Source organism: Capricornis sumatraensis, chromosome X, assembly GCF_032405125.1.
Source record: "Capricornis sumatraensis isolate serow.1 chromosome X, serow.2, whole genome shotgun sequence".
Taxonomy (NCBI): Eukaryota; Metazoa; Chordata; class Mammalia; order Artiodactyla; family Bovidae; genus Capricornis; species Capricornis sumatraensis.
This window is the reverse complement of record NC_091092.1, coordinates 106,172,842-106,317,020: the sequence shown is the minus strand read 5'-3', so window position 1 is coordinate 106,317,020 and position 144,179 is coordinate 106,172,842. Positions and strand designations below refer to the sequence as shown.

The window sequence follows — 144,179 nt, the reverse complement described above, 5'->3', positions numbered from 1 at the left end:
AAGCCCACGCACCACAACGAAGAGTAGCCCCCACTTGCCACAACTAGAGAGAGCCCACGCACAGCAACAAGGACCCAGCATGGCCAAAAATAAACATGTAAATAACCAACTGAAGTTTTCCTTAAAATAAATTCATCCAAGGCGTTTTTAAGTAAGAAGTGGGGAAAATATAATAATAATTACACCACTACATAATGTCTTTTCAGTCGGGTGGCTCAGTGGTAAAGAACCCACCTGCCAACGCAGGAGTCGCAGGAGACTTGAGTTCAATTCCTGAGTCGGGAAGGTTCCTGGAGAAGGGAATGGCAACCCACTCCAGTATTCTTGCCTGGAGAATTCCATGGACAGAGGAACCTGCTGGCAACCTACAGGCAACGCTGTTGCAAAGAGCTGGACACAACTGACCAACTGTGTACACATGAACACATCATTAATGCCTACTAAAATTACTTGTGGTCTCACACAAATTTTTCAAAACTCCATAATTAGAGATGAAAGAGATGAACGTTGTCGTCAAATCTATTTTGCCATCCAATCCTTTCCTACCCAATGCCTTTTCCCTAACACCCTTCAGCTAAGCCCATTTGGGACACACATATGCAAAATCCTCCCAGCAGGCAAATGAGCTTGGCAACTTGGCTGCCCTTCCTGTCATCTCCCAGACGTGACAGTCCCCAGAACAAACAAAGTAGCCCTTCCTAACTCTGTTTCCTTTAACTCAGTTACCTAAAATGCCTTGGAATGATCTTTCAATCAAGCACTTGTACATTAAATTTCAGAAGTCATCTCATTAGAGAGAAAATTGATGTCCACCTTCAACCAATTTCCATGCAAATTAAGTTTGGCTAAACATATAGCCTAAAAATACAAGCTGCTGCAGAAATTCCATAGACTGGAGTATTTTTTCATGACTTGTCATATGTAATAAAGAAAAGTCATTTTCCCATGGGCTTCCCCATGACTGAGTTGCTGCCCCATGCCAGCTTTTTACAAAAGTCCACAATTATTGCAATGTAGCTGTTGTTATTTTAATTCTATAGTTCTTCATTCATTGTCATGGTTGGCCCTTATTGCCAAAGTACCAGTAAGTGTTGCCAGAGAATACTTCCTAGCATTGGGGCATGTGGGTAGAGATGTGAAGTTCTAAGCCAAGGCCAAAAATGATGATGCCTCTGTGCAGACAAATTTCTGTTTCTCAATTCCTTTCAAGGATATCCCATGCTCTTGGAATGGAAGAATATTGTTAAAATGACCATACTATCCAAAGAAATCTATAGATTTGATGTGATCCCTATCAAATTACCCATAACCTTTTCCACAGAACTAGAACAAATTATCCTCAAATTTATATGAACCACAAAAGACTCAGAATTGCCAACGCAATCCTGAGGAAACAGAACAAAACAGGAGGTATAACCCTTTCAGACTTTAGATCCTACTACAAAGCTACAGGAATCAAAACAGGGTAGTATTGGCACAAAAACAGACATACAGACCAATGGATCAGAATAGAGAGCCCAGGAATAAACCCACACATCTGTTGGTCAACTAATCTTCAACAAAGGAGGCAAGAATAGAATATGGGGGGGGGAAAGGCAGTCTCTTCACCAAGTGGTGCGGGGAAAGTTGGACAACTGCATGTAAACCAATGAATTAGAACACACCCTCACACTAGGAACAAAAATAAACTCAAAATGGCTTAAACACTTAAATATGACACCATAAAATTCCTAGAAGAGAACATAGGCAAAAGATTCTCTGGCATCAATTGTACCAATGTTTTCTTAGGTCAGTCACTCAAGGCAACAGATATACAAATGGAAATAAACAAATGGGGCCTAGTCACACTTACAAGCTTTTGCACAACAAAAGAAACCATAAAAAACATGAAAAGACAACCTATGGAATGGGAGAAAATATTTGCAAACAATGCAACCAACAGTGCTTAATTTCCAAAATACATAAACAGCTTTTACAACTCAACAACAAAACAAACAACCCAATCAAAAAATGGGCAGAAGACCTAAACAGACATTTCTCCAAAGAAGGAATACAGATAGCCAATACACACATGAAAAGATGCTAACACAGTAAATTATTGAAGAAATAAAACTACCAAAAGATACCACCTCATACCAGTCAGAATGGTCACCATTAAGAAGTCTATACATAACAAATGCTGAAGAGGATGTGGAATGAAGGGAACCCTCCTACAGGTAAGTCGATGTAGCCACTGTGGAAAATAGTATGGAGGTCCCTGAGAAATCTAAAAATAGAATTACCATATGATCCAGAAATCCCACTCTTGGGCATAAATCTGGGAAAAACTATAATTCAAAAAGATACATACATCCCTATTTTCACAGCAGCACTCTTCACAAGAGCCAAGACATAGAAACAACCTCAACGTCCATCGACAGATCAACAGATACAGAAGATGTGGTTCAGTTCAGTCACTCAGTCGTGTCCAACTCCTTGAGACCCCATGAGTTGCAGCACACCAGGCCTCCCTGTCCATCACCAACTCCCGGAGTTCACTCAGACTCACGTCCATCGAGTCCGTGATGCCATCCAGCCATCTCATGTCGTCCCCTTCTCCTTCTGCCCCCAATCCCTCCCAGCATCAGAGTCTTTTCCAATGAGTCAACTCTTCGCATGAGGTGGCCAAAGTATTGGAGTTTCAGCTTTAGCATGAGTCCTTCCAAAGAAATCTCAGGGCTGATCTCCTTCAGAATGGACTGGTTGGGTCTCCTTGCAGTTCAAGGGACTCTCAAGAGTCTTCTCCCACACCACACTTCAAAAGCATCAATTCTTCGGTGCTCAGCCTTCTTCACAGTCCAACTCTCACATCCATACATGACCACAGGAAAAACCATAGCCTTGACTAGATGGACCTTAGTTGGCAAAGTAATGTCTCTGCTTTTCAATATTCTATCTAGGTTAGTCATAACTTTATGGAATTCTACTCAGTCATAAAAAAAGAATGGAATAATGCCATTTTCAGTGGTATGAATGCAAAGAGAGATTATCATACTAAGTGAGGTCAGAGAGAAAGACAAATGTGCAATATCACTTATATGCGGAATCTAAAATATGGCACAAATGAACCTGTCTACAAAACAGACTCACAGACAGGAAAAACAGACGTGTGGTTACCAAGGGGGAGAGGGGGATGGGGAAGGATGGACTGGGAATTTCAGGTTAGTAAATGCAAACTATTACATATAAAGTGGATAAACAACAAGGTCCTAATGTATAGCACAAGGAACTATATTCAATATCCTGGGATAAACCATAATAGAAAAAAATACTAAAAATAACATATATATAGAACTGAGTCACTGTACTGTGCAGCAGAAATGAGCACATTGTAAAAGAAGAACCACCTAAGCCATAATCTGTTGGTAAGGCTTATTTAAAAGCAAATTCCCAGGATCCACCTCTTGAACCCCCACTTCTAGAAAGAAGGCCCACCCTATTATCAAGCTCCACTTGACCATTAATGATTGGCCCAGGAGTGAGCCTATCACTCAAACAGAGCCAATCAGAGCTCTTCCTTAGAATTTTAAATTTGGGGCTCCTGGACTGGAAGTTCCATGAGGAGCAGAGACTTAGTTTTGCTCTCTGATGTATCCCTAGCACTTCAAATAGTGTTGATAACATAGTAGAAACTCATTACATTGAATTAAGATTAAGTCTCAGTTCCCTTGGATGGTGAACATTGGCCACTGTGAGGGTGCCATATTCCCCTAAGTTTAGAAAAACGACAGAGACAGAATGAGATTGTCCTAGAAATACTCAAGCCCCTAATTTCAGTTGTCCCTGAGGTCTATCTCCCTGCTTTGTGAGCCAATATACTACTTGAATTTATTGTCCCACCTTGCTTGATGTGGGTTTCTGTCCCTTGCAACCAAATGTATTCTAATAAGTATGGCCAGCATCTTAGCTCACTCCCTTTAAAAAAATAATTTAAAAAACCCCCACAAAACTGTGTTTATTGACTGCACAGATCTTAGTTGTCTCATGTGGGATCTTTAAGTTGCAGAATGCAGGATCTTTTAGTTTCAGCATGCAAACTCTTATTTATGGCATGTGGAATCTAGTTCCCTGACCAGATCCAGGGTCCCCTACATTGGGAGCACAGAGTCTTAGCCACTGGATCACCAGCGAAGTCCCTCAGAGTCTCTTATCTGTAAATAATTTTATGATATTTTACCACAAAGGAGTCTATATCAGCCTCTGAAATAGACAGCAAAATTTGAGATATAGAGGTTGAGAACACTTGCCTAAGGTCATATGCTAGTGTGTGGCAAAACCAGGACTAAAATGTGTATTGATGCTTCCCTTGCTGGTGGAAAAGGACAGATAAAACTTGGGAGAGACTGACAGCCTTGAAATTGCATCTACCTTTAGTGCTTTCCAATTAGCTTATTATAGCATAACTGGTTCAGTGAGGAGGGTGAGTTTCGGCCACCACGTTCTTTCAGAAATCTCATTCTACTAAAAATAGAATATCTGATAAATTCTTGTTTAGCCTCAGTAAACATTTCCTCTGTCAATGGAGAGTTAGGGTAAAAAGGGAACAGTTGTTTTTTATTTAATTCTAACCACAAGGAAGAATTCGGTGGTGATGGTAGTGATGCAGAAATGTGAGGAATCTGAAGAATATTATGTCATTGTCTTAGAAATTGTCTGAAGTAGATGACCCTGGATATGTCTGTATAGATATTTGATAAGCAAAGATTTCAAATTTTTCACAGAGAAAATCAGGAGCAAATTCTTTGACAGTTGTGTGATAAGTGTGGGGGTGAAAGACTAAAGACAGTTTGGGGTGTTTTGTTTGCCTTGCATCCCTCATCCTTTGCTTTGGTAGCAACACCCTATTTTATATATAAATAAATAGGAATGTGTATAAACAACTTGGTCATACTTATGACCAAAGTCTGGACAATCAGATTTCTTCTAGAATAGGCATGTGACCCAAATCAGGCCAAAGGGAGCCAAAACCTTGAGAGAAGCACTACTATTAAAGAAAAGTAAAAGTAAGTGTTAGTTGCTCAGTCATGTCTGACTCTTGGCAACCCCATGGACTGTAGCCGCCAGGCTCCTCTGTCCATAGGATTTCCCAGGTAAGAATACTGGAGTGGATCTTCCGGACCCAGGGACTGAACCCATGTCTCCTGCATTGCAGGCAGATTCTTAACCATCAGAGCCACCAGGGAAGCCCATAGGGTGTTAACTTTTATCGCTTAAGGCTGTCTCCACTGTCTAATGCTGGCTATTTTGTCAGTATGAGGAAAGAGGAAGCAATTAACAAGGAATCCAACATATGGAGTAGAGACAGGGAGAGAAGAAGAGAGGTTTAACTATCTCCCTGTTTTGTGAACCAATAAATTGCTGAATTTATTGTCCAAATTTGTTTGATTTGGGTTTCTGTCACTTGCAACCAAAAGTATTCTAGTAAGTATAACCAGGATTGTATAAGCCTCTCCCTTGTTTAAAAAAATATATTTAGTTATTTGGTTACACCAGATCTAAGGGAGAGGAATGGGGAGGGAGGGGAAGAAAGGAGATATATTAACATCATTATTTTAGCACTTGATTCCAGCCAAGGCAGGATATTTTGGTTATGAGCCTGTAAGTTCCCTTTTGGCAAAACCCAGGTAGAGAGATTGAGTTGAATTCTGCCTAATTTAGGCATCTAAAGGATCTAATGTAGTTGCATAGGGTATTTGCTGAGCAACAAAGATTTCAGAAAGACAAAGGCAAGATAGTGCAACCAACCAAATATGAAGGAGGAGCAGCATGAAGATCTAAGGGGGGCATTAAGAAGACAGTCATTAAGTGCGCAAAACTAAGATACAATCTTCTCTAAAAAACTATTTCCTCAGCAAGAAGATATAGGAAACTATAGGAGTATTTGTTGGGTCATAACAGAGAATAGAAGCAAAGTCAAAATGATTCCACTTCTGCTTCTATTGCTTTTCCACTGAGGAAAATTATTTTCAAATTGAACGTGTCGGAACAAAGAAGATCAGGAGAAAACAGAACCCAGGAACACTTACAGAGATTGGAGGTTATGTCAGTCTGAAAACAACTTTGGCTGATTTGAACACAAAAGTGATTTAGTTACAGGAAATTGGGTAGCTCATAGCAACACTGAGAGGAGTGGAAAGCTAAGCTCAGAGATTATAAAAGCAGGGACAGTGACTTAAATGACCCAGCAGAACAGCCTATTGAGAAATCAGCTACCACCATCTCTGGGCAGTGGATACTATGAAAGTGAAGTCGCTCAGTCATGTCCAACTCTTTGCAACCCCGTGGACTCTAGCCCTCCAGGCTCCTCCGTCCATGGGATTCTCCAGGCAAGAATACTGGAGTGGGTTGCCATTTCCTTCTCCAGGGGATCTTCCCGACCCAGGGATCGAACCCAGGTCTCCCGCATTGCAGGCAGACACTTTAACCTCTGAGCCACCAGGGAAGCCCATTAGTTTGTGCCATAGCTACCACAGTGTCAGACATTACACACTGCCACTAGAATTCTGTCTCTGCTGCCCTGGGAACTCTATCTTGACATATCCATACTTTGCACCCAAGATGAATCGCCACAGCTATGCAAAGTTCACTCCAACCCAAAGTCTGAATGGAATGACAAGTGTATCTGAGTACCACAACATACTTATGTACTTACATCCTAGCTACAAGGGAGGCTGGGAAAAATCAGTGTGGTATTTCCCTATTCTATAAGAGGAGGTAGACTCTGCTTCTCACTAAAACTTACAAAGTGTGAACTCCTCAATTTTTTCATATATACTTATTGATGTGTTAACTCCTTTCTATCTGTAGCTTATTCAGTCTTTACCATGAAAGGGCATTGTATTTTGTAAAATGCTTTTTGTGCATATGTTGAGATAACAATGTGATTTATATCCTTAACTCTGTTAATATGAGGTATCACATTTATAAATTTGGGTATGGTGAACCATCCTTCCATCCCAGGGATTAAATCCCACCTGATCATAGTGTGCCATCCTTTTAATGTGCGTTGAATTCAGTTTGCTAGTACTTTGTTGAGAATTTTTTTTTTAATCTATCTTTATCAGGGATATTGATCTATAGTTTTCTTGAAGTATTTTCTTCTAGCTTTGTTATCAGGGTAATACTGGTCTCATAAAGAGAGTTTGGAAGTCTTCTCTCTGGTTCAATTGTTTTGGAAGAGTTGACAAGGATTGGCTTTATTTATTCTTTAAATTGTTTGGCAGAATTCATTCATGAAGCCATCTGATCCTGGGCTTTTCTTTATTGGGAAGTTTTTGATTACTGATTTAACATTTTTACTAGTTGTACTAAGAATTTTTTTTCAGATTTTTTATTTCTTCATAATTCAGCTTGTGGTAAATTATGTTTCTGGGAATTTATCCATTGCTTCCAGGTTATCCAATTTCTTAGTGTATACTTGCTATTAGTCTCAGAAACCATTACATTTCTGTGGCATTGGTAGTAATGTCTCCTCTTTAACTTCTGATTTTGAGTCCTCTGTCTCTTAGTCTAGCTAAAGTTTTGTTAATTTTGTTGTTCTCTTCAAAAAACCAAATCTTACTTTTGTGTTTTTTTGATTCTGTTCTCCATTCCATTTATTTTCGCTTTAATCTTTATAATTTCCTTCCTTTGGTTATTCTGAGGTTTAATTGTGTAACTGAGGACTCCATGGGGCCTTCCTGGGAAAGAACTCCCCTGACCGTGTTCTCTGCCTGCCTCTTGTTTGTAGAACTTTAGCCCACTACTGCTACTGCTGCTGCTAAGTCGCTTCAGTCGTGTCCAACTCTGTGTGACTCCCTAGATGGCAGTCCACCAGGCTCTGCCGTCCCTGAGATTCTCCAGGCAAGAACACTGGAGTGGGTTGCCATTTCCTTCTCCAATGCATGAAAGTAAAAAGTAAAGACTTAGCCCCCTAAGTCTTCCCCAAATGCCAACAAATTTAATCAGAGAAGTAAGAAAATACAGTAACACAGGAAAACAAGAGAAAATAATATTTCAGCCATTAAACAAAGTCAAGGACCTTTAGCTCCTCCTCAAGAGCTCAGGTAGTATTCTGAGCCAAATCCTTTGAGCTGTTTTGAAGTTACTGAAATCCCCAAGAGGTGGAAGAAGGAGCATAAGCATACAGACTTCAGGCCAGTTGGAACCAGAAGGCTTATGATGTTGACTCCTTCTTACCTCATCACCAACCAATCAAAAGAATGTCCATGAACAGATCACACACTCTGCAACCTTCCCTCTCTCACTGTCTTTTAAAACCTTTCCCTGAAATACTTCGGGGAGTTCAAGTCCTTTAAGCATTACTTGCCCTTACTCCTTGCTTGGTGCCCTACAGTAAATGCTGTGCTTTTCTTCACCATAACCTGGTGTCACTATATTGGCTTTACTGTGGGCACGGAAACTAATATTTGTTATTTGTAGATTTTTTGATGATACCATTCATTCTGATAGGTATGAGGTGATACATGATTGTGATTTTGATTTGCATTTCTCTAATTACTGATCTTGGGCATCTTTTCATGGGCCTGTCAACCACCTGTATGTTCATGAGTACTTTTCCTGAAATCCTTGAGCATCTTTATGATAGCTATTTTGAATTCTTTGCCAGGTAATTCACATACTCCTGTTTCTTTATTGTTAGTTTCTTGAGATTTATTTTATTGCTTTGACTGGGCTGTTCTTCCCTGCTTCTTTGTGTTCCTTGTAACTTTGTGTTGGTATCTGCACAGTTGAAAAAGCAGTGAACTCTTCCAGTCTTTATGGACTGACTGAATACAGGGAAATACCTTTACCAATCAACCCAGTTAAAGATTCTGGGGGCCTCTCAAACCTTTTCTGTGGATGTGTCTTCTCTGAACTTGTGCGTGTAAATTGCTCATTCGAGGGACTTGCTGGGTTTTTTCCCAGTGGTTTGTAATCTCTTGCTCCCTCTGTTGTTTGTCTACTGTACTGCAGGCCCTGTGAAGCAGCAGCATGCTAGACAGCTCCTTTTCATTCTCAGTGGGCCCCCAAACATTAGAGAATGCCACTTCCTATTTATGCTGAGATAGGTGAGACAAACTAGTCCCTTGCATGGCCCTCTCAAAACTCAGGATGTTGGACTCACACTCCACTCCTTTGCCCTTGAGAGAGAGGCCACCAAGCCGTATCAGCCTTTGTCTATTGTATTGTGGTTTCCCTGGAGCTCTAGTGTGCTTCCCAGGTAGTGCTAGTGGTAAAGAACCCACCTGCCAATGAAGGAGATGTTACGAGAGGTGGGTTCAATCCCTGGGTTGGGAAGATCCCCTGGAGGAGAGCTTGGAAACCCACTCCAGTATTCTTGCCTGGGGAATCCCATGGACAGAGGAGCCTGGAGAGCTGTAACCTATAGGGATGCAAAGAGTCAGACACAACTGATGTGACTTAGCAAGCAGCCTGCATGCCTCATAAGGTATGCAGCTCTAGCATGCCATTCAGTTCAACAACCTCCAGGCATCTCGACTGTGCTGGTTCACATAAGTGTTCTAAGATAGGTGAGACAGAAACCAGTCCCTTGGGCAGACCCCTAAAGTCAGAACATTGAAAGTAATGTCCAGTGTTTTCTTTCATTTCCCATGGAAAAGCCAGGAACTAGGAGTTTGCTCCAGATCACAGAGCACCATAGCAGGGAAAGAGACTATAGCAAGAGATAGTCACAAATTTTCCTACGGATGTCACAGTGACTGGTTACATACTTGTATCAGTATTTCCTTGGGAGGCAAAAAGGTCTAGGGCTACTATTCTGCCATCTTTCTAGCACTACTCTCTATACCTTTAATTTTAAAAAAATAGGAGAGAGAAACACACTTCTATTGTACTTACAATTTTTTAATATATTTTCTCTTTATAAGCAGCAATATAATTTGAGTGGATGCAGGCAAATGCTTACTTTTGATGGTAGGTAATACTAGATGAAGACTTAAAACTTTAAAAACCTAGAATGATACAGAAATCTAAGACTCAAATTAATTTTATTCTACCAAATATTTTATGAAAAAAGAGGAAGTTTTAAGAAATGATGAAAATGAGAACAAGCAAAACCTAGAGTCAGCAGAAGGAAGGAAATAATAAAGATCAGAGAGGAAATAAAAGAGATTAGAAAAATGGAAAAAGTCAATAAAACCAAGATCTGCTTCTTTTGAAAGAATAAATAAGATTGACTAGCCTATGGTCAGGCTCATCAAGAAGAAAATAAAGGGAATCCAAATAAACAACACAGAAATGAAAGAGAAGACATAATAACCGATACCACAGAAATACAAAAAAATAATTAAGGGAATAATATGAACAATCACATGTCAACCAATTTCACAATCTATGGACAAGAAATGGATAAGATTCTAGAAACATACAGCCCACCAAAACTGAATCAAGAAAAAATAGATAATTTGCACAGACTGATCACCAGAACTGAAACTATCTGCAATTTAACAACTCCCTCCTAACAAAAGTCGGGAGGACCAGATGGTTTCACAGGTGAATTCTACCAAACACATAAAGAACTTATACCAATCCTTCTCAAACTCTTCCAAAAAACTGAAGATAAGGGAAAACTCCCAAGGACATTCTATGAAGCCACCATCACCCTAATACCGAGACCAGACAAAGACATCACCCAAAAAGAAAATTACAGGCCAATGTATCTGATGAACATAGACGCAAAAATTCTCAAAAAAAATGTTAGCAAACAGGACCCAACAACATATTAAAATGATCATACACCACAACCAACTGGGATTCATCCCAAGGTCACAAGGATGGGTCAACACAGACAAATCGATGTGATACACCACAGAAACAAAAGAAAAGACAAAAACCGCATGATCATCTCAATAAATGCAGAAGAAGCATTTGAAAACATTCAACATCCGTTCATGATAAAAGTTCTTACCAAAGTGGGTACAGAGGAAACATATCTCAAAACAGTAAAAGTTATTTATGACAAACCCACAGTCAATATAATATGCAATGGTGAAAAGTTGAAAGCCTTCCCATTAAAATCTGGAATAAGACAATGATGCCCACCCTCACCACTGCTCTTCAACAAAGTATTTGAAATCGTAGCCATAGCAGGCAGACAAGAAAAAGAAAAGGTATCCAAATTGGAAGGGAAGAGGTACAATTGTCATTGTATTCAGATAAGATACCATGTATGGTAAACCCTAAAGACTACACACAAAATTACTAGAACTGATAAAGGAATTCAGCAACGTAGCAGGTTACAAGATTTACAAAAATCGGTTCCATTTCTTTACATCAACAATGAAACATCAGAAAGGTAATGTGAAAAAAAATCTTTTAAAATCACAACGCCAAAAATAAAATACTTAGTTAGAAATAAATCTCACAAATGAGGTGAAAGAATTATACACTGAGAACTGTAAAACATTACTAAATGAAACTGAAGATGATTCAAAGAAATGGAAAGATACCCCATGCTTTTGGACTGGAAGAATTAATACGTTAAAATGGTTGTACTACCCAAAGGAGTCTATGGATTTAATACAATCACTATCAAATTGCCCATGACCTTTTTCACAGAACTAGAATAAATAATCCTTAAATTTATACAAAACCATTAAAGACCCAGATATACCAAAGCGATCCTGAAGAAAAAGAACAAAGCAAGAGGTGTGTCCAACTCTTTGTGACCCCATGGACTTTAGCCCTCCAGGCTCCTCTGCCCATGGAATTTTCCAGGCACGAATACTGGAGTGGGTTGTCATAACCTAATATAGGGGATCTTCCTAACCCAGGGATCAAACACACATCTCTTGTGTCTCCAGCATTGGCAGGTAGATTCTTTACCACTGTGCACCTGGGAAGCCCAAGAATCATCCCAACTTCAGATACTACTACAAAGCGATAGTAATCAAAGCAGCATAGCATTAGCACAGAGATATACGGAGTAATGGGACAGAATAGAGAGCCCATAATAAAACCCACACAACCACAATCAATCTTTGACAAAGGAGGCAAGAATATACAATAGGAAAAAGTTTCTTGAGCAAGTAATGTTGGGAAAGTCGGACAGCCACATGTAAATCAATGAAATTAGAACATGTTCTCTTACCATACAGAAAAATAAACTCAAAATAGCTTAAAGACTTAAACATACGACAAAACAACATACAACTCCTAGAAGAGCAAAACATGTTCTGCTGTAAATTATACCAATGTAAGAGAAGCCAAAGGCAAAGGAGAAAAGGATATTCCCATCTGAATGCAGAGTTCCAAAGAACAGCAAGGAGAGATAAGAAAGCCTTCCTCAGCGATCAATGCAAAGAAATAGAGGAAAACAGTAGAATGGGAAAGACTAGAGATCTCTTCAGGAAAAGTAGACATACCAAGGGAAGAGTTCATGCAAAGATAGGCACAATAAAGGACAGAAATGAATTGGTATGGACCTAACAGAAGCAGAAGATATCAAGAAAAGGTGGCAAGAATACACAGAAGAACCATACAAGAGATCTTAATAACCCAGATAATCACAATGGTGTGATCACTCACATAGAGCCAGACATCCTGGAATGTGAAGTCAAGGGGGTCTTAAGAAGCATCACTACGAACAAAGCTAGTGGAGGTGACGGAATTCCAGTTGAGCTATTTCAAATCCTAAAAGATGATGCTGTGAAAGTGTTGCACTCAATATGCCAGCAAATTTGGAAAACTCAGCACTGGCCACAGGACTGGAAAAGGTCAGCTTTCGTTCCAATCCCAAAGAAAGCCAATACCAAAGAATGTTCAAACTACCACACAATTGCCCTCATCTCACATGCTAGCAAAGTAATGCTCAAAATTCTCCAAGCTAGGCTTCAACAGTACATGAACTGAGAACTTCCAGATGTTCAAGCTGGAGTTAGAAAAGGCAGAAGAACCAGAGATCAAATTGCCAACATCTGTTGCATCATAGAAAGAGCAAGAGAGTTCCAGAAAAACATCTATTTCTGCTTTATTGTCTAGGCCAAAGCCTTTGACTGTGTGGATCACAACAAACTGTGGAAAATTCTGAAAGAGATGGCAATAAGACCTCCTGAGATGTCATCTGCCTCCTGAGAAATCTGCATGCAAGTCAAGAAGCAACAGTTAGAACCGGACATGGAATAACAGACTAGTTCCAAATTGGGAAAGGAGTACGTCAAGGCTGTATACTGTTTATTTAACTTACATGCAGAGTATATCATGTGAAATGTCATGCTGGATGAAGCACAAGCTGGAATCAAGACTGCCTGGAGAAATATCAGTAACCTCAGATATGGAGATGACACCACCCTTATGGCAGAAAGCAAAGAAGAACTAAACAGCCTCTTGATGAAAGTGAAATAGGAGAGTGAAAAATCTAGCTTAAAACTCAACATTCATAAAAACAAAGATCATGGCATTCTGTCCCATCACTTCATGGCAAATAGGTGGGGAAACAATGGCAACAGTAACACACTTTATTTTCCTGAGCTCCAAAATCACTGCAGATGGTGACTGCAGCCATGAAATTAAAAGATGCTTGCTCCTTGGAAGAAAAGCTATGACCAACCTAGACAGCGTTATTAAAAAGCAGAGACATTACTTTGCCAACAAAGCTCCATCTAGTCAAAGCTGTGGTTTCTCCAGTAGTCATGTATGGATGTGAGAGTTGGACCATAAAGAAAGCTGAGCATCAGAGGATCGATGCTTTCGAACTGTGGTGTTGGAGAAGCCTCTTGAGAGTCCCTTGAACAGCAAGGAGATCCAACCAGTCCATCCTAAAGGAAATCAGTCCCGAATATTCATTGGGAGGACTGATGCTGAAGCTGAAACTCCAATACTTTGGCCACCTGATGTGAAGAAGTGACTCACTGGAAAAGACCATGATGCTGGGAAAGATTGAAGGCAGGAGGAGAAAGGGATGGCAGAGGATGAGATGGTTGGATGGCATCACTGACTCGATGGACATGAGTTTGAACAAGCTCTAGGAGTTGGTGATGGACAGGGAAGCCTGGCATGCTGCAATCCATGAGGTCGCAAAGAGTTGGACACAACTGAGCAACTGAAGTGAACTGATCCCCAGGTAAAAGAAATAAAAATGAGAATAAACAAATGGGACCTAATAAACCTCGCAAGGTTTTGCACAGCCAAGATAACCATCAACAAAATGAAAAGACAACCTACAGAATGGGAGAAAATATTCACAAATAATGTGACCAACTAGGGCTTAATTTCCAGAATATACAAACAGCTCTTACAACTCGACAAACCCAATCAAAAACTGGGCAAAAGGCCTAAATGATATTTCTCCGAAAAAGAAATGCAGATGGCCAATAGGCCCATGAAAAGATGCTCAACATTGTTAATTATTTGAGAAATGCCAATCAAAACTACAATGAGATTTCACCTCACACCAATCAGAATGGCCATCATTAAGCAGTCTACAAATAAATGCTGGAGAGGGTGAAGAAAAGGGAACACTTCCACACTGCTGATGGCAATGTAAGTTGGTGTGGTTACTATGGAAAACAGTATGAATGTTTCTCAGGAAACTAAAAATGGAATTACCATATGATCCAGCAATCCTACTCTTGGGCAAAGAGTAGGATTGCTGGATCCTACATCCAGACACACTGTAATTCAAAAGATACATGCACCCCTATGTTCACAGCAGCGGTCTTCACAATAGCCAAGTCATGGAAACAATCTAAATGTCCATCAATATATACAATGGAATACTACTCAGCCACAAACAAGGAATGATGCCATTTCCAGCAACATGAATATAATTAGAGATTATCATACTAAGTGAAATAAGTCAGAAAGAGAAAGACAAACACCATAAATCACTTATATGTGGAATCTAAAATATGACACAAATGAAACTATCTATGAAACAGAATCAGGGACATAGATAATAGGCTGATGGTTGCAAAGAGGGAGTGGGTGGGAGAGGGTTGGATTGGGAGTTTGGGATTAGTGGATGCAAACTGGTATATCTAGAATGGAAAAATAACAAGATCTTACTATATAGCAAAGGGAACTATATTCGATATCCTGTGATAAACCATAAGGAAAATAAATATGAAAAAGAATGTGTGTGTGTATATATGTATATAACTGCATCACTTTGCTGTAAAACAATAATTAATGCAACATTGTAATTCAGCCATAGTTCAATAAAAAATAAAGAAATGATAAAAATGCATACAATTATAGCTCCCAGTAAAGCAAGTCCTCCTCTTTTACTTATTTCTGTTTTTACCCATAGGAAAACAAAGACTTTCATGCTGTTTTGGATAATTAGAAAGAACAGAACAGACATCCAGATGTTAATCCCTTAGCTAGTCTCTTTTACACATCTTTCTTTGGTCTGGATATGAAGTCTGCATCAGAAACCCACGTCAGCTTGTATTAAATACATGGTCTCATTTTATTTATATTTAACCATTTGGTAAATGAAATAAAGCCATTCAGAGAGATAATAGACCTCAGATTTTAAAATAAGTGTTAGGATGAGATAAATACCCCTGCTTTTCCATGACATTTATCTGGCAGCAGGATAGACTGTCATGATGTTATTAGACTGTCATGATGTTCTATTCCATTGACTTATTGCCAGGCTCCCTTTTATAGAAGGCCAATCTTTCAGATGCTTTTATACTCATCATTTATACGTACTTACCTATTTATCTTTTCTGCATTCACTAGTATTCTATATCTGAGTTCCATTTTTGTATGTCTAATATGAAACTCAAAGTCCAAATGCACAAAGCTCTTGACAGGAAAAAAGGCTTCATGTCCCCATCTGAATAAAAACCAACTTTACTGAAGATTCAGTTATGTGGAGGGTCTAACTGTGAATTTCAAGTGACCACATGTGAGCCACTTACCTGCACCTTCAATAGAACGATAATATTGATGATTTTCTAGACATCGTAATTGAAAAAGAAAACACAGCTTCCCTGGTGGCTGACTGGCAAAGAATCGGCCTGCCAATGCAAGAGACACAGGTTTGATCCCTGATCCAGGAAAATCCCACATGCCTCAGAGCAGCTCGGCCTGTGTGCCGCAACTATTGAGAATGTTCTAGTGCCCAAGAGCAGCAACTATGGAGGCCTGCACACACACTATAGCCCATGCTCCACAACAAGAGAAGCCACTGCAACGAGAAGCCTGTGCACAGCAATGAGAGAGTAGCACCTGCTTGCCGCAACTAGAGAAACCCCACACAGAGCAACATCCAGCAAAAATAAATGAATCTATAGAAAATTTATATAACTAAATGCAATTTATAATTTACATTAATAAATTTAATAAAATAATAAATAATAGAAAATATAAATAAATTTATAGAAAAAAGAAAATAAAATTAGAGACTGAATATACTGATTTCTTAAGTTTGTCTTGTACAACTTCCAGCCATTAATAAAACTAGATTTCTCTATCAATCTTTCCAGAAGCAGCTCAAATAACCAACACGCCAAAGATATCTTGCAGGTTTTCTCTTCAAAACTGTGAGACAGTGATAAAGGATAGAGAAATTATGGAAAGCTTCCATTGTGTTTAAGAGACTGAAAAACAGAGTCCTATATCCACCTCATGTAGTACATGCCTATGCTGTCTTTGCAGACATCCTCACCTATATGGCTTTATGTCATATGCTTTCACTTTCCAGCCCACTCTTACCATTACAGAACCAGAGAAACCTAGAAAAAGACTGATTTTATTCTGTATCATGCATTAACGACAAAATTTGTCAACTTCTTTATTATCAGTAATCACATTAAAGCTGAAAAACACAGCATGATTTCTCTTGTCACCTTAGAAGTTGAATTTGTCACACTAAAAAAAGAAAATTATTTAGGCTTGTAAATGGAACACATTTGACTTAGGAATCATTGGGAAAGAATAAGCAAACCCTCTCCCCTGCTCCCTCCATGACTCTTTTCTAAGGAGAACCCGTTTAGAAAAAGAGAAAGGGTAGGTGGTAAGCAGGCAATGGGAATTCATTGCTTGAAACAACTACATGCAAAAAATGTTGATTTTAGACAAAGGCTAACATTTATTCAGTGTTAGACAACAAGTTATACCCTTTATAAGTATCACCCTAAACATTCTGTGAGAAAATACCCTTTATAAGTATCACCCTAAACATTCTGTGAGAAAGATTCTATTATTACCAAATTACAGATGAGAGAATTGAGGTTCAGAGAGGTTAAATAACTTCCCCAAGGCCACACGGTTAGATCTGGTGAAGAATTTGACATTAGGTCTCAATTAAACACCTCCACTAAATCATTGCTCAAGAGCTGTTCTCAGTCAATTCTTGTTCTCAATGATTCCCTCAAACATGCCTCCACAACTGTTGCAAACATTTTTCTTGCTCCTCTCCCTATATACCCAGCTTTTCTAAACAATCATGGCAAAGTACTTCAAGTGATCAAAAACCCAAATCAGTCCGGCCACCTTCCTTTTGCAAATGACAGTCACCCCCCTTGAGCAAAAGCAGAAAAGTACTCAGCCGGATAACTGAACAGTTCTCCTGCAAAGGCCATGTGCAGGCATGCCAACAATGTTATCAGGTCACACTTATCATCTGTTACTCAGTTCTGCTTTCCACTGTGTGGCCTGATCCTCAGCTTGCCTTCTCCTTGCCATCATAGGATGGTCACCAGAAACTGTATGTTTAATCCTTTCAGTTTAGCAACCCCAGCTTTCCCAATGTTTCTAGCCAAGAAAGCTCAGAAGTACTTCTCCTAGAGCAGGCCTGGGATATATGCTTCCCCTTGGGAACATGGAAATGGTTTAGCTCCTCTCAAATCACATGTTATGGGAATGGGCGATGGTTGTCTTTTAAAGGAAACTCGAGATATTATTGATAGGATGTAATGGAAGCTGGGTTAGCAAGCCCAACAGACCTCATTCTGAAGTCTAGCCACACGCCTCTTTCTGTATCATCACTATCTGATCGCATTTTCAAAGCTGACCTCCATCAGCCTCCTTTAGCCAGTCTTCCTGAAATTTGAGTGCCAGTCTTCCTTAAACAGTTGTGGAGGCATGTTTGAGGGAATCATTGAGAACAAGATTGTCTGAGAACAGCTCTTGAGCAGTCTTCCAGTGCTGAAATTTTGTACACACACACACACTCCCATAATGACTATAGAGTCATACTTGGCAGCTTCAAAACTGTACTAGCCACTCTCCTTTGCCTCCTACTGCATACCTATTCTTCTGCCTGTATCCTTTGGCTTGGTGTACAGCATCCCCACTGGCCCAGTTGTCCAGAGCAGAAAGCAGCCATAATCTCTGACTCTTATCTGATTTTACTCCCATTTCTAGTCTTCATCAAACCCTATAAATCCCATCTGATTAATATCTCGAGTCGGTCTAAATCCATCCATCTTTCCTGCTACAGACCTAGCTCAGATTTCCTCATTTCTTGATTATTTTACTTAGCGTCCCAATACATCTTACTCCTTTCAAGCATATTGTCCAGTTTTCCAGAAAAACAAGCTTTCTCAATCACAGATAAGATTCCATCTCTCTCCTCTTTAAAACTATTCAGTAACTTCCTGTTTTATGACTGCCAGAAGTCTGTTTCCTCATTGTTAAAGCAACGGATTAAATTAGTTATCTCTTGGATCCTTCCAGCACCATAATTCTTTTCATCTTTGCTAACCTAAAGCAGTTATCTTTCTTTGGCCATCTGGTAATGGGTTTTTCTGCCTTGTGGATTATGGGCTAAGATCCAGGTTCTTTCTGCGTATCACTCCTTATTGTACCTCATAGGAACACAGAGTCAAGCTATCTTCAGAAGTAATCTCACACTGAGAACAGTTGGAAAAGTGTGAGCATTGACATTTCAGAGTCATAATCAATTATCAATTATTTGAGACATATCTGATCCTTTAACTATGTGTTGCTGCCACTGCTGCTGCTGCTAAGTCACTTCAGTCATGTCCAACTCAGTGTGACCCCATAGACAGCAGCACACCAGGCTCCCCTGTCCCTGGGATTCTCCAGGTAGGAGCACTGGAGTGGGTGCCATTTCCTTCTCCAATGCATGAACGTGAAAAGTGAAAGGGAAGTTGCTCAATCGTGTCCGACTCTTAGCGATCCCATGGACTGCAGCCTACCAGGCTCCTCCGTCCATGGGATTTTCCAAGCAAGAGTACTGGAGTGGGGTGCCATCACCTTCTCATTCATGCAAATATCTAGAGACTGACTGTATCAGAAAATAAACTCTATTTCTGATATTGAAACTTCTTCCAACAATGAGAACTATAGATGTAGAAGTAGAAATATTCCTTTACCATAAGATGAAAAATCAGGAGTATTAGTGCATTATTCATTACTATATTATTATTTGACAGCTGTTGAGCTATAACACCATAGAGATCCTTAACCACTCCTTTCCTCTTAATATCCTGAATACTGGAGAAAACCTTAGAAATGACTACACGTAGGAAACTGTTACAATATTCAAGCTAAAGAATTTACTCTAACCAAATGAACACTTCCATCTGCACTTGTTGATTTAAGGTAATGACACAGATTCATCAATTTAAAATAGAGACAAATATTTACTGTACACCTGGGACCAACACAACACTGTAAATCAACTATACTCCCATATAAAATAAAAATACACAAAATAGGGGCATATCGGTTTTAGCACCATCATACAACGATTTAATATAGTACATTCAAATCTTATATCCATACACACACATTATAGTACCCATAGAAAAACAGCAAATATATTTTTCTCACATCCAATACAGTAGGCTGTGCATTATTATCTGCTCTTGGTCAATGTGACTGATCAAACTGGGCTGCCCCTCCTTCAGTGGAGTGATGAGCACCAGTTCATTTACTTACTGCACCCGGTGTCTGATTCTGCCATGATTATGTTTGGCTTACAATGGCTAAAAAAAGCTTCACATTGATAATGCTGGAAGTAGAGATTAATACTGGAGGTATAGAAAGAGAGACAAGAATCAAATCCTATGTCAAAAATGCACATTTTTATGGCTGCCTGTGCAGAGAAGCACAATCAGGAAACTGGTCGTCAAAGCAGACAGCAAAGCTCAGCCATCAGTTAGGGACTGGTGCAAGTTTTCAATATTCTAAAGGGTATCACAGACATCAATAAGTATCTGTTAAGCAAATATTGTGTCACACCATTAATCCAGATGCTGGGGATAAAATAGCAACAAGGGAGACAAAAATTCCTGTCCTCATGGGGATTACATTCTAGTACAGGCAGACATAAAAGAAAAGAAACTATATAGTTTCTAGACGCTAATGGTTGGGGGAAGGGTTGTAACTTAAAATAACAAGTCAGGGAGAGATGTATTCACTGAGAGAGATGTGAAGGGGCAAATCCATGAGCATTTCATTTGAAGAGTATACCAGGAAGGGGAAACTGCAAAGGAAACTTTCTAAGTTAAGGCTATAACTAATATGTTTGAGGAACATCAAGGCAGCCAGTGTCGCTGGAACTTAAGGAGCAAGAAAAGGAAAAAGAGGAGAAGTCAGGGAAGTGATGAGGGGCCGGGGTCCAGCCCTGGTGGATCCAGGGTGATTCGAAGCGGGGACAGCGTAGGCAAGGACAAAACTTATTTATTAACATAAGATTAGATTAGGAAGAAAGTGTGTAGTAGGAAAATTGAGAGGAGAAAAGAGGCTGAATAACTTGGTTTACGTGGAAAGCCAATAAAGTCCCAGACAAGGAGCTTGCACCATCTACGTTAGGCCACCGGCATCCTCTTGAATAGCAGGGAGTGCCCCACCTTGGGCTCCCTCTCGTGTGGATCATAGAAGTCGGGGCAAGTAAGTATACATGGCGAGCCTCTACGCCCCAGATGGGAATTCAGCCAGAAAATAGAGTAAAGAAGAGACACGGGGGAAGCCAGTCTTTTCAATGACTGGCCTGGCCTCTATTGTCTAGAAAGGCCTTTTATACCTTTTTGATTGTACATAGAGATCAATGGGTAATACAAAATTATGCAGCGTTAGCAGCCCAGGCTCTTATCAAAACCAGGCTTTTCTCTCTGCATACCTGTCTTAGGTAATTTACATCATCTTCCGGCCAAAAGGGCCAATTAACATTTTACAGCCTTTTTTCTGATAAGGGTTTGTCAACCAGAAGACTTATTTGTGTTGATCTTCCCAAAGTCTGGTGCCACTCTCAGAAAACACTAAATAAATTACATTCTTACATAGCAAAGATACAACAATTTATAACAAGTAAAAGGAGTACGGTGATTTATAACAAAAGAAAAGTAATTAACTCAAAAAGTCTAGTGTTGCTAACATCAAAACTACTATATACCTTTTTCCACATCCCGATTACATTGATTAACATCCTCCCAGGTGCTTAAAAGATAAAGAATATGGAGGCCTGGCAGCAATCATTGAGTCAACAGTGAAATCCGTCACCAATATGATTTTTAGCTCTTTAGAAAAGGCTCTGTATCTTTAAGATGCTTTAAGCTTTGTGCCTCTCGAAGTCAGGGGGCTGTAAGCGATTCACAAGCTGTAAAAAGTCCAGGGAACCTGTTAGGCAAGTTAGAGAGCTATCAGAGGGGGTTTGAACTGAAACATCCCTTTCAAATGCAGAAGACTAATGAGAGTTAACTTTTTCCAGAGAGTGTCAGAAGAGTGGAAAAGTACAATACAATAAGGCAGGCAGGTTCTTATTTTTGGGGTACACGCTCAGGAAATTCCAGGGGGAAACCCCGAGGCCTGATTTGCCTTGCCCATCAGGCCTCTGCCACATGACCTTGTCACAGGTGGGATTCCTCATGCTGGCTCCCGGCAATGAGGGTGAGATGCCTCTGAGCCTTTTAGGCCATCCAATGCACAGCAAATGTTACTTTCAAGGACCTTGTGAAACACTGACATCATCAGTTAGATGATATGGCCTACATCGTTCTAGCTGCTGTTTTGAGAACAGCCTATAGAGGACAGAAAGAGTAGAAGCAGGAGAAATTTCCAATCAGGTTGCTGAGCTAAAAAAAAAAAAAAATTAGAGATGTGGTATTTGGTTTGGACTTGTAGAGGCAGCCTTGAGGCCCCAGCTGAGCTGTCCTAGGTGGCTACTGTGGTGCATTATGGGAGAACGGAGAACCAGTAAGGCAGCCGCATCATGCTGCTTGGCTCTTGGAGGCCAGAAGATGCATATCTGAACAAACCACTTGACCTGACGGTGGAGACAAGATCGCAGAGTAGAAGGATGTGAGCTCAGTCTGTCTCATGGAAACATCATCAAAATCACTACTAACTGCTGAACAGCCATCAATTAAAAAGAAATGCTGAAATCTACCAAAAAAAGACATCCTCTGAAGACAAAGAAGCAGCCACAATGATGGGAAGAAACATTTGCAGATGATGTGACTGACAGGGGATTCATGTTCAAAATTTACAAACAGCTCATGCAGCTCAACATCAAAAAAACAAAACAAAACAAAACAAAACACAAACAACCCAATCAAAAAATGGGCAGAAGACCTAAATAGACATTTCTCCAAAGACATACAGATAGCCAAAAAGCACATGAAAAGATGCTCAACATCCCTGATTATCAGAGAAATGCAAATCAAAACTACAGTGAGATATTATCACACCAATCAGAACAGCCATCATCAAAAAGTCTATGAACAAATTCTGGAGAGGGTGTGGAGAAAGGGGGACCCTCCTACACTGTTGGCAGGAATGTAAATTGGTTCAGCCACTATGAAGAAGAGCATGGAGGTTCCTTAAAAAACTATAAGCAGAGCTACCATATGATCCAGCAATCTCACTCCTGGGCATATAACCAGAAAAAAACATGATTTGAAAGGATACAGTCACCCCTATGTTAACTATAGTGCAGTTTATAATAGCCAACACATAAAACCAATCTAAATGTCCACTGACAGATGATGGATAAAGATGTTGTATGTATTTGCCATAGAATATTACTCAGCCATAAAAATGAATGAAATAATGCCATTTGCAGCAACATGCATGGACCTGGAGATTACCATATATGGCTTCCCAGGTGGCGCTAGTAGTAAAGAATCCACCTGTCAATGTGGGAGTCATAAGAGACATGGGTTTGATCCCTGGGTTGGGAAGATTCCCTGGAGAAGGGCATGGTAACCCACTCCAGTATTCTTGCCTAGAGAATCCCATGGTCAGATGAGCCTGGCGAACTACAGTCCACAGGGTCTCAAAGAGTCGGACATGACTGAAGCAACTTAGCAAGCATACTGCATGCACACATGTGCTCTCTCTCTCTCTATATATATATATGTATATATCCGATTCACTTTGCTGTACACCTGAAACCAATACATTGTAAAACATATTCACATACAGTGCAAATTTTAAAAAAAAAATCAGAGATGTATCTCCAAAGAAAATGTGCTATAAGAACTAGACATTGCACCAATTCAATTATCAAAACCATTCCCAGGATGCACACTTTGAGCAACACTTTGGAAAACTCTGATAGTATTTTTCAGATGGTTTATCCCATAAGATGTATTACACTTATGTGTCGAGGTTTGACAGCTATACAATGACTGTTTTTGTCTTCATAGTCACCCTTAGAAAGCAAGGATTTGTATTAGAGGAACCCTTTAACATTTTTCCTGATCGCTTTGCATAATTTTTATGTGAGTTCCCTGATAAACCCACTAAAACTATTTTCTGTCCATAGTTTTGCATAATCTGCCTACTAAGGAAATACTGAGGAAGAGCTCAGAACTGAGCAATTCAGCAAGATCACAGAAACCACGTGTAGGGAGCTGCCTGTCAACAAATGCTACTAGAGATTCTATAAGTATCAGGAAAAATCTTGCAGGTAAGGGTGAAATAAATGGCTTTGGCTAGTTCGTATAGGCTGCATATTTCTTGCAGAGTCATTGATACTTCTAAAGAGTTCAAGTAGAATAATTATTTTGGAATACTGTATTTTCTGAGTGCCTAGGATTCTGATGGAGCTGTGGTCATCTGAAGGCTCAACTAGGCTGTATAGCCAAGGTGGTTCATTCACATAACTGTCAGTTGATGCTCTCAGTGGGGTTGTTGATCCAAGCACCTACAAATGGCCTCTCCATGTTGTCTTGCACTTACTTACAAAATGGCAGCTTCACTTAGATTCTTACAAGGTGGCTCAATGCTCCAAATAGGAGCACGCCAGCATGTAACATGGAAGCTGAATCATTTTTATTACCTAGCCTTGTATGGCATGCTGTGTCATTTTGACCACATTCCATTGGTTACAAGTAAATCATAAGCCCACTCAGATTCAAGAGGAAGGGTACATACCTTACCTCCTGATGAGAGGAGTGTCAAGGTCATGTTGCAGGGGAGCATGTGGCAGAGCAGATATCGCTGGGGCCATATTTGGAAAATATAACCTGCTACACAGGGTTAGTTATTAAAAATAGAATGTGTGAAGTCACTGAATTCAAGGTAAAGTATAGAGGTCACCAGACTTGGTGGAGAAACAAAGTAAGGAGGCAGAAACTGCAAAATGTTTACATTCACACATTCACAAGAGCAGAAGGATCCAGGAAAACAGTGGGATTTTAATCAAGTCAAGATTCAATAAAGGCTTCGCTCCGCCTGCTACACCCCAGCTGACTTTGTCAATGGCGCTCTTATGGCAATTCATTCATCCTTTCACAAACTAGTCGAGGTTCTTCACACAGAGCAGTAAGCAAATATAGCAACAAGTCCTACCCTTGTGGACGGTATATTCTAGTGGATTCATATTAATAAAAAATAAAAAATACTGTTTGCAATTTAAGTTAATCAACATTAGAGGCAAAGCCACACATGGTTTAACTAGCTAACTCTGCCCTAAAGAATAATCTAGGATAAATTTTGCCAGGTAATTGTCCAACAGCCACAAGAAGTGAGGTCTTTGAGAAACAGATTTACAGGTAAAAGGGTTCATCTGTCTTGTGAGTTTAAGAGGGCTACCGGATACCACTCATCTCTTCAGTTCAGTTGCTCAGTCGTGTCCGACTCTTTGCAACCCCATGAATCACAGCACACCAGGCCTCCCTGTCCATCACCATCTCCTGGAGTTCACTCAGACTCACGTCCATCGAGTCAGTGATGCCATCCAGCCATCTCATCCTCTGTCGTCCCCTTCTCCTCCTGCCCCCTATCCCTTCCAGCATCAGAGTCTTTTCCAATGAGTCAACTCTTCACATGAGGTGGCCAAAGTACTGGAGCTTCAGCTTCAGCATCATTCCTTCCAAAGAAATCCCAGGGTTGATCTCCTTCAGAATGGACTGGTTGGATCTCCTTGCAGTCCAAGGGACTCTCAAGAGTCTTCTCCAACACCACAGTTCAAAAGCATCAATTCTTCGGCGCTCAGCCTTCTTCACAGTCCAATTCTCACATCCATACATGACCACAGGAAAAACCATAGCCTTGACTAGGCGGACCTTAGTTGGCAAAGTAATGTCTCTGCTTTTGAATATGCTATCTAGGTTGGTCATAACTTTTCTTCCAAGGAGTAAGCGTCTTTTTATTTCATGGCTGCAGTCACCATCTGCAGTGATTTTGGAACCCAAAAAAATAAAGTCTGACACTGTTTCTACTGTTTCCCCATCTATTTCACATGGAGTGATGGGACCAGATGCCATGATCTTCGTTTTCTGAATGTTCAGCTTTAAGCCAATTTTTTCACTCTCCTCTTTCACTTTCATCAAGAGGCTTTTTAGCTCCTCTTCACTTTCTGCCATAAGGGTGGTGTCATCTGCATATCTGAGGTGATTGATATTTCTCCCGGCAATCTTGATTCCAGCTTGTGCTTCTTCCAGGCCAGCGTTTCTCATAATGTACTCTGCATAGAAGTTAAATAAGCAGGGTGACAATATACAGCCTTGACGTACTCCTTTTCCTATTTGGAACCAGTCTGTTGTTCCATGTCCAGTTCTAACTGTTGCTTCCTGTCCTGCATACAGATTTCTCAAGAGGCAGGTTAGGTGGTCTGGTATTCCCATCGCTTTCAGAATTTTCCACAGTTTATTGTGATCCATGCAGTCAAAGGCTTTGGCATAGTCAATAAAGCAGAAAGAGATGTTTTTCTGGAACTCTCTTGCTTTTTTGATGATCCAGCAGATGTTGGCAATTTGATCTCTGGTTCCTCTGCCTTTCCCAAAACCAGCTTGAACATCAGGGAGTTCACGGTTCATGTATTGCTGAAGTCTGGCTTGGAGAATTTTGAGCATTACTTTACTAGCATGTGAGATGAGTGCAATTGTGTGGTAGTTTGAGCATTCTTTGGCATTGCCTTTCTTTGGAATTGGAATGAAAACTGACCTTTTCAAGTCCTGTGGCCACTGCTGAGTTTTCCAAACTTGCTGGCATATTGAGTGCAGCACTTTCACAGCATCATCTTTCAGGATTTGAAATAGCTCTACTGGAATTCCATCACCTCCACTAGCTTTCTTCGTAGTGATGCTTTCTAAGGTCCACTTGACTTCACATTCCAAGATGTCTGGCTCTAGATTACTGATGACATCATCATGATTATCTGGGTCGTGAAGATCTTTTTTGTACAGTTCTTCCATGTATTCTTGCCACCTCTTCTTAATATCTTCTGCTTCTGTTAGGTCCAGACCATTTCTGTCCTTTATCGAGCCCATCTTTGCATGAAATGTTCCCTTGGTATCTCTAATTTTCTTGAAGAGATCTCTAGTCTTTCCCATTCTGTTGTTTTCCTCTATTTCTTTGCATTGATCGCTGAAGAAGGCTTTCTTATCTCTTCTTGCTATTCTTTGGAACTCTGCATTCAGATGCTTATATCTTTCCTTTTCTCCTTTGCTTTTCGCCTCTCTTCTTTTCACAGCTCTTGCTTCTCCCAAACTATTAGGGGAGGCACACTGACTGAAACCGCCCACTCTGGTCAGGCACCATAGTAACCATGTGCAGAAGTTGTTTTATGACAGGAGGTCCTGGTAAGGAACATGGAAGTAACAAGCCACCACCAACCAGGAGAGTTCAGGAAAGGTCAAAAAGTGACACCACGTGTCCAACCACCTCTCAGAATCCTTCTTGCTGGTATCCATCTGGGCTGAACAAGGCGTGCACCACCAAGAAGGACTCTGAGTCAGAATGACTGGCTAAAGAAAACCCAAAAACAAATGCCATCACCATAAAACCTGAGACTGGGAGCCACGTGCCAGAGCAGTTCTCCTCGGTTCCCTTACCCTACTGCTCTCTGCCCGGGTGACTCTTCCCAATAGTCTCTTGCTTTGTCAGCACATGTGTCTCCTCGGACAATTCATTTCCAAGTGTGAAACAAGAGCCCACTTTTGGGCCCTGGAAGGGGTTCCCCCTTCCGGCATTAAAACCAGACTGTTTCTCAATCATCTGATGACCTTTGCTCGACTTGGGGGCATCACTGTCCAAAAGAAACTCCTGGGAACCCTAATACTTCACCCTACCCTGTACACACACCCTTTGTCATGCAGCTGTGGAGTTCCATAAAGACACCATATATTTCCTGGTGTGATTTTCCAGTTGAGTAAGGCAGACAACAGTGTGTCAGCTCTGAGGCCAGCCCTACAGAAGTCCTGCCTGTTCCCGCTCGGCTCTTGTTCCTCTACCATCACGAGGCAGGCATGCCGGGGCTGAAGCACTGAGGATGAGAGACATGGACCAGAGCCTAGTCGACCCAGTCTCCCCAAGCAACAATCAGCCCACTCCCGGAGCCTCTCCATGATCCCAGGCCCATGAGTAATCCACTTATTCTCCTATGCCACAAGATTTTGTGGTTGCTTGTAACGCAGCATTTTGGGGCAAGGCAGGTCACAAGGCTGGCAGGGGGACACAATTGGTAAAAAAGCAGAGCTCCTTCTCTTGGATACCTGCTTCCAGTATTATTTTGAAAGCAATCCGCCCACGTCCCTGTCATTGCTCTTGGCGCTACCTTGGTGCCAGACAGTGTGGAAGGATAATCAGTCAGAATTAACAGAGTTGATTCATCACAAGGGTGATGGATCATTCACACAAGGGTGATGGAGATTCATCACAAGGGTGAGGGGGGTTAAAGTGGAATATGGCTTCCTTTCTGCCTATGAAGGTTTGCATTTGATGTTGTTACTGAGTCCATGCTTGCTCTGCTTGTCACACAATATGCCAATGAATCCAAGAGACAAGGTGTTGGAGTGAGGAAGAGACTTTAATTGGGGAGCCGGCAGCCTGAAAAGATGGCAGGAAAGTGCATCAAAATAACCATCTTATGGGGTCTGGATGTCAGGCTCTTTATAGGTCAGAGATGAGGGAAAGTGAGGAAGCGAAGTAAAAAGGCCATTAATCTTGATAAACTGTGAAAACTCTTGGAAAACTCTGAAAGAGATGGGAATACCAGACCACCTAACCTGCCTCTTGAGAAACCTATATGCAGGTCAGGAAGCAACAGTTACAACAGACTGGTTCCAAATAGGAAAAGGAGTACGTCAAGGCTGTATATTGTCACCCTGCTTATTTAACTTCTATGCAGAATACATCATGAGAAATGCTGGGCTGGAAGAAGCACAAGCTGGAATCAAGATTGCTAGGAGAAATATCAATAACCTCAGATATGCAGATGACACCACCCTTATGGCAGAAAGTGAAGAGGAATTAAAAAGCCTCTTGATGAAAGTGAAAGAGAGTGAAAAAGTTGGCTTAAAGCTCAACATTCAGAAAACGAAGATCATGGCATCTGGTCCCATCACTTCATGGGAAATAGATGGGAAACAGTGGAAACAGTGTCAGACTTTATTTTGGGGGATTCGAAAATCACTGCAGATGGTGATTGCAGCCATGAAATTAAAAGACGCTTACTCCTTGGAAGAAAAGTTATGACCAACCTAGATAGCATATCCAAAAGCAGAGACATTACTTTGCCAACAAAGGTCCATCTAGTCAAGTCTATGGTTTTTCCAGTGGTCATGTATGGATGTGAGAGTTGGACTGTGAAGAAAGCTGAGTGCCGAAGAATTGATGTTTTTGCACTGTGGTGTTGGAGAAGACCCTTGAGAGTCCCTTGAACTGCAAGGAGATCCAACCAGTCCATTCTGAAGGAGATCAACCCTGGGATTTCTTTGGAAGGAATGATGCTGAAGCTGAAACTCCAGTATTTTGGCAACCTCATGCGAAGAGTTGACTCATTGGAAAAGACTCTGATGCTGGAAGGGATAGGGGGCAGGAGGAGAAGGGGACGACAGAGGATGAGATGGCTGGATGGCATCACTGACTCAATGGACGAGAGTCTGAGTGAACTCCAGGAGTTGGTGATGGACAGGGAGGCCTGGCGTGCTGCGATTCATGGGGTCACAAAGAGTCGGACACGACTGAGTGACTGAACTGAACTCAATCTTGCAAACATCTCCTGGAATGCCAAGTTTCAGGCAGGGGATGTGTTTTTTCTTTCTTACTGCCATCCACAGGTGGACAGGGTTCTGAACAAAGGCACTTTAACAGTCAGGCAAAAGGGCAGGATCCCCTGAGGGAAACCATTCTGTAAGATTATCATAACAAAAGCAACGAAAAGCAAGTCTAAGAAACAGTTCCAACATGGCTTCAGAATTGGCTTCCTCCCTGCAACATGTCTGAGAGGGCGATGGCACCCCACTCCAGTACTCTTGCCTCGAAAATCCCATTGACGGAGGAGCCTGGTGGGCTGCAGTCCATGGGGTCACTAAGAGTTGGACAGGACTGAGCGACTTCACTTTCACGCATTGGAGAAGGAAATGGCGACCCACTCCAGCCTTCTTGCCTGGAGAATCCCAGGGACCGGGAAGCCTGGTGGGCTGCCATCTATGGGGTCACATAGAGTCGGACACGACTGAAGCGACTTAGCAGCTGCAACAATGTCTCTGTGCCTAAAGGGGTATAAATCACTCCTAAGGCCTACTACAGCTGATGGAGGAGGAAGAAGCCAGGAGAAGAAATCAAACATTCCAGTTGCTCCTTTGACACCCTTAGCCCAACATTGAACTCCCTGTCTATAAATGGACTTGTCTGTTTAATGTTTAAAGCCGCTCAGTCGTGTCCGACTCTTTGCGACCCCGTGGACTGTAGCCCACCAGGCTCCTCCATCCACGGGATTCTCCAGGCAAGAATACTGGACTGGGTTGCCATTTCCTTCTCCAGGGGATCTTCCCAACCCAGGGATTGAACTACAGGTAGACGCTTTAACCTCTGAGCCACCAGGGAAGACCCACAAGTGCCTTTAGCTTTTTATTATTATAATGAAAATGAACCTGTTCTGGCACTCACAGGAGAATGGAGGCCATACCATCCATTCTTTGGATGTGTCAGTCCTGGCAATCATCTTGGCCAACTGAACTCCCTCCCCAGAAAATAGCAAGCAAGGACGGAGCAGCAGGCTATTTAATCTCTGCTTCCAAAATCACTGTGACTATTAACACTTTTGAGGAAAAAAATTACCTCCAAGCAAAACTGGCCTTTCAAGCCAGTGGAGCAGTTGCTCTCCCCACAGAGTGTCAGAAACTTTTCCATGAGTCACTTATTCTTTAGTGGCTTGCTCGGTCCCTATCAAAATGCAAATACCCCTGGGAAAGATGACCTCTTTAGCCTTCACTGGCCAACACTTTGGAAAAGGAAGAGTCATTTCAAAACAGCTGAGCAAAAGAAAGGCAATTCATTTGTGTCATTGTTCACTCTCTGTGTTTGCCACTGGACTGTAACCTCCTCGACATCTAGGACCATGTCTATTTTGTTTATCCATCTATTTTCAGGGTTTGAGACCCACAGGAGACACTGAAAATGTTGCAGAAACCACTTCTCAGGAAACCAAGCACCACACTAGGAGAGTTGGAGAACTCAGGTGTATTATGCCAGTGGGCTCAGAGGAGTTAACACTCCAAGCTCTGAGCCCCGAACAAAGGGGTTACAGAGTTTTTATAGTCCTACTATAGTGGGCAACACTAGCTGCTAATAGGCTGGTCTAAACTGAGGGGTTTCCCGCTCCTGGGAACAGTGGTCAAGATGGGGGGGGGGGTCCCTGACCTTTACACAGACAAGCATGATTAAGCAGGTTTGTAGGGGCTGGGCAACTGCAAAGAGCAGGACAAGGGTGAGTGAGATAAACTCCAGTTCCTAGTATTATAAGTCCCCACTTTCTGACACTACACGTGACCTACGTGATCCAGAATTTGCAAGGAGCAAGCTGAGTTAGAGACAGAAGGAGCAGGAGGTTATGTAAAATTTTAACTTTTCCTCTTCAAATACGCCTGAGGTGGGACGAGTGGGGGATACAGGGACAGAAGGAAAAAAACATGGGAAAGAAGGAAAAGAGTGAAGGAAATAACTAAGGACACACAGAAAATGGTTCAAAACGCCGAATTAAGATTCTCAGCAGCATTTACCCTTAACTTCACTGGTTAATGACCTCAGGTCATTTATGGGGTGCACACGGTGCCTGAATAGGTCTGGGGGGGGTGTCTCTAGAAGACAGAATCTCCATTCCTTACCTTATCCTGATGTGGTTCTCTGAACTTCTACTCCTGAGGATTCCGAGAAAAACAACCCAACAGCCAAGGCTGAGGAAGTTTCCCTATGGGGCACTTCACCGTTCTGCTGCATTCAAACCCCTCAGCCTCTGGGATGAAACACTCAGAAAACTGAGAACGTCAAAGTGACCGAGAGGAAAACACAACTTTCAGGAGGGCGCTCAGCATTTTTTCCCAGAAGCCTCTACAAGTTCCGCGGCTTCTCAACCTCTCCTGTGCATGCGAATCACCTGGGGCTCTTGCTAAACATGCTGACTGTGATTCACTGGGTCGGGGGGGCCGAAGTCGGAGCCTCTGCATTTTTAACAGGCTCCAGGTGGTGCTGATCTGCTGACCCTCGGAGTACACGAGGGACTCGAGGTCTTCACCTCCCGGCCAGGTGTGCGTACGCCCAGCCTCGGCTTTCCGGCTCGCTGTCCCGCGCGTCGCTGGCCTTCCGCCGAGAGGGGAGGAGTCGGGGGCGGAGCGGGAGGAGTGGCGCGGCCCCCGCGTGGGTCCTGCCAGAGATCACTTCGGCCCCTTGGCGAGGAAGCCAAGCTGCGGCGGCGCAGGAGGGGGCGGGTTCGGCGAGGGCGCGGCCTCTGGGAGGGGGGCGCGCGACGCGCATCCCCCGCGCTCGCCGGGGCCACTCGGGAGCCTCGCGGCAGTCCGGTGCCCCACTTGGCAGTCCGCTCCGCGCTGCTTCCTCGCGCCCGCCTCCTCTTGTCACCTCCCGTCTCAGCCTCCTCGCTCCATTCCGGCTGTATCCACCGCCATCCGAGTGCCTCAAAGAGCGAGAGGTGGTGCGCGGGACCGCAGGGCGCGCCCTCCAGCGGACCCCGGCTCGGCCTTGGTGGGGGCACGGGCGGCAGCATGGACACCAAGCGCTGCTTTGCCAATCGCTTCGATGACTACCAGGGCAGCCTGCTGGCGGGCCAGTGCGAGGAGGCGGTGGCGCCCTTGGTCACCGCCACCATCGAGCGCATCCTCCAGGAGCTGCCCCCGCTCGGGGGCGGCCCGGAGGGCCGGGGGGCGGCGGCCGCGGCCGGCAGCTGCCAGTGGGGACTGTACGGCGGCGTGGCCGGGGTGGCCTACATGCTCTACCACGTCTCTCAGAGCCCGCTCTTCGCCGGGGCCCGGGAGCGCTACCTGCGCTCGGCCAAGCGCCTCATCGACGCGTGCGCCCGCGCTGAGGAGTGGGGCGAGCCGGACGCCGACACCCGCGCCGCCTTCCTGCTCGGGGGCGCGGGCGTGTACGCCGTGGCCACGCTCGTGTACCACGCCCTGGGCCGGCCCGACTACGTGCAGCCGCTGGGCAAGTTCCGGGCTCTGTGCGCCGTCTGCGCGCCCGTCTCCTTCCTCGAGTGCGGCTCCGACGAGCTATTCGTGGGCCGCGCGGGCTACCTGTGCGCCGCGCTCGTGCTCAAGCAGAAACTCGCCCAGGAGGTAAGAGGCCACCCCGGCCGCCAGGGGGCGCGTGCCGCCCAACTACCCGGCTCCCGGCTCTGGGAGCTGCGCCCCGGCTGTTCTCCATCTCTCTTTGTTACTCTTTTGACTCTGGTTTCTTGAGGCTCTTGAGGTTTATCCCTTGCTTTTGTCCGTCTCCCCCCGCCCCGCCCTCCCCCCACTGCTTTCAGTCTCTCGGTTGGGATTACGCGCCTTTGCTCTTTGTTCGTGTTTTACTGAGACATGGCATCTCTCCAGATGCCTCTCCCCGGGTGTTGGCTGGAGGTCCTTCCAAGTGAGATTTTTTAAATATCCCAAATGAAAGAGATTTCCCTTCCTTTAAACCCTCCTGTCGAAAGCTGAAGTACCCTCGCATGTCAGAGTACTAGAAAGTCATAGAAGTTTGGGAGTGGGCTCATCTGTGCTAGTATTGTTTCCATCATGAAGGTGAAGGTAAGTTGTTTCTGCGACCCCCGGGTCTGTATGTGCTTCCTGTGTTGCTTTCTAATCTGTAAATTGCACGGGTCCTATAAAATGCATCTCTGAGGGGAGTGTCCTCTTTTAATTACATAAATGTAGACAGAATTCTACCCTATTGTAATCGAAAGTGCTTCCCCCCCCATTTTAAAATGAATCATTAGGATTGTCAAGACGACAGCATACTTGACAGGGCAGGTTTTCTTAATGAATAGTTTTCCAGGGACTCCTTGAATTGAATTGGATTTCACAACTATGTGTTGTTGTTGTTGTTGTTTTTTCCTGGCTTCACTTTGAAGACAGCGCATGGATATTAGAAGAGAGAGTGCCAGTTTCTGTGGTGTAGGGAAAAAAAAAGGCCTCCAAAGGATCATAGTAACTAGAACTGAAAGAGAGGCACTTCATTCATAACCCACTGCAGCCAAATACTGTTTAGGGAGGAAGTGACACATTTAACTTGGCTCCATTTGGGTGAGTGAAGCGTTTGAACACAAAGGTACACAGTGTTTTTAAAGTGTAATTAGATAACCTCTACAGAGGCAGTCTTGATTTTTTTTTTAATTTATAGCAGATGAGGTTAATTCAAGTGAGAAAGATTACTAAAGACTGTGCACTGTGCTAGCAGGGAAGCAAAGGGTTGTGTGACAAAGTTGTCTTGAAATAGTTCACTCTGCTTCGGAGTGACTGTTACCAGCTAGCAGTTTCCCAAGGGCCTTTCCAGTTGTAGAAAACCTCTGAGGAGGCCACCAGGCTATTTCCATATCATTTGCATTATATTTGCATCTACTCCTCGGACCTTGCAGTCTGGTGGCAGGCGGGTTTCAAATTTATGGGGATTTCTCCCCCTAGTTGTTTTCCTTACACATGCTGCTTTCCCTTTCTGTGCTTTTCTCCAGAATGGAATGGCAGAGTGGGAGGACCATCAGGTCATGCGCAGGTGGCAACCGATCAGAAGGACTCCTTGCCTGAAGACTGGTGGCCCAGGGCCAGTCTGCAGTGCTGATCCACAAAGACATTTCTTAAGACCTCTCTTGTGCCCTGCTGCCAAACTGGATCTATCTTTTTATACTAATCAAGTTGAGGTGCTCTGGCCCCTGCTCCCAGGAGACAGAACAAGTTCTAAGGCTGTTTTTTTTTTTTTTTTTCTTAAGCAAAGAAAAGCTCCAACCTGAGCAAATCAGCTAGTCTCAGTGGCAGCCTCAGCTGTGGTCATCCAAAAAGTTCAGGCATGAAAGGACAGAGGCTAAGCATGCCAGGCTTGAAGCCCTTTGAGGGGAAAATACAAGTCTTCTGCACCATCCCCACCCCCATGTCCTAGCCTGCATATGGTTTTGCCCTCGGTAGATGATCCATAAACCTTGATTAAATTGAATTGCGAACTTCTGTCATTTCTCTATGAATAATCTGTCATTCTGCCCTGGGTTTCTTTCCCTCCAATGTCATTTATATTCACTTTCCTCTTGGCAGTGCCCTCGGTTATCACCCTGGTCTAATTCCTCCCCACCCTACTTGACACATCTCTGCCACCTAATAAATAGTTGAATGAGTGAATCACCCTGTACTGGGATTAGTGCTCTCAGCTAGCTTCTCTCACTCCAGCCATTCCATGTACCTCTGAGAAACCAGGCTTCTTATAAACACTTTTCCTTATGTCACTACCCTGCTCAACGTCCTGCAACGGCTCCCTATTTCCTTTTCTCCAGTGGCTGCTCATTTCACATTTAAAGTGCTCATTTTGCATTTAAAGCCAAGATCTTTAAAATGACTGACAAAGCGCCATGTGATCTGACCCCAGGTTACCTCCTCTACTTTTTGCTCACTCTGCTTCAACCACACAGGCCTTCTTGCTGTTTCAGGCATTTATTCTCAGGGTGTTTGTACTCACTGTTCCCTCTGCTTGGAATACTCTCCCCCTATCTCTTTTTATAGTTAGCTCCCTGACCTTGTCTGAGTTATCTCCTCAGTGAGTCCTTCCCTATCCAATTTAAGTCCGATTTAAGACTGCCACCTGTCCCCTGACTTAGGCCCTTTTCTTGCTTCATTTAACTTATTTTCTTTACGTCTTCTTCACTTAGAATGTAGCTCCATAAGAGCAGAGGGTTTCCATTTCATTGATGGACTTAAGCGTTAAGATTGTACCTGGTACATATGTGGGTTCTCAACTTTCCTTGTTTTGGTTGTGGTGGAAATATTTTCGATGCTTTGCTTCATCACTCAGTTCTAATAGCATCCCATTTACCAGTATTTTTCTTTATGGTGGTGTCTTTGATGTTATGTTTAAAATAATCCTTTCCTGTTTCTGTAAGAGCTTAAAAAATCCTTTCCTGCTGCCAAGGTATCAGTAAGTATTTTTTGAATGTGTGAATAAATGAGCACTACTTTCTTACAAATTTGACCTCAAACCAAGCTTAACTACTAGACCAGTGTTTGTTAAACCTTAACATTATAGGCATCACCTACAGATCGTGTTAATAAAACACAGATTCTGTTTCAGCAGACCTGGTATTGGGCCTGAGACTCTGCATTTCTGTCAGGTGCTGCTGACAGTCCAGGGATCACGCTCTGAATAGCAAGGCAGTAATACATTACTGCATGGATTTTGGCATTATACCATCCCCGTCTATTAAGATGCTGTTTTGTGAAGCTTGTATATTTATTTATAAAGTTGTAGTTTAGAATACTGATTACTATATCCTACCACACTTTTGTTTTAACAACCCGCAAGAGGAATTTCTGTCAGGGCTTTGAAACAGGAAGAGTTGTGCTCCTGGAAATGAATTGAATCTTTTTAAATCTCCAGGATGAGCTGTATAACTGATCATGTTGCTCACTTTATGTTGGCTCCTAGGAAGCATATGGTCAGAACTGTGGTCCACATAGCTTGTGTACAATACTGTATCACCTGTATTCTTATATACTAAAATTTACACTTGGTTTAATCTGTATTTTTTTTCTTCCTTCATTTACCCTTTTCTGAACTTTCTTCCTTACATCTGATTTTATTGTTTGTATTTGTTTAGAAGATTCAGAGATGGAAAAAAAGTGTGTGTATGTAGACAGAGACATAGAGACAGAACCATTCTCTCCAGGTAATATGTTTTTTGTTAATTTGGCCTTCCTGGAAATACTCCAGGGAAATAGCTTAGAGCAGGGGTCCCCAGTCTCCAGGATCTAATGCCTGATGATCTGAGGTGGAGCTGATGTGATGATAATAAGAATAAAGTGCACAGTAAATGTAATGTGCTTGAATCAGCCTGAAGCCATCCCCGCCCCCCATCCATGGGAAAATTGTCTTCCAGGAAACTGGTCCCTGGTGCCAAAAAATTGGGGACTGCTGCCTTAGAGGGTTTGTTAGGCAGATATCCTTAAGAAATGGAGCACTGAAGTCTTAAGAAATCACACTGTAAAAACTTGCAAGGGTCTGTTCTGCTTTCCAGATTGGTGGAAATGTAGCAGGGAAAAGGAAGTGAGAATGGTGGTGGGGTTAAGGGGGAGGCCTGTGGAACCACAGTTAAAGTAATAACTTTTGCTCCTGGGTGACCTTGGACAAATAATTTTAACATCTTGGAGCCTGAATTTCCTCACTTGTAAAATGGACAAATGATAGCTTCCTCCTTCGCTTATTCTGTCATTCACTCACTCAGTGAATGTCGGGTTTCTCCATATGCCCAGAACCTTGCTAGATGGCAGGGTTGAGCAGTGAACAAAAATCAATATAGTTATGTTGTCAGAAGTGCTCTCAGAAGGAAGTAAACAGGAAGTAAGTGCGGGTGGGGTGGGAGCGGGTGGGGTGCTGCCTGGCATACATTAGCGGGGAAGGATTCTCGGTGGAGGTGACGTCCTGGCTCATCACTGAAGCATGAGAATGAAGCAGCTGCCTTAAAAGCAGGCATTCCAGGCTGAGGGGATGGCAAGGACAAAGCCCCCAGGCAGGAAACTGCTTGGAGATTTCCAAGAAAAGGAAGGTGGTGGCTGGGATGGAGAAGAGTGAGCAAAGGCTAGAGGGCTAGAGGCCAGGGAGGAGCTGTGAGCAGAGGAAAGGCAGGTCTCGCAAAGTTAGCAGTTGGGTATTTGTTTCAGTTGGAAATAGGGCAATGTCTTCATCTGATTCACTTTATAAAACAATGTTACAGATTGGTTTTCTGTATAGACAGTGGATTGAACAGTATTAAGAAAGGTCACAGGAGGACTTTTTAGAGGGAATCTAAAAACCCCTTTGGTGCCAAGGACTCCTTTGTAAATCTGGTAAAACCTCCAGTACTTCTTTTGAGAAGAACGTTTTTAGATGCAGAAAATAAAACACACAGGATTACAAAGGAAGCCAATTATCTTAACATTCAGTTACCAAAACATTTTCAAAACGTGTGATGCACTAGCATATGTGCTGCTTGATTAACATGTTCAATGTGGTTTTGCAGTGGGGCCTAAGGAGTATGGTGGTGCGTTTGCAACAGTGATGAGGGGCAGTGATATTTCGAGATGTCTTCAACAACTGCAGTGTGACATTATCGTATCTGTGATTTCTATAGGTGGCAAAGTCACGGGTACTCCTGGTGTTTCGTGGTCTGCATTTGTAATGAAAGGAAATGCCAAGCTGTTTAAATAAGGTTGGAGAAAATAGAGATGTGATTTTCTTTTCTTGGCCAAAGGGGACTGGTCTGGAGATGGCTGCAATGACTCACCCAAGATCAAGTGCCTAGCGTAGTGCTTGGCAGAGAGTAGCTGCTTAATGAAATCCATGTTATGCCCCTACTAACAAAAAATCGAAAGTGATTCTGAGCATCACATAGACAATTATGCCCAAGGAATCTATCTTCCTGCTATGATTAAAGGAAAAAGCCTTTTGCTAGATTGTTCACTGGGTCCTTAACTCATTCCTAAGCATGTGGTTGGCAGCTAAATGGGGACGCCCTTAGCTGGATATAATAGAATGTCTGATAGAAAGTGATTTAAATAACAGGAACACTTATGACCTCACTTGACAAGGAGTGTAGAGCTAGGTTATTCCAGGATTGGTTAAGCAACTCGGGAAAATCATCAGAACCCAAGCCCTCTCCAACCTTTTTCTCTGCTATTCTGGGAGTGTGTGATGTGCATGCTAAGCTGCTTTAGTCATGTCCACTCTCTGCGACCCTAAGGACAGGCTCCTCTGTCCATGGGATTCTCCAGGCAAGAATACTGGAGTAGGTTGCCATGCCCTCCTCCAGGGGATCTTCGTGACCCAAGGATCAAACTGGTGGCTCCTGCACCTCCTGCATTACAGGCGAATTCTGTACCACTGAGCCACCAGGGAAGCCTTGGTGAGCTGTAGCACTCTTCAGGATTGCAAGATGGCTATTGCCTTTCCAAGCATTGTGTTCTCATATAACTGAGGCTGGTTTTTTTTTTTCCCTTGAATTTTTTTCTTATCATATGGAACAGTCTGTCCTTAAAGAATTTCCCATTCTGCCTCATTGCCCAGCACTTGGTCAGCAACCCAGGTCTGACCAGTCCTGGTTTCTGGGGAGGCCAGAAAGGCTCGTATTCTTTATTTCCAGCCTCTTATCAGTGGATCCAGATTCTTTCAAGAAAAGAAAAGGGAATGGCTGTTGGGTGGTTACCAAAGTGTCTGCCTTTTGGCTCACTTACCAAGGTCTGTCTCATGACTTCCGACTTCCTTGACTCTTGTCAACAATATTACAGTGAACATGGAGATAAAGATACCTCTTCCAGATCCTGTTTTCATTTTCTTTGGATAAATACCCAGAAGTGGGAATGCTGGAGCATATGCTAGTTCTCTTTTTACTTTTTTGAGGAACATCCATACTGCTGTCGGTAGTTGTTGTACCAGTTTAAGTTACTACCAACAGTGTATAGGGTTCTCTTTTCTCTGCATCCTCACTAACACTTTTTGATGATAGCCATTCTGAGAGATGTGAGAATATACCTCATTGTGGTTTTGATTTGCATTTCTCTGGTGGTTAGTGATACAGAATACCTTTTCATCCAACTATTGGCTGTTTGTATTTCATCTTCAGAGAGATGTCTATGCAGTTCCTCTGCCCATTTTTAAAAATGAGTTGTTTGCTTTGTATTTGTATGAGTTCTTTATATATTTTGAATTTTAACCTCTTACCAAAATGTGGCTTACAGGTATTTTCTCCTACAGTGTAGGTTGCTTGTTCTTTTTGTCAATTGTTTCTTTTGGCTGTGCAGAAGCATTTTAGTTTGATGTAGTTCCACTTATTTTTTGCTTTTGTTGCTTGTGCTATTGGTGTTATATCTAGAAAATCATTGCCAAGACCAATGTAAAGGAGCTTTTCCCCTATGCTTTCTTCTAGGAGTTTTACATTTTCAGATCTTGTGTTTAAGTCTTTAATCATTTCAAGCTAATTTTTGTGAGTGTTGTGTAAGATGGGGTCCAGTTTGATTTTTCTGCGTGTAGTTATCCAGTTTTCTCAATAGTGCTTATTATTGAGAATATTCTTTCCCCATTAAGTATTCTTGGCTCTCATATCAGATGTTAGTTGACCATATATGTGGGACTGTATTTATGGGCTCTTGATTCTGTTCCATTGATCTGTTTTTATGTCAGTACCATACTGTTTTGATAATATAACTTTGTAATACAGTTTGAAATCAGGAAGTATGGTACCTCTATCTCTGATCTCTTTCTCAAGATTTATTTGGCTCTTTGGGGTCTTTTTTGGTTCTGTATGAATTTTAGGACTCTGTTTTTCTTTCTGTAAAAAATGACATTAAAATTTTGAGAGCAATTGCGTTGAATCCATAGATAGCTTTGAGTAGTGGTGGTGGTTAGTCACTAAGTCATGTCCAACTCTTGCCATCCCATGGACTGTAGCCTGCCAGGCTCCTCTGTCCATGGGATTTCCCAAGCAAGAATACTGGAGTGGGTTGCCATTTCCTTCTCCAGGGGATCTTCCTGCCCCAGGGATCTAACCCTGGCCTCTTGCACCGCAGGTGCTCTCTTGCACTGCAGGCAGAGTCTTACTGACTGAGCCACCAGGGAAGCCCAGTATGATTACTACAGTCATGTTCTGGTAAAGGATCAATTGTGTCTGATTCTTTGCGACCCATGGACTGTGGCCCACCAGGCTCCTTTGTTCATGGAATTCTCCAGGCAAGAACACTGGCGTGGGTTGCCATTCCTTCCTTCAGGGAATCTTCCCAACCCAGGGATCAAACCCGGGTCTCCTGCATTGCAGGCAGATTCTGTGGCTCAGATGGTAAAGCGTCTGTCTGCAGTGCAAGAGACCCGGGTTCAGTCCCTGGGTTGGGAAGATCCCCTGGAGAAGGAAATAGCAGCCCACTCCAGTATTCTTGCCTGTAAAATCCCATGGACCGCAGAGCCTGGTAGGCTACTATTCATAGTGTTGTAAAGAGTCAGACACGACTGAGCGACTTCATGTTTCTCTACCATCTGAGCCACCAAAGAAGCCCTTAGTAGTATGAATAATAAGCCCTTAATAATATCAATCCTTCTGATCCATGAACACAGAATGTCTTTCCATTTATTTATCTTTAATTTCTTTCTTCAAAGTCTTACAGTTTTCAGTGTACAAAATTTTCACCTCCTTTGTTAAACTTACTCTTCAAGTATTTTATTTTTGATGCTATTATAGTGGGATTTCTTTATTTTTCAGATAGTTTGTTGTTTTCTTAGCATATAGAATCATAACTGATTTATAGCATAACTGATGCTATAACTGCAACTTTACTGAATTACTAGTTCCATCAATTTTTTGGTAGAGTCTTGAGAATTTTCTGTATGTAAGATTATATCATCTGCAAAGTTTTACTTCTTCCTTTCTGATCTGGACATCTTTTATTTCTTTGTATTGCCTGATTGCTTTGGCTAAAACTTCAGTAGTATGTTGAATAAGAGTGAGAGTGGGCAGCCTTGTCTTGTTCCTGATCTTAGAATAAAAGTTTTCAACCTTTTACCACTGAGTATGATGTTAGCTGTGGGCTTGTCATATATGGCATTTATTATGTTGAGTTATGCTAGGAGATCCAACCAGTCCATTCTGAAGGAGATCAACCCTGGGATTTCCTTGGAAGGAATGATGCTAAAGCTGAAACTCCAGTACTTTGGCCACCTCATGTGAAGAGTTGACTCATTGGAAAAGACTCTGATGCTGGGAGGGATTGGGGGCAGGAGGAGAAGGGGGCGACCGAGGATGAGATGGCTGGATGGCATCACTGACTCGATGGACGTGAGTCTGAGTGAACTCCAGGAGATGGTGATGGACAGGGAGGCCTGGCCTGCTGCGATTCATGGGGTCATGAAGAGTCGGACACGACTGAGCAACTGAACTGAACTGATATCCCTTTTATACCCAATTTGTTCACTTTTTATCATGAAAGGATGTTGAATTTTGTCAAATTCTTTATCTGCATCTATTCAGACAGTCATGATTTTTATCTTTCATTATATTAATGTGAGGGATTCCCTGGTGACTCAGATGGTAAAGAATCTTCCTGCAGTGAAGGAGACCCATGTTTGAACCCTGGGTCAGAAAGATCCCCTGGAGAAGGGAATGGCAACCCACTGTAGTATTCTTGCTGGAGAATTCCCTGGACAGAAGAACCTGGCAGGCTATAGTCCATGGGATCTGAAAAGAGTCGGATAAGACTGACCAACTAACACTTCCACTTCCATATTAATGTGATGTATCACATTTTTAAAGGAAAACATTTTTTTTTTTACTCCTTCCATCACTTATTGAACAGACCGTGTGGCATGCAGTGTCCTTTGTACTATGTATACATTTTTATTTTCATTTTTTCAACTGTACTAAGGTATAATTGACAAAATTGTAAGATATTTAAAGTGTGCATTGTGGTGGTTTGTTGTATGTATACTTGGTAAAATAATTCTCACCATATAGTTAACACATCCATCACCTCACATATTTGCATATGTTGAACCATCCTTATATCCCAAGGATTAAGTCCTTGGGTATGATCCCATTAATGTGCTCTTGAATTCAATTTGCTAGTATTTTGTTAAAATTTTACAATTATGTTCATCATGAATATTGGCCTATAGTATTCTTTTCTTGTAGTGTCCTTTTCTGACTTTAGTATGAGAGTAATTCTGCCTCATAAAATGAAGTTGCAAGTGGCCTCTCCTCTTCTTTTGGAAGAGTTTGGGAAGGATTGACACTAATTTTTCTTTCAGTGTTTGATAGTATTCTCTAGTGAAACCATCTGGTCCTGGACTTTCCTTTGTTGGGAGATGTTTTATTAGTGATTCAGTATCCTTACTCATTATTGGTTTGTTTAGATTTCTGTTTCATCATGATTAAGTCTTGGTAACTTGCATGTTTTTAGGAATTTATCAATTTCTTCTAGGTTGTCCAAGTTGTTGGCATATAATTAATTGTTCATAGTAGTCTCTTAAGATATTTTGTATTTCTGTGGTATCATTTATGTCCCCTCTTTAGTTTCTGATTTTGAATTTTCTTTTTGTCTTAGTCTAGCTGAAGTTGGTCAATTTTGTCATTTCAGAGAACCAATTCTTAATTTCATTGATTCTTTTCTCCTGTATTCCTGTTCTCCATTTCATTTACTTTGTCTCTAATGTTTGTTTATAATTTCCTTTCTTCTGCCAACTTTAGGCTTAGGTTCCCCCCGCCCCCTACCCCAGTTCCTGAAGGTATAAATGTTAGATTGTTTTGAGAGTTTTTTCCCTCAAGTTTTTCTTTAAAATTATTACTGTCATACAGGGTAAACACAAAGAGTAAGAGGATCCAGAAGATATACAGCCATATTTCAAAGATACTGTGGATTCAGTTCCAAACCACTGGAATAAAGTGAATATCTCAGTAAAGCAACTCACATGAATATTTTGATTTCCCAGTGCAGATAAGTTACATTTACACTTATACTTTAGTCTGTTAAGTGTGTAATCATTATGTCTAAAAAAACAAAGTGCACACCTTAATTAAAAAATACTTTATTGCTAAAAAATGCTAACCCTCTCAGTCTACCATTAGTCGGTCATGGTACTAACATCAAAGATCACTGATACAGACCATCATAACAAATATAATAATAACGTAAAAGTCTGAAATGTTGGGAGAATTACCAAAATGTGACTCAGAGACAGAGTGAACAAATGCTGTTGGAAAAATGACTCTGATTTGCTCAACACAGTGTTCCACAAACCTTCAATTTGTAAAATAATAAATCAAAATAAAAATGGAATGTCTACGAAGCACAATAAAGCAGAGAGCATAAAACAAGGTATGCTTGTAAAAAGTCCTCTTTGAACATAAAACATTTTCTTTTTAAGAAATATTCTGGTTATGTAAACTACCTGTATTTTTGCCCATTTATGTGATATTTGTGTGTGTGTGTATGTGTGTGTACATATATATGTGACACACCTTGTTTTCATATGTGCCTTTCCTGGTAGCTGGTAAAGAATCTGCCTGCAATGCAGGAGACCCTGGTTCGATTCCCGGGTCAGGAAGTTCCCCTAGAGAAGGGATAGGCTACCCACTCCAGTATTCTTGTGCTTCCCTGGTGGCTCAGACAGTAAAGAATCCTCCTGCAATGTGGGAGACCTGGATCCAATCCCTGGGTTGGGAAGATCCCCTGGAGGAGGGCATGGCAACCCACTCCAGTATTCTTGCCTGGAGAATCCCTGTGGCCAGACGAGCCTGGTGGGCTATAGTACATGGGGTCTCAAAATGTTGGACACGACAGAGTGACTAAGCACACCACAGCATAGAGAGGTCTCATTCTTTATACTGGTTTGATTTAATGGCTATACCACAATTTAACCATTATAGACATTAAGTTGATTCATTTTTTTTCCTTTTTTGCTATCAGAATTAATGCTGTAAAGTATACACAGTAATACACATAATGTACATATATACATATATGACATTTACATGTAATATATACATATATGTGTCTGTATATGTATCTTTGCCTTCTGTTACAAGTATATATGTAGGATAAATTTTTAAAACCCAATTGCTGAGTCAAAGTTTGTAGCTGTTTTTCACTCAATGGAGATTATCAAGCTGCTATCCAGAAAGGTTACATCACTTTCCATTCCCTCCACGAGCATTCGGGGGTGCCTGCATTCCCACATTATTGTCAATACTAGGTTTCATCAGACTTTTTAACATACGACAGACTAATGGGTAAAAAAAAAAAAAAATGAAGATGGAGATTTCTCGGATAGAAAATGTGTCCCCTTATGTCTTCATTCAATACTCACTGAACAAAATGCATATACAGGATTTCACCCAGTCTAAATCTGAGTGGTCCCTGGTTTGTAAGCAGCAGTGTGTTGTGCATTGTGCAAGTAAACCTGGCAGTTTGGCTTGAAATGACAGCAGGTTGGGGAAGCTGGATTTTTGTAAGCTGAGTCCAGTTCATAATTGCTCGATTATAGATGTATCAGGAAATGGGGCACTTCCGTGGGCTGTAGCTTGGATCCTTTGTTACTCTTGATCCAGAACCCTGTGATGGCTAAAAGGACATAAGAACTAGCACTACTTGATCATTTAGTGTCCACCCTGTCATGAGCCCTTTCCATATATTATGTCATTTAGTACCAATACTTATGACTAGGCACCATATTATCTTCCTCCTCCCCATATGAGGAAACTGAGACACAGAGAGGCTGCGGGACTTGTTCCAGTTTCCACAGCTAGTCAGCAGCAGAGATGGGGTTCCATCCAACACAGGCTGGTCGCCAAATCTGTGCTTTCAATGAGCTCTCTTCACACTTCAATGTGCACTCAGATCTCCTGGCGATCCTGTTAAAAATCAGGTTTTGATTCAGCAGATCTGGGGTGAGGCCCAAGATACTGTATCTCAACAAGCTCCCAGATGCTGCTGCTGCTGGTTCATTGAGCAGATTTGAGTAAAAACCTTGAAATCATTAATTTTTTGTCAATTTTATGGGATTGCCTATCAACAGATTTCACTGATCCCTGCCCTGCCCCCTTCCCACCACCTGCCACTTCATGATGTTCATCAGTTGGCCTTTTTACTGGAAATGACTTATTCCACAAATGCCAGAATATCAGCTCTCCAATTCGTAGGTGCTGCTGAAGGACTTTTTGCAGGTTTAAGGACTCTGTTAACATCTATGAGTGAATGTGTGGATTTCCTTTTTTTCTGATAAATGTAATTTTACACTCTATATACAAAGATGTTTTCTTTTTTTAGAATTCCTTTAAAGGCCCAAATAGACCATGTTCCAGCAGTTTTAAATGATTTCATAGTAAGAGACACTTTATCATTCCCACATCAGATTGAAAACATGATGCTCTGATCATTTTTCAGGGCAAGAATGGAACCACTCCTGTTTTAGAATCATTCAGTTAAATTTATCAATCTGACGTAAAGGAGTGTTGCCCCAACTCTAAATTAAATGGAAGATGCTTAGACATTTTTTTTTTTCTAATAGGTTGGGAAAATCCTCTGGAGAAGGAAATGGCAACCCACTCCGGTACTCTTGCCTGGAAAATCCTATGGACGGAGGAGCGTTGTAGGCTACAGTCCATGGGGTCACAAAGAGTTGGACACGACTGAGTGACTTTACTTACTTTCACAATGATTTAACACTCAGAATAAACTTGGTTTCCTTAGAGATAACTTATCTCTTTTAATTAGTCCACTAATATACATTCCACTAAAAACTAAACTTATTACTTGTAATTATTTGGAGAGCATGGTTCATAATTTTCTTATTACTGAATAAATAAATTGGGGAAATGTGCATAATAAAAGTTCTTTTAAATGTTCTGAATTATTTGTTTTGCCAGTAACCTGACCTCCCAGTATTCCATAAGAAGGTGGTTTTAATGGAACTGTGCTGTATTTATGACGTCTGAATGTGAAAATGACAGATTGTATTAATTTCTTATTAATTTGGCTAATTTCCTTTTCACTGGTTAATGAAAGATGTTTGTCTCTTGACTGGCTCCTACACAGTGCACAGATTTCCTCTGTGTAGCAGGGGAAGAGCATCCTTTAATATCCCCATGTGGAGATGGTCTCTTGGTAAACTGGCCAGCAGTCCATGATGTATCCAAATAAGTGTTTCTCTTCAAGATTCACTTTTACTGATTACTTTCTGACCTGCATTCATTAATTAAGTACAGTGCCTTGGATGTTGGTTTGAGTCAAAGAAAAACATGTTGTTTTCATGCATTATTTACATATATCGAAGTACCTCTTATCTTTTCCTAGTTATTTTCTTTATGGATTTAGTTACTAAGGAAACTTACCAAGTTAACAGCCTCATTATTCCTGGGGTGCTAGCCACTTGAACAAATGGAATTTTCAAGAAGTCATTTGATCCATTCTTTTAGCAAGCTGAACAAAGAAGTGTTTTGTGTAAGATCACATTTCCTTTTCTGAACAGCTTTACCCATTCAACAACCCAAACAAATGAACGCCTTTGACACATTGAAGTGTGAGTGTTGCTACCTGGGCCATAAAGAAGCTGGTTCTCAGATGAGAGGCAGTCATAAAAGCTTCATGGCTGAGAACATCATCTAAATGAGAGGTGGCAAAACAAATATTGGTCATAGCATTATGTGCAGCTAGCTGTTACTGTGCCCATCTGCTGGCTCCATTGCTTTGCATGGAATGGATTCCTCATGCTCATTGGTGTATTGAAATCTGGTGTCCAAGGCAACCAAAGCATCACCAATCCAAACCAAGCACTATGGGGACCAGCTGAATCTCCACTCCTACAATGACTTTAGAAGGGAGCTGCATCCCTAACGGACTTTACAACTATCTAAGGCTGAAGAGTTCCAGTAATCCACCAGAAAGGAAGTATTGTTCTCATGCACATTTCAATAACATAATTTTGCTATTTAAAATGTTTCTTCTTTCCTTGTGAGGCAAAGAGAATTGCATGAGTTATCACCCATTGCAGCTGTTGAAATAGTTCAGCATCTCAATGAAGGCATTAAAAGATGATGGTTAAGAACAGGGCTTTCAGAGTCCCCTAGCCTTGGTGTTGAATCGTGGCTCCATCCTGGTTGACCTTAGCCAGGTTACTTTAGCATCTTTAAAGTTTGATTTCCTCATCTGCAAAAGGTAAGGCGAACACCCTCTTCTTAGGTGTGGTAGGAAGATCCACTGAGAATGTGTATGTAACATGCTTAGCAGAGGGGTCTGCTAGGCACATAGTAAAGACTCTGTGTAAGTCAGTTCTTGTTTTATTGGTATTTTGAATATTGTCATTAATGTGAAGTGAGACCCTCTGTGGACTAAATGATACAGGTGTGTTTTAGGGGGAAGTTTAGCCCATGTAATATTCCCTGTGGTGGTATTCAGAGCTGCTATGCCCCTGATCACAACAGCAAAGCTTTGAGATCTTGAAACAGAGGCCATAAAGTGCTGGACAGAAATACTCTTTTCTCTGCCACACTGGAGATTAAGCTGAGCTGCTCAGAGAGATTATGTGTCAAAATAAATTGAATGACTGGTCATCACCCCTGGAACCCGAACCTGTTCAAGTTGCCCTCTGCACTTTGGTTCCTCCAGGAAGAGGGCATTCTTTTCTCTTTTTGCTAAGTTCAGGCTCTTTGAAGACTTAATCTAGGAATTGGTTTTCCTGTGTCTGATTTGTGCTTCTCAGAGTAAATCACCTAATTGGCTTTATCAGAAGAGATTTGCTATGCAGGTGATATTGGGATGTTTGTTCTTTTGCTCTCTTCCCCCCAGAATCTGAGGGGGAGATTCAAGGAGCTCTTTCCTGCTCTTAAAGCCTCATCTTTGCTTCTAAAGATCATTTGCTTGTATGGCACTAATTCAGAATTTCAGGCAAATTTCAGTAGTTGCCTCTCTGGTGAAGTGACAGTTTCAAATGAGTTTTCCTCAGCAAATGTTCCAGATCATGTACAGTCAGTAGCTTGTCTCAGCAAAGGATTAATACAATTAAGGATTCTTCCAAGTGTTTCTTCAGCTTCTGGGCCCAGAAGTTATGTTTTTTCTTGCATTAATGAACTTTTCTATTTGCGTTTCAAGGCTGTGTCATACGTATAGACTCACTGTCAGTTTTACAAACTTAAATCTACTCTTTAGCTCCTATTCATACTCATTTATGACATGATCTTGACATTTATAACTACACTACTCTAATAGTAATGGAGTAGCAAATGGCAACCCACTCCAGTATTCTTGCCTGGACAACCCCATGAACAGAGGAGCCTGACAGGCTACAGTCCATGGGGTCACAAAAGAGTCAGGTATGACTGAGTAACTGAGCACATACTCTAATAGTAAAGGCATCATTATGATTTCTTCTTATCCCTAATAACTGAGTTGTTGTGTATATCCATTCAGTCATTTCAGTCGCTCAGTCATGTCTTGACTCTTTGCGACCCCATGGACTGCAGCATGCCAGGCTTCCCTGTCCATCACTGACTCCCAGAGCTTGCTCAAACTCCTGTCCATTGATTTGGTGATGCCATCCAACCAGCTTATTCTCTGTTGTCCCCTTCTTCTGCCTTCAATATTTCCCAACATCAGAGTCTTTTCCAATGAGTCAGTTCATCGCATCAGGTGGTCAAAGTATTGGAGTTTCAGCTTCAGCATTAGTCCTTCCAATGAATATTCAGGACTGATTTCCTTTACGGTTGACTGGTTTGATCTTTCTTGCAGCCCAGGGGACTCTCAAGAGTCTTCTCCAACATCACAGTTCCAAAGCATCAATTCTTCGGCACTCAGCTTTCTTTATAGTCTAACTCTCACATCCATACATGACTACTGGAAAAACCATAGCTTTGATTAGATGGACCTTTGTCAGCAAAGTAATGTCTCTGCTTTTTAATACGTTGTCTAGGTTGGTCATAACTTTTCTTCCAAGGAGCAAGCGTCTTTTAATTTCATGGCTGCAGTCACCATCTGCAGTGATTTTGGAACCCAAGAAAATAAAGTATAGCTGTTAGTTCTGCCTAAAATCTCCAATATCCCAACAGCTGTCTCTAGGTCTGTGGCCTTTTTCTCCATGGGGGTCCATAATGTCTTTCCCAGATCTGTGGCCTCAGGTCAGTGTTTCTCACACTTGAACATGTATGAGAATCCCTTGGAGGACTTGTTCCAGCCCCAGAGTTTCTGATTCAATGGATCTGGAGTCAGACCTGAGACTTTGTACTGTGAACAAGTTTCCACTGATGCTGCTGCTTGTCTGGAGACTACATTTTTAGAACCACTGCCTTATACTATACCCTTAACCTTGGCCAGACATCTCTGAAATGTGGGAACTTGGTGAAGGCCGTACAGTGGTAGTACCACAAACTTACCACCACCACCAGAAAATAACTCAAAAGATAGGACTGACTGTATGACAGGTACTGTGATGAACATATTATATCCATTTCAGGGAAGAATACTGGGACTTAGGTTCAGGAACTTGCCTGGCATCACACAGCTGGGCAAGTAGTTGAACCCACATCTTCGTGATTATAGAGCTGCTTCTGGAGATTTAAGTCAGATAAGACTTCTGCATGTTTTTCTACTGACGTATTCATGGCCAAGAGGAGAGCGAGTTGTACCCCAAGACACCTGGAATGATAGTTTGAACTCGACTCTCTGAACTTCAAGGTGTTTTTGGAGTTTAACTTAAGAGTGAATAAAAATGGTGGTACAGGAGAGTGCTCTGCATGGATTCTGAAGTTCCAGAAGCCAGTTAGTCTCAGCTCAACTTTGTCAGTTGCAACTTTGATAGGTCCTTTCACAAACCTGAGCAACTCAGTGATACTCTTAGGCTAGGCTCTCCAGAAGTTGCCTCTGAGGTGTGGATATACTTCATTCAGGAAGGACTCTCAGAGAAACCAGTATAGGAGTAGGGCAAACAGTGAAGAGTGGGAAGCCAAGCAAAGGTGTGATTTTTAGGCTGAGTTACAGCTTCCATCTCAGTCTTTAAAGAACCCCAGAGGACAGATAGCATCTCATAGTTTGTCCTGACGAGTCAAGCACTCCCACCAGCATTTCACTACTAGATGGAGGTGTAATCTTCCCAGTACTTCCAGGCTTCTGGAATTGTGGGGCAAATGTGAAAAATAGAACTTTCTAGATTTAAGGGACCCCCTCCCCAGCAATGTTGGATAGAAAAAGAATAAAAAAAAGATTCTAAAGGCTTCTAAGAAGAAAAATAAAACTGCTTCCTTAAAAGAATTTGCACTGGACTTTCAGTAGCAACTTAAGCTACCCAACAGTGGCACAAGGCCTCCTAAGTTCACAGAGAAAATTTTCAACTAGAATTCTGTAGCAGCCAAAATTATCAATCAACTGTGAGAGTAGAAAAAAAAATCTTTGCAAGTTCTCAAAAAAAAAAAAAAACACATTTTTTTTTCTTTCAAAAGTGTAAGGCATAGGTAATTTTGCTTCACAGAATGTATTTAAAGAACTTACAGACCAGACGTTCCAAATGAAGCAACCACTGTCTGGAACACTGCAGGAGCTGGTAAAACATTTTTGAGGGCGGTCCATGGTGTTGGTGGAATGAACCGAGAAATAGGAAAGTATGAGATTTCAAAACCTGGAGCTCCAATGCAGATGAGATCAGAAAACTTCAAGAGTGATGGTAAAGGACAGCCCAGGATGTAGCTGGGTATCAAGTCTTGAAGGAAGCCTAAGTACTGAAGCAGAGCTACAGCCAGGATGATGCTAAGAGAAAAATAATAGAATAGATGAATTACCTGATATGCTTGGCTGTACCTAGAGGAGTTATGCAAGTTTGTCGGAAAGTTAAGGTGCGAATTTGGTATAGACAAAATAGAAAAACAAACGATATAGAAAGAAAAGGAAGTTATCTTGCAGGGGGAAGTAGAGGGAAAAAGGAAATAGTAATCATTGAACATGGTTTTGAGGAACTCCACTTTTTAAGTTATATACATGTATTAGGTTGACCAGAAAGCTCATTTGGGTTTTCCCATAATGTGTTATGGAAATGTCTGAACAAACTTTTTAACCAACCTAATATTTCTTTGAGAAATATAAATACCAAGAACATAAGAGCTATTTTTCTTAATCTCACCTGTGCTTTTTAGCTGTGATTTCACCATATTCTCTTCTTCATAGTCTTATTCCTGCTTAGTGATTAACAAATGTTCTTAGAGAACATCTATGGAATATTACCTAATGATAGAAATAATGTCATTTATAGATAAATTTTGTCAGCATATTTCCTCATCAAAAGTGTGGCTTGATACATTCCTAATATTCTAATAAGTAATACTAAATTAGGATTTAATGACATTTTATTAGTTTGGCCGAATAGCTCTGTGTCATTTAAAATCTTCATATGGTTTAATTTAAATAGTTGTGCCTTTAAAAATATTGAGTAAAATAATGAAGATCAGAGCTATATTTATTAAACTTCTACCCAGAAAGGAGGGGAGATTCCAGTTAAAATAATTAAAAGTAAAAAGATAGATGGTTAGAATACAGTAAAGATTGGTGGAATCACGTATATAAAGCAGAATAAGAATATAGTTTTTTTTTCATGGCAGTGGCTCTAAGATGCTCCAAGATTCTATAATGCTTCCAAGTCATTGCAACCAGTGGTAACTAATAATTATATAGAACATTAACTCGACTAACTACTTGTTACATAAGCTGTCTCATTTAATTCTCACAATCTCTCTTCAAGTTAGATATTATTACTACTACATTTTCAGAACAGAAAATAGAAAACATTGCAGAGAGGTTGAGTAACTTCCCCAAGGATGTAGGGTTGAGAGGTAGGATAATGATAACATTTATTGCCCAAGCAGGATACTTTTGGTAGGAACCAGCCAGTTAAGATTCTAAGACAAGAGAGGGAAACCAAGACTTACCTGTGGGATTTATGATCCCCAGTTGATAAGGGATTGAATCTTGTCTAGAATTCAGGTTCTTCTGGAAACTTGTGCTCTTTCTGCTGCCTTGGGCTAGTGGTACCCTTTGTTGTTCAGTTGCTCAGTTGTGTCTGACTCTGCAACCCCATGGACTGTGGCACACCAGGCTTCCCTATCCTTCACCATCTCCTGGAGTTTGCTCAAACTCATGTCTATTGAGTCAGTGATGCCATCCAACCACCTCATCCTTTTTCGCTCCTTCCTCCTCCTGCCCTCAACCTTTCACAGCATTAGGGTCTTTTCAGTGAGTCAGCTTTTTGCATCAGGTGAAAGTGAAAAGTGAAGTATTAGGTGCTCAGTCATGTCTGACTCTTTGTGATCCCATGGACTGTAGCCTGCCAGGCTCCTCTGTCCTTGAAATTCTCCAGGCAAGAACTCTGGAGTGGGTTGCTATTTCCTTCTCCAGGGGATCTTCCCAACTAAGGGATTGAACCCAGGTCTCCTGCATTGCAGGCAAATTTTTTACAGCCAAAATATTGGAGCTTCAGCTTCAGCATCAGTCTTTCCAATGAATGTTCAATCCTTTAGGATTGACTGGCTTTGATCTCTTGGCTGTACAAGGGTGGTACCCTTCATGTTAAATGAAATTCCCCATTCCCTAAATATGCCAATAAATGTTAACTGATGAATGGCAAATAGTTGTTTCTGTTCATTGAGAGAACCCTTGAGGCAGTGGGTAGAGTGTCTGCATATCCATTCTGGAGTTTCAGGACTGAATCTGTTGCTGACTCTCACCCAAGATGCCACTCAGTAGCCCGAAAACTCAAAGAGAGGAGGTGTCTGGAAGGCATTCAGACACAGTTGACCAGTTCCCAAATAGAACATGATAGAAGAGAGAATTGGAGACAAGCATGGACAATTAAGCGTGAGGATGGAAGTGGATGGCCAACTGTGAGAAGAAGGATCCTTAGCAGGAAGTGCCTAACACCACATTTGTTCCCTGAGTTTCTTTTGTTGCTTTTCTCACAGGCCTTTTTTCTCCCTTTCCTCGGCACTTCTGGCTGCCCTTTTGGGTGTACTGTTCACTGCACATTTCATGTTTGTTTCCATCCTACACATTTCCCAGAGAGCCTTGCTTGCAGCAAGACTGCAGCAGCTCTAAGTTCTTCATCTCCACTCCCTTTTCACTAATACTGATCTGAATAATAGGCAGACCTGGCAAAAAAAGTTTCCTAATACATATTCATGGAAGAGAGGAAGGGATGCCCATGAACTGTTTTTAATTTCACAAAGCTAAATAATCCCCTTTATTGGAGTCTCAAGAAGGGACAGCCCACATTTTAAAAGGAGCTCCTATCAAAATGTTTTAGCTTTTCTGGGTCTGACAGCAGAGCTACTTAGGATCTTGGGTTGAAATGTTTGGTCTACAGGTTACTTGGTTGGTCATGAATTCTGTCACATTTTCATTTACCGTCAGCTTCATGACAGCCAGTGGATGGTAAAATTCTACCACTTTTACATTACAAAGTGAAAAATGTGCCCAGCTGATGACAGGTCAAAATGATCTGCTTGTGCATTTCTGTGCTGACACACACAACTCTCTCATTGTTAACATTTAAGAGACCCTTTAGGAAACTCTACGTTTGGACTTGTATAGTTTCAGACATCTAAAATGATTTTTGTTTTTAAAATAATCTGTTACTTTTATATTCACACAAGTGATAAAGTCTTGTGTATGTTCCTCAATCCTTATCTCCATCTGTTGAAAACTTGCATTCACTTTTGATAAATTAAACACTGACAGATACAGATAATCAGTTGTTAAGAACGCCTTTTTTGTTTGTCTGGAAGGAATTATGCTGTCCTACAAATAAGAACTTAATGTAGAAAACTGCCCCTTTAATTACATATTAAAATACCATTCCTCAAACAACTGTTAAATATTTATGAATAAAAATATGTAGAGGAATAGAAGAATCAAAGCCAGTTTACAGTAAGTATACTTTTACTACAGCTAAGAAATGAGTACCTCATCACATCCTGCCTAGAGTGAATAAACAGATACCTGAAGAGATAATTAAATCAGAAATTAGAAGGAAGATGTACCCTCAGAATTTGTTTACAGCATACAGTGATTTAATATTTCTTTTCTTTAGATAGCATGAGCTTTTAATTAGGTAGTACACAGTATGGGACAGCTGTTTCTGGCTCATACTATTGAATACTGACCAACATATAACTAACTCCCTATCAGTTTTTTTAGCAGTCAGAGGAAAGCCCCCAGTTCTTGGTGCAGGTAACTTATTAGAGATTCTAACTAAAACTACTATGTAAATGGCTTTTGACATTTAGCTTTCAAGCTTGAGGCATTTTTTTTTTTCATCAGGCAAGCTGTGTTCTGCAAACCATTCATTATCACAGTAATCCAAGTCTATGCCCCGACCAGTAACGCTGAAGAAGCTGAAGTTAAACAGTTCTGTGAAGACCTACAAGACCTTCTAGAACTAAAACGCAAATAAGATGTCCTTTTCATTATAGGGGACTGGAATGCAAAAGTAGGAGGTCAAGAAACACCTGGAGTAACAGGCAAATTTGGCCTTGGAGTACAGAATGAAGCAGGGCAAAGGCTAATAGAGTTTTGCAGATAATGCACTGGTCATAGCAAACACCCTCTTCCAACAACACAAGAGAAGACTCTACACATCATTTCAGTTCAGTTCAGTCGCTCAGTCGTGTCCAACTCTTTGCGACCCCATGAATCGCAGCATGCCAGGCCTCCCTGTTCATCACCATCTCCCGGAGTTCACTCAGACTCATGTCCATCGAGTCCGTGATGCCATCCAGCCATCTCACCCTCGGTCGTCCCTTTCTCCTACTGCCCCCAATCCCTCCCAGCATCAGAGTCTTTTCCAATGAGTCAATTCTTTGCATGAGGTGGCCAAAGTACTGGAGTTTCAGCTTCAGCATCATTCCTTCCAAAGAAATCCCAGGGTTGATCTCCTTCAGAATGGACTAGTTGGATCTCCTTGCAGTCCAAGGGACTCTCAAGAGTCTTCTCCAACACCACAGTTCAAAAGCATCAATTCTTCGGTGCTCAGCCTTCTTCACATTCCAACTCTCACATCCATACATGACCACAGGAAAAACCATAGCCTTGACTAGCCGTGACATTGTACAGGTGACAGGGATCAAGACCATCCCCATGGAAAAATGCAAAAAAGCAAAATGGCTGTCTGAGGAGGGCTGACAAATAGCTATGAAAAGAGGAAAACCGAAAAGTAAAGGAGAAAAGGAAAGATATACCCATTTGAATACAGAGTTCCAAAGAATAGCAAGGAGAGATAAGAAAGCCTTCCTCAGTGATCAATCAATGCAAAGAAATAGAGGAAAATAATAGAATGGGAAAGACTAGAGATCTCTTCAAGAAAATCAGAGATACCAAGGGAACATTTCATGCAAAGATGGGCTCAATAAAGGACAGAAATCGTTTGTACCTAACAGCAGAAGATATTAAGAAGAGCTGGCAAAAATACACAAGAGACCTATACAAAAAAGATCTTCATGACCCAGATAACCATGATGGTGTGATCATTCACCTAGAGCCAGACATCCTGGAATATGAAGTCAAGTGGGCCTTAGGAATCATCACTATGAACAAAGCTAGTGGAGGTGATAGAATTCAAGTTGAGCTATTTCAAATCCTAAAAGATGATGCTGTGAAAGTGCTGCACTCAATATGCCAGCAAATTTGGAAAACTCAACAGTGACCACAGGACCGGAAAAGGTCAGTTTTCATTCCAATCCCAAAGACAGACAATGCCAAAGAATGCTCAAACTACCACATAATTGCCCTCATCTCACACGCTAGTAAAGTAATCCTCAAAATTCTTCAAGCCAGGCTTCAATAGTACATGAACCATGAACTTCCAGATGTTCAACCTGGTTTTATAAAAGGCAGAGGAACCAGAGATCAAATTGCCAACATCTATTAGATTATCGAAAAAGCAAGAGAGTTCCAGAAAAACATCTATTTCTGCTTTATTGACTATGCCAAAGCCTTTGACTGTGTGATCAGCACAAACTGGAAAATTCTTCAAGAGATGTTAATGCCAGACCACCTGACCTGGCTCTTGAGAAATCTCTGTGCAGGTCAGGAAGCAACAGTTAGAACTGGACATGGAACAACAGACTGGTTCCAAATAGGAAAAGGAGTACGTCAAGGCTGTATATTGTCACCCTGCTTATTTAACTTCTATGCAGAGTGCATCATGAGAAACACTGGGCTGGATAAAGCACAAGCTAGAATCAAGATTGCCGGGAGAAATCTCAGTTACCTCAGATATGCAGATGACACCACCCTTATGGCAGAAAGCGAAGAACTAAAGAGCCTCTTGATGAAAGTGAAAGAGGAGAGTGAAAAATTTGGCTTAAAGCTTCATATTCAGAAAACTAAGATCATGGCATCTGGTCCCATCACTTCATGGCAAACAGATGGGGAAACAATGGAAACCATGAGAGACTTTATTTTGGGGGGCTCCAAAATCACTGCAGATGGTGACTGTAGAAATTAAAGATACTTACTCCTTGGAAGGAAAGTTATGACCAACCTAGACAGCATATTAAAAAGCAGACATTGCTTTGCCAACAGAGGTCCATCTAGTCAAGGCTATGGTTTTTCCAGTAGTCATGTATGGATGTGAGACTTGGACTATAAAGAAAGCTGAGTGCCAAAGAATTGATGCTTTTGAACTGTGGTGTTGGAGAAGACTCTTGAGAGTCCCTTGGACTGCAAGGAGATCCAACCAGTCCATCCTAAAGGAAGTCAGTCCTGAATATTCATTAGAAGGACTGATGTTGAAGCTGAAACTCCAATACTTTGGCCACCTGATGCGAAGAACTGACTCATTTGAAAAGACCCTGCTGGCTGGGAAAGATTGAAGGTGGGAGGAGAAGGGGACAACAGAGGATGAGATGGTTGGATGGCATCACCGACTCAATGGATATGAGTCTGAGTAAACTCCAGGAGTTGGTGATGGACAGGGAGGCCTGGTGTGCTGCAGTCTATGGGGTTGCAGAATCAGACATGACTAAGTGATTAAACTGAACTGAAATTTAGCTTCCAGCAGAATCACCTTGGAAACCTTATTAAAACATGGGTCATTGTGCTTTACGTGGGTCTGGGGTAGAGTGAGAGAATTTGCACTTCTAAAAAGTTCCCAGATGATGCTGATGCCACCGTTCTAGGGACACAGTTCCAGAACCATTGCTCTAGACCACCATATTGCTGGAAGCAGAAAACTCATCACCAAGAATTTCCAGCTTGGTGTGTAGGATGAAAAATCCTGATGCTCTTTTCCAAAGTTCCTGCTTCCAGTGATCACTTTTAAGATTTATCTCTCTCTCTCTTTTTTTTTTTTTTGTATCCAAGACGTGTTTTTTGGGATAGTTTCCCATTCTCCTTGATACAGAGTACTTTTAGTGCTGCTTCTGTCTGAAGGAGTATCCTTTGTACCCTTGTTTTTCCTCCTGTAGGCTGGCAGAGGACAGCAGAGCACTCAACACACAAAACTGCCCTTTGTGCATGGCTAAAGTTGGTGGTGATGTTATAGCATCCTGGGCATTTCACATCCATGAAATAGGCATTGGGGCTCTGCAACAGGCTCTTCTTATGTTTCCTGTTCTCTTTTGGAGAGGGATAAAGGAGATCCTTTGGGAGAGACACGTTCTCATGGGGAGGTCGTCATTGCTGGAAAACTTCTTTTTTTAATTTCTTTTCTTTTTTTTTTTTGATGGGGACCAGTTTTGAAGCCTTTATTGAATTAGTTACAATATTGCTTCTGCTCTTTTATGTTGGGCCCTAAGGTATGTGGGATCTTAGCTTCCCCACCAGGGATCAAACCTGCACCCACTGCATTGAAAGGTGAATTCTTAACTGCTGGTTTGCCAGGGAAGTCCCACTTTTGTTTTAAATGAATTCTGTATAACTTCTCTAAGCTTCATTTGTCTAATCTTCATTCCGTGGTGCACTGTTCAGAACATCACTGGCTTTCAGGGCTGTCACATTCAGTGTAGACGGCAAGATACTGATATATGTAATCATGTTTGATATTCACCCTCTACTTACAAGAGCAAATGGACATTTTTAAGTGAATTGGTGCCATGATTAGGTGTAAATAAGCTCCCAGTTCTTTGGATAATGCCATTGACAGTCCATTGACAGCATTCTTGGGTCTGATCAAATAGCACCAATGCCCAGGATAACCTTTTCCCATGGTATAAACCAGACCGCACACCAGACTTATGAGTTATTTGTGTTGCCTTGTTGAGGTGACAGAGGGAAGCATCTTTATGAAAAATCGCTATCGTATATCCATTGTGTAGTCACAGCAACAACTCTTGTTATCACTGTCATCTTGAAGAATATATATTAACCTCAGAGACCTTGATAAATGACCCTTTGAGGAAAATTAATATCTTTAGGCGAGTCAAATATATTAATCATTGGTGCCATGGACAGAGTAAATTTCCTTCTTGCTGCTGTGGCAAATACTGTAAATCCTTGCAAGGTCCAAAGGTGACATTTATGGCCTTCTAAATACTGAGCAATGCCTGCCATTCACTGGAGTGGGAGTAAGTAACATCTCCTGACCTCAGGTATTCTAACATGTTAGGAAAATTGTTGAAACCAGTTCTTCCCAAGTTGTAATGTACCTGAATCACCTGGAGAATCTATTGAAGATCTGGGGCTTTCCCTGGTGGTCCTGCAGTTAAGAATCCACCTGCCAGTGCAGGGGATGTGGTTCGATCCCTGGTCGGGGAAGATTCCACTGAGCCCATGCTCCACAACAAGAGAAGCCTACGCACCCACAGTGAAAATCAGCCCACACTCGCTGCCATTAGAGAAAGCCTGCATGCAGCAGCAAAGACCCAGCACAGCCAAAAAAAAAAAAAAAAAAAAAAATATATATATATATATATATATATATATATATATGTGGGATGAGACCTAAGATTCTGCATTTCTTAGAAGTTGTAGGTGGTGCCAGTGTTCCACTGAGTGGTCCTTTGCTCAACACTTTTGAACCACCTGCTTTCATAGACCATCCTTTCTTATAGCCTAGCAAGTCTGGTCGGAGAAGGCAATGGCACCCCACTCTAGTACTCTTGCCTGGAAAATCCCATGGACAGAGGAGCCTGGTAGGCTGCAGTCCATAGGGTCGCTAAGAGTCAGACATGACTGAGTGACTTCCCTTTCACTTTTCACTTTCATGCATTGGAGAAGGTAATGGCAACCCACTCCAGTGTTCTTGCCTGGAGAGTCCCAGGGATGGGGGAGCCTGGTGGGCTGCTGTCTGTGGGGTCACACAGAGTCAGACACGACTGAAGCAACTTAGCAGCAGCAGCAGCAAGTCTGGTACTGGTATAGCTCTTCACCCAGAACCTCAGCCTGGTCACCTAAACACATTGCCCTCTTCTTGACGTTCTTTTAGTAAAAACATTTCTGCTTACTCTGTGGACAAGATTCATATTGGCAACTATTGCTTTTATGTCTGTGTCCTTTATGAACTTTTTACCTTGGTTGTTAGAAAGGTCAACTTCAGTTTCATCAGAAAATGCTGTTGGGGGAATTCCTTGATTGTCCAGTGGTTAGAAGCACAGATTTAATCTCTGGTCAAGGAACTAAGATCCTGCAAGCCTCACAGCACTGCTAAAAAAAAAAAAAAAAAATTGCTGTTGGGGGAAGAGTTGTCATGAATGTCTGATTGAAGGTAATTCCATACCACTGTATTGTTTAATAGCTAAGTTGTGTCCAACTCTTTCGTGGCAATCCCATGGACTGTAGCCACCAGGCTTCTCTGTCCATGGGATTTCCCAGGCAAGAGTACTAGAGTGGGTTGCCATTCCCTTCTCCAGGAGATCTTCCTGACCCAGGGAACAGACTCAGGTCTCCTGCATTTCAGGCAGAGTCTTTACCACTGAGCCACCAGGGAAGCCACATAAAATTGTATGAGAGAGGCAAACCCCAAATTCCAAGGAGAGACTTACGATGCAAACTCTGTGCTATGCCATTTAATGATGTTCTCAGAAGACCATAGCTTTCCTTTGTAAACTTCAGCTTGTGATCAGTGATCACTGGTGCATGACGCCAAGTACAGCTTTAATAAAATGGTTTCATTGCTGGCTTTGGTCTTGGGCAAAACAGGAGTGATGAAAGATACTGTTAGAGCCTGTATACAGCCATCACTCAAATGGTTCTATTGCCAAGGAACAGACAAATTACCGTAACCTAACAGGGATTATTTTAAACAACGAAATCTGCTCAGATCTGAGGGTAGAAGCTGGATCCCTTTCCTGGCTTAATATATCTGTTACCAGTGCTGTTAGCTGTAGCTGATTGAAAACCTGACTATGGGGGTTTCAACAGATTGTTGTTGTTCTGTCATTCAGCCATGTCCAACTCTTTGTGACTCCATAGACTGCAGCATGCCAGTCTTCCCTGACCTTCACCATCTCCCAGAGCTTGCTCAAACTCATGTCCATTGAGTCGGTGATGGCATCCAGCCACCGCATCCTCTGTCACCTGCTTCTCTTCCTGCCTTCAATCTTTCCCAGCATCAGGGTCTTTTCCAGTGAGTCGGCTCTTCACATCAGGCAGTCAAAGGACTGATCATCAGTCATTCCAATGAATATTCAGGGTTGATTTCCTTTAGGATTGACTGGTTTGATCTCCTTGCAGTCCAAGGGACTCTCAGGAGTCTTCTCCAGCACCACAATTTGAAAGCAGCAGTTCTTCAGCACTCAGCCTTCTTTATGGTCCAACTCTCACATCTGTGCATGACTACTAGAAAAGCTGTAGATTTGACTATATGGACCTTTGTTGGCAAAGTGATGTCTGTGCTTTTTAATACACTGTATTCTTACATATAAAGGGGTCTGCCATCAGGCTGCTGGTATTGGTACAATGAGTTGGTGATGTCAGGGACTTTCCCAGGTCATGGTTACAGAATCCGTGGGGGAAGGTCCAGATACCATGTTTACATTCAAGCTAGGAAGCAGAGGGAAGGCTGTGCTGAGTATGTCTCCACCTGACCAAGGAAGCAAAAGCTGTCCAAGACATGTCCAAGTTTCTCCTTGTATCTGTTGACCAGGACTGTTGCATGGCCACACACGGGAGACTAGGAAAGCTTGCCTTTGTCTGGGCCACCTTGAAAACTGCTGGGGTTCTGAAGGGAGAAATGGATATTGGGTAGGCAACTAACTAAACTAAATTTCCCTGCCTCTATTATTCAACTTTGCTCTTTTTCTCCCCCTGCAGAATCCAATATTCAGTACTAGGAAAGAGAGCTGAGTGTCTGCTGCAGGTAGGGGATGGGTTTGGCAGAGGGAAGAAGCAAAGGTCAGCCTTTCAACATCCAAACTCCATTTCCCCCCAGTGAGATAAGTATACGGATTGGGTTTTGAAGGCACAAACTGCACCTAAAAGCAAAAGGAAAGGTAAACGGACATCACACTGTGCACACAGAGTAGTTTGGAAATTCAACAACAGAATTTCCAAAGTCATAAATATGGTGGTACCCCTTATCCTGCAATGTCATTAGATAGTTCAAGTGTTAAACAGCTTGTGTTGTCAGCTTAGTGAATCCCTAATGATTTTGAAAGAAGGCCTTTTACTATTAATTATCATAAGTCTGCCTCTCTGGACACTTCCAGATTCTTGATAGGGAGCCGTTGATAAGGTCTTTTGATAAAGAATGAAGTAGCATGGAACGTGAACATCTTGGGGGTATTACATTCCTTTTAAAAATGCCCTTTAGACATTGATTCTTAAATTATGAGGGTCTTTCCAATGCTATTACTATACACTTCCTGTTGATTTTTAGATGATGTTTTGCATCAATTAGAGTTAATTAGACCTGCATTAGATTAGGGTTTTGCCCACCGAGGAGCTGATAACTGCTTTTTGCTGCTGCTGCTTCATTTAACCTTATTAAAATAATTTAGTTGCTAGGAGTTCATTCTTCTTTTAAAGAGGAAAGAAAATACAGTTTGGTAGATGACAGAATGATGTATTTCTCTTTCTTGATTAAAAACTGTGTGTGTGTGGTCAAGATCAGGCTTTTCAGCTTGGCTTTGTAACATTTTGAAGGTGATTGCTTTGTTTAATCCTCTGACTCTGCTTTGTGCCTCTGAATTAGCTCATACATTTTTATCTGTAGCCTGGACACTGGATGAAAGGGAATGATGATTTCTGTGTTGTGCAAATTTCAGAATTTGGAGGGGAAAAGTGTGATAAAAGACAACTTTGCATTTTGTTTTATCTGTGTAAAGGATATAGAAGTGTTTCATGGATTCCCATAGAAAGTCTGGCAGAAGATGGAGGTTGGGAAGAGAGATGGATGGGCTTCTTTTGCTGTGTCTTAAAACAGGAGATTAGTTCTTCCAGAGAATTTCCTTTTTCCCTTTCCAAAATGAATACAGAATAGCTTGTGTCAGGGTCTAAAGGCCGGTTGGGGTCCTGGTGGGATTGTGTGGCAGAGATGAGACAAAGTAGAGTTTTAGGGTTTTTCACAAGAACCTGTTGGTAGATGGCCTGAACTCACTCACCCTGGGAGAAGTGAACATCAGAGTGCTGGGCACTCACTTCACATGGGTGCCTCTAACCTTATTGACAGACTTGTAAGCATGACTCTCTTTTGTGTTGGCCTAGAATTTGGAACCTGCTTCTATCATAGCACTTGACACTTCGTGTCCTGAGCTATGACAGGGCTGAGAAGATAATCTTTCTTTTTTTTTAAGATTTTCTTTTTTTTTTGATGTGGACCATTTTTTAAGTCTTTATTGAATTTGTTACAATATTGCTTCTGTTTTCTGTTTTGGATTTTTGGCCCCGAGGCATGTGGGATCCTAGCTCCCTGACCAGGGATCAAACCCACACTCCCTGCATTGGAGGGAAAGTTTTAACCACTGGACCCCCAGGGAAGTCCCCTGAGAGCTCTTTGAGGGCAGACCAAGACCTCAGATTCCAGAGGACAAGGAGTGTGTTCTGTCTTGCTCCTCACAGTACATGGTACGAAGTAAATAGATGCAAGATTGAAGCAGCCCACTGCAGTGTTTCAATGTGAGTTTGTCTCTCATTTCATCATCCCCATTTTCATGGGGACATTAGGTCTGCTTTCACTGTACTTCTTTGACTGGTATCTAGAGAGTTCTTGGTATGGCTTTAAAAGGCACTTGAGGGGAGTGGTCCTAAGATGGTGGAGGAATAGGACGGGAGACCACTTTCTCCCATACAAATTCATCAAAATAACATTTGAATGCTGAGTAAATTCCACAGAACAACTCCTGAATGCCAGCAGAGGACATCAGGCACCCAGAAAAGCAGCCCATTGTCTTCAAAAGGAGGTAGGAAAAATATAAAAGATAAAAAGAGAGAAAAAAGAGGTAGGGACGGAGATCCGTCCCAGGAAGAGAGTCTTAAAAAAGACAAGTTTCGAAACATCAGGAAACACTCTCACTGGCGAGTCTGTGGCGAGCCTTGAAACCACAGAGGGCAATATAACCTGGAGGAAAAATAAATAAATAATTAAAACCCACAGATTACATGCCCAATGGTAACTGGCAGCAGAGAAGCAGCGCAGACGCCCACAGACGCCTGCATCCGCCACTAGCAAGCAGAGGCTGGGCAGGGAGGCATGGGCTGCATTGCTTAGAGTAAGGACTTGGCCTGAATGCCCTGAGGGCAATCTGAGGGAACTAACTTGAGATAGCAAACCAGACTGTGGGAGAGCTACCCTGCGAAAGGCCCTAACCTAAGACACCACCAGGCCCACTCAGAACAAAGGGCTGAGCAGAGCTAGCCGGCTGTGGACAGGCCCATCCCCCTCTAGAGACAGGCAGGCGAGAGTAGCCAGAGCCGGAAGCGGGCAATCACGGCCCCAGAGAGGCATTATCTACCAAACTGCAAGCAGGCTTTGTTGCTAACCAAGACTTCTTGGGATTCTGGACAGTCGACATCCACCTGAGAAGGCGTGCCAATTGTACACCCAGAACTGAGTGGCAGGGATGGGGGAGGCAATAGGTCGCAGCGACTGTGCTCGCCAAACACCTGGTCACCAGAGCTGCTCGGACCTGAGAAGGGCACAAAATGCAGGCCCAACCGAGTCTGTACCTCTGAGGACTACCCAAGTACCTGAACCTGGGCGGCTTAGACCTGGGAAGTGCATACAACCCAGGGCTGGCCTCAGACAGTTCCTGACAGGGCAACCTAGAGCCTAAGCAGTGTAGACAGGGAAAGCACACACGCCGTGAGCGGGGGCAAACCCAGTGTGGCCGAGACACTGCGAGCACTCCCCACAGACGCCAGTGTTATTTGTTTGCAGCGTCCCTCCCTCCCCACAGCACGACTGAACAAGTGAGCCTAAAAAAGTGTCTACCACTGCCCCCTTGTGCCAGGGTGGAAGTCAGACACTGAAGAGACCAGCAAACAGCAGAAGCTAAAACAGAGGGAACCACCTTGGAAGTGACAGATGGAGAAGTCTTGAGGCTACTGTAAGAATAAGACTGAAAAGCAGAGGCAGGGGGCTTAAGTCCAAATCCTGAGAACACCAGAAAACTCTTGACTCCAGAGAACATTAATCGATAGGAGCTCATCAAATGCCTCCATACCTACACTGAAACCAAGCACCATCCAGGGGCCAACAAGTTCCACAGCAAGACATACCATGCAGATTCTCCAGCAACACAGGAACATAGCCCTGAGCTTCAATATACAGGCTGCCCAAAGTCATACCAAACCCACTGACATCTCATAACTCATTACTGGACACTTCATTGCACTCCAGAGAGAAGAAATCCAGCTCCACCCACAAGAATACCAACACAAGCTTCCCTAACCAGGAAACCTTGACAAACCACCCGACCAACCACACCCACAGTGAGGAAACTCCACAATAAAGAGAAAATTGCAAACTGCCAGAATAAAGAAGTTAAGCTGCTCAGTCATGTCCAACTCTTTGCGACCCCATGGACTGTAGCCCACCAGGCTCCTCTGTCCATGGGATTCTCCAGGCAAGAATACTGAAGTGGGTTGCCATTTCCTTCTCCAGGGGATCTTCCCAACCCAGGGATCAAACCCAGGTCTCCTGTATTAGAGGCAGATGCTTTAACCTCTGAGCCACCAGGGAAGCCCATGCCAGAATACAGAAAGGCCACCCCAAACACAGCAATATAAACAAGATGAAGAGACACAGGAATACCCAGCAGGAAAAGGAACAGGATGAATGCCCACCAAACCAAACAAAAGAGGAAGAGATAGGGAATCTACCTGAGAAAGAATTCTGAATAATGATAGTTAAAATGATCCAAAATCTTAAAAACAAAATAGAATCGCAGATAAATAGCCTGAAGACAAGGATTGAGAAGATGCAAGAAAGGTTTAACAAGGACCTAGAAGAAATAAAAAAGACTCAATATATAATGAATAATGCAATAAATGAGATCAAAAACACTCTGGAGACAACAAATAGTAGAATAACAGAGGCAGAAGATAGGATTAGTGAAGTAGAAGATAGAATGGCAGAAATAAATGAAACAGAGAGGAAAAAAGAAAAACGAATTAAAAGAAATGAGCACAATCTCAGAGACCTCTGGGACAATGTTAAATGCCCCAACATTCGAATCATAGGAATCCCAGAAGAAGAAGACAAAAAGAAAGACCATGAGAAAATACTTGAGATAATAGTTGAAAACTTCCCTAAAATGGGGAAGGAAATAATCACCCAAGTCCAAGAAACCCAGAGAGTCCCAAACAGGATAAACCCAAGGCACAACACCCCAAGACACATATTAATCAAATTAACAAAGATCAAACACAAACAACAAATATTAAAAGCAGCAAGGGAAAAACAACAAATAACACACAAGGGGATTCCCATAAGGATAACAGCTGATCTTTCAATAGAAACTCTTCAGGCCAGGAGGGAATGGCAAGACATACTTAAAGTGATGAAAGAAAATAACCTACAGCCCAGATTACTGTACCCAGCAAGGATCTCATTCAAATATGAAGGAGAAATCAAAAGCTTTACAGACAAGCAAAAGCTGAGAGAATTCAGCACCACCAAACCAGCTCTCCAACAAATGCTAAAGGATCTTCTCTAGACAGGAAACACGAAAAGGGTGTATAAACTCGAACCCAAAACAATAAAGTAAATGGCAATGGGATCATACTTATCAATAATTACCTTAAATGTAAATGGGTTAAATGCCCCAACCAACAGACAAAGAGTGGCTGAATGGATACGGAAACAAGACCCCTATGTATGTTGTCTACAAGAGACCCACCTCGAGACAAGGGACACATACAGACTGAAAGTGAAAGGCTGGAAAAAGATATTCCACACAAATAGAGACCAAAAGAAAGCAGGAGTGGCAATACTCATATCAGATAAAATAGACTTTAAAACAAAGGCTGTGAAAAGAGACAAAGAAGGACACTGCATAATGATCAAAGAATCAATCCTAGAAGAAGATATAACAATCATAAATATATATGCACCCAACATAGGAGCACCACAATATGTAAGACAAATGCTAACAAGTATGAAAGGGGAAATTAACAATAACACAATAAGAGTGGGAGACTTTAATACCCCACTCACACCCATGGACAGATCAACTAAACAGAAAATTAACAAAGAAACGCAAACTTTAAATGATACACTCGACCAGTTAGATCTAATTGATATCTATAGGACATTTTACCCCAAACAATGAATTTCACCTTTTTCCCAAGCACACATGGAACCTTCTCCAGGATAGATCACATCCTGGGCCATAAATCTAGCCTTGGTAAATTCAAAAAATTTGAAATCATTCCAAGCATCTTTTCTGACCACAGTGCAGATTAGATCTCAATTACAGGAGAAAAACTATTAAAAATTGCAACATATGGAGGCTGAACAACACGCTGCTGAATAACCAACAAATCATAGAAGAAATCAAAAAAGAAATCAAAGTATGCATAGAAACGAATGAAAATGAAAACACAACAACCCAAATCCTGTGGGACACTGTAAAAGCAGTGCTAAGGGGAAGGTTCATAGCAATACAGGCATACCTCAAGAAATAAGAAAAAAGTCAAATAAACAACCTAACTCTACACCTAAAGCAACTAGAAAAGGAAGAAATGAAGAACCCCAGGGTTAGTAGAAGGAAAGAAATCTTAAAAATTAGGGCAGAAATAAATGCAAAAGAAAAAAGAAACCATAGCAAAAATCAACAAAGCCAAAAGCTGGTTCTTTGAAAGGATAAATAAAATTGACAAACCATTAGCCAGACTCATCAAGAAACAAAGGGAGAAAAATCAAGTCAATAAAATTAGAAATGAAAATGGAGAGATCACAACAGACAACACAGAAATACAAAGGATCATAAGAGACTACTATCGGCAATTATATGCCAATAAAATGGACAACTTGGAAGAAATGGACAAGTTCTTAGAAAAGTACAACTTTGCAAAACTGAACCAGGAAGAAATAGAAAATCATAAAAGACCCATCACAAGCGCAGAAATTGAAACTGTAATCAGAAAGCTTCCAGCAAAGAAAAGCCCAGGTCCAGACAGCTTCACAGCTGAATTCTACCAAAAACTTAGAGAAGAGCTAACACCTATCCTACTCAAACTCTTCCAGAAAATTGCAGAGGAAGGTCAACTTCCAAACTCATTCTATGAGGCCACCATCACGCTAATACGAAAACCTAACAAAGATTCCACAAAAAAAGAAAACTACAGGCCAATATCACTGATGAACATAGATGCAAAAATGCTTAACAAAATTCTGCAAACAGAATCCAACAACAGATTAAAAAGATCATACATCATGACCAAGTGGGCTTTATTCCAGGGATTCAAGGATTCTTCAATATCCACAAATCATTCAATGTAATACACCACATTAACAAATTGAAAAATAAAAGCCATATGATTATTTCAATAGATGCAGAGAAAGCCTTTGACAAAATTCAACATCCACTTATGATAAAAACCCTCCAGAAAGCAGGAATAGAAGGAACATACCTCAACATAATAAAAGCTATATACGACAAACCCACAGCAAACATTATCCTCAGTGGTGAAAAATTAAAAACATTTCCCCTAAAGTCAGGACCAAGACAAGGGTGCCCACTCTCACCACTACTATTCAACATAGTTTTGGAAGTTTTGGCCACAGCAATCAGCAGAAAAAGAAATAAAAGGAATCCAAATTGGAAAAGAAGAAGTAAACCTCTCACTGTTTGCAGATGACATGATCCTCTATATAGAAAACCCTAAAGACTCCACCAGAAAATTACTAGAGCTAACCAATGAATATAGTAAATTTGCAGGATATAAAATCAACACACAAATCCCTTGGATTCCTATACACTAATAATAAGAAAATAGAAAGAGAAATTAAGGAAACAATTCCATTCACCATTGCAATGAAAAGAATAAAATACTTAGGGATATATCTACCTAAAGAAACAAAAGACCTATATATAGAAAACTATAAAACACTGGTGAAAGAAATCAAAGAGGACACTATAGATGGAGAAATATACCGTGTTCATGGATTGGAAGAATCAATAAAGTGAAAATAAAATATACTACCCAAAGTAATCTATAGATTCAATGCAATCCCTATCAAGCTACCACAGAGCTAGAACAAATAATTTCACAATTTGTATGGAAATCCAAAAAACCTTGAATAGCCAAAGCAATCTTGAGAAAGAAGAATGGAACTGGAGGAATCAACCTGCCTGACTTCAGGCTCTACTACAAAGCCAGTCATCAAGACAGTATGGTACTGGCACAAAGACAGAAATATAGATCAATGGAACAAAATAGAAAGGCCAGAGATAAATCCACACACCTATGGGCACCTTATCTTTGACAAAGGAGGCAATACACACCTATGGGCACCTTATCTTTGACAGAGGAGGCAAGAATATACAATGGAGAAAAAACAATCTCTTTAACAAGTGGTGCTGGGAAAATTGCTCAACCACTTGTAAAAGAATGAAACTAGAACACTTTCTAACACCATACACAAAAATAAACTCAAAATGGATTAAAGATCTAAACGTAAGACCAGAAACTATAAAACTCCTAGAGGAAAACATAGGCAAAACACTCTCCAACATAAATCACAGCAGGATCCTCTATGACCCACCTCCCAGAATATTGGAAATAAAAGCAAAAATAAACAAATGGGACCTAATTATAATTAAAAGGTTCTGCACAACAAAGGAAACTATAACCAAGGTGAAAAGACACCCTTCAGAATGGGAGAAAATAATAGCAAATGAAGCAACTGACAAACAACTAATCTCAAAAATATACAAGCAACTCCTGCAGCTCAATTCCAGAATAATAAACGACCCAATCAAAAAATGGGCCAAAGACCTAAACAGACATTTCTCCAAAGAAGACATACAGATGGCTAGCAAACACATGAAAAGATGGTCAACATCACTCATTATCAGAGAAATGCAAATCAAACCACAATGAGGTACCATTTCACACCAGTCAGAATGGCTGCTATCCAAAAGTCTACAAGCAATAAATGCTGGAGAGGGTGTGGAGAAAAGGGAACCCTCTTACACTGTTGGTGGGAATGCAAGCTAGTACAGCCACTATGGAGAACAGTGTGGAGATTCCTTAAAAACTGGAAATAGAACTGCCATCAGTTCAGTTCAGTCGCTCAGTTGTGTCCGACTCTTTGCGACCCCATGAATCGCAGCACGCCAGGCCTCCCTGTTCATCACCATCTCCCGGAGTTCACTCAGACTCACGTCCATCGAGTCTGTGATGCCATCCAGCCATCTCATCCTCGGTCATCCCCTTCTCCTCCTGCCCCCAATCCCTCCGAGCATCAGAGTCTTCTCCAGTGAGTCAACTCTTCTCATGAGGTGGCCAAAGTACTGGAGTTACAGCTTTAGCATCATTCCTTCCAAAGAACTGCCATACGACCTAGCAATCCCAGTTCTGGGCATATACACCGAGGAAACTAGAATTGAAAGAGACACGTGTACCCTGATGTTCATCACAGCACTGTTTATAATAGCCAGAACACAGAAGCAACCTAGATGTCCATCAGCAGACGAATGGATAAGAAAGCTGTAGTAAATATACACAATGGAGTATTACTCAGCCATTAAAAAGAATACATTTGAATCAGTTCTAATGAGGTGGATGAAACTGGAGCCTATTATCCAGAGTGAAGTAAGCCAGAAAGAAAAACATCAATACAGTATCATAATGCACATATATGGAATTTAGAAAGATGGTAACGATAACCCTGTATGTGAGACAGCAAAAGAGACACAGATGTATAGAACAGTCTTTTGGACTCTGTGGGAGAGGGCAAGGGTGGGATGATTTGGGAGAATGGCATTGAAACATGTATAAATCATATAAGAAATGAATCACCAGTCCAGGTTCAATGCATGATACAGGATGCTTAGGGCTGGTGCACTGGGATGACCCAGAGGGATGGGATGGGGAGGGAGGTGGGGGGGGGTTCAGGATGGGGAACACATGTACACCTGTGGCAGATTCATGTCAATGTATAGCAAAACCAATACAATATTGTAAAGTAATTAGCCTCCAATTAAATAAATTTATATTTAAAAAAATAAAAAGCACTTGAAATACCTTGACTTTTTCTTTTCAGGGCACAGTGATTACAGGGGATACCTGATGTAGCTGTCAAGCCTAAAAACAAAAAACATGGGGAGTCGAGGAGAGCGAAAAAAGCATGGAAGTTGATGGGCATGGATACATTCAGGTTTTCAAGTAACTCGCCATGTTGCTGCCTAAGAAGCATACAATAAAATGGGCAGCTCTGTCATTCTTGGGAGATGAGACTATTCTCTCAGCTCTACAAAATGAGACTGTGGTGATATTAAAATGCTGCCAGTCTCCCCTCTGGGCAGCCTGCCTGCATTTCACCCAGGCCCAGAGTTCTTTCTCAGCTGCTCTGGAATCTGCCCTTCCTGCTGTTCCCTTTCCGCCAAAGGCCAGCCTCCCTGAGCTGAGAGAATCTGCCCTTTGTTGTACTTGAGGGGAGACTGTTTCCAGCGTTTCAATTGCTCTTCTCCTGGGGAGCCAGAGAGAGAGAGAGGGAGAGAAGCTGTGTGACAATTGTTTGACTCTCAAGCCAAAATGCAAGGGTTCTCTGAAGCTATCCCATCTTTGAAGTGAGCAGTCTCCCTCCGAGTCCTTCTGGCTTTGAAGTGGTCATCAGCCCTGAGTTTGTCCTGAGAGAGCCCCTGAGAGACACGGCAGTGATTTCAACTTTGGAGCCCCTGTCAGGAGGCACCTGTACAGCTTTGGCTGAGACACTCAAGCTTGGCATGCATCTCGGTCACCTCTGGCTGCCAAACAACATTAAACCCTCCTGGCTTCTGTTTGGGTTGTGATGATCACTCCCGACTCCATCTAGTGGCTCGGCTGGTCAGGGCCAGTCTTGGCTGATCATGGCTGGGATTGCCAGTGTGTCGGCACTGAGAGGGAAGGTCGTCTGGAACCAGCTGGTCTGGGTGGCCTTGCTCATATGTCTTTCCATTGGCCAGCTATTGGCTGGGGCCATCGGGGTGACTGAACTCCAAGACTGGGGACAGAGGCACACAAGGCCTCTGGAGGCTTTGATTCAGAATCACTGCATCACCACTTTCACACATGTCGACTGAAGCAAAGTCATGTAGACGCTCCAGTGTCAAAGGGTAGCCAGCTGGATTTCACTTCCTGATGAGAGGAACTACAAAGTAAAACTGAAAATGCCTGGATGCAGAGGGGGAAAGACCTTGTGGCCGGCCTTGCAGTCCATGGCAGCCTGTGATGTCAGGGGCAGTGTGAAGTTGTGTGTCAGGTGTGGATGTATATTCTCAGGGTTCTAGGCTTTGGGGAGATTTGGGGGGATGGGTGTGCTGTAGAGGGGGTAGGGCAGATGCTGAGGGGCTTTATACATCCCTTTGGCCTTCAGCATCTTTTATTAGGTCTGCCATAAATAGGCCACAAGACCGTCCTTCACCTCACAAGTATCATAGATCCTTTATCTTCCTGCCCTTCCAGTAAAGCTGATGTGTGTGCTCAGTACCTCAATCATGTCTGACTCTTTGTGACCCCAGGGACCGTAGCCCATCAGTCTCCTCTTTGCATGGGATTCTCCAGGCAAGAATACTGGAATGGGTTGCCATGCCCTTCTCCAGGGGATCTTCCCAACCCAGGGATCGAACCCAGGTCTCTTGCATCTCCTGCATTGGCAGGCAGATTCTTTACCACTAAGCCACCTGGGAAGCCCTAATAAAGCCAATGCTAGGTATTAAATCGGAGAAGGCAATGGCACCCCACTCCAGTACTCCTGCCTGGAAAATCCCATGGGTGGAGGAGCCTGGTAGGCTGCAGTCCATGGGGTTGCAAAGAGTCGGACATGACTGAGTGACTTCACTTTCACTTTTCACTTTCATGCATTGGAGAAGGAAATGGCAACCCACTCCAGTGTTCTTGCCTGGAGAATCCCAGGGACGGGGGAGCCTGGTGGGCTACCATCTATGGGGTCGCACAGAGTTGGACACGACTGGAGCGACTTAGCAGCAGCAGCAGCATTCATATGAAAAGTCAAAAATGAATAGTGTTTATTTAACTAAGTTATTAAGTGATTACAGTTGATCCTTGCACAACTGGGAGGTTGGGCGCAGTGAGCCTCTGTGCAGCCAAAACTCTGCATAGAACTTTACAGTCAGCCCTCAGTATCCACAGTTTCGCATCCATGGGATCAAACAAGCTCGGATTATGTAGTACTAAAGCAAGTATTTATTGGAAAACAATATCAGACCTGCACAATCCAAACCCATGTTGTCCAAAGGTCAATCCAATATGATTACTTTTGCCATAGTTTTTGCCTTAAGGTTGAAATAGTTACTCAACACCTGAGATTTTCCCCCTCATACCAACATGAAGGTCCATGGGGCACATATTTTTGTTTATTTACCCTACCCTAGTCACGTAGGCTCCCTCTGCCTAGCACATATATGAATTTCCAGACTCCCAGGAGGAAAGCCAGTGTTCAGAATCAACTATATTGTTCACACAAACAGTTGAGGCACACACTTACTAGTCCTGGGCTTGGTTGTCCAGAAATCCAAGTTCTCAAATGCCAGCCAAGGCCAGCCTTGCCAACAGGCCTATCTAAGGATGGCAGTCTCTGGCCTGTTATGCTACCTTTTTTCTCCACACCACGCCAGAATCTAAGCTCCTTGAGGGCCAAGATCTTTGTGTTGTGATGCGCCTCCTAGAACAGTGTGTGACACACAAGTGTGCAACAAATATTTATTGAATGAAGAGAGGGAACACCAGCCCTTGGGTGGACTTTTCCCTATGACAGAAATAACACCCAAAGGAGAAACAGTCTCTTGATTTCCCCCCACCTAGGCTTTCCCTGAAGCAGCAGGCCTGTATATGACTCCCATCCAGGCAGCCCCTTGTCCAGGGAACCTGAAACAAGCCCGTCTTCCACACCCTCTCAAGGCCATTTGTCCAGGAGCAGTGTGTCCAGAGTAACCTAGTTAGTTGCTTGGTGAGGCTGCAAGTCACTCTCTTTTTTTAAAAAAAGAATTTAATACAGTAAAGTATACTGTATTGTTACATGCAGGAATCACTGACTTTTCCTCTTTTTTTTAATATATTTTTTTAGCCAGGGCGTCCACATCTCTTGATCCTGGTTTTCCTCTTCAGCCTGTTTGTTTTTCGCCTTCCCTCAGTGCTTCGGGTTGAACTGAATCCTGGTCTAGGTGTGGACCATTTGATTTGACCTGCATCTGATTGTGATCTTTATACCAGCAATGTCTTTGTTTCTTCTTCTAATGTTTATTTTTAAAGGCAAAAAGACCATTTGAAAGGACTTTCCCCTTACATAGTATACATTTCCTCCTCTGTTTTCAGATCCAAAACCATTTTTCACTGTGACTGTGTAAACTCTTTACCTGTGATCAGTGACTCTTCAGGGTAAAAACCTCATTTTTTCATTCCCTGTTCCTTCAGTAATAGAAAGATTAAGCTAATTTCAAAACTACGTGTGTCAGGATTTCATTCCATCTGGAAAGTCTATCTATTTCATCAAAGGCTTGTTTGTCACATTCTGAATTTTGACAAATGGATGCAATGAATCATTGGTTGAAATTTAACAAAGAGTGCCTAGCCCCGTATTCTCTGTCTTGGCTTAAGATTGGTCTCAGCTCAAAAATACTCAGTTGAATTTATCAGCAGGGGAGAAAAATAAAAGGTTTTAAAAATGCATATCATAGTACTATCTGAGAATATAAATCTTATGTAACATTTGTCATCAAAATTAAGTTTTAATATTATTTCAAGAATATGTTGATCCATCATTTCTACCCATAGAATATGCTAAGTTGGCATATTAATATTAATTCTAACTAATGCTGAGTCACTCTTGTACAGGGAGAATATTCTTCTGAATGAAAAGAATTATGAATCTATTCTAGGGCAAATAAAAAATAATTGCCCATCAAGATTCCCGGACTGATGAGATGAATTAATATTTCTGGCTGAGAAATGATAAATTCTGAGGGAGAAAACTGTCAGGGAGCATTCACCAGCAACTTTAATAAATGACTTGGTCTTGACAGAAATGTTTTAAATACAGCTTCTAGATGTTTAAAGTATTTAGTCATCTTGACAAGAGTGGGTTTGCCTTTCCTAACTTTAAAAAAGAAAGAAAGAAAGAAAACTGATATGTTAGAAAAAAGAGAATCACCTGGAAGGATATTAGAGTCCTCGGCTAGTGTTCTTGAGGGCAGTGGCTTTTTACTTTCTGGAGCTTGTAGGAACCTAAAAGAATTTCTGAACTTTGTTCTTCATTGTATAGATGAGAAAACTAAGGTCCAGAGAGGTGCAGCAACTTGATGGAGGCCACACAGTAACCTGAAGCAGAGCACAGAACAGAACTCAGGTTCTTTCACTTTCAGGTTGCTGTGCCTTTCTCATCCAGTTAATTATATGATCGGAGGCAGGGATCCCTAACCTCTAGGCTGTGGACTGCTACCTCCTATCAGATCAGCAGCAGCATTAGGTTAGAAATAAAGTGCACACTAGAGCCTGTTATACAGAGTGAAGTAAGTCAGAAAGAGAAAAACAAATATCATGTATTAGTGCATATATAGGAATCTAGAAAAATAATACCGATGAACCTATTTACAGAGAAGAAATAGATTTGAAGATGTAGAGAGTGGACTTGTGGACATGGCAGGGGGAGGAGAGGCTGGGAGAAATTGAGAGAGTAGCATTGACGTATATCCACTATCATGTGTCAAATAGATAGCTAGTGGGAAGCTGCTGTATAACACAGGGAGCCCAGCCTGGTGCTCTTTGATGACCTACTAGGGTGGAATTGGGGAGGAGGGAGGATCAAGAGGGAGGGGATATAGGAGGGAGGATCAAGAGGGAGGGGATATATATATATATATATATATATATAATATAAAATTATGACTGATTTGAGTTGATGTACAGCAGAGACTACCACAACATTGTAAAGCAATTATCCTCCAATTTAAAGAGGAGAAAGTGCACAATAAATGTAATGTACTTGAATTATCCCAAAACCATCCCCTCTCCCCTGGTCTGTAGAAAAATTGTCTTCCACAAAATCAGTCCCTGGTGCCAAAAAGGTTAGGGACCACTTGTCTAAGGCAGTGGTTCTCAAAATCTGGGAGGCTCAAAATTGCCTGGAGAGCTTGTTCATACACAGCTTTCTGGACCCTCCTTCATAGATTGTTTCTATAGGTGTGGGGTCAGGACAGGGAATTTGCATTTCTCTCAAGTTCTCAGGTGATGCTCTTGGTTCTGGTCCAGAGACCACACTTGGAAAACCCCTGAAGTAAGGGTTGGAGGAGATAGTCAGGAAGCTAAGAATAAATGTGCACTTTTCTGCAGGGGAAAGGAAATAATTGACTGATTTTAGCTATCCTTGAGTATTTTTGTACTCAGAGAATAGAAGATCTGTTAGTAATTGTACCTTTCCTCTAGTAATTATTGTTAAATAAGGTTTCTACTATCAGCCCCAGTACCTGATAAATTTCTTTCCTGAGTCAGAATTGTGACCCACTGGGGGCCTGGATAATCGGTAAAGGGGACCACAGCAAATCAGTGCCAAGGAAAAGAAAATCCCTAAGAGGTATTTTTTAAAATATGGAACAATGGCTGATTGTAAAACCTCTTCAGAATCAAAATCACTACCAGGAAATCATCAGATTGCCTTTATTCATTTTGAACATTTCCATTAAAGTGGGAAAAAAAGAGAGCCAGAAATGGTGACTGCAGACAGACAGAAAAGTTGGTTAATTGAGTTGACAAAGAGAATTGAACTTAAAGCAGGAATTGTATCCCTCCAAATACTGTTTTTTCTGGACCAATTAACAAACTGCTTGCCAGAAATGTGCTTTATGTTTTCCATGGTGCCACAGCATGGGAAGACCACTTGATATAAAGATGATATGTAAAAATCAAAGACTCTTTTCATTAACATGAAGTTTATTTCTTCTTTTTACCTTTTCATCAGTAATCATTAACTATATTTAAATGGATGCTATTAATATATTAAGACAAAATTACAATCGGTGGTTGCAAACTTCCTTCCCCCCTCTTTTCAGAAATCTATCTGTTTAAAAGAAACCCACGTTTACCTGCTCAGAATCCTTCTAAATTGTTCCTTTTACCTTCCTAGAGTAGGAAAAAGTTATTCCTTGCTGGCCTAGAAACTAAACCATGGTTTGAGGAGAAGGGGAGAGAAAAGAGAGAGTGGAGGAAAAGGATCAAGATGGATTCTGTGCCCAGTCTGACTCTTTGTGACCCTATGGACTGTAGCCCACCAGACTCCTCTGTCCATGGGATTCTCCAGGCAAGAATACTGGAGTGGGTTGCCATTTCCTTCTCCAGGGGATCTTCCCGACCCAGGGATCGAACCCAGGTCTCCTGTGTCTCCTTCATTGCAGGCACAGCCTCCAGGGAAGCCCAGCTGTATTCCAGGACTTGAAAAATCCTTTGTGTGTAAAAGTTTCCGAAGCAGCGGTGAGGGACAAAGGAATTGGAGATCGGGAAGGGGCTGAGGAAGTGTTACATGGGTTATGAAGGGATCTCTATTACATTGTTTTGAACATCAAGAAGAGCTGCTTTTTTGATGGTCTGTGACTCCTAAAAGAGGTAGTGCTCCAAGATTGGACCACATGGGTCCTTGGATTTATTAAGTTTACTCAGAGTGCCTACAATTCAATCTCTGCTTTAATAACATTTGTTTGCAAGAGGGAATCAAGGGAATCCATGGAAAATTAGGTTTCCAAGGAAACCAGCTTGGATGGGATAAGAGGAAGATTAGGCCTTTCTGTCAATTAACAAATATTTACAGTCACATGAAGGCTCTTGCTGTTAGTGAGAAGGGAAGCATTCACTACTGCTCCAGTGAAAGTGCTAGAAGAGATGGAGATACAGGGGAGAACTTGAAACAGCAGGCCCCCAAAAGGGAAAAATATACTGTGGCTTAAAAAAAAGATTCTCATAAAAACTCTTGAGTCACCTTTTTCCGTTTTGGAGAAACTGAGTCCATCAGTTACCCATCACTGCATTATAAATGGCCTCAAAACTCAGTAGTTCAAAATAACAGTCTTTTATTTTGCTCAAAAATCTGCAATTTGGGTGACTTCCCTGGTGATCTAGTGGCTAAGACTCGATGCTCGCAATGCAGGAGGCCCAGGTTCGATCCCTGGTCAGGGAACTAGATCCCATGTGCCACAGTTAGGACTTGGTGCAGCCAAATACATAAAATAAATATTAAAAAATCTGAAAATTGGGTAAGGTTCAGCAGGAGGGTTTGTTTTTTCTTCTCTTGTCCACTAGGAAGGCTCACCTTGTGGCTAGAGAAACCATTTCCAAGATGAGTGGCGAGTTGGTGCTGGTCCTCTACTGGGAGCTCACTTGGAGTCAGGAGCCTTGGTTTCTTGCCCCATTGGCGTTTCTCTGGACTGCTTGGGCTTCCTTGTGTGAAAAGTGAAAGTATCAGTTGCTCAGTCATGTCCGACTCGTTGCGATCCTATGGACTGTAGCTTGCCAGGCTCCTCTGTCCATGGGATTCTCTGGGCAAGAATACTGGAGTGGGTTGCCATGCCCTCCTCCAGGGCATCTTCCCACCCCAGGGACTGAACCCACATCTCTTCTATCTCCTGCATTGGCAGGCGAGTTCTTTACTACTAGCACTACCTGGGAAGCTCCAGTGCTATACAGTAGGTCCTTATTAGTTATCAATTTTATATTGGGTTAGCCAAAAAGTTCATTTGGGTTTTTCCATAAGATGGTGTGGAAAAACCTGAATGAATATTTTGGCCAACCCAATATATAGTGGTGTGTCTGTGTCAATCCCAATTTCCCAGTTTATCCCTTTCACCCTTTCCCCTCTGGTAACCACAAGTTTGTTTTATACATCTGAGACATCCTCTCGTTTAAAACAAGGAGGATCGGGCCTGTGGTCCCCTTCCCATGTGGGAAATGGAAGAGGTTCTTGAAAGGCCAGGGTCACGGTCATAGTATTAATAAACATAGCTAGAAGATACAGGAATTGAAGGAGAAGACTGATACAGGCCAGGGTTCTTAAAGTGATGCTCCTCCACCACCCACATATCTGGCCTGCTTGATGAGAATATAGGCTGAGTGGCGATAGACTGGGGTGCTGCTTCAGAGCTTTGGGTCCAACAGCTTGAGTTTGAATCCTATAACTAACTCCTCACTAGTTGTGTGACCCCGGACAAGTTACCTGAGCCTTCTGTGCCTCTTTCGCCTCATCTATAAAGGGGGTCACCGAATAGTTTTGTTGTTTAGATGGGAGAGACCATGGAATGCATCTAGAACAATACCTGGAAATCACTTAGTGCTCAGTGATGTTTGTTGTAGTTTTTATTATTGTGCTTGTCCATATCCCTTCATGAATCATAATCTCTAAAGACAGAGCCTGGAAACCTTCATTTCTAACCAGCCCCCTCCTGTGTGATTCATATACATCCCAAAGTGTGACCACCACTGCTTAGCCCAAGAGAGCAATCAGGTAATGTCAAGGCACGATGGACTAGCCCAGAAGCATCTCACTTTCCAGAAATTTGGGGAAATGAGGATTTTCCTGTAAGTCAGTTCTCCAGATGGCTGACACTTTTCTCTTGTTTTAAACACCCAGTCATCAAAGTTAAAACTTGATCAATTATTCATTCTAAAGTCTAAAGTCTATTATATGCTTGCGCAGAAAATTCTAGAAAATAGTGGTATTAGCAGTATTTGGGAAGGTGACTCAGTGTCATCAAGACAGTCACAGATAGTAAATATTTATAGACTCCCTTGTTGTGTCCCCTTACTGTGGTGGGCACTGAGAACACAATGACAAACAGGACCCAAACCCTGCCTTCAAAAGGCTTACCGTCTAGTGAAGGAAAGGCCAGGAGATGGTGCTGATGCAGTAAGAGAGGTGACAGAACAGAAGGCTGTTTTGAGCTTTGTCACAGGGATGTCCTAAAGGCTACAGAAAGTGTGGGGGGGTGGCCCTCATGCTGGGCCCTCTGGGTGCTTGGGCTGCTCGTTTGACGGCTGCTGCATCTTGCCTGGCTGTCAGTTGACACTCTTCACTCCTGTCAATTTGTCTGCCTTCAAATGACATTTCTGTCCTCATCAAATGTACTGCTTCTAATCTGCTGTGGGCTGGAAACTGGATACCCTGAACTTGCTGGAACGCTGCCCTCTCAGAAAGGCCTTCTCTGACCTTGCCATCTAAAACAGTGCTCCACTCCCACCACCCTCCCTACCCCCACACATGGTCTGCAACCTCTTACCCAGCTTGACTTTCTCCTGTAGCATGTATCACCTCCTGATGTTACCTGTCTGCATTTATATCTGATGGTCTGCCTTCTTCACTAGGTTATAAGTGCCAAGAGGACGCTTAGTCCACCTCTGTGTCCAGTACCTGGTACCTGACCTGACTCAGAATAGGTTTTTAATAAATATTGAGTGTGTGCAGGCTCAGTCATGTCCGACTCTTTGCAACCCCATGGACTGTAGCCCGCCAGGCTCTTCTGCCCATGGAATTCTTCAGGCAACAATACTGGAGTGGGTTGCCATGCCCTTCTCCAGGGGATCTTCCCAATCCAGGGATCGAACTAGGGTCTTCTGCATTGGCTGGCAGATTCTTTACCACTGCTTTACCTGGGAAGCCTAAATATTGACTGAGTGAATAATAGTAATAGATAAATTTCATTTTTTTTTTTTGTTGACGTTTTACTTGTACTCAGTGGCTCAGCAGTAAAGAATCTGTCTGCCCAATGCAGGAGACATAGGTTTGATCCCTGGGTCAGGAAGATCCCCTGGAGAAGGGAATGGCAACGCACTCTAATATTCTTGCCTGGTGAATTCCATGGACAGAGGAGCCTGGCGGGCTATAACCTATGGGGTCACAAAGAGTCTGACATGACTTAGCAATTAAACAACAATAAATAACTTTGCACTCAGTAAAATGCAACCATCTTATGTGTTCAGCTCAACCAACACGGGCACGTGTGCACACGTTGTAACTCCACCTAGAGCAGGATACAGAGCCTTGCTGGCAGCCACCCAGCAGGTCCCTCAGACCCCTCCCAGCCCATACCTCCTCCAGAAGGTACTCACTCTTCTGACTTCTACCACCATTGATTAGTTCTGCTCATTCTTGAATTTCATAGGTATAATCATGTAGTGTTTTTTCTTCTGTGTCAACCTTCTCAACACTGTGCCTATGAGGTTCATCCATGCTGTTGAGTGGAATGGCACTTCATGCTTTATTTCATTGCTTATAATGTTCAGGTTGAATTTACTGTAATAAATTTCACCCCTTTTACTCACATGTGGATTGTTTCCAGGTCTGGCTGATAAGGAAAATGAGTTTTGAGAATGGTCATGCAAGGCTCTATGAGTTAAAGGGCATGAATGTCATGGCAACTTTTTTGGATGGTTTACTTGTTACCCATTTTCTTAGTCCTCCATTTCTGGAACCCCCTGCCCTTCATACTCCTCAGGGTTCTGATTTATGTTTGGACTTGTGAGGTCTGCCTGGAACTCAGTCAAATTTACAAAACCCCTAGTTGGCCTGCTGGAGCAAAGCCACATTCCTGGTGGTTCATTCCCAAGACACAGAAGCAAAACGCTATTAGCTATTCCCTCATAGTGACCATCCCTTCTCTTCCTCTGTTGTCCTTGATTCTTGTTCACTTTCTGCGAATTTGCTCCACTGACTGAGGACACCTTTGGGCTGCGTGTGTGTCATAATAGGTGTTATCAACCATTGCTGCACGTTACGATCACTTGGGGAACATTAAATAGCATCATGCCTGAGCTACACTCCAGAGCAATTAAATCAGATTCTCTGGGGTGGTGTCTGGGTATCAGTGTTTTGGAAATGCTTTTCAGATGATTCTAAGAGACAGCTATGTTTGAGAACCATTACAGGACACATCTTGGGGCTTTTGAGGTAGCTCAGTGGTACAGAATCTACCTGCCAGTGCAGGAGATATGGGTTCCATCCCTAGCTTGAGAAGATCCCCTGGAGGAGGAAATGGCTGCACACTCCAGTATTCTTGCCTGGGAAATCCTGTGGACAGAGGAGCCTGGCAGGCTACAGTTCATGGGGTTGCAAAGAGTCCGACATGACTGAGCAACTGAGCACACACACACACATGGGAAACATCCTAGGAGATGGTGCAGATGTATAGAACCAGCTCAGCCCCTTTCCCCACATCAGGCAGAATCAAGTTGTTCCCACAGGACTTACTAGCTAGGGCTCTTTCACATGCTGTCAGCTTTATAAATTGCAGGGAGAAATTTTTATGAGAATGGCTTAAAATGAGGAAGTCAAGGAATGTGGCTTTTTCTTCCACCATACTAGTCACTCCATGGTGTCTGGAGCAGTATTAATTCAAGTTTGACTCATGTATTACAATCAAGATCCATCATTTAAACTCCAGGCTGTAGCAGAGAGCAGAGATGCCTTGACTACCATTGGATGGGCGCTTCTGAAAGATTGTTACTTTTTTTTAAAATTTACTTTATTGAAGTATACTTGATTTAAAATACTGTGTTAATTTCTGCTCTACAGTGAAGTGATGCAGTTATACATAGATATTCATTCTTACTCATATTCCATTTTGGTTTATCACAGGATATTGAATATAGTTCCCTGTGCTATACAATAGGACCTTGTTGTTTATCCATTGTATATATAGTAGTTTGCATCTGCTAACCCCAAATTCCCAATCCTTCCCTTCCCCATCCCTTCCCCCTTGGCAACCACAAGTCTGTTCTCTATGCCTGTGAGTCTGTTTCTGCTTTGTAGGGAAGTTCATTTGTATCATATCTTAGATTTCCACATGTAAGTAATATCATACAGTATTTGTCTGAAAGACTGTTACTTGTGATTATGTTTAACTACTTATAAATAGAATTAGTACCACCACTTCAGAAGTGTCATGAGGTCAGGGTCAATTTTTTAATCATCTGTTTCCTGCCAGTGGGCTTTCCTGGTGGCTCAGAGGTTAAAGCGTCTGCCTCCAATGTGGGAGACCCAGGTTCGATCCCTGGGTCGGGAAGATCCCCTGGAGAAGGAAATGGTAACCCACTCCAGTATTCTTGCCTGGAGAATCCCATGGACGGAGAAGCCTGGTAGGCTACAGTCCATGGGGTCGCAAAGAGTCGGACATGACTGAGCGACTTCACCTTCACCTTCCTGCCAATAGCCAACGGTATTTTGTCCAGTACAGCTAACAATTGTTATTTATTGCACTCGGTGTTTAAAACTTAATTAGTCATCAGCTATCACAACAGCCCTAATGAACACTTAGGCACTGTCCCCTTTTCTAAGCTCTTTACATGCATTCATTCATCTACTCTTCTCAACAGCCCTAGGAGTGGAGTTGTTATTATCATCTCCATTTTATGGATAAGAAACTGAGGCACAGATTGGTTCAGTTCCTTACCAAGGGCTCACAGCTGATAACCAATAGAGCTAGGATTCAAGCACTTTAGGTTCAGAGACTGTTTCCTTAGCATCTACCCAGTGCTTCTCAAATTTTAACATGCATAGGAATCACCTCAGAATCTTATTTAAAATGCAGGTTCTGGCTCACTAGATCTGGGGTAAGGCCCAAGATTCTGCATTTCTAACAAGCTCTCAGGTGGTGTCAATGCTATAGGTTCATGATCTGCATTTTGAGTAGCTAGGACGTGCCCTGTGAGATTATTTCTTTTCTTGTCCCCATTTTCAGGTGAGTATTCTGAGGCTTGGGGCTTCCCGAGTGGCTCAGTGGTAAAGAATCCACCTATCAATGCAGGAGACAAGAGTTCAATCCCTGGGTCGGGAAGATCCCCTGGAGAATGAAATGGCAACCCACTCCAATATTCTTGCCTGGAGAATCCCATGGACAGAGGAGCCTCGAGGGCTACAGTCCATGAGTTGCACATGACTGAGCGACTAGATAACAATAAACAATTCAGAGGCTCAGAGAGACCAGTTTCACCGGCTTCTTGCAGAAAATATACAGTGACGCTATAATTAGAATTCCTGCAATGAGGGTCTCAAAGGTGATGGTTTAATCATTATGCTTGGGTGCTTGGTGTATTGCTGTTGAGTGCATGAGTAAACCACCACCAAGTGCTGGGTCTCACAGGTCGCCATTGTGTAGCCGGAGGTTGGGAAGAAATGAATAGAACCTAGGTAATCACATGTCTTTCATCTGTGCTTTCTACAGCTAGGAAATGAATCTAGTATCAGTTTTTATCTTCATATTTTCTTCTCATGGCCTAGACAGGTCCTTCCACCATTGCTGTTGATGAATCATAAAGGAAGCAGCTCAGTGAGTGATCATGGGGGATACCTTGCCACGTGTCTGTTTGCCGTCACCTTTACTTTGGAAGAAGTGACGCAGACCTGGCATCCCACTGACATGAATGCTGGTTCTTAAACCGACAGCAGAATCAGGAGATGCAGAAGCAATGCCCATTCAGAAATAATGCCACTAGTTAAGCTTTTGACGTCAGCAAAGAGATCGTTTTCTACTTTTTGGAGGAAAGAAAATATTTCCACAAATTGCCTTGACGCCCCAACCCCTGCCCTGCCCCAGGCTCAATGCAATTGTGTGGTGGATGAGATTCAAGCTCTCATCTGCCCACTCTGTCCTGATACCAGAGATTTACTCCCTGAGGGACTTCCTGAGAACAAGGCTATGAGAACAAAATCAGAATGTTCATGTTCATGTTCCTTGCAACAATTCAACAATTATAGGTTCCAGGAAGAAACCTCTAAGCACCCCCACCCCTCTGGACAATGTTTTCCAGCTAGATAGTGCATCCAGTGAGCCCTGTGTATCCACGGCCTCCATGTCTGCTGATAAGGAGAGCTGACAGTAAGGGACTTGATCATCCTTGGATTTTGGTAGCCGTGGGAGGTCCTAGAGTCCGTTCCCCATGAATATTGAGGGATATCTGTATGTGTGACAGAGAGGCTTTGCTTGGAAGAAAATTTATTTACTTATTAGATTATTTCAAGAGATACTTCTTGCCTCAGAGAACTGAAGGGGTCAGACTGTGTAATAGAAAAAATGTGACTCATAAAAATATATGACTTCATGACACAGAAATCAAGGCTGAAATCCTGGCACCTCCACATTGTCATGGGATCCAGTGTTAAAGAAAACACTCTTAGCTGTATTTTATTTATTAGAATTCTGAGGCTGTGATTCTGTCTGCAGAAATGTCCATTGAGGTACTAGCTTGTCTCATATTTATCACTGCTGGGAATGAGAAACCAGACCTGAAGATGAACAGCTGTATTCACTTCACTCCATCACTCATTCATTCCATTCAGTTTCTCAATAAAAGTTGTGGAGTGCCACTGTGTTAGGTGCTCTGGAGGTCTCATGGAGCTTAAAACATGGTGCCTGCCCTCAGGGGGTTCACAAAACTACTGAGGATTCAATACGAAGGTTAACAATAAGAACTGGTGTGTGACAAGGATAATACAAAAGGTACACAGTGCCACAGAGCAGTATTTCCTCAAAAAGCAGACCTGGGTTGTGCTTCAGCATCATCTGGGAGCTTATTTGAGATGCAGATTCTTGCCCCCACCCCCAGGCCCACTGAATCAGAAGCTCCATGGTTGGGGTCCAGGGATCTGCATTATAAACAAGATCCTAAGGTGATTTGCAATCACATTAAAGTTTTAGAAGCACTGTTTTAAAAGATTACTTGTATCAGAGGAAGAACACACTAAGGTCTTGTCCTCAGGGCTGGTGATACGAAAGGAAAGATGAGATCTGAATATGAATAATCAAATGGGATAAAGAACATGAACAGATATGACTGTGGGAGCAAAGAAGGAGGGGAGGTGCAGAGCTTGCTGGGAGGGGTGTGGCAGGGAGGGAAATCTCTGTATGCTGGAGAGGGTCTTGTGTGCTGAGTCATTCAGTTGTGTCCAACTTTGCGACCCCATGGACTGCAGCCTGTCAGGCTCCTCTGTCCATGGGGATTCTCCAGGCAAGAATACTGGAGTGGGTCGCCATGCCCTCCTCCAGGGGATCTTCCTGACCCAGGGATTGAACCCAGGTCTCCCACATTGCAGGCGGATATTTTACCGACTGAGCCACCAGGGAAGCTGGAGAGGGCCTTGGAGGATAGGAAATGTATCAGTTAGGCAGGCAGGTGGCTATGAGTAACAAAACCTGATGGAGAGTGCATAGGGTAAGGGAGTTAGAGAAGGCGAGGTTCAAAAAAAGAACAAGACAAGCACTTTACAGGAACAGATCACCTTTAATGAGGCGAGAAGGGGCAGCAGTCAGATTAGTGAGCTGCTGCCCTAACCCAAGAAAAAGGTATATATAGGCATATGTGTGGAAATCTTCTGTCTTAAGGGGGCCTGTTCTTCTCCAAGGTTGTTGGAAGTAGTTATCTCTTAAACGGCTGGGGCAAGGAATTCTGGAGATTGGCCAGAGGCTGGACTGGCTGGGAGCTGGGCATAATCAACCTTAGTGTCCTTTTTTTTTTTTTTTTTCTTCCAATGAGAGAGTTCTTTGTTTTGCATAGAATGGTGGGGAGGACCAGGAGGGAAGTTTTAACTCCAGGCTATTTTGAGCCATGTAACTTTCCTTCATTCCAGACCCTAAGGAATATATACAAAAAGAGAGAGGTGGGCGCTGTTAATGTTCAGGGCTTCTTCGTGCTGATAAAGGAGGGTCAGGGATTTGTGGTCTGGGAGGAAGGAAGCCTAAGGCCCGTAGTGTTGATTTTTTCATTCTAGCCATCAGGATTTCAAGCAAAAGAAGTCTTGACTTGGTCTCGAGAGATGGCCTGAATCCGTTCTTGGAGAAACCTTTGAAAGAGATTGAAGAGACAGGGTCCAAATAAGAGGAATAAAATGATAAGTACCAATGGTCCCAAGAAAGGGAGCAACCAAGGGAGGGCCTGTTGGAACAGGTTTTGGGGAGTGTAAAGGTTTTGTAACTCTTTTCTGCAGCGTTCAATTTTGTCTCTAAGTTCTTTGACTCTGCCCTGGACTATGCCTATTTCATTAACAAAATAGCAGCAGTCCTCGCCTAGGAAAAGGCAGGTCCCTCCCTTTTTTGTGGTGAGAATGTCCAGGGCTTGCCTGTTTTGTAGGGCCACAGAAGCTAATGAGTTAATTTGTCTTTGGACTGAAACAAACGACTCCACTACCTGCTCCATATCCTTATTAAGTTCTTGGGACAGCTTGTAGTAGTTAAAATGGGCCAAGGTCGAGATGCCCCCAGTCCCAGTGCCTAGGGCTGCTGCTATGCTGGTCCCAATCAGGAGGGGGCCTGTGACAGCTCATCTTTTCCTGTGGGAAAGTTCCCGGGGGTAGACTATTTGTTCTTGGGGTCAGGAAGACCAAGACGCAAGTCCAGGGGGTCTAGGGGGAGACATGAATATGCATAGGTCCCACAGATAATGAAGATTTCCGGGTTGGTGCAATTATTTGTGCTGTTCCAGAGAACCCAAGTGGAACAGAAGGAGGGAGCAGAGTTTGTAAGACCAGTGCAGTTGGGACTAGAGTAGTTGATACAGGTTAGGTTTGAAAAGGCTGAGAGTAGGACATTGTCAGAGACTGGCCCAATGAGTTGTGCAGTTTTTTTGTTGGTAAGGGGAGGTATAGTTGCCCTGTGACAGCCACGTTGAGGGTAAGGGAATTGCTATGTGCGGTGAGGGAGACAGTGACATGCATATCCAACACTGGGATGTGTGTTGTGTGTACTGGAAGAATTGGAAAGAAGAGTTGAGAAGGCGGGTAAAGTGTTGGTTGCCAGAGGGAGGTTTTAGGAGAGGCTGTAATTGGGAAAGGAGGTGTAGGCGTTTATAAGGCTCAGGGGTCGCCTGTAACTGGGAAATGATGTTCTTTATAACTTGTTCTTGTTTCTTTTAGCAATTTTGATCTAGTACCCCGCCCCCATCCGAGTACCTCCAGTGGGTAATGGCGGAGAAGGTAATGGCACCCCACTCCAGTGCTCTTGCCCGGAAAATCCCATGGATGGAAGAGCCTGGTGGGCTCTTAGAGCCTGGGGTCACTAAGAGTCGGACATGACTGAGCGACTTCACTTTCACTTTTCATTTTCATGCATTGGAGAAGGAAATGGCAACCCACTCCAGTGTTCTTGCCTGGGGAATCCCAGGGATGGGGGAGCCTAGTGGGCTGCCATCTATGGGGTCACACAGAGTCGAACACGAATGAAACGACTTAGCAGCAGCATCAACAGTGGATAATGGGATAGAAACATATGTTTCTTCCATTTGGCTTATAGCAGGTGCTCATGAAACTCCCTCTCTTTTGTACAGTGAATAGGGATTTGGACTTCCCTCCCCCCCCCGACCTGCCGCCCTGAGGTTCATGGTGCATGGTCTTGGAACCGTATTATAACATGAAGAATGAACATAGGAATAAATGTCTGAGCAGGGACAGGGACTAGCCAGAAGGCTGGGGAGTGCAGCAAGGATAAGGAACAGGGGAGTCATGGGCCTGTTAGTTAGGCAGTGTGGAGAATATAACACCTAGGAGTAAAACACAGCTAACAATGCAGGTGATACCGATGAAGAGACAAAGGATAGGTGGCCAGTCCTTAGGGGAGACAGTTACTAGGCCTATAGTAAGGACTAAGATTAAGAGTGCAGTTATTGTTAGAGAGACGGGGAGAGGCCAGTCAGGGCGAGGGGTGGAAGGCCCCAAGTTGGTGGTTGCTTGAATCTGAGGAGGAACAGTGTTCATTAGGATGAAGAATGATGTAGAGAATGAAAGTAAAGAAATCAATTTCGTCTGGAGTCAGGTTGTAGAAGGTTCCCTGAAGCCACAGTTGAGACACCAGTGTGGTCAGGTCTTCAAAGGAGGTTCCTGTCGGGGCGCTGGTCCAGAGGTCTTGTAATAGTTGGGTCAGGAACAGTTGTAGGTTGAAGAGTATCCAGGTCATTCTGTCTTCTTAGGTGGTTGACAGAGGTTGTTGCCGGGTGAATTTTAAGGAGGCAGGTCCTGTGAGGGAGTCAGTTAAGGAGAGTAGCACAGGATCGGAGGTGACCCGTTTTAGGTGAGAGAGGTGTACCCAGGAGGTGACCTCCTCGAGTTTAGCTGCAGTCGGGGTAAGGAGAATAATTTTTAGTGGTCCCTGCCATTTTGGGGTTAGATCACCCTGGGGATTATCAGACAGGTAGACCATGTCCCCAATTTGTAAAGGGTGCAAGGGAGCTTGGGGGTCAAGGGCAGGCAAGTTGTGGTTGATGTATTTCCAGAGGGCACTGCAGACTTCAACCAGCAGAGGGGATTGTAGGAAGCCTGGTATGGGAGGAGGTTCAGGGAGGTCCAGGAGGGAGCATGGGCCTTCTGTACATCACCTCAAAGGGGCTCGGCCCTAGGGGCTTTCTGGGCAAAGCCCGCGCTTTGAGGAGAACAATCAGCAAAAGTTTAGTCCAATCCAGATGTACCTCGAGGGTTAGTTTGGTAAGAGTTTCTTTGATTATTCTGTTTATCCTTTCTACCTTTCCCGAGGACTGGGGATGGTATGGAATGTGAAATTTCCAGGGTATCTGTAAGAACTGGACAAGTTGTTGGGTGACCTTGGATGTAAATTCCAGGCCATTATCAGACTGTAGGGATGAAGGCAGGCCAAACCTGAGAATAATTTCTGTGAGGAGAATTTGGGCCACAGTGTGGGCTCTTTTGTTTGTAGTGGGAAATGCTTCTACCCATCCCAAAAAGGTATCCACAAGGACCAGGAGGTATCTGACTCTCCGAACTGGGGGCATATGAGTAAAGTCTATCTGCCAATCCTGTGCTGGGAGGCTGCCTTGCATTTGATGGGTTGGAAAGGAGGTAGGTTTAAGGTTGGAATTGGGACTAGTATGTTGACATGTTTGACAGGAGTGGGTGAAAGTGAAGTCGCTCAGTCATGTCCGACTCTTCGCGACCCCATAGACTGTAGCCTACCAGGCTCCTCTGTCCGTGGGATTCGCCAGGCAAGAGTACTGGAGTTGATTGCCATTTCCTTCTCTAGGGGATCTTCCCAACCCAGGGCTCAAACCTGGGCTCTCCTGTATTGCAGACAGACACTTTACCGTCTGAGCCACCAGGGAAGTCTCTAAATATTGTTGGTCAGCAGTGGATATGGGGAAGTGGTTACGGAGGAACTGCTGGAGTGTCTTGGATGAGGGATGAAAGAGTGAGTGTAGATAAGAGAGGATTTCTCTGGTGGTGGGAAGGTCGGATGGAGTCAGAGCTAAGATGACAGGGGACTGGAGGGAGGGATGAGACAGGGCTATCTCCTTTGCCTTCTGGTCTGCAGCATTGTTGCAGGCTGATATGAGACTTCCCTTTTGATGTCCCCTACAGTGGAGGATGGCAACTTTGTTTGGTAAGAGTGCTGCCTCTAGAAGTTTGTGGATCAGGTCTGAATTAATAATGGGGGATCCCTTTGGGGTTAGGAAACCTCTTTCTCTCCATATTAGGGTGTTTGAGTGAAGTATGTTATAGGCATATTTAGAGTCTGTGTGGATGTTAACACTTAGATTTTTAGCCAGAGTTAAAGCTCTGGTGAGAGCTATCAGTTCTGCGTATTGGGAGGTGGTGTGAAGTGGCAGAGGTGAAGCTTCAATTGTCTGGGTCCCGTGATGGTAGCAAAGGTCCCCTGGATGATGGCATATCCTGCGGCAAAGGGTGGGGATTTTTGACAGCTGCCATCAATGAACCAGTGTGGGGTGTCTGGGACTAGGATGGGCTGATCTGTTAAATATTGAAAGGGGTTTTGGGTAAGATCTACTGTTAGACTGCAGCTATGTAGGAGGGAGTCTGTTGTAGAGGACGTGGATAATAAGCTGGCCGGGTTAAGGGGAGAGCAGGGGGAGAATGAGAGCTGAGGGTCGAGGAGAAAGGCATGTAGGACCTGTACCTTGGAAGGGGGAAGGGAGAGGAAAGCCCGATGTGATGGTAAGTCTCAGAAGGTGTGTGGAGAACAGACTGTTAAAGGGGCATGTCTAGAGAGTTGATTTGCTTCGGGTACGAGGGCTGCAATCACAGCCATGGCCTGTATGCAGGGAGGCCACCCCTTGGTCACCATGTCAAGCTGTTTTGACAGATAGGCTATGGGAGCCCAGGTGTCTCGGGCCCGCTGACATAGAAGTCCCAGGACCTGTCCTTGGTTGGAATAGTTAAAGAGAAAGAATGGTCTGATGTGATCTGGCAGGTGGAGAGTTGGCACTCGGAGGAGGCTCTGGGTGAGCTGGCGAATAGGACTGGCTGGTGAGGAGGGATTAAAGAGGGGCTCTTCCAGACGTCCTTTAGTAGCCTCATAGGGCGGCTTTGCGATGAGGGAGAAGTTAGGGATCCAGATACGGAAAAAGTTGAGGAGGCCAGGGATAGGCAGGAGCTCCCTTTTTGTTTTTGGAAGTGGACAGTTCCAAAGGCCTGGAGTTCTATCTAGGGGAATAGTTCTTTGTTGATGGGATATGGGGAGCCCCAGGTAGGTGACGTTTGTCTGGGCTATTTGGGCCTTGGATCGGGACACCCAATAACCCCACGATCCCAGGACCCCAAGTATGTTGGAGACAGAGTTTTTGGGTTGGGCTACAAAGGAGGCCATCTATGTATTGGAGATGACTTGGGGCTAGGTCAAGTGTCTGTAAGTCCTTTTGTTAAAAAAAAAAAAGAACCAAAAAAGTGGGGACTGTCTCTGAACCCCTGGGGGAGAACTGTCCATGTTAGTTGTTGGGAAACATGAGTCTTGGGGTCTTGCCAAGTGAAGGCAAAAAGGGGTTGGGAGAGGGGGTGGAGAGGGATGGTGAAAAAGATGTCTTTGAGATCTAATACTGTGAAGTGGGTTGCAGTTAGGGGTATGGCAGACAGAAGGGTGTAAGGATTAGGGACTACTGGGAATGTCGCTGTGATGGCCTCATTGATTTTTCACAGATCCTGGACCAGTCTCCAAGAGCTTGGTCCCTTCCTTACTGCCAGAATAGGGGTGTTGTGTGGTGAATGGGTAGGAATTAGGATAGAGGCTTGAAGAAGACGGTCTATGATACGCTTAAGTTCCTTGTGGGCCTCCGGGGTGAGAGAGTACTGTTGTTGGGTGATTATAGTCGAGGGATCTTTTAGGGTAATGTGGACTAGGGGATGATGTTTGGCTATGGATGGGTGATCAGTGTCCCAGACTTGGGAGTCTAAGGTGGGTAGATCCAAGGGAAGGTCAGGGGTGAGGGAGAGGGATGGTCCAGGTGCCATCTGCATACAGAATATAGAGACTATCAAGGTGGGGTATGGTAATAGAGACCCCCAATTTGGATAACAGATCTCTCCCTAGGAGTGCCATTGGGCACTTAGGCATTATGAGGAATAAGTATATGAGAGTCAATTTTTCAAATTGACAGAGTAATGGAGGGCTGATTTTTGGCCTTAAGGGAACTCCAGAGACCCCCTTGTTTGTGAGTTCTGAGTTGAGTTGGACCAGAGTAGGAAGTTAAGAGAGAGAAAGCAGCTCCAGTGTCTGCTATGAAGGAGGTCTTTTTCCCGGCCACTATCCCATCTACCCTAAGTTCTGAGCTCATGTCCGGGATACGGGCCGGGGGGCTGGAACCCAGGCCCATCATTGGAATAACTCTCGTAGGGTTAGGCTGAGGTTCTGGGGAGAAGGGATCTCCCCAGGGGCGCCAGGGCATCCCTGTGGACATTTCACTCTCCAGGTCTGGTAGGTGGGGACTTCCCCAAGGGTGTCAGGGCATCCCTGGGGACAGTCCATCTTCCAGTGTCCCCACTGACCACAGGTTGGGCACGCTTTTGTGGGGGGCTGCGGGTTTGGACATGCCTTTGTCCAGTGTCCTGACTGGTTGCCTCGAAAGCAGGGTCTGATGGGGGCGGGTCTTAAGTCCCAGTTTGGGATGACTTGGGCCGGGCTGATCTCTTCCCTTAATTGCTACCGCCAAAAAGGCATATTTAGCTTCTCTCTCACGGTCTTTTTCTCTCTTAGCCTCCTCCTCTCTGTTATTGAACACCCTGAAGGCTACTCTAGAAAGTCTCTTTGAGGAGTCTCAGGGCCCTTCTCTAGTTGTCTAATGTCAGGGGCAGACTGGCTGATGAATTGAAAATGAAGGTAGAGTAACTCAGAAGGGGTGGTGATATCTAGGTTGGTATACTTCTGGACTGACTCTATTAGGTGTGTCAAGAATAAGGCTGGATTTTTGTCTGCCCCTTGGGTGATTTCCCTGACTTTATCATAATTGACATGGATATGAGTATTTTTCTGCATTCCTTCTAGAAGTCAGGTAATCATATGATAGAGTCTCCTGATACCTGGGTCACCAGGCTGGTAAGTCCAGTGGGAATCTAATTGAGGCACAGCCTCATCAGCAACTGGGCTATCCTGGTCTTGGTTATGTAAGTGATCGGCATGGGTTTTCGCCGCTCGCCAGATATGGTCTTTTTCATCTGGGGTGAGAGTGGCATTTAGGATATAATATACGTCACTCCATGTGAGGTTATAGGCCTGGGAGTATCTCAGGAATTCTTTTCTGTATCTGGTAGGATTTTTAGAAAATGATCCTAACTTTTCTTCTATCTGGCTCATGTCTGACAATGAAAATGGCACATGGACTCGAGTGGGGCCTTCTGGTCCTGCCACCTCTCTCAGGGGAAACGTGTTGGATACCTGACTGTGTGGCAGGAGAAGAAGGAAGCGGGGAGGGGGAGTCGGGGAGATGGAGTAGCAGGGTTAAGGGGGAGTCAGGAGAGGTTTCAGGGTTAGTAGGTGAGTTGGATGAGGGGGAAGGAGAGGATTGGCAGGGTGGCGGATAGGCAGGGTTCTTGTCCGTGGGGTCGAACTCCAGGAGTGCAGAAGGTCGTGACCAGCGGTTAGCTGAAGAAGAGCCCTTTTGCTTGGGAGGCAAGGTGCATAGAAGGACCTCATGGGTAGAGCAGGCCTTGCATAGGGAGAGCCCAAAAGACTTGGGCATATGGGACCTCTGACCATTTGCCATTCCATTTGAGGAAGTTGAAAAGTGAAAAAGTGAAGTCACTCAGTCGAAGTTAGTGAGATCTTATAAAATATTGAAATCGAAAGTCACAAACTCAGGCCAGCAATTTTGTATTGAGGCCAATTTGAGTGCAAAGTGACTCGAGTTTATGAACCTTGAGATCGGTCAAGAGTAGAGGTTTGAGGTTTCATTTTACACAGGCTGAGGGAGAGTTCCACGGGACAGATTGGCTTGACCCCATAGCAAATGGCTAGTGACTGGTCGAGAGAAAAGGTCGTCACCTAATCTTTTGACTGCGCAAAGAGAGGGAGAGACTCTGAAGGAGGGAGAGGTGTCCCCCAAGTACCTCCCCAAAGGGCCTTTTAGCCAGAGGGTTCCCCGGGAACCCAGAAAGGACAATTGTCTATGGCACCCTAGAATACCGTCCGAGCTTACCTGGGCTACTGGGTCAGGCGAGAATTCGTGGTGGATGGAGGGAAGTCGAATGGCAAAAGGCCTCTGTCCTGGAGTTGGTCGGTCTCGCAGAAAAGAAAGTGTAGAGAAAAGAGGGAGAGAGAGAGAGACCAATATTCCTCGGGTTATGTGGAAAACCAATAAAGCCCTTACACAAGACTTGTACTGCTCACAAGGTACAGGGCGTCCTCTCGAGGAGGTCTTGAAAGCCCAGGCTGGAAAGTGAGCTCGTGGACAGGCTTCCACACTCCGAAGAGCTGGCCATGGAGAACGAGAAGGAACCTCAACCCTTCCGGGTTTCAGCACCAAAAAATGTAGGGTAAGGGAGTTAGAGAAGGTGAGGTTTGGAAGAAGAAAGAGACGGGCACATCACAGGAACAGATCACCTTTAATGAGGCAAGAAGGGACAGCAGTCAGATTAGTGAAAGTGAAGTCACTCAGTCGTGTCTGACTCTTTGTGACCCCATGGACTGTAGCCTACCACGCTTCTCCATCCATGGGATTTTCCAGGCAAGACTACTGGAGTGGGTTGCCGTTTCCTTCTCCGGGGGATCTTCCCGACCCAGGGATTGAACCCGGTCTCCTGCGTTGTAGGCAGATGCTTTTACCGTCTGAGCCACCGAGCTGCTGCCATAACCCAAGAAAAGAGTAAGTATATATGTGGAAATCTACTACTGTCTTAAGGGGGCCTGTTCTTCTCCAAGGTTGTTCGGAGTAGTTATCTCTTAAATGGCTGGGGCAAGGAATTTTGGAGATTGGCCAGAGGCTGGACTGGCTGGGAGCTAGGCATAATCAACTGTAATGTCCATTTTTTTTCCCTTCGGGTGAGAGAATTCTTTGTTTTGCATAGAATGGTGGGGAGGACCCGGAGGGGAATTTTAACTTCAGGCTATTTTGAGCCCTGTAACTTTCCTTCAGAGTGGTTTAAGGAAGAGGACTGGTTCTTTCTAACACTAGAAGTAGCCTGGCGGTAGATGGCCTCCAGCGCTGATTCGGGTATCTGAGCATGTCAGCCCTCTTCTTTCTCCCCTCACAATCACAAGATGGCTGTGGTAGCTCTGATAATCGCATCCTCTGCTGACTGTATTCAAATGCAAGATGCTGAGGGGTAAAGAAGTGAAAGTGAAGTCACTCAGTCGTGTCCAACGCTTTGTGACCCCGTGGACTGTAGCCCACCAGGCTCCTCCATCCTTGGGATTCTCCAGGCAAGAATACTGGAGTGGGTTGCCATTTCCTTCTCCAGGGGATGTTCCCGACCCAGAGATCAAACCCAGGTCTCCCGCATTGCGGGCAGGGACAAAGAATTCTCCTGCTTTCTTATCAAGGAGCCAGCTATTTCCTAGAGACCCCCCCCTTGCAAACTACCCCCTCACCCCTTGAACTGGGCCTGGGACATATGACCACCGGGGGTTGCTCTACCTTCCATGGCTTCTAGGAATCCTAGCCTAATATTTAAGTAGAACTTGGATTCTTATAAGCAGAGAATATGTTTTGGGGGTTCTTTTCTAAGGTTTCTTGTTTGTTTGTTTTCGTGGACCATTTCTAAAGTCTTTATTGACTTTGTTACAGTATTGCTTCTGTTTTATATTTTTGGTTTCTTGACCAGGAGGCAGGTGTGATTTTGGCTCCCTAACCAGGGATCAAACCCATGCCCCCTGCAGTGGAAGGCGAAAGCTTAACCACTGGACCACCAGGGCAGTCCCTAAGGAGTAACTATTTTTAAGTGGCAGAGCTTTGGAGTACCCCACCAACACTGTAGGACTCAGGAGGACTTCAGTGGGTGGAGTCAGGAATAAGGGCGTTCCCAGGAGAGGAATAAGGGCGTTCCCAGGAGAGGGAGAGGTGTTAACAAAAGCCCCGGACAGGTGGGAAGTGGGGTGGGGGTGGGGGAGTCCAGGGGTGGTAGAGGGTGTGTAAAGAATGGTTACCCCCTATAAGTCTGACTGAAGCATAGGGTCTTACAAAAGGATTTCCAGACATTTATCTTTACTCTGTGGAAACTCAATTCACAGAAGAAAGGACAGCATCACTGCTTTGGTCAGAAGTAGGATGGGAGGCCTGGAGCCGGCCTACTTGGCCTCTGCCTTACCCTAGCTGAAAGAGGGCTGCTGCTTCTGTGTTTTTTCCCCGGTTTTGTTAGGATATAATTGACACACACAGTGTTTACGGTGTCCAGCATAATGATTTGAGGGCTCCCCAGTGGCTCAGTGGTAAAGAACCCATCTGCCAATGCACAAGACCTGGATTCAGTCCCTGGGTCGGGAAGATCCCCTGGAGAAGGAAATGACAGCCCACTCCAGTATTCTTGCCTGAGAAATCCCATGGACAGAGGAGCCTGGTGGGCTACATACATGGGGTTGCAAAGAGTCAGACACGACTTAGTAACTAAACAGCAACAGCATAATCATTTGACTTACATATATGGTGAAATGATTACCACCATATGTGTAGTTACTAACATCCATCACCTCATATAGTTACAAAATATTTTTGTTTCCTTGTCATGGGAAATTTTGGGATTCACCAAAATTTGGTATATATTCAGATATACCATACAGTAGTGTTAACTATAGTCATCATGCTGTAACAGAAGGGTTTCTTCAAGACCAGACTGAAAAACAATGCCCCAGGCCCTGCTCCTTTAACCCTTGCCACACCCAAGGTTCCCTGGGGCCCTCTCCTTGAAGGAGGCTGTGAGGCACAATTAGCAACGTCCCCCATCTGGCCTCAAACAGGAACTTCACAGGTATATAGGGAAAAGAGATTGGATTTTTCCATAGCATCTTATGAAAACTCCAACTGAACTTTTTGGCCAGCCCAATACAGTGATCCATCCTGGGTCCGTGTGCTGTGTTTTCGTGGCAGCGGGCTTTGAAAATGCCACGTGGGGCCCCGCACCTCTTAATCCTATTCCTGACCCTGAATCACTAAACAGGAGTGGAGGAGAGCCTCGTGAGAAGTGGTCTGCATCCTCACATCCTGCCCGTACCACCCTGTACTAGATGCCCAGTGCTGTTGTCACAAAATACTATGAACTTGATGGCTTAAACAACTGAAATGTATTGTCTCCCATTCTGGAGGTCAGATATCCAAGACCAAGGTGGGGGCAGGATTGGTTCCTTCTGAGGGTGAGTAGAGTCTGTCCCAGGCCTCTGCTTTAGCTTTTGGTGCTTCGCTGGCAGTCATTGGCATCCCTTGGCTTGTAGATCTCTGCCTTCATCTTCATGTGGTGTGTTCCTTCTGTGCCTTCACGTTGTCTTCCCTGTGTGCATGTCCATCTGTGTGTGAATTTCCACTTTTTAAAGAAAAAAATGTATCAGCCCATAGTTGATTTACAATGTTGTGTTACTTTCCTGCATGCAGCATAGTAATTCATTTATACATATATATATATATATATATTCATCTTTTTCAAATCTTTTCCCATATAGGTTATTACAGAATACTGAGTACAGTTCCCTGTTCTATACAGTAGGTCCTTGTTGGTTATCTATTTTATATATAGTAGTATGTGTATGTTAATCCCCAACTTCTAATTAACCCCCCATCCCCCCTTTGGTAACCATAAGTTTGTTTTCTAACTCTGTGAGTCTGTTTCAGTTTTATAAATAAGTTTGTTTATATCATTTTTTTAAAACACATTCCATATATGAATGATATCATATGATATTTGTCTTGACTTACTTTATTACTATCATCTCTAGGTATGTCTATGTTCCTGCAAATGACATTATTTCATTCTTTTTATGGTTGAGAAGGCAATGGCACCCCACTCCAGCACTCTTGCCTGGAAGATCCCATGGACAGAGGAGCCTGGTAGGCTGCAGTCCATGGAGTCACTGGGAGTCGGACACGACTGAGCGACTTCACTTTCACTTTTCACTTTCATGCATTGGAGAAGGAAATGGCAACCCACTCCAGTGTTCTTGCCTGGAGAATCCCAGGGATGGGGGAGCCTGGTGGGCTGCCGTCTATGGGGTCACACAGAGTCGGACACGACTGAAGCGACTTAGCAGCAGCAGCAGCAGCAGCAGTATTCCATTGTATATATGGACCACAGCTTCTTTATCCATTCACCTTTCAGTGGACATGTAGATTGTTTCCATGTCTTGGCTTTTGTGACTAGTGCTGCAGTAACAAGTTTCCACTTTTTATTAAAACACAATCAAATGAGATTCAGGCCCACCATAATGACCTCAGCTTAATCATCAATTTCTAAATAAGATAACATCCATAGATACTGGAGGTTAGGACCTCAACCTCTCTTCTTTGGAGCAATGTCACTTAGTCCATAACACATCCCACGTTGCAAACCTCCACTTCCCTTTCTCTGGGGCCTACTCCTCCCACTGTTGATCCCAGTGGCCAGTCTAGTCACCTAAATCTTACACCAGTGGAATTTGGCAGAGGAAGATGGGTGACTTCAAGAAATATTTTACCCTCACTGTTCTGCTTGAAGGGATAATTGTGTAGAATGTGAGAAGAAACTCTCTGGACTAAATTATATACCTATGTTCAATCTTGTGCATGGGATCCTAAGTTTGAATAGAAAAGAATGGAATCAAAAGACTGAATAATAATTATTATAATTTTACCACTATTATCATTTATATAACATTTTCACACACAGTCTCATCTGGAAGCACAGTCCTTTTTTTTTTGCCAGTAATGAAGATACTTTGTTCCCATCCCCTTTAACCTCATAATAAATTCTCCTTGAGGCTGTTTTCTGGCAGGATTGTCTGCAGAAAACCCTGTATTTAAAGATGTAACCGGATCTGCCTAAATTTAGCAGAGTTCATGCCACACTGAGCTGAAACCCAAGTAAAGGAAGATGGAGAGAGATAGTAAATGAGACACTGAAGAAATATAAAATAGAATTTATAGAAAAGTATCTCTCTTTTTTTTGGTCAGGGCACTGACAAAAGTGGGGTCAAAATTTGGTTAGGCGCCAATTCTTTTTAGATTATATGGTTCTAATTTGGTGATGTGCTTTCTTTTTAAAGTTGGAAACTTGCTCATGAAACACTAGTTACCAGTGACAAAATCTGCCCTTGATCAAGGAAGCAAAAAGGTGAAGTTACAACACTGGCTGTGGTCTCTCAACTTTCTTACATTCAGCCATGTTGTCAGATGTTAAGATGGTTTCCTCTTATGCAGTGGAAATTTCCTCTTGCCCCATTTTCCCTGGAAATGTAAAACAGCTGCACAGAACCTCCATTCAACCCTCCTTGTATGCAGAGATTCTTATTTGTGTCATCACGTCTTCTCTCTCCATTATCCTGGTTCATCAACAGGCTCGATTCATTTCTCTTCTTCAGAGTACAAGAAGCTCGACAGCAAGCTTACACTGTCACGCCTACTGAAAATGCTTTTCCCTCTGAATTTTATGCCAGAATATATCCTTTATTCCTTGGATACTTAGCCGAGGAGAGAGTTCTGGAGCGCATCCAGGAGAGCATAAAATGGGGAATCCTGAAGTGATACAGGTGGCTTCCTCATCTCTCCCTGTAGCCCCCCTAGTCATCTATGCCTCAGATGCTAACTGTCATTGACCAGTTGGGGTTTTCTGATACTCTACTTTTCTAAGACCCAGTTAACTTCTAGGATGAAATGTAGAGTGTGGGAGTCTCCAGGGAAAGAAATGGTGAAATAGCAGGTGACTCTTGCGATCTCAGACAGGGAAGACCACTATAACCAACAGGGTACTCTTGGAGGTCTGGGTACCACTTGGCCTGCTAAAGGATGAAACCCCTCCTAAAGAATGGAAAGGAAACAATATTCAGACCTGTCATGGATTCAGTGAATTTCATCTACCCAGTTTCTCTCAGGTCTGAGGAAATAGGGGCCAGCTCCAGAGTCTGGTCTTACAGAAGCTGGGGCCAGTTGCAGAGAAATTCCAGGGACTTAAGTCCAGTATAGCGTGACTTGGGTACCACCCGAACACAAACTCTTCCCAGCACATGCAATTCTTAATCTCTGTTGGCCCCACATCCAAAAGAGATCCCAGCATTCCTATGGCCATTTTGCACCCCAGTGCCACAGGGCATTTGCAAATGGGGCCAAGACTGTGGAACTAACCATGAGACCATGGCCAAAACTGACAGGTTCAGCTATATTCCTCAATACCTTCGGAGCCTTGATAGCAACTGTCGAATACTGACAAGTGAGATCTTGTCTCTAGTACAATCATTTGGACCCTTGGCGGTTCTTTAACATTGAATCCCACATGCAGGGCTTAAAGGAGTGTTCGTGCCATCACATGAATTCTAGTGCACTCCTGGAATGACCTAAAAGGCTGGTGAAGTGGCCCCGATACTTACCTTACAGCTTCTCAACACTGATCCCCACAGATCACATTGTAGTTTCTGTCACATCAATAGCTCCCCAGTCTCATCTAAATACAAAAAAGGGCTTCCCTGGTGGCTCAGTGGTAAGGAATCTGCCTAACGGTGCAGGAGACACGGGTTCAATCCCTGACCCTGGAAGATCCCACACGCCATGGAACAACTAGACCCGTGCACCACAAATATTGAGCCTGTGCTCTAGAGCCAGGGAGCCATAATTACTGAAACCCTTGCACCCTAGAGCCTGTGCTCCGCAATGAGAAGCCCCTGCTCGCCCAAACTAGAGGAAAGCCCAAGCAGCAATGAAGACCCAGCACAGCGAAAAATAAATACATACATTTAAAATAAATAAATAAATGTGTTTCACTTGTTCTTTAAAAAAAAAAAAAAAAAAAACCAAACAAAATCTTAATACAGGATTTCATTGTTTCTTTATTGGATCAGTCTGCCTTTGGATATCTCAGTAACAAACACCTTTGTCCTTTTCAGCCCATTATTTTGCTCCTGAGGCAGTGTCTGCAACTCCAGCGGGTACTACAGTATTTGTGTAACCCTGCCCCTTTTGTCCAGTTATACATACTTTGAGGTCACACACTGTGTCCTTTATTAGTTTCTCAGACTCTACATGGAGCTTGACACAGCGTTTATCGAACATGTGAGATACTATTGCTTAACACCTAAAATTCAAGGTGTTTGGTTGATTCTGAAGATGAATTATGTTGTCTTTCTCTAACTGTAGGCATTCAGTTCCAGAAAACCCAGAGGTTAAAGGACATCTTGGTTCAAGGTCATCTTTACGGAAGACGAAGGGTGGTGGATCAACAGCAACCAATTACAGATATTTTTGCATTAAAAGCAGCATTGTAAATAGAATACCAATAACATCTTATCACCTTTAATTAACATTTGGTGGTTTTCCCCCTTATTTTCCTCAGCTTGCATGAGAATTATGCTTTCTCTCCAATTGTAATAAAATTATGTGCTTTGTTGCAGAAAATATTTATGTATGAAAAGCCACTTTTGGCCTTTGTCTCATCCTATGTCCAGCATTTCAGTCCCTCTGATTTTAGGACTCCAAAATAGTTGACCTTGAACTTCAAGTGGTCCGCCTTAGGGAACCACTGTATCCTAGGGTTGGAGAGGCACTTGGAAGCTTGAGATGGAATAAGCCATGTTGGGGTGGCTCAGCTCCTACCTGAACTCCCTTTCACTGGCAGGAATCCCCTCGGCCCCACTTCCACAGCCCAAGGCAGTGCACCTGCCATCAGCTTCTCTCACACACATGTCTCTCCAGTGCGAGTTTTCCGTTCTGAGGTCTAGGTTGATCTCATCTTCCTTTGTCTTTCTGAGGACATCATTGCAAGAGCCTCTACTGCTCTTCACTGTCTATTTTACCTCCTAATTCTCAGCTTCTTCTTTGTTCTAAGACCACCTCCCCCACACAGGATAGACCTCTCACATGGTATCTCACCAGTTCTTAGGGTAGTGAAAAGGTGTCAGAATTGTATGTACATGAGAGGGAAACTCAAGTTGGAGAAACCTGTGTACTCATCACAGAGAGATTCCAGTGTTTCCATGTCCATACTTTAACCATTTTATTGGATGGGCCAAAAGATTCTTTTGGGTTTTTCAGTACAATGTTACAGAAAAGCACAAAAGAATTTTTTTGCCAACCTAATACAAGCCATAGTTCATAGACCTTGTCTGTCCTTAGATCTCTTCTCTTCTCCAGAATGGTTTTCCCCACTGCCTCCCTGGTATTCCCCAGAGTCATGATATTATTGCTGCTGCTGCTGCTGCTGCTAAGTCGCTTCAGTCATGTCCGACTCGGCGACACCATAGATGGCAACCCACCAGGCTCCTCCATCCCTGGGATTCTCCAGGCAAGAATACTGGAGTGGGTTGCCATTTCCTTCTCCAATGCATGCGTGTATGCTAAGTTGCTTCAGTAGTGTCCAACTCTGTGTGACCCCATGGACAGCAGCCCACCAGGCTCCTCTGTCCACAGGATTCTCCAGGCAAGAATACTGGAGTGGGTTGCTATTATCTTCTCCAATATGATATTATTGGCTGCTGCTGCTAAGTCACTTCAGTCGTGTCCAACTCTGTGCGACCCCATAGACAGCAGCCCACCAGGCTCCCCTGTCCCTGGGATTCTCCAGGCCAGAACACTGGAGTGGGTTGCCATTTCCTTCTCCAGTGCATGAAAGTGAAAAGTCAAAGTGAAGTGACTCAGTCGTGTCCGACTCTTAGCGACCCCATGGACTGTGTAGCCCACCGGGCTCCTCCATCCATGGGATTCTCCAGGCAAGAGCACTGGAGTGGGGGTGCTGTATTATTGGAGGTAAAAAGCTTTGTCAGATATTTCCTTGGCAAACTCTAACCCACTCTTGGAGATTCATACTACACTGAGGAATTCTACATTGGAGGAATAAAACCCACTTTTTTAAAACTTAACACTTCTCAAATATTTAACCACAAGGACCAGGACTGTGCCCCTCACCACCCCCCCCCCACCAATAGATCATCTGTTATCATTGAGCAGGACAGAATTTTGCAAACACTAGGGTAACACGAGTTGCAGATTGCCACATGGTTTCCAAGCCTGCTGCAAACTTGACTGAGCTTTGCTCATCAGCCTGAACATTCTGTCTCATCTTCACAGCATGATGTCTATGCCACCAGGGGCCATTTTCACCAATTGCTGGTTATCCACCTCTAGGCCTTTGCTCATGCCTTTTACCTACCTGAATATCCTTGCCCTTAGGCACAACCTATGTTCCAAATCCCCTGTGAAGCCTTCTCCAACTGCCAACACCGCTTTTGCCAATATACTTTGTCTCCGGTCCTACACCAGTTAGATTCTGACCCTACCACAAACCTGTACATTCTCATTAGGCATGATCATAACATGTCCAACTGCACTGTTTCTCCTTTGCTTCTTTTGAGAATATTTTAAAAAATGCACTTACCACCTCTTCATTGACTGATGGATAGCCAGATACCATAGAAGGGGCACCTTTTGATCTCCACTTTTGGGGGCATTGAGTGTGGTTTCATTAACCATGTAGAGTTCAGTTCTTCCTAAGAACATAACCTGCCTTTACCCCTATGAAAGTCCAGCACACTTATTTGTACTTTTATTTTAAGGAAGGAGGGAATGAATGTTATGGGGTTCCCCTCCCCCCGATTTAACAGAAGTGATGGCTTAGAAATTTCATAGTAGCTCAGTGCCTAAGAAACATTTTGATTCTCTTGGACCAGTCATGCCATGTGGCAACTTACGGGTGCTGGCCCTTCCTCCTCTCTGCAGCAGAAGATGAGCCGTGAAGATAATGCAGACATTATCTTTCCTGTGTCCTCAGAGTTATGTAAATAACCCTACCTTCCTTACTGACAGAAAAACTGTCACATTAGTTTGCTTTTTCAGGTCACTCTGTGTCTACTGAATGAAATTCAATAGTCCTTGGAAATTCAACCTTCTGCAGTCTAATCACTAGATCATTGTTTTTAAAAAAACCAAAGGTTATCATTTTAAATGCATTGATTTTTTTTTTTCTGGAGTAATAGAAAGGCAGTAGGTTTTGTTTTTGTTTTTCCTTTACACCTTTAGGGGCTGTTCAATTTTTGTTTTTATTAACTGGATTTTCATTTTTAAAAGTATGGCATATGCTTGGTAAACACACACACACACACACACACACACACACACATCCAAGTGTACAAAGTGTATACGTTGGGCCCTCTGTATCCCCAGGTTTCAAATCCACAGCTTTGCAGATCTGTTAGTTGAATCGTGTGTGTGTGTGCGCGCGCTCACATGCACGTGCATCTACACACACTGTGCTTAGTCACTAAGTCGTGTCTGATTCTTTTGCAACCCTATGGACTGTAGCCCGCCAGGCTCCTCTGTCCATGGGATTCTCCAGGCAAGAATACTGGAGTGGGTTGCCATTCCCTTCTCCTAGATCTTCCCTACCCAGGGATCAAACCTCTGACTCCTGTGTCTCCTGCACTGGCAGGTGGATTCTTTACCAGTGCACCACCTGGGAAGCCCATTGGTTGAATCAGGGGATGGGAAACCCGCAGTTACAGATGGCTGACTGTATTTATTGTACTACACTCTCTTATATAAGGGTCTTGAGCATCCAAGGATTTTGGTGTCTGAGAGGGTCCTGGAACCAATTCCCTGCAGATACTGAGGGAAGGCTACATAAAACAAGAAGTAAGTCTTCCTCTCACCTTAGATTCCCAATCTCCAGCTATCCCCATAGGTGAACAATCTTACCTAGTCCTTGTATATCTTACCAGGGATATTTTTACATCTCTACCACACACATGTGTTTGTCAGTGGAACGTGCTACAAACACTGTTATATACTTTTTTTTAAATACAACCAGACATGTTGGAGAATTTTCCATATCAGCACATATAGATCTACTTTCTACCTTTCATTACTGAATGTTTCATTGTGAGGGTGGTACCACACTTCATTTAACTAGTACTCTCATAACAGCCATTGTTTATAATGCTGTAGTGCATATATGTACATATATCTTTGTACACTTGGGAACAAATGTTTGTTGAAACTGATACGACAATTTTTGATCAGTGTTGAGAAATTCCTTTCCAAGAGGCAGCAGCTATTTACCTCCCTGCTTAATAGTATATGAGCTTTTTTCCACAAAAGTTTTGTGTGCTACAAATTTTACCCCATTTCTACCCCTCTGCTAGATTAAACATGGTGTCTAATTTTAAATTGCTTCTCTCTAATTATGTGTGACAATGATCTTTACATAAGTTTTTGCATATCATTATATGCAGATTCCTTGCTCATGTCCTTTTCTTTTTTCCTCTAAATTGTTTCTCTGATTGTTTTGTGAAATTTTAAATGTTAATATCATCTATCATGTCTTACCAACATATGTAACATCATTTCTAACATGTTTTCTTCTACAACTTTTATGATTACTTTTAAAATATTGTTTAAATATTTTATCCATTGGAAAATTATTTTATTATACTAAATAAATTTAAGTTCCATGGGAATAGAGGCCAAGTTTTTAATTAGCTGTTGCATACCTAATATCTGACAAATTTTTAAAATACCAATTGTGGCCAGAATGTAATGGATAGCACATTTCTGGCATTTTCTTTGCTCTTTTAAACAACTGTCTCTCAAAAGATTCTCTGACCTGAAGTTTGGGAGGGATAAGCCATACCACACTACATATTTTACTGAAATATCAGCCGTTGGGCAGTAGTGGTGGAGGTGATGGTGATGGTTAAGGAATCAACCTCCACCCTGGCCTCCATTGCTTCCTCATTGCTTCCTACCTCATGATGGGCCTTGGGTAGCCCCCAGAAGTGCATCATCCCACATTCAGAACCTTTCCAACGCTACCATTTGAGTTTTGGTCATCTTTCAACTGCCTCTGAGTAGAAGAAAACCCATAGAACTGTATACCAGTCAAACTGAGGGCAGTGGGGAGAGGGGGGTGTTTTAGAAGATTCTTTGGCATGCTCTTTGACTAAGGTAGCTACATGCAGTGCCATGTGCAGACACCCCTGAGTGGTTATCTAAAACTGATAGCCAGATGCATCTGAGTGAGCTTCAAAACACTGTTACCATTTTAAAATTTCTTACAAACACCCCTAAATCTCAGTGGCTTACAGCAACAAATATTTATGTTCCCTCACTCCTGGGGAAGCTCTGTGTGGGTTCAGGTTGGCTCCATGTGTGTCCTCATTCTCCTTGGGCGATCATTTACGTGGAGGGTGTTCTTTTCATGGCAAGTGCCAAAGAATGGGCCAAATCATGTTACCATATTGAGCTCACTGTGGTCAAGTTTAAGGGACTTCAAAGTAGCTTCTGCCTACCTCTGATAGAACACAATATAGGGAACTGGTAAAGATAATGGACAGTGGAGCCTGACAATACTGGGACAGCAGACACTGTTGAGTGTCTGCTCAAAAACATTTATCTCCTTTTCCTTCTATGCTGATGGACACTAGTCCCCATAATAGGGGCTTATAATGCCAGATACTTTTCTAGCCTCTCTTGCAGCTATAGCTAGCCATGTTACACAGTTTTGGCCAGTCAGACATCAGGAGAACCCTGCTGGATGCCCCTGGGAATTTATTTTCCTATTTGAATCATCCACTTAATTCCTCATCTCCCTGGTATTCTCATCTTCTAGTTGGAGCTAGATATATTCCACAGAGTTTTTGTATTAGTCAGATTTACTTTGTAAGAGATAATCCCACATCTCGATAACTTACAATAAATAACATATATTGATTTTTTTCTTGCTAATGATCTGCAGGTTTTCTGGAGGGGGTAGGGTGGCTCTGCTTCAGGCCATGGGTAGGATTTAGCCCCATTTCATGTGTTTCAGAACATGACAAACTATGCAAGCATATTTAAAGCTCCTGCTTATATGTCATTAGCACTTCTTTGACCAAACTAGTTCACACGGCCAAGACCATCAATAAATAAGGCAGCAAAATATGCTCTCCCCACGATGGGAAGTACTGCAGTTACATGGCAAAGGTGTGGATGTATAATCCTATATGAGTAGAATGAAGATTTAGAATAAGAACCCAACCTCTTGCACTTCCTAGATGTGTGAGCATTAACAAATCACTAGCTTCTTAATACCTTAATTTCTTCATTTTCAAGATAGCACTGAGCTCTTTTCTCTGGATGCGTTTGAAGGTTAAATGTAAACTATGAAGCATAGACAGCCCTTAAGGAAAGTTAGCCCTCCACCCCCACAAACAAATTCTGATTGTTTACTAAATGAGTTCCTCCCCAGAGTCAGGTATGGCTCATGATTTAACATTGGCTTCCCCCTGAGGCTGATGAGTGGCTAACAGGGAGGCGGCACTATTCACTAAGCACGCATTTCCTGAACACCTGACCATTTCAAGGTCATTGTCATGCTTTCATGCTTCAATAAACTGTCACTGTGTTTTTCTTTTTTTGGCAAATGATCCTTAATTCACTCTGACAAGATCGAAGGAACACTGGTATTTTAGGGTTGCTTTTTGGCTGTTTCATAGGCTCCCTCTGCTGGAGTAAAATGTCCTGTTTGGCCCTCAAGATTCGAACATCCTTTCCCTTTAATTGAAAGCAAATATAATCAACAATTTGCTGCATGGTTAGACTGGCTTTTCACATAGTGTTTCTCCTGCCATGTCCTCAATTTACCTTCCACTGAGCTGTAATACCCAACTGACATTCTTGCCTTTTCAAAATCGAGCCTTACAAAAGACTGACTTTAAAGAATTTGCCAGACTTGTGAATTGTTAATAATAAGCAGGTTCTTGTTTCCTGTGAGTAATGCCCTTGCTACTTCCATTCTAACCTTCTCAGTTTGAGAACATCTGGGAGTATTATGGGAAGGCTGTGACAAGCCTATTTAGAGGTGCTTGCTGAAAGGAAATTAGCCTGAGTCACCAGGTCTGTTATGTTACGGATGTGGTGGTGTAGTCCCTAAGTCGTGTCCAACTGTTGTGACCCTAAGGACTGTGGCCTGCCAGGCTTTTCTGTCCATAGCATTCTCCTGGCAAGAATACTGGAGTGGGTTGCCATGTTGCCATTTCCTTCTCCAGGGGATCTTCCTGACCCAGGAATTGAACCTGGGTCTCCTGCATTGCAGGCAGATTCTTTACCGACTGAGCTATGAGGCAACCTCTCGTATTATTGTTATGTTATGAAGGTAGACTATAATTGTGTGTAGAAAAAGTGAGGATTGCTGTAAAGTCAACACTTCCCCTGCAAGGGGGAGCCACCCCTTTTCAGAACACACAGTTTTTCAGGACCATCAACACGAGACTTCATGTGAATTCATTTTTTATAAAGCCATTGTTCACTTGTGTTTTTGTTGTTGTTTAGTTTGCCAAGTTGTTTCTGATTCTTAGTGTCCCCATGAACTATAGCCCGCCAGGTTCTTCTGTCCATGGGATTCTCCAGGCAAGAAAACTGGAGTGGGTATTTGCTTGCCATTTCCTTCTTCAGGGGATCTTCCTGACCCAGGGATCAAACCAGCATCTCCCACTTTGGCAGGCGAATTTTTAACCACTAAGCCACCTGGGAAGCGCCATTGTTCACTACTTCCCATTTATGGAGTTCCACTTTATTTCTGGCTTTGCAATGTGCCAGATATGTCGTCTTTTCCTTTTTCACCTCTCTATCTTTTAGAAGTCACTTTTGGGATTTAAATGACTTAGGAGAGTATTCAGTGAATTCTGAGTCAATAGGCTCATAGGAGCTCCTGGGCGATGGTATTTAGAGGAGAGGGGAATGTCACAGTAATGGCAACTCCAAGGTACGTGTGGAAGTGTCAGCACCTCCATTTCTGCCACAGCCCAAAACAGTGTTCTCTGACGGTTCTAGAACTTCAAGTGGTGTTTGATCCAGCACCACTGGCATCACCAGTGGATTCGTTAGAAATGCAAAACTTCAGTTCTCACTCTAGACTCTGCACATTCACAAGATCCACAGGCATCCAGATACATATTAAAATGTGAGAAGCATTGGTCTGGGGTAATGGGAAGTCTCAGTGTAATGCCACGCCTGAGGTATGTGAGAGAGTACAGGCACCTCAGGAGCTGCCAAAGCCAGAAACACCTTACTCTTGCCCTCCTCTGAGGTCTGTGACTAACACCCCAGAGCTGGTGGGCCGGCTCCACCCATCAGCTTTATAAAGCCAGGCAGTGAACCCGTAACCCTGCCCTGCAATCAGTATTTATGACCCTTTTTGACTGGCTCTTTGACCTCAGTGGGCTCTGACTTCCGGGATCTACCTGTCTGCTCTCCACCCACTCAGCTGACTCATTGACTCCCAGAGTCTATTTAATAGCTGTTCTGCTTTGGCCCAAACTCCTAAGTTCTGGTGCTTTCCAACTGGGATATAGCCAGGCCTTAAGTGATGACACCTTACTGCGGAGATGATGTTAAAAGAACCTGGGGGATCTTCAGCAACTCAAGCTGTAAATTAGTCATAACTTTTAAAAGTCTAGATGATAGAAATTCAAGTTGAAGTAGCTTAACTTTAAAAGGGGGAAGATGGGCAACTGTATGGGTCAAATATGACATCACTTCTGGGAGCTTTCTGCCCAAATGCATAGCTCTAATCTGATCATGAGGAACATTGTACATATCCAAATGGGGGGGCATCCTATAAAATAAATTGTCCATATTTTTCCAAAATGTCAGAGACAAAGATAGGCTGAGAATCTGTTATGGACTAATGAATTCTAAAGGGTGTGACAACTAAGTCTAATGTGTGATTTTGAATTGTATCCTGTAACAGAAAACACATATATGTATTTATGTATGTATATATATGTCTGTGTGTGAATATATATATATATATATACATATAGTTGTTGTTTAGTCATTCAGTCGTATCCAACTCTTTTTGCGACCCCATGGACTATAGCCCACCAGGCTCCTCTGTCAATGGAATTTTCCAGGTAATAATACTGGAGTGGGTTGCCATTTCCTTTGCCAGGAGATCTTCCCGACTCAGAGATCAAACCCGCATCTCCTGCATTGGCAGGCAGATTCTTTACTACTAAGCCACCAGGGGAGTCCAGATAGAAAAATAGATAGATAGAGATATATAGATATATCTTTTGGGGGCATTATTGGGATTATTGGGCAATTGTAAATATAGACTATAGATTACATAATAATACTGCATCAATACTAAACTTCCTGATTTTTTATAGTTACACTCTAGTTAGATAAGAGAATGTCCTTGTTTATAAGAAATATACACTGAAATATTTTAGGGTAAGGGCTTCCCTGGTGGCTCAGTGGTAAAGAATCTGCCTGCTAATTCAGGAAACATGGGTTCGATCCCTGGGTAGGGAAGAGTCAGACAAGAATTAGCAACTAAACAACAACAATTTTTGGGTAAAGGAGCATCATGTCTGCAACTTACTCTAAAATTCCCCCTTTGAAAATAAGCGATGGTAAAGCAAATGTTAACAAAAGATGACTATGGGTAAATGGTGGATGGCAAATTTTGTACCACTCTTACAATCCTTTGGAATTCTATACTAATCATTTACAAAAATAAAAAATTGAAAGTGGGTTACATTAACAGAATACTGGGGAACTTAACAGAATTAAGTGAAGAAATGTCAGACTAGGGTAGTCTGGGGATCTTGGGAACTTGAAATGAAGACTTGAAACCACCAGAGCAAACTCTGACCTCAGTAAACTTCTTTAACAAAGTGATAGAATTTAGAGCAAGAAAGGGCTTTTAAGGTTTTTTAATGTCTCCATTTCACGAGTGAAAAAAATTGAGATACACACAGCAAAAGTAATTTGCCCAGGGAATCACAGATAATTATTTCAGTTTCCAGTCTTTAGGATTCTTCCTCATATTGGTTTATAAATTAATCCCCAACATTTGTTCTTTTCCTTCCACTTTGAAGTTAGGATATGAGTTGAAGTAAGAACAAGATTAATGTATGTAAGTATTCAAAAATAACAAGAACCTAGGTTTTATGAACAACTGTGTAAACAAGATCTCCCCTCATTAACATGGTTCTCCCCCACTTTTGTCATTAAATGTATATATGATAACTACATATTTAAATATAAAAAGCAGTGCCATTGTCTTTGAAGATGATTTTATTTGTATGTTAAAATCAGCTAGAAGATTAAAATTTCTTCACTTACCATGGCTTACCACATGGGTAGGTACACTCTGTCCTTTTCCATGGCCTTTTTCTCACCTCATAGAATACATCATCTCTTAGTTAAAAGGTAATGCTAATCTACATTTGTTTCTTGGAAATGTCCCTCATGATTTGAAGAGACTGATTACCGACTATTTAGAAAGCACAATATCAATATTGTGCATGTAGGGATGCCTGGGAGCCATCTAGTCCCACCCATGCCTTTGAAATTTGATCCTGAAAAAAAAAAAAAAAGAAAGGTGATCCTGGCTATGGTTGGCTATTCCCTCTCCCCTCAACTCCTACACCTGCTTCTACTAAGGAATAGATTTTTAAAGGAAATAGGATCTATTTGCATATATTGAAATACCTTTGAGATCACTTCTGAAATAGCAGTATAATTAGAGAAAGCAGAGCTCTTTTGATCATGCTTCCTAAAATCCTGTATTGTCTTTTGGTACCAAAAAGGCATTTTTATAGCACTTGGACCGTTAGACTGGGAGCTGCTAAACCTGCCCTGACCAGTTCCCTCCGTGACAGATTTTGAGAGAGAATGCAAACCCTAGCTGAAGGATCCTAGGTGGTGCAGTGCAAAATTGAGTGGCTTAGTGTGTGACAAGAGGCAGTGGATTTTTTTTTTTTTTTTTTAAGGAATTAAAGAGAGCTTTCCATCACCTGTGTTCGGACATGGTCGTGAATGACTAACATAAATTTTTCAGAAAAGGTGGATTCCTATAGTTCTGTCTGGTGGCAAACACTGTCTGCTACCTCCCAAATACTCATTTTCCACATTGTCTTTACTAACAGAAGCCTAATCTTGTTTGGCATAGCGATGTTCTCAGATAATTATTTGGTTTTCCAACCTCTCTATCAGGGTGGCTATGTCAAACAGTACTAGCCAATGACATGTCAGTAGAAGTCTGCTTGGAGTTTGGGGAAGCATTTTGCTCTCCTGAGAAAACGGGCATGACTGGTGCTGCCCTTCCCCATTTCTTCCTACCTTGAATGTAAACATGATACCTGGAGTTACAGCAGCCATTTTGTGCCCATGGGCCAACATGAAGGAAGGGAGAATTGTGACATCCTGTCTCTGACATCACAAGTAAACAATATCAGCAGGCAGTCAGCTGCTTCTAGACTATTTTTTTGATGCAAAAAAAAATAACCTTTTATTGGATTAAGCCACTGGGTTGTCAAGTTTTCTAATCGTTTGCAAGTGTAGTAGACTTTGGGAGAAGTCTGCTTAGCTCGAAATAATCCTAGTTCTTTATCAAACACCATCCCACTCCCTACCTGGGTGGCTTTTTGCACCCATATTGATGCATTCAGGGTAAATGGACCTGACCAAGGCTGAGCCAATCAGATTCTCTTTTAGGAATTCAACATTAGGTTTCAGTGGTTCTAGGTGATCCTCAAGTATGACTGAAACTGAGGGACGTTATAAACCTTGGAAGCTGTGGTGTCTTATGGTGTGGTAGAGGTGACCTTCAGCCATAGAGAAGTCGAGAAAATGGGTCTGTAGAAGGTGACAGAGGCAGAGACCGGTGTCACCAAAAGAGACAACACTGCCTGGGGTCTGGCAGCTTTCTGGATTCAAGTCCTTTTTCATGCTTGGCTGCTCCCAGATCTCTTGTTTCCTTCCAGAAAACTGGGCAGCCCTGTGATTGTCGAGGTTGCCTACACAAGGGCATCTGGTCAGAAGGGCAAGGGACGTGAAACCCAGCCTCTGTGTTTTGGTCACAAAGCCTTGGCCTGGCACTGCATCAGCCCAGAGGTAATGTGCCACTTTATGCAATTCGTCTGCCCAGAAGGGAGCCTGCTTTTCTTATTTTCCTTAAATTTCACACAAGACTAAGAAAGGCCCTTCTTCATGCCCTTCTTCACCAACCTAGCGCTGTTGGTATCTTCCATCCAAAGGACCTTGATGCTCAGACAAAATGTGTTAACGAAAAGTAGACTGTTCCTTCTATCATTTGATAAGTAAACTGTTCAATACCTTGATATAGTTTGCTTTGTAAAAGTTGAAGTATAGTTTACATATAGAAAAATGTATAAATCTTAAGTGCATAGTTCAGTGATTTCACTGTCGAATATACATTAGCCAGCTTAAGGAAAAGAATGTTTCCATCATCCCCAAAATTTCCTTTATCCCAGTTAGTACCACTTGCCCTGCCCCACTCCACCCCCCCCACCCCGACACACACACAAAAGATGCTGGAGGTAACCACTCTTTTGACCTCTATCACCATAGTTTGATTTTGCCTATTCCTGAACTTCAAATAAATGGAATCATCTAGTGTACTTTTTTGTGCCTGGCTCCTTCAGTTCAGTATGTTTGTGAGCTCCATCCCTGTTATAGGTATCAGTAATTTGTTATCTTTATTGTTGAGTAGTATTCCTTTGTGTGAGTGTTTCAAATTTATTCATTCTATCGATGGACGATTAGGATATTTCCAGGCCTTATGAATAAAGCTTATGAATAGGAATTAAAGTGCTATGGACATCCTAACTAGTGGCCCTAGATACTTCTTTCCCTTGGAAACTGATGTACTATAGTAGAAGTCCAAATTTTCCACTTCTCACAGTAAATCTGTATATCTCACATGCTTCTATCACCTGGATCAATTTTGTCTGGAGTTCTGCTTTCATCGTGTACTTGGAATATTTTATTTTGTAAGTGCCTCTCCATTATTATTTTAGGTTGGTGCAAAAGTAATTGTAAGTTTTGCATTGTTGAAATTTGCCTTTGATATTAGAATATATTCTTAAATAAGTATGGTTATGTTATCCATCACTTTAATGTACATTTCTTGCTTTATGTATTTTTGCTAATGACTTATTACTTGCTATTTATTTTATTCTTAGACTATAGAATTGATGTTAGACAAAAAGTAAATTTGAGCAATTTTCTTATTCAAGTTCAAAATGGGTCATAAAGCAGCAGAGTCAACTTATAGCATCAACAATGCATTTGGCCCAGGAACTGCTAACCAACGTACAGTGAAGTGGTGGTTCAAGGAATTTTGTGAAGGAGAAGAGAGCCTTGAAGATGAGGAGTGTAGTGACCAGCCATCGGAAAGTGACAATGACCAACTGATAGCAATCATTGAAGCTGATCCTCTTACAACTACATGAGAAGATGCTGAAGAACTCAACATGAACCATTCTACAGTCATTTGGCCTTTGAAGCAAATTGGAAAGGTGAAAAGGCTCTCGATAAGTGGGTGCCTCATGAGCTGACTGCAAATCAAGAAAATCATTGTTTTGAAGTGTCATCTTCTCTTATTCTGTGCAACAATAACAAACTATTTCTTGATCAGATTGTGATGTGCAACAAAAAGTGGATTTTATATGAAAACCAGCAATGACCAGCTCAGTGGTTGGACTGAGAAAAAGCTCCAAAGCACTTCCCAAAGCTAAACTTGCACCAAAAAAAAGTCATGGTCACTGTTTGGTGGTCTGCTGCCAGTCTGATCCACTACAGCTTTTTGAATCCTGGCGAAACCATTACATCTGAGAAGTAGGCTCAGCAAATCGATGAGATGCACCAAAAACTGCAGTGCCTCAGTTGGAATTGGTCAACATAATGGGTCCAGTTCTTCTCCACAACATCATGTGACCACATGTCATACAACCAGTGCTTCAAAAGTTGAACAAATTAGGCTATGAGGTTTTGCCTCATCCACCATATTCACCTGACCTCTCACCAACTACCTGACCTCTCACCAACTACCACTTCTTAAGCATCTTGACAACTTTCTGTAGGGAAAACACTTCCACAACCAGGACACATAAAATGCTTTCCGAAAGTTTGTTGAATCCTGAAGCATGGATTTTTAGGCTTCAGGAATAAACAAACTTATTTCTCATTGGCAAAAATGTGTTGATTATAATAGTTCATATTTTGATTAATAAAGATGTGTTTGAGCCTAGTTACAGTGATTTAAAATTCACTATCTGAAACCGCAATTACATTTGCACCAGCGTAGTAATTCTATATTTACTATATCTTCATGCTTCACATATTAAACATTGAGCTGTTCTTTCAGTATCCTGGAGATGCATGCTTTTGTGTGTGTGTGCGTGCTCAGTTGTGTCCAACTCTTTGTGACCCCTTGGACTGTAACCCACCAGACTCCTCTGTACATGAGATTTTTCAGGCAAGAATACTGGAGTGGGTTGCCATTTCCTTCTCCAGGGGATCTTCCTGACCCAGGAATCAAACCCACGTCTCTTGCTTCTCCTGCATTGGCAGAATAATTGGTAAATGGTCAGTAATATTTTGTGTTACAACCAATGAAGCATATTTACAGAGACATGCCTGGCATTAAGCTTATAATTAAGAGTCTACTCTGTGACCAGGAATAAAAACAGCCCAGCTTATGTGAACCAGATAAGATTAAACTGAGTTCCTTGTTCTAACCACCTGTGCTATTTGCAATACTAAATCATGCTGGATTTGCAATGCAAAGCCCTCTAAAGCAGTGTCTGTGCCTGAGCATCCTGAGTGGACCTTTTAAAAAAAAAAAAGGAAAAAGAAAGATAAGCGTTCAGTTCTACCTCCTATAAAGTCTTAGTATAGAGCAGGGCCTCTGTTTTTAAACATTTCCCAGGAATTATCTGCTACAGCAACTAGCCAGCTGGCCATTTTTCTCCTATGTCCATCCTTACACTTTTGGTGATTACCCTCCATTGAACATTGGAACCTATGAATGGATTTCATCTCCTGTTAAAATGTTCCCCAGGCAACCTGAGATGAGGCACACAATTTACATAACATTGATTTCTTTCTGAAGACAGCCCCATTAAAATAATAACAAATGATGGAGAGTGGCTGCATAAGACATATTGGGGGTAATAAAATATGGAGCATAGTATGCATGTATTCAAAGTAGAATGTCATCTCCACAATGGCAGGGATTTTTCTCTCTTTTGTTGACAGATGTTCTCCAAGTGTAGGGCTCCATAAATACTTACAGGATAAATGGTTTGTGTGTCAAAGACCTTACTTACTAACTTACAAGGTTATAAATCCTGCTTTGCTTAATACTGGTTATACATCCTGGTGGTTCACTATCCCCAAGCCTTTGTAAGGACCAGGATGGAGCCCCTAGCTGTGTTCATTGCACAGCAACCACGTGGAATTTGCAGATGCTGAAATCTAAGGAGGCAGCTTTGGGGAGTGTACTTAACAGAGTAAAGGTGTCGATCTAATACTTGACTCTCCTCTCCTCTTCAGCCTCAGAGCCAGCCCCTCCTGAGATCCGTTCTTCCTCCTCCTCCTTCCCCTGGTCCTAAAATGAAAATTGAAAGCAGCCACAGAGATGTTTGTGTTCATCCTGGCTGCCTGGCCCCTAAAGGGGTGGGAGGGCTGGCAGCTCCCTCCAGCATATTTGTATGCCCAAGTCACCCCAAATCTCCTTTTTTAACTTTTTTTTTTAATATTTTTAAATTGAAGAATAACTGCTTTACAGTATTGTGTTGGCTTCTGCTGAACATCAACACAAATCAGCCATAGGTACACCCATGTCCCCTCCCTCTCCCTCCCACCTTCCTCCCCATCCCACCCCTCTAGGTTGTTCCAGACCCCTGGGTTGAGTTCCCTGAGTCATACAGCAAATTCCCATTGGCTATCGATTTTACCTATGGTAAGTTTCCATGTTACTCTCTCCATATATCTCACCCAAATCTCCTTTTCTAATGTGCTATTTATATAGAAAGGGATTCTTTTGGAATCTTAGGATATAGCTTTCCTAAAGATCACTGGCTAAAACTGTTTCTGGAAAGATACTAGAAATCAAGAAACCAGAATCATTTTCCCTTTGAAGTACCTGAAAGCACAGTGTCACCATGATGAAACCACTTCGAACACGATCATGCAGAGAATTCCTTCCAGTGCCTCAATGATACATGGGAAAGAAGGAAAGTTAGATGCATATTTATAAACCGTCATGAACCAGAAAGGCCCCAGGAACTTATTTGGTCAGTTACCTCATTTTTTTAATTAAATTTTTTTTTTTTTTTTTTTGGCTATGCTGGGTCTTCATTGCTGTGCAAGCCTTTCTCTATTTGTGGTTAGCCAGGGGTACTCTCTAGTTGCAGTGCAGTGCATGGTTCATCTTGGTGGCTTCTCTTGTTGTGGAGCACAGACTCTAGGCACTCCAGCTTCAGTAGTTATGGCAGTAGCATGCTCTAGAACATGCCAGTTTACCTGCTTCATGGCATGTGGAGTCTCTGGAGCAGGAATCGAACCCATGTCTCCTGAACTGGCAGGTGGACTCTTTACCTCCGAGCCACCAGGACAGCCCCAGCTACCTCATTTTACCAATGAAGACTATGCAAGCAGAGAGGTTACATCACTCACTCGGGGCCATATAATCACAAAACCAAAAATTCCAAATTTTCCCACCATGGTCATCCAATCCACCCTACTGCCCCAATACCTTTAGGCTTTATTTTGCATGCAGAGAAGGTACCATTTATGGCCTAAGCTTCCTTTAGACCCTGGAAACACATTTATTAACAATGTATTTTAAGGTATTGGGGGGGAAAAGAAGACTAAAAGATTTAAGCTGTTTTAAAGCATCTCTGCCTTCTCTCCCTAACTCTGACCTTCAAGGCACCTGTCATTCCCACAGGCCCATGGATAAGAAACCCTTTCTGGTTATTCTGTCCAAAATATCTAGGCAAAAGAGTTATTAAGCCTTAAAATGTCACAAATGGTTCAGATACTGTTCTTCTAGGACCATTTTCATGAATAACTCTCTCTCAAGTGACAGGGCAGATAGTACATAATACAGTTACTTAAGTTGAGGTGACAGTGGTTCCTGGTATAGAAGGTGATTGCTTCACAGAACTTGTTGCTGAGGCTCCCACAAGTCTCTTCGCTGTCTCGCCACATCAGCTTTGAGGGTTTGAGGATCTACTGTCCTGGGGCAGCTTGGAGAGTGTACCCTGTCCCTGACCTGGAGCAAGATAAGTGCAAGGAGTAGGGAGGTCACACAGGGCAGCGGCAGCAAGGTGACAGTGTGTTTGCTAGGCTTTGTCTTTGGGCTCTAGGATAGCACTTAACAAGAAAAATCAATCATAACCTTGTGAGTACTGCCAGCACTAAAAACTGCATTTGAATTTGTCCACTCAGGCAGTCAATTTCACTGTAAAGAGCTCCGGAGCTAGACGTTTCCATGGAAACAGAGGAGTATGTGGGCAAAAATTGCTTTACAGGGAAATGAATGTTAGCAGTGTTGTTCGATTGGCACTTTATGGCTGCCCAGTTGATGTGAGTTTGTAAGTAATCCAATGAACAGTGACTTTAAGAAAGGAAATACTTTTTCTCTCATAACAAAAGACTTATGGAGATAGATGGTCCTGGTTGTGATACACATGCCCAGTGATGTCCAAAACCCCCAGGATCTTTCTCATCTATTGTTCTTTGAATGTTGGTATGTCATCCACAAGCTTATTGCCTCAGGATGCAAAATGGCTGCTATAGCTCCAGGCCTCACATAAACATTCAAGGCACCAAAAAGAGGAAAGGCAGGAAAAGCCAAGTGTGTCCATTTTACTTCCATTTATGCTGAAATCAAGAGCTTTCCAGGAAGCTCCCACCTCAGCAGATTTCCCCATTGATCAAAATGAAGTCACATAGCCAACTCTAGCTTCACAGACTGCTGAGAACTGAATATCTGGCAAGGGACAGTGGGGACAACTGACACGATTGACTAAGGCTGATATTTACTATGACCTAGAGCTAGATACAATTGTCAGCTTAATAAAATTGGAATTTGCTAATTGGAACTTCTTTTTTTTTTGCTTTTATAAAAAAGTATAGTTGATTTACAGTGTTGTGTTAATTTCTGCTGTACAGAAAGTGACTCCATTATATATACATATACATATACATATACATATATATATATACATATACACACATACAAACATTCTTTTTCAAATTCTTTTCCATTCTGGTTTATCACAGGATATTGAGTATAGTTCTCTGTGGTATACAGTAGAATCTTGTTATTTATCCATTCTATATATACCAGTTTGCATCTGCTAACCCCAAATGGGAACTGCTTTTTTAAAATAGGTCTCACTGTCACCTGAAGGGGTAGATGGGGCAAATCATTGTGAGCCTATTTTTGTAGAAAAGGCAGCTCAGGCTCTGAGACATTTCATATCTTGGAGGAAACAGAACAAAATCATCTAGTAACACTTGCTGCAGACTGGGTTACCAGGTACTTATAATAAATCTTTCAAGCCGGCAGTCAGTCTGCAGGAATGGGGTAAAACCTGTTTTGCTTTTCTAGTTCCCAGCGTTTTCCTGGCTTGGGTGTCTCGACATGAGAAGGGGAAAAAAACAAGTTTGAAACAGTGTCTAGGACCAAATGTTTGTAAGTGAAATTCCCTGCCGAATCCCTTTGATGATTGGAAGATAATCATTAACTAGAGTAACCTGCCTCCAGTTCCTCATCACCCAGCATAATAATGGTCATAGAGCATCAGAAAAACTAGATGCAAGGGACTTGCTCCTTCTGCACCAGCACACGCGCTCTATTTGGAGACTAATTAAGTTAAATAACAAACCTGGCCACATTGGCTAAGAGAGCTCCCCACTAGGGTTTGCAGATTTTGGAGGGACTTTTCCTCCACACGGCAAAATGGAAGAGAATTTCCCATTGTTATCGCTCCTCTTTCCTAGGTTCTGGTCTTTGAAATTACAGCTGCAGTGTTCTTGCCTCTGGGGCACACTCTTGCTTCCTCGAACGTTCTTTGGAAACTTCCTACAGTTCCTTCCATCTAAGTTCTCACCCTTTCCAAGAGAAATCCTCTCCTGCAGCCAGCCTCCCTGCTCCCATAACCACTTCCTGCTTCATGTGTGGTCTGGGTGAGGTCAGCAGCCTTGCCTGGGAGCTTGTTAGAACTATAGAGTCCTGGTTCCATCCCAGACTCACGGAATCAGAATCTGCATTTTAACAAGAGCACCAGGTAATCTGTGTGCACACTGCAATTTGAGAAGCCTGGCCATAATACACAGGGTTTTCTCCATCCCACCACTTAAAATACCTTTTCTCCCTCCCCCCATCTCCTTTCATTTATTCACTTCCTAACTGTCCTTCAAAGCTTAGCTCATACCCCTCTCCCTCTGTGAAGCCCTCAATATTCTCTCCTTCCACCTTACCCCTATAGATCATGACTTTGAGAATTTAAACAAATGCAAAATATTTCACTATTTAAATGATTCAGATGTTAAGTCTGTTTACTGAGATTATATCTTGCCTTGGGACTTCCATGGTGGGCCAGTGGTTAAGACTTCGGCTTTCATTGCAGGGGGTGCTGGCTCAATCCCTAATCAAGGAGCCAAGATCTCACATGCCTCACAACCAAAAAACCAAAACATAAAACAGAAGCAATACTGCAACAAGTTCAATAAAGACTGTAAACAATGGTCCACATCAAAAAACAAAGAAAGAAAAATATATCTTCTCTCAAAGTGCCCAGCAAGGCCAAGCACATAATGTAAATTGTCTGATTCATCAATATCTGTTTCCTGTTTGAAAGCCTTCCCTTAGTTGTGCATGCTCAGTTGCTGAGTCATGTCCAACTCTTTGCAACCCCATAGACTGTAGCCCACCAAGCTCCTCTGTCCATGGAATTCTCCAGGCAAGAACACTGGAGTGAGTGGGTTGCCATTTACTTCTCCACGGGGTCTTCCTGAACGAGGGGTCAAACCCGTGTCTCCTGCATCGGCAGGCAGATTCTTTACCACTGCACCACCAGGGAAGCCTGCCTCCCTTAGCTGTACCTTATCTCTTTAAGCTGCTTCTGCGTCAAAGCAACTCCTATAAGTTTTGTCTTCTTAACACCTTACATACATCTCCACCCACTCCAGAGATTTCCTGAAGGCCTGGCTCTTATCTGTAACCTAGTGGCTTTCAACTGAATCAAAGCCCCAAAGAGGCCTCTAACCATTTGTTTGTATTTTGACTTTGTACCAAAAAAATTTCCCTAACTTCTAAATTTGGACAGGGAATTTTGTTAGAAAAATTTACTTTTGGATATAGGATGTTTTTTTGCTCCACCATGGTACCCACAGGAAACGGGATTGCTTCTGTCTCTCTTGTGGATATGCTATGTAGCAGTATCTCTGTTACTGGCCCCAGACCCTGAGACAAGAGCCACATCTCTGAGTCTGCCATCTCCCCAAATTCCAGGTTGGGGGGGGCACACATCCTAACTACCTATAATTTTCCAAACCTTTTCAGGAGATTATAGGATCTTTCCTAATGCCTATTACAAGGAAATGGAGCTGGGACAGCAGGAACTCCACACTGACTTTTAACTTCCTGGTTTCTATTCCATGTCACCTCTGCCCACCTTGAACAGCTTTAGCTCCATCCTGATTCTATATAGCCTTCAAGTCTATTGTTTATCTTATCAGCTTTAAGTACTAACATACCCAGGATCTTAATAACTCAAAAGCCGTTTTTCCTCAGAGCTATTATCTCCATGGGTATCATAAAAAGAAGGAAGAGGGGGACTTCCCTGCAGTCCAGTAGTTAAGACTCCACACTTCCAGTGCAGGGGATGTGGGTTCAATCCCTCGGCGGGGAGCTAAGATGCCACGTGCCGAGCAGTACAGCAAAAAAGAAAAAAAAAAACATTAAAACAAAGAATGAGTATATGTATATGTATAATCAAATCACTTTGCTGTATACTTGAAACTAACATGACATTGTAAATCAACTCTACTCCAATAAATTTTTTTTTAAACCTAAAAAAAAAGTCATTTTTGTGTTCATTGATCATCAAACGGCTTTTTTCTTTCTCGAAGCAGAAATTTGTGCTACCACCGGAATGGTGGGGCAAAGGAGTGGGTGAAATACGTTGCTGAAGGAAATCACCTCATGTCAGCTAACCTGACACTAACTGCGTTAGATTCTTGCTCTGTTACATGTGTGTTTGGCATGATATTGGAGTGACCTTTTGCATTCCATCTGGCTGGGCAGTCACCTATTCGGGGCATTTTGGACTATTGCTTGCTCATGCTAGCCATGGTTGATAGTAAGCTAGCAAAGACCGCCACTTCAGAGGGCCTGTGGGCGGGACACTTCACTCTGAAAAGGGGTCTGTGGTGAGGCAGGCTTTCTGTGGCTTAGCCCATTTCATTTATTTCCTTAAGAAAGGTCATGTATCCTCAGTAGGGAGGTGGTTGCATCAGAGCTTGACCTTTAGGTTGGGGCCAAGCAACATAGCATGAGCTTTATTGTGCTTTCATCTCTTCATGCTCACAGCCCAGCCCCATAGGACTCTTTCACAACAGACACTTCTGTTCAAGGACCAGCGAAGGCAATCAGCTAACCTAATCAAACTACACCAACCCACAAGAGACTTGCTTTGCATGTTTGACATATCTTAATTTATTTCAATTCAGTATAAAAATTATTTAAAGGACCAAATCCAAATACCATATGCTGTCACTTATACGTAGAACCTAAAATATGTCACAAATGAACGTGTCTTTGAAACAGAGACTCACGGACATAGACAACAGGCTTGTGGTTGCCAAGGCAGGGCTGGGGGAGGGGTAGACTGGGAGTGTGGGATTAGCAGATGCAAATGACCACATACAGAATGGATAATCAGCAAAGTCCTACTGTGGTAGCACAGGGAACTATGTTCAATATCCTGTGATTACTGTAATGGAAAAGAATATAAAAAGAACATATATGTGTATATAACTGAGTCCCTTTGCTGTACAGCAGAAATTAACACAACACTGGAAATCAACTATGCTGCTGCTGCTACTGCTAAGTCATTTTAGTTGTGTCCATCTCTGTGCGACCCCATGGACTGCAGCCCACCAGGCTCCTGTGTCCATGGGATTTTCCAGGCAAGAGTACTGGAGTGGGGTGCCATTGCCTTCTCCGGAACATCAACTACAGTAAAATAATAATAATAATTAGAAGAGAATCAAATCCATCCAAGACATCAGTACGCAAATAACCTTATTATATGCTACAAATACAGGAGAGGGAATTTGGGTGTGTTTTGATAAAGGCCTAATGGGCAGGGAGCCCCTCTCTGCCACCCGCAGTCACTCTTTTCCCCCCAGTGGAAATGCTGTTTCCTCATTCCTAAGGCTTCAGCAGGTTTCAGAAGCTGGGAGGCCATCTTCTTCGTGGTATGTGTGCTCATGTGTTACTCTGCGCTGGGAGTGGGACCTGGAGGGATATTGGAGAGGGCAGACCTATGAGAGAACATGACGCAGCCACTGTCCACCCCCACCCCCCCAACCATGTCATCTCCTTCTTCCCTAATGTACTGTGCATTGTGGGGAAGGACGGTGAGACCAGGACCCTCTTCCTCGATGGTCTCCTCCACACACTTTTCACGAGCACTCTTCACTTTTTATTTGCTGATCAATAAAGCCAAGGGTAGGTCTTGCCTGTTCCCAGCGATAAAGAACTGCACGCATAACTGGTCTTTATCCAGCCCAACAAGCGCCGTTTCTCTTTGTTTTTCACAGTGTTCCTGAGAGATAAGAGGAAGCCGCCCAGACATGATGCATGACCGGGAAGGTTTTGCAATATTTTATAAACTCATTCTCTATTGGGAGCTGTGGATTAGGGGTGAAAAGGAAAAGAGAAGGCACCACATAGAACCAAAGTTGATTTTTTTTCCTGGGTTAAAAACAAGCAGATGGATGGGACTTCCCTTGGTGGTCCAGTGTGGTTAGGACATCACACTTTCACTGCAGGGGGTGAAGGTTCAATCCCTGGTCAGAGAACTAAGATCTCCTATGCGGCACTATGTGGTCAAAAAATAGAGAAAAAAAAAGAAAAACAAGCAGGTGGAGGAAAAGGAGACATGAATATATGTTCAACGGAGGAAAAAGTAATCCAGTTTTCAATTATCAGCATGGAAGTCAAATAGGGAGAACTTTAGTCATTCACATGAATACATACCCTGAAACTCCAGTGGCCTTTTCCTGTCACAAAAACTGCCTCTGTTGTATGGATTCAAGACCAGAAGAGGCAAACAGGACCTCAGTTCAGGTGAAGAGCCAAATATATTCCCAGGGAATTATGGATGGTACCAGGATAGACTCCTTTTAAGTTCATGCCTTTTGAGGTTCTTGGCAAGTCTCTGAGAGTGAGCCAGGATGGCGGGGTTGATGAGACTGATAATACAAGATATTAGGTAGAGTCAGACCAAATGTGAGATCAGTTGATGCCAATAAAGGCACAGAGAAAGATGTTTTTAGTGGCAAATTGAAATTTTGGTAGCAATTTGATAGATGCAGAGTGGAAAATATAAGAGAAATGGGCTGTTCAGCTAAGGAAAGACCTGGGGCTAAGCCTTGAATGATGGTGGGAAAGTGTCAGAAGATAGGTCTTTGGGAATGTTAGACAGGAAGGAGTAAACCTAAGAGGCAAAGATAGGTACCTAATAAAAAAGAAATTTAAGTTGAAACTCATGGCAATACCTGTAATTGTTTCTGAGCAACCAAATGGAAAACGAGAACCCAGAGTCTTAGTGAAGCTGATGTGTTACTTGCTCTGCTTCTTTCCACACCTGCCTGGGCTCGTGAACTTTTCTTTTTTAATTAAAGAAACAATTTAAGTTGTTTTACAATGTTTCAGATGTACAGCAAAGTGATAAGGTTGTATTATATATATATATATATTCCTTTTTTCAGATTCTTTTCTCTTATAGGTTATTACAAGATACTGAATATAGTTCCTTGTGCTATACAGTACATCCTTGTTGGTTGTCTATTTTATATATAGTAATATATATCTGTTATTCCCAAATTCCTAATTCATCTGTCCCCCCCCTCTTTCCCCTTTGGTAACCATAAGTTTGTTTACTCTGTCAGTGAATCTATTTATGTTTTGTAAATAAGTTCATTTCTGTCATTTTTTAGATTGTACATATAAATTATATGATATCTGTTTTTCTCTGTCTGACTTTCTTTACTTAGTATGATAATCTCTAGGTCCATCCATGTTGCTGCACATGACATTGCTTCATTTTCTTTATGGCTGAGAAATATTTCATTGTATATATAAACCACATCTTCTTTATCCATTCCTCTGTCAATAAACATTTAGGTTGCTTCCTTGTCTTGGCTATTGTAAACAGTGCTGCTGTGAACACTGGGGTGCATGTATCTTTTCAAATTAGAGTTTTCTCCAGACATATATGGTATTTCTATTTTGAATTTTTGAAGGAACCTCCATGCTGTTCTCCATAGTGGCTACACCAATTTACATTCCCACCAACTGTCTAAGAGGGTTGGTTCCCTTTTCTCCACACACTCTCCAGCATTTATTATTTGCAGACTTTTTGATGATGGTCATTCTGACCAGTGTGAGGTGGGCTTGTGAACTTTAATTGCTTGATTATAGACTTTTGTCTAAAAAAAAAAAATGTTTCCCAGGCTTTCTAGAGTTCCCCAATAATACCTAATAGAGGGCCTCACTGGACTAGTAGCTCAGTAATGTTAATTGGCAAATTAATGAACAACTTCCTTTTTATGTAATTATTTTTCCAAATTAAATGCTAGATTTGAAGAGGCCAAAACCTGGATTACAGTTGGCCCTTCTGTGCATGCGTGGATGCTAAGTTGCTTCAGTCATGTCTGACTCTTTGCAACCCTATGGACCATAGTCCACCAGGCTCCTCTGTCCATGGGATTCTCCAGGCAAGAATACTGGAGTGGGTTGCCATTTCCTTCTCCAGGGATCTCCCCAGCCCTGGAATGTAACCTGCATTTCTTAGTCTCCTGCATTGGCAGGCGGATTCTTTACCATTAGCGCCACCTGGGAAGTCCCTTCTAATGTTGGGTAAATCAGAAGAGCAAGTCATGATTTAAGAAATCATTAGTTATTTCTAAAGGATTAGGTGAGTCAGATGGCAGATACCACATAGGAAAATTTGATGTGTGAATCTTTAGAGAAAAAACAAAATCCAATAAACTTGATTCCAGATTCATTCATTCAGGCCAAGGCTGAACTGTAGGTGATTTTTCTTTTTTTGGTTACTCTGACTAGTACTTTTCTTACGTAGGTTTGCCTTTTTGGAAGGTTGGCTTCATGAGAGTAAAGGTCTTGTCATCCTGTTCACTGTTATGTCTCCAGCATCTGGGATAGGCTTTCCTGCCATGTGATACTAAGGGCTTAAGAAATAATTTCGGAAGGAAGAGGAAGCGGGGGGGTGGTGATGGAGTAAAGGAAAGAGGAGAGGGAGGACTCTGCTTTTCATACCAGTACACCTGGCTCTTACTCACTCATCAGTTACCAAAGGCCCCCTCAGGCTCAGCATTAGGAACCAAGGATACCAAAATGATGAGACGTCAGGGTCTTTGCATCTGATCATCCACTAGAGAGAGAGAGAACACAGTGGGTGCTGTGCCAAGAGTAACAGGGACATGAGAGGGTGCCAGAGGGAGTATCCAGTCAGCCCTGAGGCTGAGTGGGTGGCAGAGAACATTGCGTACCTGAGCGGAACCCTAATAATGTAGTGATGCTTTGTAGGCTTGAGAACATTTTAATCTCTATAGCCCTCAAACTTACAGTGGGGAAATTGAATAAAATATGGGAGACAGCATGTCATGCATTGCCTTTTGGTCATTCTCTATTCAGTCATTTTGTTTTTGATATGGGATCTTCATTCCCCAACCAGGGCTGGAACCCGTGCCCCTTGCAGTGGAAGCAGGGAATCTTAACCACTGGACCAAAGGGAAGTGCCCAGAGTCATTTTGATAGTGAAAGTTCTTTTGTATTGGTCCTTACTGGACTTTGGTTTCCTTCTGCTCTACTGTGCTGTGCACAGACACATCTCACTCTTTGGAACCCTATAGACTATAGCCCACCAGGCTCCTCTGTCCATGGGATTCTCCAGACAAGAATACTTGAACGAGTTGCCATTTCCTCCTCCAGGAGATCTTCCCCACGTGGGGATAGAGCCCACGTCTCTTGTGTCTCCTGCCTTGGCAGGCACCTAGGAAGCCCTTCAGAGACTGCAAAAGCAGGCTCTATTGAGTCTGTCGTGTAGCAGTTGTCATAGAATTGTGGCTTTATAAGCACAATCAAAATGACACAAACTGAAGGCCCATTGTCTGAGCCAGACCCATGCCATATATCAGGAGTAACAGCTTTGTTAAGCATGGTCACTTAGGACCAGTCTTTGTTCTTTTCTGAGCAACTGCTTGTTTTTGTGACAAGGATTAATGACATAACAGCTGTAAGGTGGTCTTTGCCTTTTACAAAAGCCTATAGCAGTAAAGATTTGTGTTTGCCATCAGAACAGCAAATTTTCTGAAGAGGGGAGATAAACTTGACAGCAGAGAGAGAATCAGTGGTTTTTAAAAAAAGGTGTGATGGGCTGAGCTTATTTACAAAGTAGAAGAGGAGTGTGGGGGGGTTATGCTGATGGACTATTAAAATCTGGTGTCAGAGGAATAATGAAGATCCTGACTTGACTTCTGCTTCTTGATTTCCTTACTCAGGTGCTGACCCCAGCCCAGATCAAATCAATTTGTCAGGCCATCCTGGACTCTGGGAAACAGTATGCCATGAAAAAGAGGAAGCCATTCCCACTGATGTATTCTTACTATGGAACCGAATACTTGGGTGAGTGAAGGTGTTGGCCAAGGCCTGGAGGAGGAAGGCAGTCTCTAATAGCTGCTTTTACATAGGTCATCACTATCACTGGGAACCTTTTAAAAAGCCATTTGAAAATAAATATTGATGGATACTTCAAAGCACAATTTCTTATTTATTTTCAGAGTCTACCTGTCAGAAAGGTAACTGTTTTAACAATGTGTATGTGTGTGTGTGTGTGTGAGAGAGAGAGAGAGTCAGTCAGTCATGTATGACTCTATGCGACCCACCCCATGGGTTGTACCCCCCAGACTCCTCTGTCCATGGGATTTCCCAGGCAAGAATACTAGAGTGGGTAGCCCTTCCCTTCTCCAGGGAATCTTCCTGACCCAGGGATCAAACCCAGGTCTCCTGCATTTGCAGGCAGATTCTTTACCACTGATCCACCAGGGACTTCCACTAAAGACTAAAATACTTTATTCTTGATTGTGAATTCATTGGCCTATTTTTGCTGAAAGTTGAACAGCTTATACAATCAGTGTAATTAGTACCTGTGTACCTGTGCACCAGTTGTACCTGTGCACAGGGAAACAGGATTCAGCCACTGACATCTTCAAGTTTTTAATATTAATGGATTAATTCCCTAGTGACTCACTAGTAAAGAATCTGCCTGCCAATGCAGGAGACATGGGTTCAATCCCTGGGTAGGGAAGATCCGCTGGAGAAGGAAATGGCAACCCACTCCAGTATTCCTGCCTGGGAAATCCCAGGGACAGAGGAGCCTGGCGGGCTACAGTCCATGGGGTTGCAAAGAGTTGAACACAACTGAGCATGTACATGTGTGTGTGCGCACACACACATACACAATAACAGAATACCGAATCACAATGGCTACTTTTGAGATATGAGGCTTGTGAATGAAAGTTGGTTACTCCCCCTTTCAATCTTTCGTAGTCTCCCCATCACCCCTTGCAGCATGACTTGCAGGGCCCGTTGTAGATCGCCTGCCTCCCTCTCCAAACTCCAGCTGTTTCTTTCCCTTCCTTGGTTCTATCCAACATAGTCTCCAGCAAACAAACCTTTGTGCCTGTTCCTTTTGCCCAGAATGCCTGGCTTTCCCCATCCCCTTCATCCGTTTGTCATACTTGGGCCCAGACTTCAAACTGGTCCTCCTCCCAGTTGAATTAACAATGCTTCTCTTGTCTGTATAGGAGCAGCTCATGGCCTATCGTCCATCCTCCAGATGCTTCTTTCTTACCATGAGCACCTCAAGCCCTCGGACCAGGAGCTGGTGTGGCAGAGCGTGGATTTCCTTATGGAGCAGGAACAGAACTGCAACTGGCCCCCTGAACTCGGCGAGGCCATCGAGAGGGAGAATGAGCTGGTGCACTGGTGCCACGGCGCCCCAGGTCTCACTTCCATTCTTATCTGAAAGCATTGTCTTTCAGCGGGCTTAGCCAAACACACATGCCTTTTCTGAGAAGTGAGGGTATTTCTCACCTTACACCATTACCACGGGAGGTGAAAAGGTCAAGAGGAAACTTTCCAAAGCCAGAAAAGTCTCCATCGGTTAAAGATCTCCAGAAATGATCCTGTGTTTAAAATATAAATGATCAGTATCTATTTGCATACAAATTAAACTAGTGTTCTCCAATAAAATATAATATGAGCCACAAATGAAATAACTGTTTAGTAGCCCTAGTGAAACCACAGAAACAGGTGAAATTAATTTTCATAATAGAGCTACCCCAATATACCCCAAGGGGCTTCCCTGGTAGCTCAGACATTAAAGAATCTGCCTGCAATGCAAGAGACTGGAGTTCGATCCCTGGGTCAGGAAGATCCCCTGGAGTAGGAAACAGCAACCCATTCCAGAGAAGCCTGGCAGGCTATGGTCCATGGGGTCGCAAAGAGTTGGACACGACTGAGTGATTAACACTTTCAGTACACCCCAAATGTTATTTCAACATGCAGCCAATTTAAAAATCGAGTAGGATTTCACAGTTTTGAAATATTGTCTTTGAAATCCCATGTATATGTTAGACTTACATCCCATTCTGATTCAGACTAGCCATGTTGCAGGTGCTCAGGGGCTTCATGGGACAGTGCAGGTCTGGAACCTCACAGTTCAAAACATGGTCCCTGGACCAGTGGCATGGGCCACCTGGACGCTTGTTGGATATAGAGAATCTCAGGCCCCACCCCAGCCCCAGTGAATCCCAATCCGCATTTCAACAAGTTCCCTAGTCGATTTGTATGTACATTAAGGTTTAAGATGGACTGTTCTGTAATTCATCTTCAAATGACAGTTTCCATTATCACCTAATGAAAAGTCTAGAAAAATGAGAAGCCATTTGCAGTGAACTTTCTGGAATTGAGCCTGGAAACTTATCAGACCCCATCTTTTCACTTTCTTTCTTTCTTTTTAACCCTATTATACCACTAATTAGGCCTTGGAGAAGATGCAATTCAAAATAAATTAAATTCAGAGAAAACAATTCATTTTGGTCTATTGGCCAGGGAAGAGACTTAAAATACTGAAATAACACACATTTTTGATTAGGAGTGTATTTAATTTTCAAGGCTATGCTTCAGTGCCATGAGTGAGTACAGTTTTAAAATATATTTAATTTGTCTTTAGTTTGTTACCTGATTTTTATTACGTTCTTTCCCCTCCTTACCTATGTAACGTTCTTTAATCCAAGTGGAATTTCATGTTTTACTTCAGTACAGTCTGAGATGACAAACAATCCAAGTCTTAGTCCATTGGCTAGATTTTCTCTGCCTGCCACTTTTACTTAAGGGAGGACTTCAAAGGCTCCTGTGTGTGCTTGTACCACCTCTAGGGCACTGTACATTATGTCCAGGCTAATTCCCACCAGTGATCATTTGAGTCCATTTTTTTTCTGGCTTTGAACTTTTTCTTGAAGGAAAACAGCAGTTATTTACCATTCTGGAAATGATATTTCTTCATGTTATGCTCAACACTCTCATTTCCTATTCCCTTTAATCATTAGCACTGATGGCCATTGGATAGCCTTCAAGCACCCCAGGATCCTTGAATTTTGGAAATGTCTCAAATTAAATACAGCCTATTTCAAAAGGATCCAATGTATAGTAAAAGCCCTGTAAAGAGTGGGCAGATTGTCTACTAAAATAAGTGGCTGGGTCACTTAATTGATGTGGGGGTCTTGAAGGACAGTTACTCCATTCTTACTGTGCTGTACTTCACATCCCATCTGTCTTTGTAAATCATGGACCATAACAATACAGCATAGGATTCATTACCCTGAGGACTTTATTCTCATATATCATTCATGTTCAGTATCTTGGTAAGATTAAATGTAGGTTGCAAAGCAAAAGCATTCAACCCACGTATTCACCAGACTGCCAAAAACAAGCCAGTTCACAAATGAATAAACAACCAAATGGAGCCCGTTATGTCTGCCAACTACCACTTCCATTCTCAAGGGTATCGGTCTTCCTTTTAAGAGATGTGCTAAAAATAGCACCAAGAGGGATTATGAATCTGATAAGTGCAGGTTAAAAATCATCAAGATTCCTCTGAAGTTGGCAACAGTAAGCTCTCCAAAAATTCTAAAGCAGGAGATGACCTAGAAAAATAATTCTCACTTGTGTGAGGAAAACATTTATTTTTGAGAGTAGATTTATGAACAGTACAGATGGTTTGGGACAGCAGACTGATTCTGTGATTAAAAACCTGCCAGAAATAGTCCACAATGTGGAATTTCATCAATGATATCTTATCTCCCACTATAATTGTTTCCTGTTGAATTTCCTTCAACTCACCTCTACAGGTGACAGCCTTAGTTATCATTTATGCAGTGTGAATATACTTCTGGACTCTTAAGTTAATAACTGGATTCCAATTGTAGCTCCAACACTAACCAGTTAAGTAACCTTGAGAAAACCACTTTGTTTCGTTCGTGCTTTTTTGTTTCTTCATCTGCGAAAGGAGTAGGTGGCGATGGAGTAGGAAAACTCTCTCTCTCTCTCTTTTTTTAATCACTACAGAAACCTTTTATCCTGTGGTCCCTTGCCGTTCCTGAGGGATATGACCACAATGATTTGCAGACACTCACATTTATAAATACCTAGTGAAATGTCGAGTTTTTCTCACTAGATGCAGGCAGATTCACCTGACCCCTTCCTAGCCTTAGTGATTCTGAAATACAAGATGAAAACTATTTAAAAACTCATTAAAACAAATGCCATGGCTAAAATAAAGTCTGGATGGCATTATGTTACATCATTATTGTGGTCACAGTTCATTTCCTTTACTCTGGGTGAAACACAGGTGTAGCTTTTTTTTTTAATCATTTCATGAGGGCTCCTGGATAGGTGACTTTTTTCTTTGTTGTTTGTTTTTTTATTGAAGTATAGTGAATTACAAAGGGTGACTTTGAATAGATAACAGCAGGGATTTGTACATGCAGGTGTCTTTGACCACTAAGCTTTGTATTGTACACTGTACAGTGCCTGCTTCAGTGCAATTAAGATCCCAGAATGGACCTGTGTGCTCATTCTACAGGATGTTGAAATAATATGTACCAAGTCTGACTATTATGAGGCTCTGCTAGATCACATGTTTTCAAAAATTCAGTCTCCCAAACCATATTTCTTAAGTAATAATTCCTTTTCCCAGTTGTATTAATATTTGACAAAGACATAGATCATTGCTGCCTGGGAGTTTCGTGTCAGTGGACAATAATCAGTGTTTCCATGATGACATGACAGTGTTCCCAGCAAAAGCAAAGAAAGCCAACATCCTTTCCTTTTAGATTAAGCCACCTGATTGTGGACTTCTCTAGGTTAGGTAAGAAGGCAATAGGTTTAGGAGTTTTTCAAGGTCCCTTCCATGTACCATTCTTTGATCTGGGCTGCGGGAAGAGGCCCTTTCTCTCTGACCAGAACCCCAGGATCAATACCCATTAAGCTGCCAGGGGCTAGTGGCCTGGTTTAGCAATGGAACCATCTCAGTCCATCTTCCTTCCACATATCTCATCTTCACTTCAGCATCTGCCTGAGAGAAATGAGACATTATAGGGTCAGCAGGCATTTGTGGAGGCCTTGACATGTGTCAAACACCATGCCATAGATCGGAGAGCAAAAACGAACATGACAGAGTACCTGCCCTCACAATATGAGGGGCGGCAGACATGAAAACAGATAACCTTAACAGATTTACTGATACAGAAAACAAGCTAGTGGGTACCAATGGGGGTACCAGAGGGCTTCCCTGGTGGCTCAGTGGTAGAGAATCTGCCTGCCAATGGAGGAAGCATGGGTTTGATCCCTGGGTTGGGAAGATCCCTGGAGAAGGAAATGGCAACCCACTCCAGTATTCTTGCCTAGGAAATCCCATGGACAGAGAAGCCTGGCAGACTACAGTCCATGGGGTTACAAAGAGTTGGACACAACTGAGCGACTGAACATGAGCACAGTGGGTACCAGAGGGTGGGTGGAAGGGAGGAGAGGCAAGATAGGGGTAGGGGATTAAGAGATACAAACCACTATGTATAAAATTGCTAAGCAACAACGATATGTTGTATGTTGTTTAGTTGCTAAGTTGTGTCTTACTCTTTGCGACCCCATGGACTGTAGCCTGCCAGGCTCCTCTGTCCATAGGATTCTCTAGGCAAGAATACTGGAGTGCATTGCTGTTCCCTTCTGCAGGGGATCTTCGCGACTCAGGAATCCAACAGGGTCTCCTGCATTGCAGGCAGACATCTGAGCCACCAGGGAAGCCCATATGTTGTACAGCACAGGGAATTACAATTTTCTTGTAATAACTTTTAATGGAGTTTAGTCTGTAAATGGAGAAGGCAATGGCAACCCACTCCAGTGTTCTTGCCTGGAGAGTCCCAGGGAGGGGAGAGCCTGGTGGGCTGCCATCTATGGGGTCGCACAGAGTTGGACACAACCGAAGCAACTTAGCAGCAGCAGCAGCAGTCTGTAAAAATACCAAATCTCTATCCTGTACACCCAAATGAATATAATATTATAAATCAACTGTACGTCAATTTTAAAATAAGTTATTATATTTAAAAACAAGTAATTTTAATATGATAACTGTATAAGTGCTCAGATTTGTAGGAGTGATGGGAGCTCAGAGGAGGCATCTCTGGTCCTTCTCCAGGTTCCAGGAAGGCTTCCTGGAGGAGGTGATGCCTGGGATAAGTTGGCCAGACCAAGAAAGGTGAGAGGTTTATTCCAAGAAAAGTCAGAGGCATGGAGCCAACATGGTGAAGGAAGGGAACTGTGGGGGTGGTTTGGTTTTACTGAAGTGAAAAGCTCCACAGAGGGAGAGGGGGAGGAGTGGCCAGGGGACAGAGTAGGAGCTGGGTGGCCAAGGGCTCTCTGTCTCACCTAGACAGGAGCTTCACCTAGATTCTGGAGGTGGGGAGCTAAGAACCACAAATTACACTGCAGAGTTGGTCCACCTTAAAGCAGAGGGAGCTGACCTCTATGTCTGTTAGTCATTGGCCAAAATTGCTTGGGGGTGGGGTTGCATTGCATAGCCTCCCATTTGGCTGAGGGCATATTCCCCCAAGAAGAGGGAAGCTGTAAGTTTTGTCAGCAGCCAACTCACAGCAGCCAGGAGATGGGGCACCTGCTGGTAAAGAAAAGGGATCTGATAGAGCGCCAAGGGCTTCCAGTTCACCTTCAGTACCCAGGTTAGATGGTGTCACATTCTTCATGGGTCTTTCCTCCCTCCACATGTGGGTTAGGAGCCTTCCTGTGTGCTTCTGCAATGCCTTGCTTTCCCCTCACATGGCCTAATGAATGCCCCCAGTTAGGTTGTAAAGACTATGAAAGGAGGGGCTTTTAAAAATCTCAGCACCTACTACTGTCCTGGTGTATAGTAGATACTTAATTAATATCTAAGCAGCCACCAAGCCTGTGAGCTGTCTCTTTCATTAGCCTCTTTGTCATCTTTCTGCCGACATGTTCAGCTCATCATAGCTACCCTATTGCCCTTCTTCAAGTCTTGGTTGACTGCACAGTGGGGCATTTTGTCTATAACAGTAATCATCATTAAAAAGGTAAACCAAAATATTTACAATAAAACACTCCCACTGGTTCCCTACCACCAACAAATACTTTCCAAGGTGCCCAATTGGACTTGTAAAATCGTCCCAAATGTGGACGCTATCTACCCTTCCATTGTCCTGTTGCTTAGAATACGCTGCCCCACTGGTCTCCATGTGACTTGTTTATCATGGCTTAGAATCTTTGCCCTTGCTGATTTGAATCCTGGAATGCTCTCTCCCCCTCTCCTCCAGCCTGCAGTTTCCTATGTATCCTACACAGTTCTGGAGAAAGCCTGACTTCTAGCAAAGCTTCCCTTCACAGTCTCCCTCAGGGAATTTAGAATTTTCTGATCCCTCTAGTATGATTTTTAACGCCATTCAGTTTATGTCCCAACATCATTGTAAACTGCGTGTCTTATTATGTATCTGTCACAAGTACATATTATTTTCTCCCTTTCTAGATAGTGCCTTCCTGAAGGGCAGGCATTGTGTTATCATTTATTTTATAACACCCAGGGCCAGAACTGGCTACATAATTTGGGGGACCCAGTATAAAATAAACACGCGGACCCCTTTTTGAAAAAGGATTAAGAAATTCAAGAGGGCAACAACAGAGCCTTCAGTACAGGGTGGGGCCCTCCTGGAGGTCCTTTGTGAGGCTGTACAGGTCACCCGCCTGTGAAGCTGGCCCTGCCTAGGGCTGTGAATACAGCAGATCATCAATGCACACTTTTCAAATAAATGGATACAGTGAGTGAATGAATGCATAATTAACCAAGTGAAATTCTTTTAAAAATCATTCCTTGTGGAAATGATACTTTCTTCCTAAAACTGAAGGAGGATAGTGCTATAGGTGACCATTGTCAGTGGTTCTCTGGAAAGCACTGGCTGAGGAGAGCCTGTTAGATGTTTATCATAGAGAGTATTAAAGAATACCTTTTTTTTTTTCCTTTTTTGCCACATGGTGAGGCATGTGGGATGTTGGTTCCCCAACCAGGGATCGAACCCATGCCTCCTGCATTGGAAGCATGGAGTCTTAATCACTGGTCTTCCAGGGAAGTCCCCAAAGATACATATTTAAAAGAGAATAAAATCATGACTCTCAGACAAATATAAACATGTCAACAATTTTATTTAACTCATAAATTAACAAGGGAACCAGAGAAAGGTGTTATAACTGGCTCAAAGGAATCTCCAAACAGCAGACGTATCTCTAGGCCATGAAGAAGGCTGACATGAATTTGCTTAATAGATGCAAAAACTAGCTGCTTCCACAAAGACTAAGGGAAGTCAACTCAACATCTTTTGGACAGAATGTGAAGTTTCTAGAGACAGGTATTATTTACATTATTGTCAGTTTTCTACAAGGTAATTTCTGTCTCTACACAGTTGTAAAATAGGCCAGTCACAGACAAAGGCAGAGATAAACCTGATGGATGAGCTAGTCCAAATATCTACTAAATTCCAGTCTGTCCCTCTTTCTGTAGAAGGTAGGCAAGGCAGGAGAGAGTGATCTTGGGCTACTAATCTCCTCTCCCAATATGAGCACCTGGAATGTGGGGGAAATGGTTTCTATTAATAGCTATCACTTCTCTTATTTCCGTTCCTGCCTGTGTAATGGAGATTGCCTTGGTTGAGCAGTGTTGAAGGAATGATCTTTCTTTGAAACAGTCAAGGTGGCAGGGCCTCACTTCACAGCTGAAGCCAGAGTCTTGGCCAAGTCACTTGGAATCATTGTTGTTTTTGGAAGGACTCCCAGTTTGTCTCTTAAGAAAAGGTGTATAGTTTTAAATACTTTTAAGATGACAAATTCTGAACATCCGTGGGGGGATGGGCAAACTGTATAAACATTTAGCCTTTCCAAAATAGCAAGACATGCGTAATGCTTACCAGAGTATTTGTCATTAAATATTAACCCATTTGCAAATTATGGATTTTATCTGACTAGGTACTTGTTGCTCTTTCTTTTGGAACTGATAATCACCATACAATTCAAACAATTTAAATCTCACAGGTACAATAAGACTCCCTTGGAGAAGATTCTATAGCCTTTACTTAAAATGTGGTCCCTGGAAGGGTCATTGTTAGAAATGTAGTACCCCTAGCCCCACCTTAGACCTACTTGATTAGAACGGATATTTTACCAATACCCTGATGTGTGGGCCTCTTCGAGTTAAAGAAGTTTCACTCTATAGTATTAAGCCTTGAAAATCACCTCTAATATCTGTGATGTTTTTACAGGAATTGCTTATCTGTTTGCCAAAGCTTATCTGGTTTCCAAGAAACCACAGTACCTGGACACATGTATCCGGTGTGGGGAACTCACATGGCAAAAGGGCTTGCTAAAGAAGGGCCCAGGGATCTGCCACGGGGTGGCTGGCAGTGCCTATGTCTTCCTGCTGCTCTACCGGCTCACTGGAAACTCTAAATACATCTACCGAGCCCAAAGGTCAGCCTTTCTTTGCATGTTTTTTTTTGTTTTTCCAAATGTTAATCCAGTTAATGTTCAGAACAAGTAATAGTCACATAGTTTTAAAAGTGTAAACACAGATACTTCCACGGTGCATTTTAGCAATTTAGTTCACTTCCCGAGAGACAGTTACCAGTATCTTAGTTACCTTCTCAGAGCTATACATATCTGTGTGTGTATGTGTGTGTGTGTGTGTGTGTGTGTCTGTGTGTGTATAAAAGCAGATAAGTGTATATGTAAAATTTTGTCCCTCTTTTTTGATACAAATGGTAGCATTTTGCTATCAGAGTGATCACCCTCAATCAGTAAATAAAGGACTTTTCATCTTTGTTGTTGTGTAGTATTACATCTTGTGAATAAGCCAGGAGGGCAGTTTGGATTCTTTCCAGTGTTTTGCATTACTTAAAATGCTATGATGAATAATCTTGTACATATATCATGATGTTCACCTATGGGTATGAAAGTGTGTTAGTTGCTCAGTCGTGTCTGACTCTTTGCAACCCCATGTACTGCAGCCTGCCAGGCTCCTCTATCCGTGGGATTTTCCAGGCAAGAATACTGGAGTGTGTTGCCATTCTCTTCTCCAGGGGATCTTCCCAACCCAGGGATCAAACCTGGGTCTCCTACATTGCAGGCAGATTCTTTAACATCCTAGCCACCATATCTGTAAGGTAAATCCCTAGAAGTGGAATTACTGGGCCAAGGGGTATGTCTATTTGTGATTTTTTTTTTGTGATAAAAACACTTAATATGAGCTTTATTATTCTCCTAGCATATTTTTAAATGTATCATATTGTTAGCTACAGGCACAGTATTATACAACAGATCTCTGAAACTTACGCAACTTTAATAACAGAAACTTTCTACCCATTGAGCAAAAACTCTCCATTTCCCCTCCTCCACCCCAACCCTTAGCAACCTTCATTCTGTTCTCTACTTCTATGAGTTTAACTGTTGTAGATGTCTCATGTGTTATCATGGAGTATTTGTCTTTTTGTGCCTGGCTTATTTCACTTAGCATAATGTCCTCATTTATCATTTAGAACAGTGCCTAACACAGAGTATCTACAGTATATGTATTCAATGTTATCATCACTAAAAATTTGAGTTATATCATTCCAAACATTTCTCTAAGCATAAATGTATGTTCTTATATCTATGTATATATAATATATTTTAATAAAAACCTATAATTATGTATGTGTAACTTTACTATGCATACTATTTACAGTTTATAATTTTAAATAAACAATTGTTAAGGGACACCCTTTATTTCAGTTTGTGTAGATCTAGCTCATTGTTTTATGACTACGTAGTTATTTATTATAGTTGTACCATGATTAATTTAACCAATCTTTAAGTAATGGACACTTAGTATATGTGCAGTCTTTACTAAAACAAACAAAATTGTCCCAAATATCCAATACATATCTCTTGGTACACTTGTCAGAAAAATTTTTAAATTGAAGTCATTAAATCCAGAGGTATTTTTAAACTGTCTTTATCTTTTGCCCATTTTTTTTTCTGTTATGATGTTTATTTTGAGTACTGTAACTCTTTGTCAATGTATGCTATAAATATTTTTCTACTTTGCCATTTTTCTTTCAGCTTAGTTCATGGTCTTTTGTCAGACCAAAATTTTTATGTATCTCTCTTGAAATAGCTGTCAAATTTTTTAAATTTCCAGATTTTGTGTTATACTTAAAGAAACATTTCCCACTCTAAGATTAAAAAATAATGTTAATTTACATGGACCTTTAGTACTTTTGGGCTTCCCTGGCGGCTCAGATGGTAAAGAGGCTGCCTGCAATACAGGAGATCTGGGTGTAATTCCTGGGTTGGGAAGATCCCCTGGAGAAGGGAATGGCTACCCACTCCAGTATTCTTGCCTGGAGAATTCCCTGGACAGAGAAGCCTGGCAGGCTATACAGTCCATGGGGTTGCAAAGAGTTAGACATGATTGAGCTTTTAGTACTTTTATTATTTTATTTTAATTTTTAAAATAAATTTATACCCCTTTGCCCATTTCTCCCACCAATTTAAAAGTTACTTTAACTTTTAAATCTTTCATTAGCTTAGAGCTTATTTTTTAAAATAGTGTCAGATGGGTGTCTATCTTTGTGGTTTTTTTTAATCTTTTTTTGTGTTTTTTTTAAAATTTGAATTTATTTATTTTCATTGGAGGCTAATTACTGTACAATATTTGTGTGTTTTTTAATAAAAAAACAAAACTTCCCCATAATGTCTGTTGACTCCAATGATTTGAAATTCCAAATTTATCACAGACTGAATTTATCTAAATGTATGAGTTTGTTTCTGGACCTTATTTCATTATTCATTTACTTCTAGTTTTTCTTAGCTGTACTCTCTCTTTTATTCTTCCAATTGTATTTTATTTTATTTTTTAAATTTAAATTTATTTATTTTAATTGGAGGCTAATTACTTTGCAATATTGTATTGGTTCTGCCACACATCAACATGAATCCGCCACGGGTGCACACGTGTTCCCCAATTGTATTTTAGAATCAGTTTTTCAAAAGTTAAAAAAGCTTGTGGACATTTGATTGGGATTTCAATGAAAGATTCTGCCTACAATGCAGGAGACCTGGATTTGATCCCTGGGTTGGGAAAATCCCCTGGAGAAGGGAATGGCAACCCACTCCAATATTCTTGCCTGAAGAATTCCATGGACAGAGGAGCCTGGCGGGCTATAGTCCATGGAGTTGCAAAGAGTTGGACATGACTGAGCAACTAACACACACAAACTCTTATCAAAGCATCTAGTTCATATGGATTTTTTTTTTTGGAATCTTTGACGTAAAGATCTAAAAGTACAGTTCCATGGTATTTAAAATTTCACATGTCTGTGATTACATGCCCTTTCACATTTCTAATGCTTTTGTTTTTCTCCAGTGGTGGTTTAGTTTCTAAGTCATGTCCGACTCTTGCGACCCCATGGACTGTAGCCTGCCTGGCTCCGCTGTCCATGGGGATTCTCCAGGCAAGAATACTGGAGTGGGTTGCCCTTCCCTTCTCCAGGGAATCTTCCCAACCCAGGAATCCCAACTGGTGGTCTCCTTCATTATAGGCAGATTCTTGACCAACTGAGCTATGAGGGAAGCCCTGTTTTTCCCCAGACACACCAGCATTTTGTCTATGTGGTTGGTTTATCCTTTAAAGAAACTGGCTTTTGGTTTTTATTAATTCTTTTTGTTTTTCTCTTTTGCTTCCTAATTAATTGTTTTCTGCCTTTATTTTTTATTTTCCAGTGTTCATTCCCTTTACTTTGTTATTCTCTACAGTTTTTAAAAAGTGCTTAATTAGAGTACCTTCCATCTTTATAACAACAACAACTCAGATCAATGACTTTTCCTCTGAGTTTCATTTTAGTCATAATCAATAGGTTTTGATATGTAATGCTATGTTTCTGTAATTCTTTTTAGTTCCATAATTACCATTCTGACTTCTATTTTTACAGAATTTCTTAGAAAAATGAATTGATTAGTTTGAATTTTGCACCATTGGGTATATTTTGGAAACAATCATTTTCACTTTAATATGATAACATGCAGTATAGGTCAGAGTGCAGTGAAACTGCAACTCTCACACATTGCTGATGCTTTTGTAAATTGCTGTATATCATTTAGAAGTTATTTTGAAAAGCACAAAAGTATTTGTTATTTTTAGATTAAAAATATAGGATATTAAATATTATACAAAGTATGATTTCAGTAGTATAATAAATCAAACCCTGGCGGGGAAAGGTCAGATGAGGAAGCAAAATTAACTGTTCATTTCTCTTAAAATATAGTGGAATGGTTATCTATCTTACAAATATTCTGCTATACTATGATTTTGAAAAAATGCATATTTACCGTGTATTGAATGCTTGCTCTTTGCCCAGAGCCCTAATATATGGTATCTTTAATCTATACAGATAATCTTACGCAATTCTGCAACTTCATCATTTTAAAGTCAGATTAAAAAGTTTGCTAAAGGTCATCTAACTTGAAATTATCAGAGTTAGGTATTGCAACCCCAAAACCCTTCCTCTTTCCACTACACCAGGGCTTTGTGTGTGTGTGTGTGTCTGTCTGTCTGTCTGTCTGTCTGTCTGTCTGTGTCTGTGTCTGTGTGTCTGTGTATGTGTGTTAGTCACTCAGTCATGTCTGACTCTTTGTGACCCCGTGTACTGTAGCTTGCCGGGCTCCTCTGTCCATGGAATTCTCCAGGCAAGAGTACTGGAGTGAGTTGCCATTCCTTTCTCCAGGAGATCTTCCCTACCCAGGGGTCGAACCCAGGTCTCCCACACTGCAGGCAGATTCTTTACAGTCTGAGCCACCGGGGAAGCCCCAGGACTTTGTAATCTAGGGTTTGTGAATTTACTTGAGAAAAGTATTACATTTTACACTGAGAGGTAGCATTTCCTTCAATTCTGGGTCTGCAGTAGACATGACTCTGTCACCAGTAGAAGTCATAGATATTTTCATGTTATTCCTATTGTTGTAGAAACTGTGAAATGTATTTTGCTCCAATCACTAGTTAGAAATGTCAGCAGTTATTAGATCCACTACTAGATCTTGTTATTTAATGTGCTAATTAAGAATCCATTTATCATTGTATTACAAATTTGGTTTAAAAAATTCTGCTAACTGTACTTTAATATAATTAATTTCCTTGGAAATCCTGTGTATTTTACTTTATGTATATGGAGACTTTTTTTTTTTCTGATAATGAATCCAGATTGCCAAATGATACAGAACACTAAAAAGGTAGCTATACCAGGAAGTTTCTGTGTGTAATTATAAATTTTGAATTAACTCTTAAGATGCATCATTATTCTACTGTTTAAAATTTTGACTTCTATTAAAAATTGTTGCATATTCAGGAAAACAGTTGAGAGAAAAATTAGCCCAAACAAAATTGCAATATGTTTCCTGCTCATTTATTTTAAGCTACTGCCAATAATTCCAAGAGCCTGAAAAAGATCAAATAAGTAATTACTCTTCATAGGACCCCCTATGTAGTAGCAATAATCTAAATTTATGGCAGAATCAGCTGTCAGGCCTTTTCAACCTGTGAGCTCTAGCCTCTGAACGGGTGATTATTTTTGTTGTTGATGGGAATCGGTAGAGCAAGTCTGTAAAGAGGTGACAGCACTTTAAAACCTGTAAACTACTAAAAATGGTACTCGTTAGAAATGATTTGAATAGGCTTTGTGACAAATACAGGTAAAAGAAAAAAAGATCTCTCATTGAGAAGTTAGACATCAGTGATTTGTTTTTAAGGCAGATGTCCTAAAAATAATCTATCTTGTAGCTGAGTTTGCTGTTTGATGTCATGATTATAAAATGTTGCTTGCCTTTTCCCATTTATCTTATTCTTTTGTTTGCCCAAAGCAGAGATCGTATAATATCTTGCCCATTTATTTTCATAGTCTCTGCTCTCTGTCACATATAAATGAAACCTAGCTCAGAAATAATATGCCTGCAGAAACACAGCATATTTACTTTTTTAAAGGCACAGGCATATATCAGCTCAAGATAAATAAAAGTATGGCTACTTATCTGTCTTTTTTACTTTCAATTATTGGATGGCAGAAGGAATGAAATCCTCAGAAAGTGCTTTGCTTTGCAAATGCCAAAAATAGTCAAATTTTCTTGCCATCCTAGGCTGTGAACATACACAATGGCATAATGGTGTCTCCATTTCTTAACAGAGAAGGCCTTCTTAAAATCTTATATACATCTGTAAAGAGAATGCCGCTAAAACTTGAACTTATCAGAGAGGAGGATGAAGCAACCCAGGGTCAATAATATGGAGACACTCATATGAAAACTGTTCATATCTTCTTCTTCTCTTAGGTTTGCTGAATTTTTATTTACGGAGGAATTCAAGGCTGGTTCCCGGGTCCTTGAAAGTATATACAGCTTGTATGAAGGCTTCTCTGGGACCGTGTGCTTTCTGATCGATCTGCTGCAGCCCAACCAGGCTGAGTTCCCTCTCTTCAGCGTCTTTGTTTAGAAGGCTCCATGTTCCATCATGGCCCTGCAGAAGGTTCGCGAGATTTCCTGAGCCTACTACCTGAGGCAGTTTCCACATAAGCCACATTCAATGGTATCACAACCATGAGCCTTAACATTGCCGTCAGAAGGAAGGAAGGGAGCAGGCTGGTGAAGAAGGCAACATGATTCCAGGTTGAAGGGAGAACAGTGTGAGAACATGCAAACATAAAGACACCACAACTCTTCTAAAACCCCTAGGGATGGAACAGTTCAGGAAATGGATGCGACACCAAAGATCAGAGGAAAAAAGGGAAAGAAAAATCATCTGTCTCCTTAAACCAACATTGAGATGTGGATTATGGCAATGAAATGCCAAAAATACTTTTGCAATTGGAAAGAGAATTTGACCACTTGTGGGTGCCCTCCACCCCTAAATTCAGAAATAGAGACTATCAGAAAACTAAAGTCATTGCCCAGCTGAAAACTGCTAGGAGGGATGGGTCAGGTTGCCAAAGGACAAAAAGGGAAACTCTTGGTTGTCCTTTGCCTTTACTTACTGAAACTCATGATTTTTAATGAATGGAGAAATTTGCCTATGAATCTATTTTTATCATTAC

The 144,179-nt window shown here is 42.4% G+C and overlaps 1 protein-coding gene and 1 pseudogene across 1 annotated transcript; one reads left to right on the top strand and one right to left on the bottom strand.

Annotated features, from left to right (window-relative positions):
• The first annotated feature begins 32,411 nt into the window (after positions 1-32,411).
• Positions 32,412-143,581, top strand: LANCL3 (LanC like family member 3). Its single transcript, XM_068962970.1, has 5 exons — positions 32,412-32,984; positions 127,938-128,061; positions 129,243-129,440; positions 137,328-137,535; positions 143,422-143,581. The coding sequence occupies exons 1-5, from the start codon at positions 32,412-32,414 to the stop codon at positions 143,579-143,581; spliced, it is 1,263 nt and encodes a 420-aa protein (XP_068819071.1).
• LOC138071246 (small ribosomal subunit protein eS27-like) lies at positions 57,773-57,929 on the bottom strand (annotated as a pseudogene).
• Positions 143,582-144,179: the final 598 nt, after the last annotated feature.

Coding starts and splice junctions, on each gene's coding strand:
- LANCL3 (XM_068962970.1), top strand. CDS start 32,412: ATGGACACCAAGCGCTGCTTTGCCAATCGCTTCGATGACTACCAGGGC. Junction 128,062..129,242: donor CTATGGAACCGAATACTTGG/GTGAGTGAAGGT, acceptor TTGTCTGTATAG/GAGCAGCTCATGGCCTATCG. Junction 129,441..137,327: donor CTGGTGCCACGGCGCCCCAG/GTCTCACTTCCA, acceptor ATGTTTTTACAG/GAATTGCTTATCTGTTTGCC.